Genomic DNA, 107,829 nt, shown 5'->3' on the forward strand with positions numbered 1-107,829 from the left:
GTTCCTCCTCCGCTCCTGATTTTTCTTCTAAACGCCCCATGGGGCGTTTTAAGAAACGATACAGCCGAAAAAAGAAAGTCTACAGGACAGGACAAGGCTTTGACCAGGACACCACGGCTCTCTTTGAAGATGAACACGAGCTGGAGTTTCAAGTGGAACCAAACCCACCTCGCAGGCGACCCACTCCTGCATTCAGGGGACCAAAAAGAGGGTTTACCGGACGGAACCCTCAGCTCACTGTTCCCATAAATCACAGTAGTCACGTGCTCTCTTTTGCGAATCAAGGAGGGAGATTTAGAAATGTAAATTTGAACATCAGAAGTGACACACAACCGTTGAATAGGGACAGATACACTCGCTATTTCCCTCAGAAAAAGGGTGAGGGACAGCAGAATCGCACTACAAAGACACAACAACGTAGAGACTTTGTCCCAGCTCCTCCTAAACTTAAGAGAGCCATTCACTTGATGTATAAACTCCTCAAAGTGACGCACCACTTGAGCAGAGTGACTACAAAAATAGAGGGGAACCGACCTCTGACCTTCCAGCGTCTTACTAACCTCCTCACAAACACCATCAGACCAGCCTTCCCCAATGAAAGTGTCACACAAATGATCGGGGGCAGTGCACAAAATTGGGCCTACACAACCCAACTGATCTTAGAACAACATTATGAGGATCAAGTGGAAATCACATTACAGGAAATCAAAGAAGAAACAGAAAGAAAGGATTGGGCACAGGCCTTTGACATCGCTTCTGGGTGGGCTACTAAAAATTACGGGGCCAAAATGGATGGGGATATTATTGAAAGAGCAGAAGCCCTCATCACTGTTGAACTCTGTGAAACGGACCAAGCCGTTCCGCCACAGAACCCAGCCAGTGAATCTGGGCCGTCAACCTCTAAAGTTCCCTCTTATGCCCAGGTGGTAGCCTCCACACCCTCTGCGCGTCAGATCGCGTCTCGGCCCTCTCCTCAAAATGTTGTCAGACCCAAACCTAACGTGCAACACATAGAAATACAAACGTCCCCTCATCTCTTTACACTTGTAGACACATCACACAGAGGGGACTGGTCTTTTGATGAGGAGGCCGCTGATGATAATCCGTTGGACCCCAGAGAGGTCCTCCAACCCATACAAATTACATCTCTTCTCCCTAGAACACAAAGACCAGCTCGTACAAAAAAAGTACAGATTGTTCTCCCAGAGGAGACCCACGCTCGGCACCCACAAACACCAACACGGGTGCCTGGGGACCAGGAGGTGGACCCCTCTGATTTTAACAATGAGTCGACTCCTAACAATGTTCTACTGGAGGAGGAGGAAATATTTGAAGGGTCTTCACCACGCAATGAACCGCTCACACAAGCGGTGTTTAGACACACGGACCATTCTTCTCCATCCAGTCTGGTTCTTTTTTCCGACGATGATGAAGAAGAATCACCACTCAAACCTCTTACACCATTAACTAAATTCTTACGTCAAGCGTATGAAACCCTTTCAAATGTCTCCCCTCCTCCTCAACCAGATCAATTTTAACAATGAGTCGACTCCTAACAATGTTCTACTGGAGGAGGAGGAAATATTTGAAGGGTCTTCACCACGCAATGAACCGCTCACACAAGCGGTGTTTAGACACACGGACCATTCTTCTCCATCCAGTCTGGTTCTTTTTTCCGACGATGATGAAGAAGAATCACCACTCAAACCTCTTACACCATTAACTAAATTCTTACGTCAAGCGTATGAAACCCTTTCAAATGTCTCCCCTCCTCCTCAACCAGATCACAGAGAGGAGGAACTGGACCGTCAGATGGTCCCCAGATCTGAACAGGGCTCAAAACAGGCCCCTATTATTGGCTGTGCTGAAAAAAACACAGAGCCCGAGCCCATACAGGCTCAGGCTGAGAGCACACATACCGAAATCGCGGTAAACAGCCCCATACAGGCCCCAGGAGAAATAGTCCCTCCTCTGAGTGACCGTACCATGTCTAATATAGCCATGTGCATACAGGAAAAAGATAGTGAAATTCCTCCTGGGACAGAGACCACAGGAGGGAAGCACGCCAGTAAGAAAAAACATTTGAATGTACCTCCAGTGACCGAAACACCTCAAACCGATGCGACCAGTGCGAAACAATCTCGCAACATACAGTCCATAATACACGGCGGAGCAGCGGCACGACCGACTAGACATGCTAATACCAGCAGCAAATTACAGGATTGGAGTCTCACTCTAACCAAAAAGTTTGTTATTATTGGAGACTCGAACATCGATAGACTGCCACCACATAATCATCCCGAACTGCAAATAGACAGTTTCCCGGGTGCAAAGTGGCAGCACGCTGCGAACCTTCTAACGGGAGCAACGATAGTGGTCGAACCGCACAAGATAATCCTATCCTTCGGTCTGAACAATAGACAACAGAGATATAGGATCAATGCTCTCGCCGAATTACAAAAAGCTCGTAAGGCGGCTGCTGCGAGATTGCCCAACACGGAAGTACTCATTCCAGTCATTAACTATTCACCCTCCCTTCCTCTTGAGGAACAAACTATGGTGGAACATATTAACAGCCACATCAAGAGGGAGGGGAAGAGTATCCCGGCCTTGCCGGATGAACAATTCAGAGTGGAAAATGACGGAATTCACTGGAGAGCGCTAACGGCCAGGGCCGTTTTCGACCACTGGATGGTACATTTAAACTGATTTCTTCTTTGAGTCCCACAAGGGAAGACAGAGAAAAAAGCAACTCCAATGAGAATAAATTAATAGTTAATCTATCAAAGACGTTCCAATTGACACCACCACAACGATCAGTGTTGCTTCGAGGTCTTTCTTTCATTCCTGCCCCAAGGGGAATTAAGACACAAAAAATACAATTGTTGAAAGACATGCAGACTTATCATCGTCGGGTCAAATTGGAAACGTTCTTTGAGGGAAAGAAAAGTAAAAAACAAAAAATTCCCTTTACTGAACCCTCAGAGTGGACACCCTCACTGGCCAGTCTTCCGCCACAGATCACACAGCTGATTAGAGCGGACAACTATGCATTCACACACTTGAACTGGGGCTTGGGGGTCACTGAAAATCTTTCAAGGGAAGAGAAGAGAGCTTTAACTGAATTACAGAAAAATAGAAATATTATTATTAAACCGGCAGATAAGGGAAATGCCGCTGTCATCCTCGATAAAGACCAGTATATTTGGGAGGGGGAAAGACAGCTGGCTGTGACTGACCATTATCGTGCTCTCCAAGAACCAATTTATCTACAGACAAGGGCGTTAGTAGAAAAAATTTTAAATGAAATGATTGAGAAGAAAATTTTAAGAGGGGCGCAGAAAGAATATTTATTGGGGGACAGTTCTCCTAGACCGAGACGGTTCTATTTACTTCCAAAAATACATAAAGAACCACAGAAATGGAGTAAACCGGGGGAAATTCCACCCGGCCGACCAATTGTTTCCGACTGTAGCAGTGAAACCTATCATACCGCTGAATATATTGAACATTTTTTAAACCCCATCTCGACGCGCCACCCTAGCTACCTTAAAGACACGTACGATTTTATTAATAAAATAAAAAACATTATTATACCTCCTAACGCCCTACTTTTCACTATCGATATAGACAGTCTGTATACCAACATTGAGACTGAGGCCGGTTTGAGAGCCGTGGAAAAATGTATGCGGCAGTACCCTGACCCGAACAGACCTGATGAATATATTTTAAAATTATTGGAAATAAATCTAACCAAGAATGATTTCGAATTCGATTCCAAATTTTACCTACAGGTCAAGGGCACCGCGATGGGCAAGCGCTTTGCCCCATCGTACGCAAATATTTTTATGGCCGACTGGGAGAGTACTGCTCTTTCCACGGCCCCCAAACGGCCTCATTCTTATTTCAGATTCTTGGATGATGTTTGGGGTGTGTGGACCCACTCGATGGAAGACTTTATTAAATTTACTGATCATTTAAACAGTCATCAACGCTCCATCAAAATTAAATATACAGTAGATCCTAATGAGGTGAACTTCTTGGATGTTGTTTCTTTTAAAGGCCCAGGTTTTTTGGAAACAGGCTTGCTGGACTTCAGAGTCTATTTCAAAGACACGGATACCCACTCGTTACTGCATAAACACAGCTTTCACCCCAAGCATACTTTTCGGGGAATTATTAAATCGCAGCTCCTGAGATTCAAGAGAATTTGTACTCAAGAGACATCTTTCTTCTCAGCTGTAAAAATTCTTTTTTCTGCACTTAAACAGAGAGGGTATTCGCGCTCTTTTTTGAGAAAAGCTCTGAAAACATTTGATCAACCCAGAGCGACTCAGGAGGTCGAGATCACTTCGAGAGAAAAGATCGTGCCCTTGGTTGCACATTTCTCCCTCCAAAGCCAGCAACTGAATCGATGCATTAAAGCTAATTTCCAAAAATTCCTGGAGCCTTCAAAATTCCTCACACGACATAGACCCATTGCAGCCTACCGCAGAAACACCAATTTGATGGACAGATTAGTTCAGAGTAAAATTTATAAAGATCCTCCAAAAGGCAGGGTGGGCCGCTGCAAGTACTACTCATCGGCTCATATGGTGGTCAGTCGTTTTTCAAAAAAGGTCTTCCAGCTCCCCAGAGCACTTTCGCACGAGGTCTGCAATTGTGTCTATTTAGTATTTTGCACCAAGTGTAAGAAACAGTATGTTGGACAGACAAAAAATGAATTGAGAGTTAGGATTTACCAGCACGTACATAACATAACCCACAAAATTGAAAAACGCAGATATGTTGTCCAGCATTTTCTTTTACATGGTGTACATGCGCTGCGCGCAACCGGATTGCAGTCCAACCCCAATTGGTCACTTAAGGATCGTCTCAAGGCGGAAGCTACTTGGATCAGAAAATTGGATACAAAATTTCCTAGGGGACTTAATGAAACCTAGATGCTCTCGTATTACTAGATTTGCATCCTTCTTTCTGTTGCACTCGCACTGCTAGACTTTTTGTCTTCCTGATGCTCTCAGACTGCTATAAATTTATATCTTTCTGATGCCCTCAGATTACTAAAATTTTATTTTCCTGATGCTCTCAGATGACTAAATTCGTGTCTCTGATGCTCTCAGACTGCTAAATTTGTGTCTCTGATGCTCTCAGACTGCTAAATTTGTATCTCTGATGCTCTCAGACTGCTAAATTTGTATCTCTGATGCTCTCAGATTGCTAGTTTTTTTTCTTTGAGGCCCTCAGACTGCTAGATTTGTATCCTTTTCCGATCCCCTATGCCTCCCCTTCTTCTAACCCTAACCTCTAGACCTACAGCAAAGGAAAACCCCTTTTACGGCTAACCCGCTACTTTTTAAACCCCACTCCAATTCTAAAACCTAAACCTAACCGTCACTGTTCTTTCAAAAAATTTTTTTACCCCTCCTCAGTTCTTTTATGTTCAAAATCTACCCACCTTCTAAAACCTAACCCTGAGTCCGCTAGCCCGCTAGCTCGCTAGCCCGCTAGTCCGCTAGCCCGCTGGCCGCGAACCCTGATGACGGTTACCCGCATGGAAAAAAAAGCCCTGATTATTTTTAATTCCTCTCTTTTGGATCCCTTTTCATTTTAACACCAAAATTCTTAAATGACCTTTTGACCTTTCGGATACACAGGGCTTATACAGGGCCACTATCACTCACAAATAAATTAAAAAAATATATTAATAAGGCTAAAAAATAGCTATTTAAATAAAATCTTTTTACAAAAAATTCATGAGGGGTTAAAAAAGTTCATATAGAGAAATTACAATTCAGTGAGTACTAAAGTTTATAAAAATGGAGTGAAGTACAGGTAACTCGACACAGAGTTCCTGTAAAATATCTATCCCTTTCTATCACCTTTTTAGTTTGTTAACATACATTGGGGAATTTTTCTGTGATGGTTTTGGTTTATACAATCTTATTTTCCTTCTTTCTATCATCATGGTGCGTGTATATTTTCATTTTTTGCAATGGACGGGGAAGCGTTCTTGGGCTGTCGATGCGACATCTTCCGATTCTCGTTCTTTTATGCACGTGGAGCGGCCTCTGAGAGAATGGACAGTGCACAACCATATTCGGACTCCTTTGGGGTCCGTTTATTGGACTCATATAAGCTAACCCTAACCCTAACCCTAACCCTAACCCTCCCCACGTAAGCTTGATTTAGGTTGGTGGTCCAGTTTAGATCTAATCGGATACTTGTAGCCTAATTAATTTACTTGGCATAGATCTGAGTAGTCCGGTGGGATTTGTAAAACCTAGTGTTTGTAGCCCTTAGATCAGTAGGGATCTAAACCCGTACAAAGTAACCCTACCCAGAATAGCCCGGTGTAAGATGGACCCGATTTAATAAAACCCTTGGGTGTATTACCCTAGGGTGGTGGTTTTTTCTGATCAACTAAGATCTAATCGGATACTACTTATAGCTTTATAGGCCCAATGCCCATATAGGAGAGGCTCCGAGTCAGGAGGGTGGTATAGTCTAACAGGCGTCGGCCAGTGCACTACCTCGGTCTCCCTATTCCAAACCTTCCTAGACGGGTTCTAGGTTGGGGGGAGCTGTTGTATTTTACAACTCCTAACCTAACCCTAACCCTAACCCTAACCCAAACCCTAGGCCGGAATATGTTCAAGAAGGCCTAAGGCAATTAGGCGATGTTAATTTTTATTCTAAGTTACAAGGCCCCATTTTTCAGGATTCAATTCCACAAATACAGCGGATAGTGCGGGAACTGATTAAGGAGGGCTTTATTGGTTAACGGCAGGCCACATATTTGGTGGGGGAGCTCAATCCGAGGCCGAGGAGGTTTTATTTATTGCCAAAGGTCCATAAGCCCGTGGACAAGTGGCCAACTCGGTTTATGCCCCCGGGTCGCCCCATAGTATCGGATTGTGGGAGCGAGAGTTACCGGGTGGCGGAGTTTATTGATTTTTACTTAAATCCGTTATCTACTAAACATTTTAGTTATGTAAGAGACACTTATGATTTTTTGGACAAGGTAAAACAGCTGCGGGTGCCGCCAGAGGCCTTCTTATTTTCATTGGATGTGGACAGCCTTTACACAAATATTGAGACTCCTCTGGGGATGAAAGCAGTGCGGGATTGTTTCGAAAAGTTTCCCAGATCCCTCTAGGCCCGATAAGGCGATATTACAGCTCCTCGAGATTAGCCTTACGAAGAATGACTTCGAGTTTGAGGGTGCCTTTTACCTACAGATCAAGGGCACGGCAATGGGGAAGAGGTTTGCGCCATCTTACGCAAACATCTATATGGCGCAGTGGGAAGATACCCTTTTTCCCAAATGCCCCAAACTGCCACTTAGTTACCTTAGGTTTCTGGACGACGTGTGGGGCGTGTGGCAGCATGGTCTACAGGAATTCCAGACCTTCCTGGAGGTACTCAATTCGCACCATGCCTCCATTAAGGTGAAAGCGGCCATTGACAAACAGGCTGTGGATTTCCTGGACACTACGGTGTACAAGGGACTGGATTTCCATAAGACGGGACGATTAGACTTTAAGGTTTTCTTTAAAGAGACCGACACTCATGCGCTTCTTCATTGCCATAGCTATCACCCACGCCACACTTTCAGGGGGATCGTCCTGGCGCAGTTAGTCAGGTTTCAGAGGATCTGTTCGCAGGAAGATGGCTTTCAAGAAGCAAAGCGCATCTTGTTTAAAGCTCTCCGACAAAGGGGATATTCCAGGACATTGTTGAGGGCGATTTACAGAGAACATTGTGGGATGGATGTGAATAAAAAGGCCCCATCTTCCCAGTCAGAGAATGAGCGAGTCCCTGTGATTTTTACGTTTTCTCCGGGAACGGTGAATCTGACAAGACGGGTCAGAGACAATTTCTCCCGGACCTTAGCGAACACTGGGGTGGGGGGTGATTTTTCATTGCTTGCCGCATATAAACGTAACACAAACCTGAGGGATCTATTGGTGCACAGCCCGCTCCCTTTAGTTAGGGATATGGGTCAGCGGGTTAGTGGGCCCCGTGTCGTTAAGGCCTTTAGAGGGGTGGAGGCCTTCCGCCTACCCAATATCCCCTTGAATGCTGAGAACTGCATCTATATGATCTCATGTACCAAGTGTGGCAGGCAATACGTTGGGGAGACGAAGAATTCAATCAGGGCGGGACTCCACCAGCATCGGTCCTTGATCCGTTCTGGGCGGAGGGCGTGCAGGCAGCGATCACTGGTGGAACACTTCAGGGAACACGGGGTCCAGTGCCTACGTATCTGTGGTCTGGAACACAACCCCAGGTGGTCAAAGGGGCAGAGGCTTTTCAGGGAGCGATCATGGATCAAAAAACTAAACACCAGCGTTCCAAATGGCCTAAATGAGCGGATGGAACTTTCATGGGGGGTAGAGAGTTTTTTGCACAAGGGGTAAGAACTTAACATAAAAATTCAAGACAAAAATAAAAAATAAATAAAATAAAAAAGGGGTGATGGTGATGATTGGGGTAATGGAGGATTGAATATCCATAACGTATTCCCCATTCTGAGTGATCCCTTAAAAGGAAAAGGCTTTCCGAAAAAAAGGGGGAAAGGCAATATCTAAACCTAACCGTCAAGGGGGATAACTAGGCTATCCCTGTACCTGCACATGGCCTAAACCTAACCCTCATAGGAATAGCCCGGATTCTAGATAAAGAAACACCGGCGATTTATACCTAAACCTAACCGTCACTGGAGATAACTGGGCTATCCCTGTACCTGCACATTGCCTAAACCTAACCCTCATAGGAATAGCCCGGATTCTAGATAAAGAAACACCGGCGATTTATACCTAAACCTAACCGTCACTGGAGATAACTGGGCTATCCCTGTACCTGCACATTGCCTAAACCTAACCCTCATAGGAATAGCCCGGATTCTAGATGATGGCGCATCTGGGGTTAGTCTGGTTAAGGAAATGGTTCAGGAACAGAGAGACCCGAGTTCGAGACCGGCATGGAGCAAGGAATATTTTCTTGTAGAAACGGTGGTCCATAACAATATAGGTGTGTGGAGGAGGATTGAATAAAAGAGTTGGGATGGTGTAGTGGTTAAAGTAATGGTTTGGGAAGCAGAGGGACCCGAGTTCGAGACCGGCATGGAGCTAGGAATATTTTCTTGTAGCAATACAGCTGGGTTGAGGAGGTTCATAGTTCTAGGAGTAGGGGGTGGAGGGAACTGGATGGTTGGTATGGTGGTCAGTGAGGGCGGCTCGGGAGCAAGGAGTCCCGAGGTCGAGCCCGGCACCAGGACCAGTTTTGGTCTGGAGGACGATCAGCATTAGGTTGATGTTGGGAGGGAGGTTAGGTTAAGGTGCTGGTGAACGGTAAGATGGTGAGGGAAAATTGAGATTGTGATTGGTCAAGGCAACAAGCGAATGGGTGATTGAGGAGAATTCGTCGATTGTCAGATACTGGTGGGAAGTAGAAATAAGTCGAAGAAAGGTTGCAAAGGATTAGGGTTAGGGTTAGGGTTAGGGTTAGGGTTAGGGTTAGCTGAACATTCCCAAGTTTATTGATTATCCTGATACGTGTGCATATGCTACATCTGATACAAATTCAGCTGTTAATGTACAATTGAATGACAGTTCAATCTTTTTCCATCATGTGTAGTCTCTATGTGTTTAGTATGTATTCTGGTGGTGATTTGGAAAGTGAGAAATGCATTGGTAAACTTTAAAGACACTGTAAAGACTTCCAACTTTGTGCTTTATGCAAATGAGTTCCACAGGGGAGAGAAGGGTGGGCCACACTCTGTGTGTCCCCTCTGATGCCAGCAGCCAATCACAGCACTCGAATGGAGAAGCGCCAAAATGCAATCCCCTCCTCATCGGAAAGGGATAAAGGTACCCTTTCATCAGACACTCCTTGTTCTGGGTCTCAACTTTGTATGGAGTGAGACATTAACAGATATTGTTCTGAGTTTGCCCTTCAAACAGGGAAAGACATAACAGATATTGTTCTGAGTCTGCCCTGCACGGGGACAGACATTAACAGACACAACACCGTTCTGAGCCTCTGTTGCTGCCTCACAAGATGTAGACTCAGATCATGGGATCTGTTGTTGTCTCTCTGGATGGACCAGAGTCGACCCCGTTCTAAGCTTCCAGCTTGTGAGGAAAGAGACATCAACAAACACTACATCCAGAGTTTCCGTCCAGCGAGACAGTAACATCATCTGTAACAAGGTTAAGCTCAGGAGAGCAAACCTTCACTTCAAGGTACCTTCGTCTGCGTGTTCCAGATTGTTAAGGACCTTCTGCACCTACACCAGGGCCTCATCTGCGTGTTCCAGATTTTAGGACCCTTTGGTGCTCCAGGAGATCAGCATCCCACAGAGCTTCGTGTTCAAGACTGTTGAAACAGATTCTGGCTCCTCTCCCTACTGCATTGTCACCCAGCACAACCAGTGGAAGACGTCACCGTCATCGGACTCGACCAAGTGGAACGTAAATATCACTTAACCAAACCTCTTTCCAGAGACCTTGGCATTGTTGTATTTTATCATTATATAATTTCCTAATTTCCATTAGATGTAATATAGCTGATGTTAGTTAATAACAAATAATCTCTCGTTTATTTGTTTGGTGCATAATAAGGTTCTCCACCTTATTATTTTCAGAGAAACAGTTTATCTTTCCATAAGATAAAGTAACTCTTCCATAGCCACACTCAACTTAATCACTTGTATTCTACGTATCTTATGCACTTTATTCCTTTATCATTCATGGTATTCATTTAGTAGTTGTGTTAGTTATTCTTGTTTACCTTTTTGTTAATAAAATTTATTTTATTACATTTGTGTCTTCCTTGTGCTGATAATACAGAAGAGGTTCTACAAGTTAGCAATATCACCAATCTTTCAGATAAATCAGCTGACCACTTTACATTAATTCTAAATGAATGAAAGCCCCTGTTGGGAGTTCTCATACTGCCAAAGTAAAAGACCTTGACTGGTGCCCTGAACTAGAAAAAAAGGGGGAAGTGGTCATCTAATGTACTCATAATCACACCTGATTACACGTGTGATCCAAAAATCACAACGTCAACGGTGACATGAGTACCAGTCCCTATTTTACTTCACGTCCTTGGATGGAAAAAGTAAAAATCACTACAGGGTGTTGATTGACTCGATTTGCTCAATCTATGTTATCATCATTCTGAATTAGATCTTAAGTCTTTGACAAAAATAGATTTTACTTCAAAATGTTGCTTTTTTATGAAACTACACCACATTCAAGTGTTTAAAAAAAAATCCTATCCATTTGGTCAGATTGTCCTCTCCCCTCAGCCATTACTCATGTTCATTCTGCATCGGCAAAACCCCTAAGGTGAGGAAGGTTGTCAAATATTAATAACACAACCCTTTTGCCTTATTCGTCAGTTTATACATTGTGTTTTCTGCTGGCACAGGACAAAACCACAGACCAAAAGAGGGCGCAGAAACCTGGAGGACTTGGCAAGGCGACGCACTTACGGTAGGAGACGAATGGAACACATGCTGTATCCATAACAAATGTGACCACTGGCCATTTATTTTGATGTATTTTCTCTTGTTATCATCCCCATGTATTGCACAGCTTTCTGAAGATTTCTTAACCAATGTTCTGCTTAGTTTAATTTGTTACTCTGTGGCTTTTTGTCAAAAAGAGTGCCTTTTTGTGTTTTCTCTGTTTTTCTCAAGTTTTGTTGCAGGTTACTAGGGCTTATAGGGCCCCATAGGTTGCTGTGTCATGAAACCTTTAAGATACACCCAAAACCCGAAAGATGCAATGTCTTTGGTCTTTTCTCTCCAGAATTTTTTATATGTGGTACCCCATAGTCAATAAACCTCCACAGAGGGTGCTTTATGTATGCCATGAAGGAAAAGGCCCCCTCAGCTCATGACAGCTGCTTATGAGCTGCAGCATCATGTATGTCAGTAACTTCCCTGAGGATGGCGCTCCGCCTGTAGTCCTGGGTGATTTCAGCGTCCATTTAAACAAACCTCAAGCGACTGACTTCCTGGCTCTTCTGGGTTCGTTTGACCTTACAAGAGGAAACCACTGCAGTGCAAGCAGCCAGACCTTCTCCTCACCTGTAAGTATCACTGACAATCATCTTGTCACACCATATCTAAGTTTAACTGTGTTTGTTCCTTTTGATCAGCGGAATCATCCTGCTCGGTGGGAGTGAGAGAGATGAGAAACAGAGAAGAAAGGAGATGGAGTGAGGAGAATGAAGGACAACAGGGAAAGGGAAAAGAATGGGGACAGAGAGAAGACATGAGGGGAGCTCTCCTTTCACTCTTTTGTCTAATTTCTTTTCATTCTGTCAGTTTCTCATCTTCCTTCAGACATTCTGTTTCCAACCTCTAAGGTGAGGAAGGTTGTAAAATATTAATAACACACCACTTTTGCCTTATTTGTCAGTTTATACACTGTTTGACAAAACCAGAGACCAAACGAGGACGGCCATGTTCAACCTGTGCTTTACAGTTTTTTTTGATTGTTTACACACATTTTCTGAAAGCATGCCTCATACTCTCAGAACTCTACACACAAATCAAAAAACACACACACAATGGGCAAAACCCCTCAATTCTCCTGCAAAATGAAACTTTACATTCAAAACAATGTTATTTCTTCTCAAAATGGTATTTTGTTTTCAAATGACACACACAAACCATCATATGAATAGACATTTATAAGAACCAGTTGAACACTGATGTGCTCTATGTAAAACACTATGATGAATGTAAAACACTTCTCCATTCATCATAATGACTTTGGTCTTTATTTGGTTCAGTGTTACACTTACTACAGACAGTACATACATAAGTGTGTTGTAAAATATTTGTAGTGTGTAATATATATATATATATATATATATATATATATATATATATATATATATATATATATATATATATAATAATAGTTTTTATAGTCAGAACACACAAATACACGGTAACAAATATATTTTATTTTTCCAACAAAAACAATGTACAGTGCACATCACAAACAACGCAAAGTTGCACATACAGTACAAAACAACAGAAGAATTTACTGTATAAAAAAAAAAAACTATGCTGCTCTGCCTCTGTTTCCATTGTTGGCATCCATTGCTCCAAAACAGAAGAGCTCACCTGTTGCCCTTTTATGCTAAAGCTCTGTTTGCTAATTGTAAAAATGTGTGACAGGTGTTTGCCCATGTGATGAGTCAGTGTGCATATTTGAATGGCAGTGTGTTCCTTGTGAAAACAAGAGATTTTTCTGCCCGTAAATTGTGCCAAATGCAGAGAATTGTTTTGAAAAAAGTGTGTTTTAGAACTGCAATGTGAGTGTAAAGCAGGAATTGTGCTTGTAGTTTAGCAGAATTGGTTCAGGGGGTTGGTGCATGAGTTACATGTTGTGGTCATTGTGTCTCAAGTACCAATATTTGTGTGTAAACAATTAAGAAAAACTGTAACACAGCAGTAAATCATTCACTCCTTTTTCACCATTAAGTCAAGTTGTACTATCTGAATTGTTACATATTTCTTTTGATCACGCTTTAATGAAAATTAAAAGTATTAGATACATTTTTTTCAGGTCTTAAGGCCTGTACACGCCGGCACGAATATCGGGCAATTATCACTGACGTTTAACGCCTCATGACTAAACAAAGGGCGCCCAATGTGAGTGTGCACACGACATGAAAAATGCCAGGCATAAAAGCGTCATTTTTTAAAAAACACCTCAGGTTCGTTTTTTTGGTTTGATGCGCCGCATCAAAACCGGCCGACCAATGAGAGTGGCGCTTTTTTTTCACATGCCTGGAGATGCTGAAGTTACAGTAAAACACGACTTGGTGGCGCTCAAGCACAAAACGGTCTTGCCGAACACGCATTGATACCAAGACGACAAAGAGAAAATAAGTAGACGAGGACATATCCCTGCGTCTCAAACAGCTCCCTAGCTTCCTAGGTCGTATCAGTATACCGTGTTTATTTGCACTAAAGTTGAGCACAAGCGCCACATACTGTCAGGGAGTGAATTTGTACGTTCACTCTGTGCATCGCTAGTGAAAATCGCTTGGGAATGAACACAAAAAAGTTCTCGATAAACGCGTGCGATATTCGTCCCGGTGTGTACAGGCCTTTATGTTATCAAGAGCCGACTGATTGTGATTGACAATGTTCAATTCAGATTTTCATGCATTAACAGCCACTATCTGGATCAGACAGCATTGAAGTAATTGTTCTAATGATAGAAGGTGTCCTTACTGTGACATGTTGGTTAATTCAGTTCAAAAACTACACAAAGCAGGCAATTACTCTCTACAGTAGTGTGGTTTATAGAGACTTTTCATTTCTTTCCTGGACTATGACTATGACTCCATTTCTGCTCTCCCAAATGGAACAAGACTCTCATAAAACATGTAAATATAACTGCAAGTGCATGAGCCGATAACCACATTCATTCACTTGTTTGCATCTAATATATCCTCCTGTGACCCAAGCATAGACTTCTGTACACTGTAGTGGATGTTATATATGAACAGTTAAATCTGGATGTCCTGAAAAGAGCAGATTCAGGGCTTTTCAGAGATACCAAATGTTTGGAAGTTTCATCATGACCACTCCCTCTGCTTGGCCTTTAAATATGATTGACATTGATAGAATGAATGACCAAATTTAGCACTCTTATGGAAATATAATATTTTGTCATTATCATTTAAATGGGACTAATTTTCAAATTGTTTGTCATGAATCAACATCTCAGGAAATTATTATGGGGTTTCAAATCAGAATATGACTTTCTGTTATGAAACAGGATTGATTTCATACAGGTCCACACCAGGATTAAAGCATGTAAATCAGGCATTTTGGGAGACATAACAAGTGAATAGGGAAATAAATTATATATCAATATTCCTATGAAATATTAGATATTCCTATGAAAATGTTGCCAATTATTACTCCCATTATTAAATTTTATTATATTACATGTTGCTCCAAGAATACATTAATATGCAAATGAGATATAATGCATTGTATAGAATAGGAAAACCCACTTATGACCATTTTACACACATATTGCAAAGTAAAATAGTAGCCTATATCAAATCACTCTTTTACATGTTTATGATAGAGTGAGAGTAATTTGGTCTTCTGACAGCCAAGATTCTTCATTCTTCAGATTCCCAGTACGTCATCAGTCACATGACCTCTCAACAGGATGTTCCCGTCTCTCACACACACTAAGACAGGCCGTCCTCTGAAGAGAAAGCAGCTGGAGCAAAGGGTCCGTCTGGTGTGCGGATTCTGCTGAAAAACACCCAGAGTTAATGCAGAAAGAAGATGGACACATAAAGCTTGTTGATCACATGCAGGCATTCTGAAGGGGTCGTGTTTGTCAGAGAAGACAGTGACATCAGGCACGGGATAAACTCACACCCCCAAGATGCTGGACACACATAGAGTAGGAGCTTGAGGCTGTTGGTGGGGTCCTTTAAAATGTTGTTGTTTACCTGAGACTAATTTTTATTATTTACTTTCAAAAACTGAAATTGATTCAATTAATTGATTGTGGTCAAAGTAACCAACTGGTTACTCTAAAGAATCATTAGCAACAGCCATACAAACACACACACGTCACTCACTCACACACACACATAGACACTAGATTAGACTCTAGCATCAGTGTGAAATAATAATGAAGATATTTTAAGAAAAAAAAGTTTACTTAAGTGTTAAACAGCAACTCTACAGTCTCAGAGCCTCTCTGGAACAGCAAGCCTTTCAATCAATAGAGGAGTGTGAACGGTATGTGATAATGGGCCATTACAGTTCCAGCTCCATCCTAAAGGGGCGTTGCTGAGTATGATCTTTAACAAACACACCTGATGGTTCCCACTTGGCCAAAAACAAACAAACAAACAAACAAAAAAACAATCACCAGAGCATTTTAAACTTGATTTTAGCAGGATTTAAAGCATGACCAACAGGGGACACTCACATACACAAATGGACGTCTCACATTACACACATGCATGTAAAGCTCTTGCTCACACATATATCCAGGTTTCATCTTGGCAGTCGTACACAGTTTCAGCAGATCTTTTTGAATCAAATCTTCTTGAATCACCAGCATCTCTTGACTGCAGTACTGTATCCTATTTGAAACCTGGAGAACGAGAGAGTCATAGCCACATTATTATTATTATTATTATTATTATTATTATTATTATTATTATTATTAATATTATTACTATGCCCTGCGCACACAAGTCATGTGCCTATTGTTGGGTCAGGATGGTCAACTAGTCAATGAGTGACACTAAATTAAGCATCAGCGTCAGTTCAGGCAGGTCACATAGTCAATCTCCGCTATCAGCTGATTGTTAAAATTCTAACTTAGGCCTTATCAGCTGATCCATTTCCTAGGCACTCAATTGGTGACTTTCAAACAGGGTGCCTTATTTAAATGCATTCACAGTCTGCCTGCTTTGGCTGCTTCCACTGCACACTGCTTGCAACCCACCTCCTCCCCAGCTCCTCCTTTAAACTTGTGTTTAATTTAATCAGTGTCATTCTGTTGTCATTGATGCATGCTCTGTTCTCAATAGGGGGATTTTGTGCTGCTTTCCCAGTTAAATGGGAAGTTGTCCCCAGAAGCAGCTGCTGTTCCCTGAGTTGGCTTTCATGGAGCTCATGAAAAGGGTTTGGAATTTAGAATGGAGCCATACCGCCAAAAGTAACTTTAACAAACATGCAAATAATTTTTTTTTTTTAAATGACAAAGAATTGTCTATGGTATTTTTGACTCAAATGGTCCTGACTGAACTAGTGCTTTTACAGTTTTTCTCAATTGCTAACACACAATTCATGAAACAATTATCATTTTAGCAACTATAAACACAATCTTGCAACTACACACCAACTTGTACAAACACCAAACTTTCACATAAATATCAAATATTTCAGTCAAAAACTTATTCACTTCTGTCAAAATCAAACGTTGGCCTCAGATAACACACAAAACCTGCAAATACACAGACTACTGCACTGCCCAGTGAACACTAGTGAGATCAATTCATAACACTGAAACAAAAATACCTCTTATTGGGATTCAAGAATAATTTGGCAGCTCAGTGTCTATTACAGTATACAACATAAATAAAAGAGTGCAACAATGAGCTAAAGGAAAAATTATTTTCATTCACTACTGATCCTACATTTGATGAAAGTAGATGAAGTAGTTGATCTTACAAGAAGAAAAGTTAAAAAACCAAAGAACTAAATATGAAATGTGTATGCAACACAGTACAGTATAATGACAATTACAGTAATACATCAATAAAGAAATAAATTCGCCATATAAATTCTCTCATGTGAAGTACTGTTTCTGTGTACTGTAATAATTCTGTATGTGTAAGTAGTATAAAACCCTGTCGATGATTCTAGGATGCAATTTCTAAAGCACAATCACCTGTTTATATTATCCCGATATCCTGAGTTTCTGATTGGTGAGTCATCATTTTTGCTACTGAAGTTTACTGATGGATAAATGTGTGCTATTTGAGTTTACATAGTGACACTTGAGTTAATTATACTATGAGTTTGTGTTTTCTGAATGAGAACATGGTGAAACCACTGTAAAAATAAGGGCACTTTGTGTAGAGTTTTGTAGAAATCGTTAAGAAAACTGGAATGTGTGTGAAAACAAGTGAAACATGTTTATAGTTTTGAGAAATGCGTCTTTGTTCTGAAGTTGCTACTTCACTAATTGCTACTTCCATTGTTACTTTTGGCTTAAATACAGTGAGAAAGAAATTTACACCATTTGTACACAGCAAGTAGAAGTGTGTTTAGGCTTCTTTCAGTTCAGAGCTTGTTCTCTGTAGTTCTTCAGAAAAACACATCAGTTCTTCTTTTATTTGTAACTCTCACCTCGTCCGAACACCCAGAATTTCTACAGCAGTCTAATGAACTCATCTAAAAATAGTTCACACCAAAAAAACAGTGACGTTTCTTTTTCATTTTATTTAATTTACAGTTTCAACATTGTTTTTTGTTTCTGCAACAACCCAGCATATACTTAATAGTAAACTGTGTAGAATGAAGAAAATTGAGCTACATCCTATTCAGTGTTTGAAAAGCTGAGTGTGTAAAGTGTTTCTCTTTGGATGCGAATAATGCAGTACAGTTCCTCAGAGACAAAGCAAAACATATGTCTCAAGAATTTCTTAACGGATGTGAATTAAGAAAAACAATCTCATTGGCATCAATATCACAGCTTTAGATGCTGCAGAAGACAAATGGCCACAACACTGTTCTATTTTTATATGTATATTAACCTCAAGTCTGCACAAGCAAACAGCTGTAAAGGGTGATGCTGTGGGTAAGACATTTTCCGGTGCTTATAAGGCCTGCTGGGCACTTGGGTAAAAGATTCAGTGTCCTAAAGGAAAACAGCAGAAATGTTGCTCCCTGTTGCTGCTATAATTAAAGGCATCTTAATTTAACCCCTAGCTGAAGGACAAAGCTTCACCCCATATCACATTATTACTCAGAGATCTGCAACAGTCCATTACCATACAAGAGTGCATGTTAATTTCTAGTGTTAGGAATGCGCATGCTGATTAGTGTAAAGAGAAAGACAATGAAACTGACGAAAATGATGAACATTGGACAAACAGCAACAACAACAAAAAATCAATAATTAAAAGAAGGACCAACAGATTAATTATTACCACAGCAGGATTTTTTCCAATGGCAATGTTAGAAAGACATAAATTACTGTCCCCAATGGCCTCACAACTCTTAAAGGACAAAGAGAAAATCACATCAGACCTGTTCGTTTAGTTAAAGATGCCAGTTCTGTCAACAGACTCCTGCAATTAAAAAAGCAACAGCCATGCAGAGAGCACTTCCTTCTTTGATATGACTTATTAATAAAAATGCTTGAGCTGCAAAAGCGCTGCAACTGAACACCAGAAGCACGCAGACGCTCCCCCACAGCTGCTCCAGCGTTAAACACCCCGTCCATACGCCATATAAGGAAAGCCTGATCTTATACTAACCACTGTGATCTGTAGCGCTTCTTCACCGCGTCCTTTCTGCAGATCAAACAACACACTGCAAGACTCCTTGAGATTTCTTCACCATTACTGAACTGTCACTCAAAGCAGCAAAGTTCCCAGATGAGGACTGATCTGCATGTATTTTGTCACATTTCTGATATTTTGCTGTTGAGAACAAAACTGTAAAAGTATAAATCATCTGAACAGCTTTAGGCTTCTTATAATGTTAAACACAAAGATTGGGAATAAAACATTAAAGAGAACATTCACAGCAAAGGCTATATATTTAGATTGCCCTCACTGGCATGACAAACCATTTTAGTCAGAACAACTTGTTTAATATGGCTTATTTATAATTATGCTCAACTTGCAGATGCCTTGAAACCGTATACCAGAGCCATCTGACAGCTCCTCCACGGCCACGGGTCACATTGGTGAAGTGCCAGCTGGATTAACTGACACCGTGAAGGAGATCCGAAATCATGAACCAAATGCCAAGGGTGTTCACGCTTGCCAAACCAAATCTATTAATCATGACACAAACTTGGATTCTCATCTGTGTGGACAGGGTGGAAGCATTTATTGGGCTGGCTGCACCATGCTTGTCTCAACGATTTCATTTATTGGCCTTTAGACAAGAGGAAGTGACTTAGTTTGATCTAGATTCAATGTTATTTATTACTGAGCTTTTTCATCGCAAAGAAAAAATCAGTCTGTCCTGTTTAAGTGATAAAATATTTGGTTACACTTTACATTAGGGTCCAGTTTTCATTATTAGCTATGGCTTTTGCCGGTAACATTTTATTTTTATTAGTACTTATTAAGCACATATTAATGCCTTATTCTGCATGACCATATTCTACATTCTTAATCCTACCCAATACCTAAACTTAACAACTACCTTACTAACTATTAATAAGCAGTAAATTTGGAGTTTATTGAGGGAAAAGTCATAGTTAATAGTAAACACATGTTCCCTAGGTAACAATTTATAATAACTCACACTATGATTCGTTAGTTAAGTATCAGTAAATAGTTCATTCATCATTTATAATACATTAAAAGACATTGACAAATACAGTTGTAAACGCTTTATTCTTGATTTATAAGCTTATCTATAAGCTTATATAAAAGCCATCTTTATACGCTTATAATGTTTTTATCTATAATGTGTAAATAAGTTTATTTTTTATACTTTTTTAATGATCAATTTATCATTTCTAGATTTCAAGAATTACATTATTTACAAACCAGTTATTTAGGAATTGTCAGTGATTCATAAGAACATTTAGAAAGAATAAGTAAATGATTAATAAACTATTAAATGTATGTTTATGCATCTTATTATTTAGACAGTAAGTTACTTATAGTGTTAATAAATGCTTTTTTAACACATATTCCTACTGTAATTCATGATTAATTCAGGTATTTTTATATCAGATTGCAAAGACTTGATGTCATTTTACTGCACAGTTATGCTTTCTGAAGGTGTACAGGAATTTTTATTTTCTATGACATTGCAGAGGTATTTTTCATCTTATATCAAGTGTACAGTTTCTTTCTTTTTTTTTTTTTTTTTGCATTGTTCATTGTTCTGTGTCACTCTGTTGTTTTTGTTTCATTGGCAACACTTTATATTAGGGTATTTTAACTAGTTGCTTATTAGCATGCATATTACTAGAATATTGGCTGTTTATAAGTACTTATTAAGCACGTATTAATGCCTTATTCTACATTGCTAATCCTGCCCAATACCTAAACTTAACAACTACCTTACTAACTATTAATAAGCAGTAAATTTGGAGTTTATTGAGGGAAAAGTCGTAGTTAATAGTTTATATGTGTTCCCTATACTAAAGTTTTACATTTTCCTTTTTCTGTTTAGAAGATAACTGAGCCTTTAAATCTCCTTTGTAAAGCTTGACCAGGCATAAATCCTCACTTTAGATGAGCTCACAAAAATAGTTAACTGACAACTACTAAATATTTTGTAACTACCTGAATTAATCATGAATTACAGATTATAATTATAGGAGTATGTGTTAATAAAACATTTATTAACACACTATTAGTAAGTATTACTATATATCTAAATAATAAGATGAGAAAATGTACATTTAAATAGTTTATTAATCATTTACTTACAATTTCTAAATGAAAATTGTGAAATGATAAATTGATCATTATTAAAGTATGAAAATACAATTATTAAACACTATAGATATGCTTCAAGAACAAAAGAACAAAAAATCAAGAATAAAACATTTATAGCTGTATTTATAAACTGCTTACTAATGTCTATTAATGTATGGATAATGCCTTCATAAATGATGAATATGGTTGTGCAGAATAAGACATTAAAATGTGTTTAATAAGTACTAATAAGCAGGTAATATCCTATCAATATGCATGCTAATAAGCAACTAGTTAACAGTGAGAACTGGATCCTAAACTAAAGTGTTAGTAAATATTTTTGTAATAAAGTAAAAATGAGTTAATCCTTGTATATATATATATATATATATTATACACACACACACACACACACACACAAAGCAGTTCATATGTAGAATCCTCAATTCTATGACTCTCACAATGGAAAGAATCCACACTGACATAACTTACTGCTTTTAGACTTGGCACTTTTTGGACCACGGATGCTATGCATATCGAGAGCTAGGGGGGAAAAAGCAAATACATTTCAAAGACTCCTCTTATCAATCAGTCTATAGGGTGTGTAACTGTATCTTAGGATAAAAATAACTTAACAGTTTAACACAATCATATATAGGCAGTAAAACCCAACCCATTATAGCCAAATACATTGCAGCAGCTCTTCTGGGACAACATCTTACTTATAAAAGGAGAAGTCTTGGACTCCCCAAAGACTGCCAACCACTGTGAAGGTAAGTGAGCCAAAATTATACAGTGCCAAAACTACTATTAATTAATTTTTATTTTTTTATTTCTGTTACATCACATTGACATTAAAAGAAATGTTTCAAAAGAAAAAACAGAAAACAATATTTTTTAAATACTCTTTTTCCATGTATTTAACAGAATCCAGCAGAAATCTGCACATTGCTGGCCCTGAAAACAACAAAGTGAGCAGCTTGGATGTACACTTAATGATATACTGCATCATTAATGAAATTACTATGTGAATTCAAAAGAAAAATTCATGCTGGAACACATTTTGTGAGAATTCAAGAAAAGATTGACACCTAAAATCTTGTCCCACTTAACATGTTTTAACAGAAAAGTGCAATCATGGGAGATGGTGAGATGGAGTGCTTCGGCCCGGCGGCCATTTACCTCCGGAAGCCGGAGAAAGAGAGAATAGAGGCTCAGAACACCCCCTTTGATGCCAAAACGGCATTCTTCGTGACAGATGCAGACGAGATGTACCTGAAGGGTACTCTTGTTAGTAGAGAAGGTGGCAAAGCTACTGTCAAAACTCACAGTGGGAAAGTAAGTATCATGGATAAAAACTATTTCATATGTGACTGTGCTTGAGTCTGCAGAGGTTAAATGTTCACTGATCAATGTTCATTACAGACTGTCACGGTAAAAGAAGATGAAATCTTCCCCATGAATCCTCCCAAGTTTGACAAAATTGAGGACATGGCCATGATGACCCACCTCAATGAGCCTGCTGTGCTGTATAACCTCAAAGAGCGTTACGCAGCATGGATGATCTACGTAAGTCTAAGCAAATCATATCTTATTCCAGGAATGGGGTGACAGCATTGTTAAACTGGACTATCTATCTCCGTTTCAGACCTACTCTGGCTTGTTCTGCGTCACTGTCAATCCCTACAAGTGGCTCCCAGTGTACGATGCAGTCGTTGTGGCTGGATACAGAGGCAAAAAGAGAATTGAAGCCCCGCCTCACATCTTTTCCATCTCCGACAACGCCTACCAGTTCATGCTCACTGGTAAGTGGATTCCAGAAGTCTCTCAACAAACAAGAGTTATGGAAAACTTTGAAACAATGAAAAAAAACATTAATAATAATGATTAAATGAGTTCTTAAAAAAGAAGACTCATAATGTTAGTTGTCTTTAGTTAACAATTAGATAGATAGTAAACTATACCTTGCTGAGTTTTTTCAGCTGATGCTAATGGATTGTAAAAGTCAAGGATGCATTCATTTAGTAAGTGCTTCATAATGATCATTACTATGCATCCTTACATAATAAATGTTATCAAATGTTATCTCTTCTATAAGAATGAATGCAAATGAAATCTTAAGGTTAGCATTTAGCCTATTAAATGAATGATAAATTCACTGAAAATACTTTATAACACTTTATGCCTTCAAGTTAATATAGTTAATAAAGTAAACCCTGTTAACATTTCATGGTGTAATTTCAGATCGTGAGAACCAGTCTGTCCTGATTACGTGAGTAAATATTCTTCTGAAATAAACTGAAACTTTTTGATTATAATGTAAATCAGTAGAAGATTTCTGACTAAATGATCTATTGTGAACCTCCAGTGGAGAATCTGGTGCTGGAAAGACTGTGAACACAAAACGTGTCATTCAGTACTTTGCAACTGTTGGTGCAATGTCTGGACCGAAGAAGGCAGAACCTGTCGCTGGAAAAATGCAGGTTAGTGAATATCTCTTCAAGACAATGTTATTACACCAGTGTTTCTCAACTCCATTCCTGGGAACCCACCTACATTACCTACTACAATATTTTTGATATCTCGCTAGTTAAAACACCTTCAACTCATCAGTTTCTTAGTGTTCTGAATAGGAAGACATCTAAAACATTCTGGGAGGTGGGTCCTGAGGACTGGAGATATGTTGGATTACACTGCATTACAGTATTTGTGCTTTACCTCGTAACTATCCATTGTCCTACAATTACATACAGGGATCACTGGAGGACCAAATCGTGGCAGCCAACCCTCTGCTGGAGGCTTATGGTAATGCCAAGACTGTGAGGAATGACAACTCCTCTCGTTTTGTAAGTTGAACTAATGAATCATTATAACATTATACAACTTCAGTCACACCAAACAGCTGAGCTTTTGTAAATGATTTCAATCTTCATAGGGTAAATTCATCAGGATTCACTTTGGGACCACTGGAAAACTGGCCTCAGCTGATATTGAAACTTGTGAGTCCACATTGTTTTAAGCTAAACATTTTATTGGAGGTTAAGATGTGGGTAAATCGATTGAAGTCAATGTCTTTTCTCTCTCTCTCGATTTATTTTATTTTTTTTAAAGATCTGCTGGAAAAGTCAAGAGTAACATTCCAGCTGTCTGCTGAGAGGAGCTACCACATCTTCTACCAGCTCATGACCGGACACAAGCCGGAACTTGTTGGTATGAACATTTTAGGTGTTACATTTTAGTTTACTTCCATTTTATTGTTGTTTTATACCAATCAATGAAACTAAATAAAGGTAGACATTATTTTCATACAGAGGCCCTGCTCATCACCACAAATCCATACGATTTCCCAATGGTCAGCCAGGGTGAAATCACTGTCAAGAGTATCAATGATGTAGAGGAGTTCATTGCCACAGATGTATGTGTACAACTGCATTAATATTATTATTATGATTATTATTATTATTATTATTTTCTGATTCTATACAATGTAGGTAAATTAAAGACAAACACCAGCACAAACTGAATACTGCATGACATACCATATAAAATGTCCTTCATTTTGACTATGTGAAAATGTGTGATTAATTTGGTCATTGTATAAACAGACTGCCATTGACATTCTGGGCTTCAGTGCTGATGAGAAAATCAGCATCTACAAGCTGACAGGTGCTGTGATGCATCATGGGAACATGAAGTTCAAACAGAAGCAGAGAGAGGAGCAGGCCGAACCTGACGGCACTGAGGGTAAGACGTACCATTAGCACATATTAACATGTTAACATTCACTTCATTAGCAACAATAATGCATAAAACGTCTCTGTTCTTGCTCAGTGGCCGATAAAATCGCCTACCTCATGGGCCTCAACTCTGCTGACATGCTGAAAGCTCTGTGTTACCCCAGAGTGAAGGTCGGAAATGAGATGGTGACCAAAGGCCAGACAGTACCACAGGTGATCACTTATCTATTCTACTCAACAACGTTTTCTATCTGCCTGTATTGACACTATTGTATGCAAACTGAACTGAGCTGGATGATGACATCACTGTTTTCTCCAGAGCCGATGTATAGATGAATTAACTAAATTAATAACTATTGATTTTTACAAAGGAATGAATCAATACTGGATTTACTTAAGCTGGACAATGACACCATTTTCTTCAAGAGCTGCAGACAAAATTATTTGCCAGTTATCACTGTAAAGCTGCTCTGACACAATCTACATTGTAAAAAGCGCTATATAAATAAAGGTGACTTGACTCGATAGATGACAAAAGCTAGAAATGTCTCGTAGACATTTATAGTTGTCTTGAGAAGTGAACGTGTAATAATTTGATCTACATTGACCTTTGAACTTCTCAGGTGAACAACGCAGTCTCTGCGCTCTGCAAGTCTGTCTATGAGAAAATGTTCTTGTGGATGGTCATCCGTATCAATGAGATGCTGGACACAAAACAGCCTAGACAGTTCTTCATTGGTGTGCTGGACATCGCTGGATTTGAGATCTTTGATGTGAGCATCAGTTATCAAAGTCTCTGTAACAATCAGGATACAAAAGATAACAGACAACAGTAAGAACTTGCCTCTGTTAAATTATCAGTTCAACAGCTTGGAGCAGCTTTGCATCAACTTTACAAATGAGAAACTGCAACAGTTCTTCAACCACCACATGTTTGTTCTGGAGCAAGAGGAGTACAAGAAAGAAGGCATTGAATGGGAGTTCATTGACTTTGGAATGGACTTGGCTGCCTGCATTGAGCTCATTGAGAAGGTAAGAGGACATTCAGCAAATTAAAATGATTATTCATATTGTGCCTGTACTTGAGCATGAATATTTCTTCAACAGCCAATGGGCATCTTCTCCATCCTTGAAGAGGAGTGCATGTTCCCCAAAGCTACAGACACAAGCTTCAAAAACAAGTTGCATGATCAGCATCTGGGCAAAACTGCAGCTTTCCAGAAGCCAAAGCCTGCCAAAGGTAAGGCAGAGGCCCACTTCTCTCTGGTGCACTACGCCGGCACTGTGGACTACAACATTGTTGGCTGGTTGGACAAGAACAAGGATCCACTGAATGACTCTGTTGTGCAACTCTACCAAAAGTCATCACTCAAACTACTGGCCTTCCTGTATGCCGCTCATGCATCTGCTGAAGGTATGATGACCTAAATTTCTTGTGTTTTAAATATGAACTGAAGACTGACACACTTCTTACTCTCCACATTTCATAATTTGATCCCAATTTTATAAAAATCTATTTTTATAAAAAAATATAAAAAAAGAAGTTATTTTAAAAAAAAAGTTATTTTTTCTTTATACAATATCAGTAACAACACTTGTCTTGACATAAAACAGCTGAGGGAGGCGGTGGAAAGAAGGGAGGCAAGAAGAAGGGTGGTTCCTTCCAGACAGTCTCTGCACTTTTTAGGGTAAACAGATTCTCTCTCTTAATGAAGGAGGTGACATTGTTCTCTAATAAAGATTATACTAATGACAAATATTTCCACAGGAGAACTTGGGTAAGCTGATGACTAACCTGAGGAGCACTCACCCTCACTTTGTGCGCTGCTTAATTCCTAATGAGTCCAAGACTCCAGGTAAACTTAATCCCTGAAGACTAAAAAGTTTTGAAAATATCTCTGGAACCTTAAGAATATTTTCATTGCAGGTCTGATGGAGAACTTCCTGGTTATCCACCAGCTCAGGTGTAATGGTGTGCTGGAAGGTATCAGAATCTGCAGGAAGGGTTTCCCCAGCAGAATCCTCTATGGTGACTTCAAGCAGAGGTAAAGACACCTTTTTGCAACCACCTACTTAGACAAGATGCACAGCCTAATCTTCATCATCTTCTGACTATATTTTTGGCTTCACGAGAACATGACTCTCCCCTGAATGTCCTCCAGATACAAAGTATTAAATGCTAGCGTCATCCCTGAGGGACAGTTCATTGACAACAAAAAGGCTTCAGAGAAACTCTTGGGCTCTATTGATGTTGACCACACCCAATACAAGTTTGGGCACACCAAGGTGAGTTACACAGCAAATACCTATGGTCACATCTATCCTGACGTTACAGTTCACGTCCCTCCTGTTCTGGACTCCATCTCCCATGTTCCTCCCTGTTCCTCACCTGCACTCACTTCCTCGTCAGCTCCCCATCATCACGGATTACCTGCACCTGGACTTCATCATTAGCACTCCCTTTATAATGGACTCACTTCCCTGCACTCCTTGTCTGTTCTTATGTTAGTTACCTTTGGTTTAGTTGTTCTGTTCTTGAGAAATAAACCCATTAATGCTGATGTCTAGTGATGGGAAACCAAGGCTTTCTGAAGCATTTGAGGCTTTCATCAAATTGTGCCGAAAAATGGTTCATTACTCGAAGCTTTTAACACAGTGCACATTAGTGACATCTGGTGGTCAGACTTGTTTTCTCCACCATATCTAAATCATCGCGGAGCAGATCTACGGTTTGAAAAAGCACTTGACCAAAGCTTCGGAAGTCCGTGACATGAATCACTCTTGTCTTGAATCAGTTCTATCTAATATAAACTAATCTCATCTACATTAATTTGTGACAGTGAGACCACCACTCGTGTCATGTGTAACCTGATCAACGGATTCACATATTGATCAATAATATAAAATATACAATGATGTGATCATAACTGACATTAGTAGTTAAAAAAATATTTTGGGTGAACTGTTTAACCCTTATGTTATGTTCAGGGTCTCTGAAACCCCAGCAATAAAACATGATTAAATGCATTTTCCTTTATGCAACTGAAGCGCCAATTTTTTTCAAACCAGCTGTCTCAATTTTCTGATACTGCATGACGTTTAAAGCTTCAAACGTCATCAATCACATGGTATTGTCATTTAGATACAAGCATCGGTACAGTGTGTGATACAATAGTGCTTTGAAAACTGTGTCGGAGCCTCGAAGCCTCTGTATCAACCGTCCTATCACTACTGATGTCCGATTCCAACTCTTCTCTGCTGCAACTAAACTGTGAGACCCAAAGGGGACAACTCTGCTTCTATACCACTGATTTCTTCCAAATGTTCTTGTAGGTGTTCTTTAAAGCTGGTCTGTTGGGTACTCTTGAGGAAATGAGAGATGAGAAACTAGCAGAACTGGTTACCATGACTCAGGCTTTGTGCCGTGGATATGTCATGAGGAAGGAGTTTGTCAAAATGATGGAGAGGAGGTATGAATGAATTTACAAAACTGTTTGAAACAACTGTTTTTTTTATGAAGGATTGATAATGACTAATTTACTGTTTGGAAATAACACAGAGAATCAATTTATTCAATCCAATACAACATCCGCTCCTTCATGAATGTGAAACATTGGCCATGGATGAAGCTCTACTTCAAGATCAAGCCTCTTCTGAAGAGTGCAGAGACTGAGAAAGAAATGGCAGCCATGAAGGAGAACTATGAGAAAATGAAGGAGGATCTAGACAAGGCATTAGCTAAAAAGAAAGAGCTTGAGGAGAAAATGGTGTCACTTCTTCAGGAGAAAAATGACCTTCAACTGCAAGTAGCTGCTGTGAGTATTTCCGTTCTTACTGAGTCAAAATGAAACCTACAGCTATGACCATAACAAGTTATTAACTACATCATCTTAATAAACAGGAAACTGAAAACCTTTCTGATGCTGAGGAGAGATGTGAAGGTCTCATCAAAAGCAAGATCCAGCTCGAGGCAAAACTCAAAGAGACAACTGAGAGACTGGAGGATGAGGAGGAAATCAATGCTGAACTCACTGCCAAGAAGAGGAAACTGGAGGACGAATGCTCTGAACTGAAGAAAGACATTGATGACCTGGAGCTCACCTTGGCCAAAGTGGAGAAGGAGAAACATGCAACAGAAAATAAGGTCAATCATCTTTTCACATGTTCTTCACACTAATGATTGTTCATTGTTTTCATTCTCAAGATCCTGAACAATGTTTCAATTTAGGTTAAAAACCTGACGGAGGAGATGGCCTCTCAAGATGAGTGCATTGCCAAGCTGACCAAAGAGAAGAAAGCCCTCCAAGAGGCACACCAGCAGACTCTTGATGACCTTCAGGCAGAGGAAGACAAAGTCAACACTCTGACTAAATCTAAGACAAAGCTTGAGCAGCAAGTGGATGATGTAAGATGTTTAGCATGAAACTAAGAGCATGAATAAATGGGAAATTAATTTTGTGTTTCTAATTCAGAATTAAATGCTCTGGTTTCTGTAACAACAGCTTGAGGGCTCACTGGAGCAAGAAAAGAAGCTCCGTATGGACCTTGAAAGAGCCAAGAGGAAGCTTGAGGGTGATATGAAACTGGCACAGGAGTCCATAATGGACCTGGAGAATGACAAACAGCAATCAGATGAGAAGATCAAAAAGTAAGTGGACATTAGCATTCAGTCAATTACATACAATTTTACACCTTTTACAAAAAAGTATTTAAAAAACAGGAAGGATTTTGAGATCAGTCAGCTTCTCAGCAAGATTGAGGATGAACAATCATTGGGAGTACAGCTTCAGAAGAAGATCAAAGAACTTCAGGTAACACTAAGCGTTTCTATGTGAAAACGTGAAGTAGATGCATAGCTGGAAAAACCCACTGGGTAGTTAATTCTTCATTCTTTATTTAGGCCCGTATCGAGGAGCTGGAAGAGGAAATTGAGGCTGAGCGAGCTGCTCGTGCTAAAGTGGAGAAGCAGAGAGCTGATCTCTCCAGGGAACTTGAAGAGATCAGCGAGAGGCTTGAGGAAGCTGGTGGTGCCACTGCTGCCCAGATTGAGATGAACAAGAAGCGTGAAGCCGAATTCCAGAAGTTGCGTCGTGATCTGGAAGAGTCCACCTTGCAGCATGAAGCTACGGCCGCAGCTCTTCGAAAGAAGCAGGCAGACAGTGTGGCTGAGCTTGGAGAACAGATCGACAACCTCCAGCGGGTCAAGCAGAAGCTGGAGAAGGAGAAGAGTGAATACAAGATGGAGATTGATGACTTGACAAGCAACATGGAGGCTGTGGCTAAATCAAAGGTAAAGCACATACAACATAAAGTACAGAATCAAATGCACATTAGAACACCCACGCTTAACCTTTCATTTCAATAGGGTAATTTAGAAAAAATGTGTCGTACACTTGAGGACCAACTAAGTGAAATCAAAGCCAAGAATGACGAGAATCTCCGTCAACTAAATGATAATAATGCACAAAAATCAAGACTTCAGACTGAAAATGGTGAGTATTGCAAGGTAATAGGTAACTTTAGATTAATAATTATGCATAATTAATGAACTAATAAAACTATTAACTAATGGAACTGAACTAAGGGAACATTTGATCTGTTAGGTGAATTTAGTCGCCAACTAGAAGAGAAAGATGCTCTTATTTCTCAGCTGACCAGAGGAAAACAGGCTTATATTCAGCAAATTGAGGAACTCAAGAGACTTGTTGAAGAGGAAGTGAAGGTAAATAGCCACCTTCAACAGTAAACATGTACAGTAAATCCACCAATGAATTTTCAGAAAACAATGCCCATAAACTGCACAAAACATAATAACATTTCATTTTAGGCCAAGAACGCTCTGGCCCATGCAGTTCAGACTGCCCGCCATGACTGTGATTTGCTCAGAGAGCAGTATGAGGAAGAGCAGGAGGCCAAAGCTGAACTCCAGCGTGGAATGTCTAAGGCCAACAGTGAGGTGGCTCAGTGGAGAACAAAATATGAGACTGATGCCATCCAACGCACTGAGGAGCTTGAGGAATCCAAGTAAATACATAATTGGAAAAAAAGTCTTCAGTATCCTATATTTAATGTGACAAATATTAATAAGATTTCATAATTTCAAATCACTTTCATCAGGAAAAAGCTGGCCCAGCGTCTGCAGGATGCTGAAGAATCCATTGAGGCGGTGAACTCCAAGTGTGCCTCTCTGGAAAAGACCAAACAGAGACTGCAGGGTGAAGTAGAAGATCTCATGATTGATGTGGAGAGGGCAAATGCATTGGCAGCCAACCTTGACAAGAAGCAGAGAAACTTTGACAAGGTAAAAAAGACATGGATAACCTGTAAACCTAAACGTTGAAACGAGGACTTACCAATGACTACAATGACTACATTTCTTTCATTATCAGGTGCTAGCAGATTGGAAACAGAAGTATGAGGAAAGCCAGGCTGAACTAGAAGGTGCTCAGAAAGAAGCTCGTTCTCTCAGCACTGAGCTTTTCAAAATGAAGAACTCCTATGAGGAAGCTCTTGACCACCTGGAGACCCTGAAGAGGGAGAACAAGAATCTGCAACGTAATGCAACTTTTATTCGTACACCAAAGACTAACAAGAATATGCATTAAAACAGAAAATCTTACACTTATGATTTTTAAACCCTTTTAGAGGAGATTTCTGACCTCACTGAGCAGCTTGGAGAGACTGGAAAGAGCATTCATGAGTTAGAGAAAGCCAAGAAGACAGTGGAGTCTGAGAAATCAGAGATCCAGACTGCACTTGAAGAAGCTGAGGTGCCATTCCTTTGCTATAATACTAATATTATGATACCATAGCTTTGAATAATATTAAAACATTGAATATGGAATGATTCTAAACCTTAAATGTAAATTTTAATGTCTGCTAATTATTTCCTTAAAACTTCATAAATTTACTTCCATCACTCTAAAGGCTACAGTATAATGTGACAAATTTAAAAATAAAGTCAATTGTTTTCTTTTGTTCTTGTAGGGCACCCTGGAGCATGAAGAGTCCAAGATTCTTCGTGTGCAGCTGGAGCTGAACCAGGTGAAGAGTGAGATTGACAGGAAGCTTGCTGAGAAGGATGAGGAGATGGAACAGATCAAGAGGAACAGCCAAAGAGTGATCGATTCCATGCAGAGCACTCTGGACTCTGAGGTCAGGAGCAGAAATGATGCCCTGAGAGTCAAAAAGAAGATGGAGGGAGATCTGAATGAGATGGAGATCCAGCTGAGTCATGCCAACCGCCAGGCTGCTGAGGCCCAGAAACAGCTCAGGAACGTCCAAGGCCAACTCAAGGTTTCTTTCTGTAGAATGTGGAATTGCAATAAATATGACATGTTTGACAATATGAATATCATACATGAATTAACCAAACCATGACAACTAACAAAGAAAGAATGTTGCCACAGGATGCCCAGCTGCACCTTGATGACGCTCTCAGAGGACAGGAGGACATGAAGGAGCAGGTGGCCATGGTGGAGCGCAGGAATAACCTGATGCAAGCAGAGATTGAGGAGCTGAGAGCTGCACTGGAGCAAACAGAGAGAGGCCGCAAAGTGGCGGAGCAGGAGCTGGTTGATGCCAGCGAGCGTGTGGGACTGCTGCACTCACAAGTACAAACAATTACTAAATACCAGGAACAAATTCAGGATACATGATAAACTTTTGTACTTGTACACTACACTAACTGTTTACATCCCACAGAATACAAGTCTTATTAACACCAAGAAGAAGCTTGAGGCTGATCTGGTCCAGGTTCAAGGTGAGGTGGATGATTCAGTCCAGGAGGCCAGAAATGCAGAGGAGAAGGCCAAGAAGGCCATCACTGATGTGAGTGTTTACATTCTGCTTCTCTATTCCAGTTTAAACAGTTATTTGCATTGTTTTTAGGTGCATGTGGTAAGAAATGGAAGGTCATGAAAGGTAATTCTATCTATATTAGTTAGTTCATTTTAATTGGCTTATATTTCAGGCTGCCATGATGGCTGAGGAGCTGAAGAAGGAGCAGGACACCAGTGCTCACCTGGAGAGGATGAAGAAGAACCTGGAGGTGACTGTCAAAGACCTGCAGCACCGTCTGGATGAGGCTGAAAGTCTGGCCATGAAGGGTGGAAAGAAACAGCTCCAGAAACTGGAGTCCAGGGTAAATTTGAGTGTTAGGAACAAAACACATTCTTAGATGTACTGGTCATGCCAGAGATTTGACAGGTGAAACAATAACTCTTTACTGAAGGTGCGTGAGTTAGAGTCTGAAGTTGAAGCTGAGCAGAGACGTGGTGCAGATGCTGTGAAAGGAGTGCGCAAGTATGAGAGGAGGGTGAAGGAGCTCACCTACCAGGTAAAACTACCCAGGAATTAGAAATTCACCAATTTTATAATAATATACATACATTAACTAAGACCATGAACCATATTTACACCCAAAGACTGAGGAAGACAAGAAGAATGTGATCCGACTGCAGGATCTGGTAGACAAGCTGCAGCTGAAAGTGAAGGCCTACAAGCGCCAGGCTGAAGAAGCTGTAAGTCTACAATCAAAAATCTTGAGCGTAAAGTTTTAGTATTGACAAAAGCGTCCAGTGCCATGAATGCACTGCTATGAAATGGGTTGGATATCTTGTGTAATTGTAACAGGAGGAGCAGGCCAACACTCACCTGTCCAGGTACAGGAAGGTGCAGCATGAGCTGGAGGAGGCTCAGGAGCGCGCTGACATCGCCGAGTCCCAGGTCAACAAGCTGAGGGCCAAGAGCCGTGAAGCTGGAAAGGTATCAAACACACAGATGGAAAAGGATTGATGATGTACAACTGCATTCTGTGAAGCAATAGTTTATACATAAATATTTTTATTTTTATTATATTGTGCAGAGTAAGGATGAAGAATGAAGAAAAGACGACAAACCTACATGCAAACAAATAAAAAGAAAATAAATAATCTATATTGTCTTCCTTTAATGTTGTCAACCATATCAAATTCATACAAATAGTTTTATTCATTCAACAGACACTTTTAATCAAAAGTCCTACCAGAGACTTATGAATGAAGAACATCACATGCAGTTTGTGTTACAATATTTTCAGTACTATGCCAAGTTTCAAAAATAAGAAAAATTCTAGTAAACAAACTAGAGCAGAAATTAAATGCAGAGGTGAAAAAAGAGAGAGAGCAAGAATTCTATATTGTAAGGGGCTGTACTTATGGTTGTTGGTTAATATTTCCAGAAGAGGTGTCTTTAAACGCATCACTTGACCCCTCCCTCCACCCTTGTTCCTATAACAGCTTGAATTATTTGTGGCAACATTTGGCAACAATTTTTAAAGAGCCATTTATGTTGACATATCACACACTTGTTGCAAAGGTGTCAGCTGCACATTCTGCCACTGAATCACATTTCAAATGTAGCTCTTATTGGATTGAAATCGGTCTGGCTGGTAAAGGCTTTAGTTGGCACAAGGTGTTGCCTGCTTCCCTACATGAGTACACAATGGCTATAAAGGGATTCACACAGAGTAACAAAATGCTAAGGAAGCTCAAGCTATAATCTGTACCATGATTTTCAATTTAAAGTCTTCACTGTGGTCTGAATGAATGGCCTAAACCTCACAATACAAACAGCAGCTCTCACTGTGCTGTTTAAGATTTTCCCACATAAGAACATGCTGTTTATAACTTTGAGTCATAATATTACTATGAATGCAGATTAGTAGGTGCAAAGACTACTTGGCTTTAATTGCTCAATAAAAAATTAGATTTGTCAAGAGGAACATTTCTGAGCATTCTTGAGATTCCTTTCCATTACATAATACATAAGCTCTTCATGATTTGACATTATCAGAATTTGAAGAGGAAATAATTTGCACACTAAATGTCTAAACAAACATTTGTTGGAAATTGTTGAACACAGGAATTTATCTGGCAACACAATCGTCAGTATGGTATAAGACACCATGTGGTTTACTAATATCAGTCTTCATTTAACAGATAATTGCACAAAAATTAAGCTATATATTAAAAGTTTGCAATGTTATATATATAACATCAGGTCTCTCCTGAAAAAGAAATTGTAATCTCAATGAGACTTCCTGGTAAAATAAAGGTAAATAAATAATATTTGTTGTCTGTATAGAAGAGGCCAATTTGTTTACTTTATAAAAAGCCAGCCTTTCTATCACCCCCGAAACTGAATACCAGTGACAGCTGATGGCTTCTCTACATCTGAACCAAGTTGTTCCTCTGTGCCAAGTTCCATTAATTTAAAGGATGCTGCATTGAAATAAGACCTTAGTGTCATCAAATTAAACATCTCAAAGCAAGTTCACACAACAAGAAAGCCTGCATTAAAAAAAGAACAGTACAAACAACATAAAGCATGGAATGTAAGTGTAATTAAAAAATAAATAAATAAAAAAAAAATTATTGTTCGAACATCTATGATTAATATACTGCTGCATCTCAATGTTATGAAATTATTAAAGGGTTTTTATTTAAGGTAAACTGTAAGAATTAAAACCTCACATGCTCCAGCAAAAAAAAAAAAAAAGAAAAAAAAAGAATGCCAACATCTTGCTATTTTCCAATAGGACAGAGATACATTACCATATACCAAGTAGAATTACATGCCCAAATCCAGCAGGACAGTTCTGCTGAGTGTTCAGTAGTGACACTATATAAATGGATGCCTCTGATGTTAGCACAGTGGCCCAGCGAAGGTAGGTGAGTAACACCATATGTTTGAAATGTATTTTTTTTATTATTATTAATTTTGAATTGTGAATGCTGACTATAATTTTTCTTTTCTTTTTTTTTCAGAATCCTGAACTTGACACCTGCTGTTTCTATCTAAGGATAATACAAGGTAAAGTGCTAAAAATGCAAGATTTCAGTCTTCTATAACTTGCCAACTGATGCTGACAATACAGTGAGATCTGTTTGGAAGTTTAATTAATTGGAATGTATTTGGAGAGTTGAAAGTTACATGATGACAATCAACAAGTTTAAAAGTGAAATAAATTAAGTATAAAAGTAATTTGATGTCAGTCTTTCTCAACAGTGCAGTGCAATCATGGGAGATGGTGAGATGGAGTGTTTCGGCCCGGCGGCCATTTACCTCCGGAAGCCAGAAAGAGAGAGGATAGAGGCTCAGAACACCCCCTTTGATGCCAAAACGGCATTCTTCGTGACAGATGCAGACGAGATGTACCTGAAGGGTACTCTTGTTAGTAAAGAGGGAGGAAAAGCTACTGTCAAAACTCACAGTGGGAAAGTAAGTATCATGGATAAAAACTATTTCATATGTGACTGTGCTCGAGTCTGCAGAGGTTAAATGTTCACTGATCAATGTTCATTACAGACTGTCACGGTAAAAGAAGATGAAATCTTCCCCATGAATCCTCCCAAGTTTGACAAAATGGAGGACATGGCCATGATGACCCACCTCAGTGAGCCTGCTGTGCTGTATAACCTCAAAGAGCGTTATGCAGCATGGATGATCTACGTAAGTCTAAGCAAATCATATCTTATTCCAGGAATGGTGTGACAGCATTGTTAAACTGGACTATCTATCTCCGTTTCAGACCTACTCTGGCTTGTTCTGCGTCACTGTCAATCCCTACAAGTGGCTCCCAGTGTACGATGCAGTCGTTGTGGCTGGATACAGAGGCAAAAAGAGAATTGAAGCCCCGCCTCACATCTTCTCCATCTCCGACAACGCCTACCAGTTCATGCTCACTGGTAAGTGGATTCCAGAAGTCTCTCAACAAACAAGAGTTATAACAAACTTAGACAATGAAGAAAAAAAAAAAAAACATTTACAGTAACTACATAATGTAAAATATGAGTTCACATTTCACCTTCTATAAACTGCATTTTACTCATTAGTTATTCACAAAATGTAAATAATGTGCACATACATGATTAATTCAACTGTTTTTGCCTTACCGTGTATAAAATGTATAAATTTATATTTATATAGATTTTGCAGGAAACTGCAACCTATTATTTCATTCATCCGTGTGTTTACGTCAAATCCCTGAAAAAAGCAAAGAGTTCGGGCTACTACTATCTGCAGGGGAAGTTGGTCTTCCAACAAGTAACTTTTTAGTTTTATGCTTCAACAGCTTAGAAAGCCAAAAGTTACATAATGTAGCCTTGATGTTTAATGCTTATCAAAAATGTTTAATACATTTCCCCGGGCGCCACAGCAAAAATGGCTGACTACTGCTACAGTTATAAGTTCATAGTCTGTGTGTGTACTGGGATGGGTGAAATGCAGAGCACAAATTCCAAGTATGGGACACCATCCTTGGCTACACGTCACTTCACTTCATATGAAAAAGGACTGATAATAATTTTTTTTTTTTTTTTTTATCCTTAGTACTAGCTAGTAAACCATAGCTAGCTGGTTTATTGACATTACATTCAATTAATAATTACTTCATAATAACCATTATTTAATTATTACACATTTTATTGCATAAAAAGTTACTGAACCTCATCTATGTACATTTATAAATACTATATTATATACTATATGTATATATACTATAAATACTATCTATATACATGAATGAATGACTAGAAAAAATAATTATGAATGCATTTAAAATACTTTATAACACTTTATGCCTTCAAGTTAATATAAAGTAAACCCTGTTAACATTTCATGGTGTAATTTCAGATCGTGAGAACCAGTCTGTCCTGATTACGTGAGTAAATATTCTTCTGAAATAAACTGAAACTTTTTGATTATAATGTAAATCAGTAGAATATTTCTGACTAAATGATCTATTGTGAACCTCCAGTGGAGAATCTGGTGCTGGAAAGACTGTGAACACAAAACGTGTCATTCAGTACTTTGCAACTGTTGGTGCAATGTCTGGACCGAAGAAGGCAGAACCTGTCGCTGGAAAAATGCAGGTTTGTGAATATCTCTTCAAGACAGTGTTATTGATAACAGTATTTGTGCTTTACCTTGTAACTATCCATTGTCCTACAATTACATACAGGGATCACTGGAGGACCAAATCGTGGCAGCCAACCCTCTGCTGGAGGCTTATGGTAATGCCAAGACTGTGAGGAATGACAACTCCTCTCGTTTTGTAAGTTGAACTAATGAATCATTATAACATTATACAACTTCAGTCACACCTTCAAAGCTTCCAAACACCTGAGCTTTTGTAAATGATTTCAATCTTCATAGGGTAAATTCATCAGGATTCACTTTGGGACCACTGGAAAACTGGCCTCAGCTGACATTGAAACTTGTGAGTAACATTGTTTTATAACAAATAGGGCTGTGAATCACGATTCATACATTTTCAATTTGATTCAAGAATGATCTTTGCAAATTCAAAATAATTCTATTCGTGATGATTCTCATTAAAATCAAACGTGTTTCGATTATCGATTTAATTCTGCATTTTTTAATTTTTTTTTATATATATGCATTTATGGGACTTTGAAATGCTTCCCCGAACATGTCTTAGTCAGGGTGTGAAGTCACAGTGACCTTCAGGGGTTCAGAGAGTGAAGGGAAAAAAAATATTAATGTTAATTTTTAATGATGATACATAACTTTATTTTAATAGCCTATAAAATTATCTAGAAATTTACATGAGCCAAAATTTAAAAAGGCTTTAAAAGTATTGTTAGTTCATGTTAACTATTGTGTAGGATAGTGTTAATGTATAGGCTACACAACCTTATTAAAGTGTTCCAGGTACATTAAACATACAATGATTCCATGGAGAGACTACCCTAGATATCATGCACTTTCCCAACTAATCGTAAACTAAATTAAAAAAAAAAAAAAAAAAAAAAAAGAATTTTTCCCTCTTTGTTCTCTTTATAACATCGAGAGCTCAAACGTGGGCTGCTCAAAAATGTGTCACTGAGAAATACGGACAGAATGCGAGTGCAATCCAGTGAAAGGCGGTAAAGAGTGCAGCACGTAACTGTGAATGCGCGAATGACGGCCCACAACGTCTCCATTAATTCGCACATGTAGTAATTTAATGTTTAAATAGTTTAAAGCACTGAATCGCTAAAGAATATTGATTAATTTGATTCTTAGCATTTAAAATCGATTACTGCCCGGAATAAAAGATTCATGATTCAAAAGTACATGTTTCAAGATCAATGCATATGCATCGTCAGGATTTGTAATTAATGCATCGGGAAAACGAGTGAATTGTTACACCCCTAAAAGCCAAAAATTTTATTTGGAGGTTAAGATGGGTAAATCAAATGAAGTCAATGTCCTTTTTCTCCATTTTTCTTTTTGGAAGATCTGCTGGAAAAGTCAAGAGTAACATTCCAGCTGTCTGCTGAGAGGAGCTACCACATCTTCTACCAGCTCATGACCGGACACAAGCCAGAGCTGCTCGGTGAGGAATCTACAGTATTGTGTGTTTCATTCATTTCCATGTTTGAGAACACTGTTAACATACTGCACATCAATTCCTAACAGAGGCCCTGCTCATCACCACCAACCCTTACGACTATCCAATGATCAGCCAGGGTGAAATCACTGTCAAGAGTATCAATGATGTGGAGGAGTTCATTGCCACAGATGTATGTGCACAACTACATTTATATTATTTTTAGTAGTAGTAGTATTTTCATATTCTAGACAATATATCTCAGCAAACATCAGAAAAACACCAGCATAAACTGATTAATGCATGACATACATATTTGCTAACAAATAATGTGTGATTAATTTGGTCATTGTATGAACAGACTGCCATTGACATTCTGGGCTTCAGTGCTGATGAGAAAATCAGCATCTACAAGCTGACAGGTGCTGTGATGCATCATGGGAACATGAAGTTCAAACAGAAGCAGAGAGAGGAGCAGGCCGAACCTGACGGCACTGAGGGTAAGACGTACCATTAGCACATATTAACATGTGAACATTCACTTCATTAGCAACAATACTACATAAAATTGTTCTTGCTCAGTGGCCGATAAAATCGCTTACCTCATGGGCCTCAACTCTGCTGACATGCTGAAAGCTCTGTGTTACCCCAGAGTGAAGGTCGGAAATGAGATGGTGACCAAAGGCCAGACAGTACCACAGGTGATCACTTATCTATTCTACTCGATAGATGATAAAAGCTAGAAATGTCTTGTAGACATTCATAGTTGTCTTGAGAATTAAAAGTGTAATGATATGTTCTACACTGACCTTTGAATTTCTCAGGTGAACAACGCAGTCTCTGCGCTCTGCAAGTCTGTCTATGAGAAAATGTTCTTGTGGATGGTTGTCCGTATCAATGAGATGTTGGACACAAAGCAGCCTAGACAGTTCTTCATTGGTGTGCTGGACATCGCTGGATTTGAGATCTTTGATGTGAGCATCAGTTATCTTTTGTCTTGATTCTTACACAGACATTAATAACAGTCAGTAGTAAGAACTTTGCCTGTTTAATTATCAGTTCAACAGCTTGGAGCAGCTTTGCATCAACTTCACAAATGAGAAACTGCAACAGTTCTTCAACCACCACATGTTTGTTCTGGAGCAAGAGGAGTACAAGAAAGAAGGCATTGATTGGGAGTTCATTGACTTTGGTATGGACTTGGCTGCCTGCATTGAGCTCATTGAGAAGGTAAGAGGACATTCAGCAAATTAAAATGATTATTCATATTGTTCCTGTATTTGAGCATGAATATTTCTTCAACAGCCAATGGGCATCTTCTCAATCCTTGAAGAGGAGTGCATGTTCCCCAAGGCTACAGACACAAGCTTCAAAAACAAGTTGCATGATCAGCATCTGGGCAAATGTGCAGCTTTCCAGAAGCCCAAGCCTGCCAAAGGCAAAGCAGAGGCCCACTTCTCTCTGGTGCACTACGCCGGCACTGTGGACTACAACATTGTTGGCTGGTTGGACAAGAACAAGGATCCACTGAATGACTCCGTTGTGCAACTCTACCAAAAGTCATCACTCAAAGTGCTGGCCTTCCTCTATGCCTCTCATGGAGCTGCAGAAGGTACCAACATCTGCATTTCCTTTGAGTTTTTTAAGTACAAGACACATGCTTATATAAAAAACAGAGAAAAGAAAAACAAAGAAAAGATTTTTAGAGGGTAACACACTACGTAATCACAGATTCTAAAGTTTCATAAAAACAATGACGTATCTATGCAAGATATCAATTATATTCAACAAGATTCAATTCCAAAAACAATTTATTCATTGACAAAACAGCTGAGGGAGGCGGTGGAAAGAAGGGCAAGAAGAAGGGTGGATCCTTCCAGACGGTGTCTGCACTTTTTAGGGTAAACAGAATCTCTATTTTAATTGTGAACTTTTACACCATTAAAGATTAGACTAATAAAAAAATATTTCCACAGGAGAACTTGGGTAAGCTGATGACTAACCTGAGAAGCACTCACCCTCACTTTGTGCGCTGCTTGATTCCTAATGAGTCCAAGACTCCAGGTAAACTTAATCCCTAAAGACTCAAATGCATCACAGTTTTGAAAATATCTCTGGAACCTTAAGATCATTTTCATTGCAGGTCTGATGGAGAACTATCTGGTTATCCACCAGCTCAGGTGTAATGGTGTGCTGGAAGGTATCAGAATCTGCAGGAAAGGTTTCCCCAGCAGAATCCTCTATGGTGACTTTAAGCAGAGGTAAAGACACCTTTTTGCAACCACCAAAATAGAGATGATGCACCACCTAATCGTCATCATCTTATGAATGTTTTTGTGGCTCCACAAGAACATAACTCTCGCCTGAATGTCCTACAGATACAAAGTATTAAATGCTAGCGTCATCCCTGAGGGACAGTTCATTGACAACAAAAAGGCTTCAGAGAAACTACTGGGCTCTATTGATGTAGACCACACCCAATACAAGTTTGGACACACCAAGGTAAGTCAGTAAATACAGTACATGACCCAAGCAAAAAATATTTCAACTACTCCCTTCAAATTACTGGCTTGATAATTCCAGTAATTCCAAATCTTAATTCTACATCACAGTGACATTCTAGAGAATTCAGTGCTTCCAATTCTACTGCAACAGTCTGAGGAAGAAAGGCCTCCCTGACAGCAACATAGTGTTGGCCCTGATCTGGCCCACATCTGGCCCGGATGTAATCCACATGTACCAGATGTGGGCCAGATCTGGGCCACACTATGTTGCTGTCTGGGCTAGAACTAGATGTTGAACATGGATACAGGGATTTGCTGGCATTCAAAACACAAGAGCATAAGTGAGTTCAGGCACTAGCATGGTGATGCGGTCTTGCTCACAGTCTGTGTCAGGTCTAGACTTTGTGCCAATAAAGCTACTCCACACCAGATTATTTAAAAAAAAATAAAAAAATAAAAAAATAAAACATTTTGGACCCCATTTTGTGCACAGGACATTGTCATGCCTCTCCAAACTGTTGCATCAAAGATGAAAGAACAGAATTCTCTCAAATGTCTATAGTATAGTATAAAACATAATAGATTTTTTTTTCCCCACTAGAATTACTGGAATAGCCTAACTCGTTTAATATAAGGGGCCATATATTGTACCCCAGGTCACATGTACATTGAAAGACTACTTGGCTTCTTCAACATTACACAATTGATATCTTCCAAATGTTCTTGTAGGTGTTCTTCAAAGCTGGTCTGTTGGGTACTCTTGAGGAGATGAGAGATGAGAAACTAGCAACACTGGTTACCATGACTCAGGCTTTGTGCCGTGGATATGTCATGAGGAAGGAGTTTGTCAAAATGATGGAGAGGAGGTACAATGAACTTACAAAACTGTTTGGAACACAACTGTTTGTTATGAAAGATTGATAATGACTAATTTACTGACTGCAAATTACACAGAGAATCCATTTATTCCATCCAATACAACATCCGCTCATTCATGAATGTGAAACATTGGCCATGGATGAAGCTCTACTTCAAGATCAAGCCTCTTCTGAAGAGTGCAGAGACTGAGAAAGAAATGGCAGCCATGAAGGAAAACTATGAGAAAATGAAGGAGGATCTAACAAAGGCATTAGCTAAAAAGAAAGAGCTTGAGGAGAAAATGGTTTCACTTCTTCAGGAGAAAAATGACCTTCAACTTCAAGTAGCAGCTGTGAGTATTTCACCTCTTATTGATACTAATATAGATGCAACAGTTATGAACATAAGCCATTAAACTACATTCATCTCAATGAACAGGAAACTGAAAACCTCTCTGATGCTGAGGAGAGATGTGAAGGTCTCATCAAAAGCAAGATCCAGCTTGAGGGAAAACTCAAAGAGGCAACTGAGAGACTGGAGGATGAGGAGGAAATCAATGCTGAACTCACTGCCAAGAAGAGGAAACTGGAGGATGAATGCTCTGAACTGAAGAAAGACATCGATGACCTGGAGCTCACCTTGGCTAAAGTGGAGAAGGAAAAACATGCAACAGAAAATAAGGTCAATCATTTTTTCACATGTTCTTCATACTGATGAACGTTCTGGGTCTCGAGAATGAAAACAATGAACAATGTTTCTATTTAGGTTAAAAACCTGACAGAGGAGATGGCTTCTCAGGATGAGAGCATTGCCAAGCTGACCAAAGAGAAGAAAGCTCTCCAAGAGGCACACCAACAGACTCTTGATGACCTTCAGGCAGAGGAAGACAAAGTCAACACTCTGACTAAATCTAAGACAAAGCTTGAGCAGCAAGTTGATGATGTAAGATGTTTGGCATAAGAATAAGAGCTTGAATCAATGCAAAATTAATTTTGTGCCTCTATACCAACACTAAATGCTCTGCTTCTGTAACAATAGCTTGAGGGCTCACTGGAGCAAGAGAAGAAGCTCCGAATGGACCTTGAAAGAGCCAAGAGGAAGCTTGAGGGTGATCTAAAACTGGCCCAGGAGTCCATAATGGACCTGGAGAATGACAAACAGCAATCAGATGAGAAGATCAAAAAGTAAGTGGACATCAGATGTTTGAACCTTACAAAATTGCACAAGATATATATATATATATATATATATATATATTTCTCATTTTACAACACAATACTTTAAATACAGGAAAGACTTTGAGATAAGTCAACTTCTCAGCAAGATTGAGGATGAACAGTCTTTGGGAGCGCAGCTTCAGAAGAAGATCAAAGAACTTCAGGTAAAACTAACCCTAATCTTTTCAATGTGTTAAATGAAATTGATGCATAGCTGAGAAAACCCACTTTACCAATATCACTGGGTAGTTAATTCTTCATTCTTTATTTAGGCCCGTATCGAGGAGCTGGAAGAGGAAATTGAGGCTGAGCGAGCTGCTCGTGCTAAAGTGGAGAAGCAGAGAGCTGATCTCTCCAGGGAACTTGAAGAGATCAGCGAGAGGCTTGAGGAAGCTGGTGGTGCCACTGCTGCCCAGATTGAGATGAACAAGAAGCGTGAAGCCGAATTCCAGAAGTTGCGTCGTGATCTGGAAGAGTCCACCTTGCAGCATGAAGCTACGGCCGCAGCTCTTCGAAAGAAGCAGGCAGACAGTGTGGCTGAGCTTGGAGAACAGATCGACAACCTCCAGCGGGTCAAGCAGAAGCTGGAGAAGGAGAAGAGTGAATACAAGATGGAGATTGATGACTTGACAAGCAACATGGAGGCTGTGGCTAAATCAAAGGTAATTTCACTAGAGGATCATTAAATATAAAAGTATCTTTACAAACAACTGTATATAACCTTCATTTAACCTATAAAATCTCTTTAGGCTAATTTAGAGAAGATGTGCCGTACCCTGGAAGACCAGCTGAGTGAAATCAAGGCCAAGAGTGATGAAAATATTCGTCAGTTGAATGACATGAATGCACAACGTGCAAGACTTCAGACTGAAAATGGTAAGAAAGAGTAAGCTGAACATGTAAAAACCTCAAAGAATTGAGTAAAAAAGTTTGTATGTTATTCAATTTTATGGTAATATCTGTAACCTGTTCCCAAGGTGAATTTAGTCGCCAACTTGAAGAGAAAGAAGCACTTGTTTCACAATTAACTAGAGGAAAACAGGCTTATGTACAACAAATTGAGGAACTCAAAAGACATATTGAGGAAGAAGTCAAGGTAAAGTCATACATAATTTGATCATCTAAACTATTGTATGGATGGTAAACTGTTGAAAAACTCAAAAAGTTCTGCCTGATAGGCCAAGAACGCTCTGGCCCATGCGGTTCAGTCTGCACGCCATGACTGTGATTTGCTCAGAGAGCAGTATGAGGAAGAGCAGGAGGCCAAAGCTGAACTCCAGCGTGGAATGTCTAAGGCCAACAGTGAGGTGGCTCAGTGGAGAACAAAATATGAGACTGATGCCATCCAACGTACTGAGGAGCTTGAGGAATCCAAGTAAATATATAATTGGGAAAAGTCTTCAGTATCCTACATTTATACATTTAATGTGACCAAGATTTCATAATTTCAAATCACTTTCCTCAGGAAAAAGCTGGCCCAGCGTCTGCAGGAAGCTGAAGAATCCATTGAGGCGGTGAACTCCAAGTGTGCCTCTCTGGAAAAGACCAAACAGAGACTGCAGGGTGAAGTAGAGGATCTCATGATTGATGTGGAGAGGGCAAATGCATTGGCAGCCAACCTTGACAAGAAGCAGAGAAACTTTGACAAGGTAAAAAGACATGGATAACCTGTAAACATAAACCATGAATTCTGGACTAATTTTAATGATGACCCCATTTCTTTGATTATTAGGTGCTCGCAGAGTGGAAACAGAAGTATGAGGAAAGTCAGGCTGAACTAGAAGGTGCTCAGAAAGAAGCTCGTTCTCTCAGCACTGAGCTTTTCAAAATGAAGAACTCCTATGAGGAAGCTCTTGACCACCTGGAGACCCTGAAGAGGGAGAACAAGAATCTGCAACGTAATGCAACTTTTATTTATATAGCCAAAATCAAAAAAGATATGCATCAAAACAGAAAATCTTATACTTGTGATTTTTAAACTCTTTTAGAGGAGATTTCTGACCTCACTGAACAGCTTGGAGAGACTGGAAAGAGCATTCATGAGTTAGAGAAAGCCAAGAAGACAGTGGAGTCTGAGAAATCAGAGATCCAGACTGCACTTGAAGAAGCTGAGGTGCCATTCCTTTGCTATAATACTAACATTATGATACCATTTCTTTAAATAATATTGAAACATTGAATATGGAATGGTTCTAAACTTTAAATGAAAATCTTAATGTCTGCTAATTATTTAGTTCTTAAACCTTCAGAAATGTATTGCCATCACTCTAGAGGCTACAGTATATTGTGACAAATGTAAAAATAAAGTAAATTGTTTCCTATGTTTCTTTTAGGGCACCCTGGAGCATGAAGAGTCCAAGATTCTTCGTGTGCAGCTGGAGCTGAACCAGGTGAAGAGTGAGATTGACAGGAAGCTTTCTGAGAAGGATGAGGAGATGGAACAGATCAAGAGGAACAGCCAAAGAGTGATCGATTCCATGCAGAGCACTCTGGACTCTGAGGTCAGGAGCAGAAATGATGCCCTGAGAGTCAAAAAGAAGATGGAGGGAGATCTGAATGAGATGGAGATCCAGCTGAGTCATGCCAACCGCCAGGCTGCTGAGGCCCAGAAACAGCTCAGGAACGTTCAAGGCCAACTCAAGGTTTCTTCCTGTAGAATGTGGAATTGCAATAAATATTGATAAATATGAATATGAAACATGAATTAACCAAACCATGACAACTAACAAAGAAAGAATGTTGCCACAGGATGCCCAGCTGCACCTTGATGACGCTCTCAGAGGACAGGAGGACATGAAGGAGCAGGTGGCCATGGTGGAGCGCAGGAATAACCTGATGCAAGCAGAGATTGAGGAGCTGAGAGCTGCACTGGAGCAAACAGAGAGAGGCCGCAAAGTGGCGGAGCAGGAGCTGGTTGATGCCAGTGAGCGTGTGGGACTGCTGCACTCACAAGTACAAACAATTACTAAATACCAGGAACAAATTCAGGATACATGATAAACTGTAGACACTGTAGACTAACTGCTTACATCCCACAGAATACAAGTCTTATTAACACCAAGAAGAAGCTTGAGGCTGATCTGGTCCAGGTTCAAGGTGAGGTGGATGATTCAGTCCAGGAGGCCAGAAATGCAGAGGAGAAGGCCAAGAAGGCCATCACTGATGTGAGTGTTTACATTCTGCTTCTCTATTCCAGTTTAAACAGTTATTTGCATTGTTTAGGTGGTAAGTGGTAACAAATGGAAGGTCATGAAAGGTAATTCTATCTATATTGGTTAGTTCATTTTAATTGGCTTATATTTCAGGCTGCCATGATGGCTGAGGAGCTGAAGAAGGAGCAGGACACCAGTGCTCACCTGGAGAGGATGAAGAAGAACCTGGAGGTGACTGTCAAAGACCTGCAGCACCGTCTGGATGAGGCTGAAAGTCTGGCCATGAAGGGTGGAAAGAAACAGCTCCAGAAACTGGAGTCCAGGGTAAATTTGAGTGTTAGGAACAAAACACATTCTTAGATGTACTGGTCATGCCAGAGATTTGACAGGTGAAACAATAACTCTCTACTGAAGGTGCGTGAGTTAGAGTCTGAAGTTGAAGCTGAGCAGAGACGTGGTGCAGATGCTGTGAAAGGAGTGCGCAAGTATGAGAGGAGGGTGAAGGAGCTCACCTACCAGGTAAAACTACCCAGGAATTAGAAATTCACCACCTTTTTTATAATAATATACATACTTTAACTAAGACCATGTCCAATATTTACTCCCAAAGACTGAGGAAGACAAGAAGAACGTGATCCGACTGCAGGATCTGGTAGACAAGCTGCAGCTGAAAGTGAAGGCCTACAAGCGCCAGGCTGAAGAAGCTGTAAGTCTAATATCAAATGTCTTGAGCGTGAAGTTTTAGTATTGACAAAAGCGCCATGAATGCACTGCTATGAAATGGGTTGGATATCTTGTGTTATTGTAACAGGAGGAGCAGGCCAACACTCACCTGTCCAGGTACAGGAAGGTGCAGCATGAGCTGGAGGAGGCTCAGGAGCGCGCTGACATCGCCGAGTCCCAGGTCAACAAGCTGAGGGCCAAGAGCCGTGAGGTCGGGAAGGTAACAACTGATGATCATCTAGAACTCTGAAAGGTTACTTTTTATACATATTTATGAAACCCTTTCCACAGAATCTAACTATATTATTTTGCATTTTCAAGAGTAAAGATGAAGAATGAAGACAAGAAAGAACACCTTCAAGCAAGCATATGATATGACTTGAGTGTTTAGTTTTGTGTCTCCAATAAAATGGCAAATTTTGACTTTGTTGTCCATTATTTTTTCTACTTTCAAACTATAATACATAATCACTTTTTCAAAGACAAACAGCCTGTATATGACAGTTTAATCTTGACTGATTGATTCATAAATCACCTTATTAAATCATTAGCATAATCATCTAATCATCATTAATAAATCCAAAATAATATTTATAGTATAGTTAAAAACATAATATAATTAATATTTATATTCATCCATTAGCTGATTTTATTTTTATTTATTTTTTTGCTAAAATTTTTGCTATGTTTAAATTAATTCAGAGTATGCAAAAATCACCCAGATGACCTACTACTTCCGGCGAGATTCTGAAGTGTGCATACAATAAACATTTTACTATCCCATGAGGCTGCGGGAGAGGATTTGTGAAAGACAGTGAAGTGACACAACTGACGCCGTAGGTCACATGACAATGATAACATGATGAATGTAGTACATCCGGATTATATTCATACTACACACATTCATACAACAGAGAACATACTTTTTAGTGCATACAAAGTGAGTACTTATTCAAAATAAGCCTGTATTCATTTGATACACAAGCATAGCGAACCGAAAGACTCTGGCCTAAAGCTGTCGGCACAGATATATGTAAACCAATAGACGGACAGATAGATAGAATAGAAGGTGCAGAGGTGCATTCATCAGTACCTTGAATCTGTTGCGAGCATCAGCTGGCAACTAGTGCAAGTTTATGATAAAAGGTGTAACATGCGCTCTCTTCTGCTTGTTATAGACCACTCTTCCTGCTGCATTCTGGATCACTTGCAGAGGTTTGACAATGTATGCTGGAAGGCCTGCCAAGAGAGCATTGCAGTAGTCCAGTCTGGATAGAACAAAAGTGTGGACAAGGAGTTGTGAGAAAACCTTTCAAAAACAATATAAAATATATATATATATATATATATATATATATATATATATATATATATATATATATATTTATATACAAAAAGGATTTATAAGAAAACAAAACACAACAGACCATTCAGAACAGGCTTTATCTCAGCAGCTCCTCTGACCTTGAACTTTATTACTTATATTAAGATAAGATTTCAAAGTTTTATTCTGAAAATATTCATTCCCTTTTATATTTGAGAAACCGCCCAGAAATGACAGGACATTTATGACATTGCTCCCCACTTCCTACAGTTCATGTTGAAAGATTTAGTATCAAATAATTTATTATTTGGGTGTATGTGTTAATATGGGGTTGGAATTGTTACATTATTCCAAATAAATAGATTGAGATTCATAAATAAATGTAAAGAGATTCAAAAAAATAAAAAAATAAATGAGATTTGCAAATAATTTTTTTAAATAATTTTTTTTATTTTTTTTAACAAATGTAACAAATACAACTCTGCCTGGCATTCATTTGTGGATCGTTTTCTGTGCATTTGTGGATCAACACTTTGTTCAAATTGAGCTGAAGTACTGTTTGTGTGGTTGAAACACCTTGTTTCCAAAAGATTATTGGAGTTTAAGGCTTCTTTATATTTCCATTAGGATCAGAGAATCAGGACAAACTAAGGATTGTACACAAATTATGATAATTTATAGATCCTAAGCATCAAAATCAATAACACCCTCTCTACACTGGATGCAAGTGGTGCGACACAGTGCGTCTAAAGCAAATAGTTCCCATTATTTTAACCCTCTGGGGACTGAGGCTGATTTGGGGTCCTAGAGTAGTTTTGACATGCCCTGACATTTGTGCTTTTTTCAGTTGCATATAAACATATTAATGACAAAAGTATCATTACAGTATTCAGCACAAACTAGGCTACATGTGTGTTAATATGTGAGCAACAAGTATGTACATGTTTGTATTTTTGAGAGAATTACATATATGCATGGTTTTTGAAAAAAAAAAAAAAGTCACTGAATTAAGACCTCAAAACATACTAAACATTTTTTCAACAATCCTTTGAGAACTGAATATTTTAGTCAAGAGTTTTTGCTTCAAAATGAAAATGAAAATGAGAGAATCTTTCTGATCACCTCGGAATTTGCATCTGAATAGCGCCCATGGGCATGGCCACATTAGTGGATAGTGAACTGACTCGTGAATGACTGACATCTCTCTATTTTCAAACAAATTACATAAACAGAGAATATTTGTTTTCAGTTATACTTACAAAATGTTAAACCTGACATTTCAATGTTTCTTTAGATATGTCTTATGTTTGTGTGATAAGTATTCTCGGTAAGTTACTTCATTTTCTGAGGACTATCAGAATGGACTTCATTGAGAAAGAGACTGCAGCTCATTGCATCAGGTTAGTTTTCTTTATTTTGCAAAAAGCACAACATTTTGTTTTTACTGTGTGTGTACACAAATAAATGACGACATTCCAGTTTTTAATAATATATAACTCTTAATTCTATGTCCAAAATTGACAGAGTATTTTCAGTCTCTTTCGCACTGGTAAGAAAAAACCGAGGTGGTATCGCCGGCGCGACTACCTGAGTGTTAAATGATCAGTGATAATGTCTACACTGGACACAGCGCAGCTCGACACATTGATTTACCGACAGTAAACAAATGCCCCTTCTACTTCTTAAGTACTACACACACTTGCGCTAATTTACACGGAGGACAAATGATTCACACATTCGCAGTGTAGACAGCCTTGCATGGGGTACACGATGTAAGACATGGCACAATGGCTGGTTTTGCCATTTAAAGCACAATTGCAGACAGATATAAGACATAATATCACGTATAATACCAAATATGAGCCCAAATGACCGTCAGTGATGTAACAGTACAAATCTCAGCATTTCTGCAGCAAACTTGCATGGTTATTACTAGGTTGATTATTCATTAGTCAGCTACTTATTGATGCTTTTCTGTGTAATATTGAATAACGTGACGCTTCCATAATGCATTTTTCTCATAACAGAGATGCAAAGTGCGGTTTCTCTGGTATTTTCAAAGGCTCATAAAATATAATACTTTGGCTTGGCTTGATACACAGTTTAATGGTCTGTAACGAAACCCAAATTTTAAACATCTTTTACTGTACCAATTTTATGGGCCTTACACTTCCTATTTGACCCAGTGTATATGAATGAGCAAAGTTATTTCAGGGAAACACCTGTTATCACTGTAAAACTGCTTTGACACAATCAGCATTGTAAAAAGCGCTATATAAATAAAGGTGACTTGACTAGTTTTGAATTTAAACTTCAGAGACAATTTTAAGCTAGGCAGAGCAAAATAACTGTAATTTCCTTAAAGAATAATGAAAGAACAATATGTTCTATATACTACCTTACACCTAGTGTTATTAGACAAAACATTTACTGTATGTTCATATTTAAATCAAGCTAGAGCCTCAAACTCTTCTGAATGCAGTTAATAGAATAGAACAAACAGAAACAGAAACATTCACATTACTTTTTCTTATTGATTTAAGGTAAATTAGAAACAAAGCAGAAGACTTACTGACAGTTCCCATCAAGCCTTCACTGCTGCTTGTATGGACAAGTGACCTAATCCTCATAATACAAACAGCAGCTCTCGCTGTGCTATAATTATGATTTTTCCATATAAGCACATGCTGTTTATAACTTTGAGAGTCATAATATCACATAATATCACAGTCCAGTTTACTTCATGCCATGACTACTGAGATTTAATAGCCCAATAAAAAAATCTGTCAGAGATATTATTTTTCATTTGGAAGGATGACTTGTTACCATCCATCTGGTAATAAATCTTAGAGATTTTTTAGATTTTAATTTTATCTCCTGCTGGCAAAAGTTGGGAGAATTCTTGGAAAACCAGCCAAGCTGTCCTCTCTGCCCCTGGCTCATGTGATCACTAACAACACTGACATCAAACCTTAATTGCAATGAAAATTAACAACGGGAACAGACAAAGCAGTTTTAACTGATATATAAACTCTAAGTTACAAGTCTTGATGTCACCTGAAACAGAATACCGGTGACATTTGACTGCTTCTTTGCATCTGAGAGTTTCTCTGCTGTGCCAAATTCCAATAGTTTTAAAGTTGGTACACTGAAATAAGACCTCAGCAACATCAAATGAAACTTATCAAACAGGTAATGCATTTGCAGTAAAAAATCTGCAGTAAAAAAAAAAAAGTAAAAATATATATAAGAGTTAAAATCTAAAAGAACATGGACTGTGACAAACTTTTAAGCCATTTCTATTAACCCAACACCCATTATCTGTGTGTACTAATATAACGATATTCCTTGTATTAGATGAATGACAACATCTTCCAATTTCCTCCCCGGAACAGAGAAACATCACACCAAGTAAAATAACATGACCAAATCTGTCTGGACAGTTCTGCTGAGTGCTCAGTAATGACACTATATAAACGGCATCCACTGACCCCCAAAGACTAACAGTGACCAGGCTAAGGTGGGGGAACTGCACATTTTAATTTGACAGCTTCATTTTAATATAAGAATTAATGTAGAATGCCTGAGTGATCTTAATCAAATGATGTATACTAACCCATAACGGAAGATGCTAATACACTTCACTGACTATCTCTTGATCTTTTTCAGAATCCATAAATTGACAGCTGCTTTTTTCCCTCTCGGAGCATCATAAAAGGTAAACTAATACAAGTTACATTTACTGATAAGTAACTGATTACAACATTGTGATGATATTGACAAGATGACCAGTATATAATGTGAAATCCTGAGAAAAGTAGAGTGGTAATACTAAGCAGAGTTAAGGTGAATATTTTACTCCACAGTGCAATCATGGGAGATGGTGAGATGGAGTGCTTCGGCCCGGCGGCCGTTTTCCTCCGGAAGCCAGAAAGAGAGAGGATAGAGGCTCAGAACACCCCCTTTGATGCCAAAACGGCATTCTTCGTGACAGATGCAGACGAGATGTACCTGAAGGGTACTCTTGTTAGTAAAGAGGGAGGAAAAGCTACTGTCAAAACTCACAGTGGGAAAGTAAGTATCATGGATAAAAATTATTCATTTGTTACTGTGCTTGAGTCTGCAGAGGTTAAATGTTCACTGATCAATGTTCATTACAGACTGTCACGGTAAAAGAAGATGAAATCTTCCCCATGAATCCTCCCAAGTTTGACAAAATGGAGGACATGGCCATGATGACCCACCTCAGTGAGCCTGCTGTGCTGTATAACCTCAAAGAGCGTTACGCAGCATGGATGATCTACGTAAGTCTAAGCAAATCATATTTTATTCTTTTATTCATGAGAGAGGGCAAAAGCATTGTTAAACTGGTCTATCTGTCCCCATTTCAGACCTACTCTGGCTTGTTCTGCGTCACTGTCAATCCCTACAAGTGGCTCCCAGTGTACGATTCAGTCGTTGTGGCTGGATACAGAGGCAAAAAGAGGATTGAAGCCCCGCCTCACATCTTCTCCATCTCCGACAACGCCTACCAGTTCATGCTCACTGGTAAGTGGATTCCAGAAGTCTCTCAACAAACAAGAGTTATAACAAACTTAGACAATGAAGAAAAAAAAAAAAACATTTACAGTAACTACATAATGTAAAATATGAGTTCACATTTCACCTTCTATAAACTGCATTCAACTGTTTTTGCCTTACCATGTATAAAATGTATAAATTTATATTTATATAGATTTTGCAGGAAACTGCAACCTATTATTTCATTCATCCGTGTGTTTACGTCAAATCCCTGAAAAAAGCAAAGAGTTCGGGCTACTACTATCTGCAGGGGAAGTTGGTCTTCCAACAAGTAACTTTTTAGTTTTATGCTTCAACAGCTTAGAGAGCCAAAAGTTACATAATGTAGCCTTGATGTTTAATGCTTATCAAAAATGTTTAATACATTTCCCCGGGCGCCACAGCAAAAATGGCTGACTACTGCTACAGTTATAAGTTCATAGTCTGTGTGTGTACTGGGATGGGTGAAATGCAGAGCACAAATTCCAAGTATGTGACACCATCCTTGGCTACACGTCACTTCACTTCATATGAAAAAGGACTGATAATAATTTTTTTTTTTTTTTTATCCTTAGTACTAGCTAGTAAACCATAGCTAGCTGGTTTATTGACATTACATTCAATTAATAATTACTTCATAATAACCATTATTTAATTATTACACATTTTATTGCATAAAAAGTTACTGAACCTCATCTATGTACATTTATAAATACTATATTATATACTATATGTATATATACTATAAATACTATCTATATACATGAATGAATGACTAGAAAAAAATAATTATGAATGCATTTAAAATACTTTATAACACTTTATGCCTTCAAGTTAATATAAAGTAAACCCTGTTAACATTTCATGGTGTAATTTCAGATCGTGAGAACCAGTCTGTCCTGATTACGTGAGTAAATTTTCTCCTGAAGCTTTTTGATTATAATGTAAATCGGTAGAAGATTTCTGACTAAATGATCTATTGTGAACCTCCAGTGGAGAATCTGGTGCTGGAAAGACTGTGAACACAAAACGTGTCATTCAGTACTTTGCAACTGTTGGTGCAATGTCTGGACCGAAGAAGGCAGAACCTGTCCCTGGAAAAATGCAGGTTTGTGAATATCTCTTCAAGACAATGTGATTGATAACAGTATTTGTGCTTTACCTTGTAACTATCCATTGTCCTACAATTTCATATAGGGATCACTGGAGGACCAAATCGTGGCAGCCAACCCTCTGCTGGAGGCTTATGGTAATGCCAAGACTGTGAGGAATGACAACTCCTCTCGTTTTGTAAGTTGAACTAATGAATCATTATAACATTATACAACTTCAGTCACACCAAACAGCTTCCAAACACCTGAGCGTTTGTAAATGATTTCAATCTTCATAGGGTAAATTCATCAGGATTCACTTTGGGACCACTGGAAAACTGGCCTCAGCTGACATTGAAACTTGTGAGTAACATTGTTTTATAACAAATAGGGCTGTGAATCACGATTCATATGTTTTCAGTTTGATTCAAGAATGATCTTTGCAAATTCATAATAATTCTATTCGTGATGGTTCACATTAAAATTAAATGCGTTTTGATTATCGATTTAATTCTGCATTTTTTTATATGCATTTATGGGATTCTTGAAATGCTTCCCCAAACATGTCTTAGTCAGGGAATGAATTACACATTGACCTTCAGGGGTTCAGAGAGTGAAGGAAAAAAAATATATTAATGTTAATTTTACATGACTTAATGATATATATAACTTAATGATATACATAACTTAATGTTAATGATACATAACTTTATTTTAATAGCCTATAAAATTATCTAGAAATTTACATGAGCCAAAATTTAAAAAGGCTTTAAAAGTATTGTTAGTTCACGTTAACTATTGTGTAGGATAGTGTTAATGTATAGGCTACACAACCTTATTAAAGTGTTCCAGGTACATTAAACATACAATGATTCCATGGAGAGACTACCCTAGATATCATGCACTTTCCCAACTAATCCTAAACTAAATAAAAAAAAAAAAACAAAAAAAAAAAAAAGAATTTTTCCCTCTTTGTTCTCTTTATAACATCGAGAGCTCAAACGTGGGCTGCTCAAAAATGTGTCACTGAGAAATACGGACAGAATGCGAGTGCAATCCAGTGAAAGGCGGTAAAGAGTGCAGCACGTAACTGTGAATGCGCGAATGACGGCCCACAACGTCTCCATTAATTCGCACATGTAGTAATTTAATGTTTAAATAGTTTAAAGCACTGAATCGCTAAAGAATATTGATTAATTTGATTCTTAGCATTTAAAATCGATTACTGCCCGGAATAAAAGATTCATGATTCAAAAGTACATGTTTCAAGATCAATGCATATGCATCGTCAGGATTTGTAATTAATGCATCGGGAAAACGAGTGAATTGTTACACCCCTAAAAGCCAAACATTTTATTTGGAAGTTAAGATGGGTAAATCAATTGCAGTCAATGTCCTTTTTCTCCATTTTTCTTTTTGGAAGATCTGCTGGAAAAGTCAAGAGTAACATTCCAGCTGTCTGCTGAGAGGAGCTACCACATCTTCTACCAGCTCATGACCGGACACAAGCCAGAGCTGCTCGGTGAGGAATCTACAGTATTGTGTGTTTCATTCATTTCCATGTTTGAGAACACTGTTAACATACTGCACATCAATTCCTAACAGAGGCCCTGCTCATCACCACCAACCCTTACGACTATCCAATGATCAGCCAGGGTGAAATCACTGTCAAGAGTATCAATGATGTGGAGGAGTTCATTGCCACAGATGTATGTGCACAACTACATTATTATTAGTTGTAGTAGTATTTTCAGATTCTATGAAATATGTCTGATCAAACAAACATCAGACAACAAACAACAAACAAACCGAATACTGCATGACATTCAATATAAAATACCCTTCTCTTTGACCTTAATTAAAAATGTGTGATTAATTTGGTCATTGTATGAACAGACTGCCATTGACATTCTGGGCTTCAACGCTGATGAGAAAATCAGCATCTACAAGCTGACAGGTGCTGTGATGCATCATGGGAACATGAAGTTCAAACAGAAGCAGAGAGAGGAGCAGGCTGAACCTGATGGCACTGAGGGTAAGACGTACTATTAGCACATATTAACATGTGAACATTCACTTCATTAGCGACAATAATGCATAAAACTTCTCTGTTCTCTCTGTCCTTAGTGGCCGATAAAATCGCTTACCTCATGGGCCTCAACTCTGCTGACATGCTGAAAGCTCTGTGTTACCCCAGAGTGAAGGTCGGAAATGAGATGGTGACCAAAGGCCAGACAGTACCACAGGTGATAACTTATCTACTCTACTCGATAGATGATAAAAGCTAGAAATGTCTCATAGACATTCAGTGTAATAATTTGATCTACATTGGCCTTTGAATTTCTCAGGTGAACAACGCAGTCTCTGCGCTCTGCAAGTCTGTCTATGAGAAAATGTTCTTGTGGATGGTCATCCGTATCAATGAGATGCTGGACACAAAACAGCCTAGACAGTTCTTCATTGGTGTGCTGGACATCGCTGGATTTGAGATCTTTGATGTGAGCATCAGTTATCAATGTCTGTGTAAGAAACAGGATATGAAAGAAAACAGTCAGTAGTAAGAATTTGTCTCTGTTTAATTATCAGTTCAACAGCTTGGAGCAGCTTTGCATCAACTTCACAAATGAGAAACTGCAACAGTTCTTCAACCACCACATGTTTGTTCTGGAGCAAGAGGAGTACAAGAAAGAAGGCATTGATTGGGAGTTCATTGACTTTGGAATGGACTTGGCTGCCTGCATTGAGCTCATTGAGAAGGTAAGAGGACATTCAGCAAATTAAAATGACTATTCATATTGTGCCTGTACTTGAGCATGAATATTTCTTCAACAGCCAATGGGCATCTTCTCCATCCTTGAAGAGGAGTGCATGTTCCCCAAAGCTACAGACACAAGCTTCAAAAACAAGTTGCATGATCAGCATCTGGGCAAATGTGCAGCTTTCCAGAAGCCCAAGCCTGCCAAAGGTAAGGCAGAGGCCCACTTCTCTCTGGTGCACTACGCCGGCACTGTGGACTACAACATTGTTGGCTGGTTGGACAAGAACAAGGATCCACTGAATGACTCCGTTGTGCAACTCTACCAAAAGTCATCACTCAAAGTGCTGGCCTTCCTCTATGCCTCTCATGGAGCTGCAGAAGGTACCAACATCTGCATTTCCTTCGAGTTTTTAAGTACAAGACATATGCTTATATAAAAAACAGAAATGAATAAGATTTTCAGATTTTAATGTGATCACAGATTCTAAAGTTTCATGAAAAATGTGACATATCTATACAAGATAACAAATAGATTTCAACAAGATTCAAATAGAGATTAACTGAAGGGTTTAATGGAAAGCAACACAAGATGAATAAAGACATTTTTTATCGACATAAAACAGCTGAGGGAGGCGGTGGAAAGAAGAAGAAGAAGGGTGGTTCCTTCCAGACTGTCTCTGCACTTTTTAGGGTAAACAGATTCTCTCTCTTAATGAAGGAGGTGACCTTTATCTCTAATAAAGATTACAATAATGACAAATATTTCCACAGGAGAACTTGGGTAAGCTGATGACTAACCTGAGGAGCACTCACCCTCACTTTGTGCGCTGCTTAATTCCTAATGAGTCCAAGACTCCAGGTAAACTTAATCCCTGAAGACTAAAAAGTTTTGAAAATATCTCTGGAACCTTAAGAATATTTTCATTGCAGGTCTGATGGAGAACTTCCTGGTTATCCACCAGCTCAGGTGTAATGGTGTGCTGGAAGGTATCAGAATCTGCAGGAAGGGTTTCCCCAGCAGAATCCTCTATGGTGACTTCAAGCAGAGGTAAAGACACCTTTTTGCAACCACCTACTTAGACAAGATGCACCACCTGATCATCATCATCATCTTATGAATATTTTTCACGAGAACATGACTCTCTCCTGAATGTCCTCCAGATACAAAGTATTAAATGCTAGCGTCATCCCTGAGGGACAGTTCATTGACAACAAAAAGGCTTCAGAGAAACTCTTGGGCTCTATTGATGTTGACCACACCCAATACAAGTTTGGACACACCAAGGTGATCAAACCCTACTAACCCTAAACCAAAAGTATATGGACACCCAAAAATGTAAATTCTGTTATTGACTCACCTTCACGTTGTACCATTGTTTTTTATTTGTGGAACACGAGAAGATATTTGAAAAATGTTTTTTCTCTACACAATGAAAGTAATTGTGGTCCAAATTAAATAGCCTGAGTACATTTTTACATACATTTTTGGGTGAAGCATCCCTTTAAGGTCAGGCACTGATGTGGTGATGGGGCCTGGATTACAGTCGGCATTGTAATTCATCTTAAATGTGTTCAATTTGTGTTCAGATTGAGGCTTTGTGCCAGTCCAGTTCACACCAGGCTTAGTAAACATACTTTGTGCAAAGAGACATTGTTATGCCTCCCCAAACAGTTGAGTCAAAGTTGAAAGCACAGAATTCTCTAGAATGTCATTGTATATTATAGAATATAATAGATTTATTTTCACATCTACTTGGCTTCTTTAAAACTACTATATTCCAAATGTTCTTGTAGGTGTTCTTCAAAGCTGGTCTGTTGGGTACTCTTGAGGAGATGAGAGATGAGAAACTGGCAACACTGGTTACCATGACTCAGGCTTTGTGCCGTGGATATGTCATGAGGAAGGAGTTTGTCAAAATGATGGAGAGGAGGTATGAATGAATTTACAAAACTGTTTGAAACAACCGTTTGTTATGAAGGATTGATAATGACTAATTTACTGATTGCAATTTACACAGAGAATCCATTTATTCCATCCAATACAACATCCGCTCATTCATGAATGTGAAACATTGGCCATGGATGAAGCTCTACTTCAAGATCAAGCCTCTTCTGAAGAGTGCAGAGACTGAGAAAGAAATGGCAGCCATGAAGGAGAACTATGAGAAAATGAAGGAGGATCTAACAAAGGCATTAGCTAAAAAGAAAGAGCTCGAGGAGAAAATGGTTTCACTTCTTCAGGAGAAAAATGACCTTCAACTGCAAGTAGCTGCTGTGAGTATTTCAGTTCTTATTGATCCTAATTTATTTTTCATTTTTCATTTATTTATTTTTTTAGTTAACATGGACATTGCACATTAATAAAACATTTCTGTAAATGCACCTGAATACCTGGACAGAATGTTACAAGTCACCCTAGAAATAAATATGTTGTTTAAAATACATACTAGTAATTTAAACAAAAACATAACACACTACATAAAAAACATCTATCAATAAAAACAACTCAATAAAATAGAAACAAATAAAAAACAACAGCAGGACAGCCAGCAGGTGTAAATTCTAATGTTGACAGAGCTGATTATTAAAAAACAATTTCTTTACCTGAACTCTAAATAGTTTAGAACTCCAATGTATTTATATTGAGAAAATACCTGCAGCCTCACCCCAGACACAAAAACATCTGGCTCATTACTGATACTGTATGACTTAGAAAAAAAAACATACATACTGTTTTAGACATGTTTAGTTGTAAACATATTTCCTTTAATCATGCTGTTACATTAACCATTGAGTTTGTAAGTTCATTAAAAACTTGCATCAAACTATTACCATATAAATAATATAGATGCAACAGTTATGAACATAAGCCATTCAACTACATATATCTCAATGAACAGGAAACTGAAAACCTCTCTGATGCCGAGGAGAGATGTGAAGGTCTCATCAAAAGCAAGATCCAACTCGAGGGAAAACTCAAAGAGGCAACCGAGAGACTGGAGGATGAGGAGGAAATCAATGCTGAACTCACTGCCAAGAAGAGGAAACTGGAGGACGAATGCTCTGAACTGAAGAAAGACATTGATGACCTGGAGCTCACCTTGGCCAAAGTGGAGAAGGAGAAACATGCAACAGAAAATAAGGTCAATCATCTTTTCACATGTTCTTCACACTGCTGATTGTTCAGGATCTTGAGAATGAAAACAATGAACAATGTTTCTATTTAGGTTAAAAACCTGACGGAGGAGATGGCTTCTCAGGATGAGAGCATTGCCAAGCTGACCAAAGAGAAGAAAGCTCTCCAAGAGGCACACCAGCAGACTCTTGATGACCTTCAGGCAGAGGAAGACAAAGTCAACACTCTGACAAAATCTAAGACAAAGCTTGAGCAGCAAGTGGATGATGTAAGATGATTGGCATGAGAAAAAGACCTTGAATCAATGGGAAATTAATTTTGTGTCTCTATACCAGAATTAAATGCTCTGGTTTCTGTAACAATAGCTTGAGGGCTCACTGGAGCAAGAGAAGAAGCTTCGTATGGACCTTGAGAGAGCCAAGAGGAAGCTTGAGGGTGATCTGAAACTGGCCCAGGAGTCCATAATGGACCTGGAGAATGACAAACAGCAATCAGATGAGAAGATCAAAAAGTGAGTGGATTTTATTATTCACACAATTACACAAAATGAGTATTTTACACATTTTACAAAACAATATTTTAAATCCAGGAAAGACTTTGAGATTAGTCAGTTTCTCAGCAAGATTGAGGATGAACAGTCTTTGGGAGCACAGCTTCAGAAGAAGATAAAAGAACTTCAGGTAACACTAACCATAATCTTTTCAATATGAAACTATGAAGTAGATGCATAGCTGGGAAAACCCATGTTACCAATATCACTGGGTAGTTAATTCTTCATTCTTTATTTAGGCCCGTATTGAGGAGCTGGAAGAGGAAATTGAGGCTGAGCGAGCTGCTCGTGCTAAAGTGGAGAAGCAGAGAGCTGATCTCTCCAGGGAACTTGAAGAGATCAGCGAGAGGCTTGAGGAAGCTGGTGGTGCCACTGCTGCCCAGATTGAGATGAACAAGAAGCGTGAAGCCGAATTCCAGAAGTTGCGTCGTGATCTGGAAGAGTCCACCTTGCAGCATGAAGCTACGGCCGCAGCTCTCCGAAAGAAGCAGGCAGACAGTGTGGCTGAGCTTGGAGAACAGATCGACAACCTCCAGCGGGTCAAGCAGAAGCTGGAGAAGGAGAAGAGTGAATACAAGATGGAGATTGATGACTTGACAAGCAACATGGAGGCTGTGGCTAAATCAAAAGTAATGTCACTAGTGGTTCATTAAATGTAAAGCATCATTACAAACATCTGCATATAACCTTCATATAACCTATAAAATCTCTTTAGGGTAATTTAGAGAAGATGTGCCGTACCCTGGAAGACCAGCTGAGTGAAATCAAGGCCAAGAGTGATGAAAATATTCGTCAGTTGAATGACATGAATGCACAACGTGCAAGACTTCAGACTGAAAATGGTAAGAGAGTAAGCTACACGTGTAAAAACCTCAAAACATTGAGTAAAAAGTTTGTATATTATTATATTTCATGGTAATATCTGTAAACTGTTTCCAAGGTGAATTTAGTCGCCAACTTGAAGAGAAAGAAGCACTTGTTTCACAATTAACTAGAGGAAAACAGGCTTATGTACAACAAATTGAGGAACTCAAAAGACATATTGAGGAAGAAGTCAAGGTAAAGTTATACATAATTTGATAATCTAAACCATTGAATGGATGGTAAACTGTTGAAAAACTCAAAAGGTTCTGCCTGATAGGCCAAGAACGCTCTGGCCCATGCGGTTCAGTCTGCACGCCATGACTGTGATTTGCTCAGAGAGCAGTATGAGGAAGAGCAGGAGGCCAAAGCTGAACTCCAGCGTGGAATGTCTAAGGCCAACAGTGAGGTGGCTCAGTGGAGAACAAAATATGAGACTGATGCCATCCAACGCACTGAGGAGCTTGAGGAATCCAAGTAAATATATCATTGGGAAAAAGTCTTCAGTATCCTACATTTAATGTGACCAAGATTTCATAATTTCAAATCACTTTCCTCAGGAAAAAGCTGGCCCAGCGTCTGCAGGATGCTGAAGAATCCATTGAGGCTGTGAACTCCAAGTGTGCCTCTCTGGAAAAGACCAAACAGAGACTGCAGGGTGAAGTAGAGGATCTCATGATTGATGTGGAGAGGGCAAATGCATTGGCAGCCAACCTTGACAAGAAGCAGAGAAACTTTGACAAGGTAAAAAAGACATGGATAACCTGTAAACCTAAACGTTGAAACGAGGACTTACCAATGACTACAATGACTACATTTCTTTCATTATCAGGTGCTAGCAGATTGGAAACAGAAGTATGAGGAAAGCCAGGCTGAACTAGAAGGTGCTCAGAAAGAAGCTCGTTCTCTCAGCACTGAGCTCTTCAAAATGAAGAACTCCTATGAGGAAGCTCTTGACCACCTGGAGACCCTGAAGAGGGAGAACAAGAATCTGCAACGTAATGCAACTTTTTGTTTGTGCAACAAGGACTAAAAAAGATATGCATTATAACAGAGAATCTTACACTTATGATTTTTAAACCCATTTAGAGGAGATTTCTGACCTCACTGAACAGCTTGGAGAGACTGGAAAGAGCATTCATGAGTTAGAGAAAGCCAAGAAGACAGTGGAGTCTGAGAAATCAGAGATCCAGACTGCACTTGAAGAAGCTGAGGTGCCATTCCTTTGCTATAATACAAACATTATGATACCATAGCTTTAAATAATATTGAAACATTGAATATGGAATATTTATACGTTTAAATGTAAAAACTTAATTTTTGTTAATTATTTCCTTCTTGAACCCTAGTAAATGTGCATAAATGTGCTTGTGACAAATTTACAAATACATTTTTGTCTTTTTTTCCCTTGTAGGGCACCCTGGAGCATGAAGAGTCCAAGATTCTTCGTGTGCAGCTGGAGCTGAACCAGGTGAAGAGTGAGATTGACAGGAAGCTTTCTGAGAAGGATGAGGAGATGGAACAGATCAAGAGGAACAGCCAAAGAGTGATCGATTCCATGCAGAGCACTCTGGACTCTGAGGTCAGGAGCAGAAATGATGCCCTGAGAGTCAAAAAGAAGATGGAGGGAGATCTGAATGAGATGGAGATCCAGCTGAGTCATGCCAACCGCCAGGCTGCTGAGGCCCAGAAACAGCTCAGGAACGTCCAAGGCCAACTCAAGGTTTCTTTCTGTAGAATGTGGAATTGCAATAAATATTGATAAATATGAATATGAAACATGAATTAACCAAACTATGACAACTAACAAAGAAAGAATGTTGCCACAGGATGCCCAGCTGCACCTTGATGATGCTCTCAGAGGACAGGAGGACATGAAGGAACAGGTGGCCATGGTGGAGCGCAGGAATAACCTGATGCAAGCAGAGATTGAGGAGCTGAGAGCTGCACTGGAGCAAACAGAGAGAGGCCGCAAAGTGGCGGAGCAGGAGCTGGTTGATGCCAGCGAGCGTGTGGGACTGCTGCACTCACAAGTACAAACAATTACTAAATACCAGGAACAAATTCAGGATACATGATAAACTGTAGACACTGTAGACTAACTGCTTACATCCCACAGAATACAAGTCTTATTAACACCAAGAAGAAGCTTGAGGCTGATCTGGTCCAGGTTCAAGGTGAGGTGGATGATTCAGTCCAGGAGGCCAGAAATGCAGAGGAGAAGGCCAAGAAGGCCATCACTGATGTGAGTGTTTAAATTAGAAAAGAGAAGCAGAATGTAAATAGTTATTTGCATTGTATTTGTATCTTGATTAACTCATTTCAATTGGCTTATATTTCAGGCTGCCATGATGGCTGAGGAGCTGAAGAAGGAGCAGGACACTAGTGCTCACCTGGAGAGGATGAAGAAGAACCTGGAGGTGACTGTCAAAGACCTGCAGCACCGTCTGGATGAGGCTGAAAGTCTGGCCATGAAGGGTGGAAAGAAACAGCTCCAGAAACTGGAGTCCAGGGTAAATTTGAGTGTTAGGAACAAAACACATTCTTAGATGTACTGGTCATGCCAGAGATTTGACAGGTGAAACAATAACTCTCTACTTGAAGGTGCGTGAGTTAGAGTCTGAAGTTGAAGCTGAGCAGAGACGTGGTGCAGATGCTGTGAAAGGAGTGCGCAAGTATGAGAGGAGGGTGAAGGAGCTCACCTACCAGGTAAAACTACCCAGGAATTAGATATTCACCACCTTTTTTATAATAATATACATACTTTAACTAAGACCATGTCCAATATTTACTCCCAAAGACTGAGGAAGACAAGAAGAACGTGATCCGACTGCAGGATCTGGTAGACAAGCTGCAGCTGAAAGTGAAGGCCTACAAGCGCCAGGCTGAAGAAGCTGTAAGTCTAATATCAAATGTCTGGAGCGTGACGTTTTAGTATTGACAAAAGCGTCCAGTGCCATGAATGCACTGCTATGAAAAAGGTTGCATATCTTGTGTAATCGTAACAGGAGGAGCAGGCCAACACTCACCTGTCCAGGTACAGGAAGGTGCAGCATGAGCTGGAGGAGGCTCAGGAGCGCGCTGACATCGCAGAGTCCCAGGTCAACAAGCTGAGGACCAAGAGCCGTGAGGTCGGGAAGGTAACAACTGATGATCATCTAGAACTCTGAAAGGTTACTTTTTATATATATTTCTGAAACACTTTCCACAGAATCTAACTATATTATTTTGCATTTTCAAGAGTAAAGATGAAGAATGAAGACAAGAAACCACACCTAAAAGCAAGCATATGATATGACTTACTTGTGTTGAGTTTTTCTGTGTCCATTAAAACGGCAAATTTTGACTTTGTTGTCCCTTATTTTTTCCACTTTAAACTTCATCACATGCATTTTTTTAAAGACAAACAGCTAGTAAAGGACAATTTCATCTCTGCAGATTGATTCATAAATCATTTGCATTATTATCTATAGGAGATAAATAATAATAAATTCAAAATAATATTTATAGTATAGTTATAAATACAATATAATTCATTTTTATAGTCATGTTTATAGTCAGGAGATTTTTTAACAAAAATCTCCTGACAGTTTCATCATTAATAACAGTATTAAATTATGTTTAAATCCATACCTTTCAGTATCAAATAAATGATATTTATAATCCAAAACTTTCTTATTTCACCCAGTTTGGACTTACTTGGATTGACTTCTCCATGAAGAATACAAGCTATGCTACCTAACTTGGCCAAATGTTTTATAGAAGGTTGAATAAAACGTCTACTTGTAAGATGGAGCTCATGACACAAATGCAGTTTACTGAAGTTGGTAAAGTTAGGGTTAGTATTTACACACTGTAAAAAAATGTCATTAGATGAATTAACCTCAAACAATGATAACAGAAGTAATATTAGAATACATGAAAGGAAACATGAACAGACAAAACAAGACAACCTCAAAACTTAAATTAAGAACATTAGGGAAGAAACAGTACACAAAAATAACGGATGTTTTTGATACAGCAAGGGAACAGTGGTTTACTGAACAATGTCTGTCAATACTGCTGCAACCTGCAGCAACACACACTGTGATTTATGGAGCTGTTGTAATTGGGGGAAGAGATTTGAAGTGTTTATACTTTTGGATGTAAAATATGTTCTAAGGTCAGAATTATTGCGCTCCTATTCTAACCCACTCTGTCTATTTGATGCATTTGTATGCGCCGGCACTCGTTTATTGGTGTCTATAAAGTTAAATGTACACTTGTTTGCGGTCAGGATGATCCTTTATGATAAATGGAAAAACAACTGTAAGGTGTAAGTTGTAGGTTAGATAGATAGATAGATAGATAGATAGATAGATAGATAGATGTTTTCTCTATATAAAACAACTTTGCAAATAGCATTTTTGATTACGAGACTTTGACTTACACTGGGACAAAAAATCTGATTTTTTGCTCACATCTGACACAGATTGGAATTTGTTGCACACGTGTAAACACAAAATAGTGTAAACATGATTTTTTCACATCTGATCTGAGCCACTTCCAAATGTGGTTTTAAATCAGATACATATCCAATCTCTGGACATGTGGCCTATGTCTAAACACGCATATCCGATTCCCATTGGAATTCCAAGCCACCACAAGGCGAGGGCGACACATTTGCTTTCTAACAGGTAGCTGTAAACTTGCATTTTGAAGCAGATGTGTCTGTATGCACCCGCACAAAAAATTCACAAATTTATTATAGAAAATGTATATGTATTTTTTCCTTGAAAGAAATTGCACGTGCTCACACACACACACACATTTAGCAGCTGAATTTCAACCTCTGCTCAGTCCATATTCGTTCAGTCAGAATTTGTGCTGCAAAACATCCATGACATTGACAGCTTTTAACTTTTCAATTCTGGCAGGTAATCATGGCCACCTGACATGAAATATATAAATAATTTTCATTGAATTGAATAACTAAATAATTGAAACTGCAGTAAACCAATCACAACAATGTGCTGGCAGGCTTTAGCATATTATTAACTATAACTGTTCTGAAGAAGGAAAGTCTCCAGAGAAGCCAGGTTATCCTACTATATTTTCTGTTGATATGAAAAATTGTGTAGATTTATTAATATAGCAAGTCTATTACAATGTTATGATGAACTATATGCCTTTCACCACTGACGTTCTGAGTTGTTCAAAGTGTTTGTAAGGATACTGATTGTTAGAAGGCAGCTGCCTGACTCGCAAACAGGAACATGGTGTGTGTAACATTAGCAACACATTATTAGCTGTTTGATAACGTAGTCAAGCAAAAGGTTACTCATAAATAATCATAAATTCATATTAATTAATGACAGAACCATCGCAAGCGCTGTGCCAAGTGTGTGAGCTCATAGAGGCTCACGCCAGAGTAAAGTGACAGCTGACTAGAAGTAAAGCCAAAAAGTTCATGTTTTTGTCCTTCGAAATACTTTAATACTATAAAACATAGCTAAAACAATATTGCTCTGAGCATGTGACTGTAATTCATGTGCATATGTCAGTCAGTGTGGAATCGCATGTCAAGTTCTGAGAGAGATATTCAGTCCATTATAAATTCTGATTTTGGCGCCTCTGGAATGGATCAAACCATAGATATTATCCTACCTGATGAGTTCAAGTAAATACGCTGGAAATCCGCACTCATTCAAGGATGTGCATTTATTTCATGTACGGAGAAGGACCAGGCGCCAGCAGGATCTCATCTGAATTTTTTTTTAATCTGAAATCTCCAAAAAGCAACGAAATTGTCAAACATCCATTTGGCGCATGTTCACAGAGGAAAACGGCTGTTTGTTCTCTCGATACTGTCTGTTTTACTGAGAAATTGCTTCAGGTGATTCAGTGAGAGAGCAGTCCAAACAAATGCACGTGGATTCAGACCGTTTTGCAAACACGTTTTACCAATTCATAATTTAAAACACAATTTAAGCATCAGAAAATATGAGCAGTTCAGTTGCAGAGCTGTTAAACTGAATAAACGAAGCGAAGCAAGCTTTTTTCTTAAATATCCACAACACAAACAAATTGCTCGTCAGTACAGCAACAGTACTCTCTGAGTACGACTCTCTGAGCCGGCGCGAGCGAGTGGAGGCGGGGCTAATGTGCATATTCATTGATCTGTGTATATTAAATGCGGCAAGGGTGTAGAGGTACATTCAAGCTATTTTAAAGCTGCAGTCCGTAACTATTTTTGGTTAAAAATGATCCAAAATCAATTTTTGAGCAAGTACATAACCAGCCAGTGTACTCATTATCTTAGCTCGATTCACAATGGTAAGCTTTTAATAATGTTTTATAATAAGAGCGACATGGTGGATTTCCGCGGAAAATTTGAGCATGCAGCAGTTCGTCTGTGCGTCATTACGTCACGCCCGTAAACAGAAATGAAGGAGTCCAGGCTAACCGGTTTTATCACGTGAGGACGCTGCCGGTAGCGGAGCATTTATAGCCTGTTCTCACAGCAGCTGAAATAATTAAACTTATCATTTTGATGGTGGATTGTAATCCAGAAAGGTCCAATCGTCAGTGACAACTGGAGATTCACTCGTAGTCAAAAAACAAAAGACTTTGGACTGTGGAGTGGCTACAGAAATAGAAATCTACAGGTAATGCTAATACACACATAGCCATAGTAATGCTTATGTTGTTAACATTAACGATTTGAGAACAAAGTATAACAGTAATAATAACTTGCACGGTTTAGCATGATCCGAGCCAAGCGATCATTAGATTTAATCATCATTGGCAGCGCGATTTATTGTATGCTTTTTTCCTCAGTTGGTCAGAACAAAAGTGGCAGACATGTTACTTACTTGTTCAGATGACATTTTCCAGTGAAAATTCTTATATTGGTCATACTTTCAAGACGTAGAATCTGTGATTCTGAAGTTCAGTATCCACACCGGTGCGGTGACTGACAGCAAACATTAGATTCATCCGCGCTGACGAGCTGTGCCGAGGCACAACGCATGTACAGATAATTGTTCCGCATATGACTGCAATTGCAGGTTTCAAACAAGAGATGGGGACAAAGAGGAAAAATCGCAGACTGCAGCTTTAAGGCTTGAAGACTTTTTTTTCACTTGAATTTTTTTTTAAATATGTCATTTTTGTGATCAAAGATGAGTTTTAAAGGATAAAATAATTGTCTACAGGGGGACTTTAAAGTTAAAGTTTAAACTTTAGAGTGATTAAGAAGCAAGGATAGATGAATATTAAGAAACGGAATGTGTTTGATGACTTAAAAGCACATTAAGACTCAAATCGGCATTCACTAAATGGCTTCTTGTGCGCACACTCAGCCGCCTGTCTACATGCATGGGAGTAACGTTACCAAAATGTGTTCCGTTTTGTGGCGTTTGAATGGTCAATACACAAAATTATATAAGAAGACAACCATCTTGCAGAGTATTCACAATATTGTTTAAAATGTTACTTTTCAAAGGGGTTGTATTCATTTACACTGAGCACTGTATATATATATATATATATATATATATATATATATATATATATATACACACACACACAAAGACTGTAGTCTTTTCACTTTGCTGGTATATTGCTGTTGGCTTAAATATAACCACAGCTCAGCAGAAAGAAATGGATCTTTACATCACCAAAAAGCTGCACTTCATCATATGTAACTTCTGCTCAAATGCATCCTAGCATGCCACAATAGTTTTGCATTTGAGCACATATTTAAGCTAGGCAGAGCAAAATAACTGTCATTTTCTTAAAGAATGTAATAAAAGAACAATACATTCTATATACTACCTTACACCTAGTGTTATTAGACAAAACATTTACTGTATGTTCATATTTAAATCAAGCTAGAGCCTCAAACTCTTCTGAATGCAGTTAATAATATCTACAACGTAAACCACAGAGTAAAATAGTATACTGGAAGTACCAACTGGACATGTTCAACAAACAGAAAACATTTACATTACTTTTTCTTATTGATTTAAGGTAAATTAGAAACGAAGCAGAAGACTTACCGACAGTTCCCATCAAGCCTTCACTGCTGCTTGTATGGACAAGTGACCTAATCCTCATAATACAAACAGCAGCTCTCGCTGTGCTATAATTATGATTTGTCCATATAAGCACATGCTGTTTATAACTTTGAGAGCCTTAATATCACATAATATCACAGTCCAGTTTACTTCATGCCATGACTACTGAGATTTAATATCCCAATAAAAAAATCTGTCAGAGATATTATTTTTCATTTGGAAGGATGACTTGTTACCATCCATCTCTGGTAATAAATCTTCGAGGTTTTTAAGATTTTAATTTTATCTCTTGCTGGCAAAAGTTGGGAGAATTCTTGGAAAACCAGCCAAGCTGTCCTCTCTGCCCCTGGCTCATGTGATCACTAACAACACTGACATCAAACCTTAATTGCAATGAAAATGAACAACGGGAACAGACAAAGCAGTTTTAACTGATATATAAACTCTAAGTTACAAGTCTTGATGTCACCTGAAACAGAATACCGGTGACATTTGACTGCTTCTTTGCATCTGAGAGTTTCTCTGCTGTGCCAAATTCCAATAGTTTTAAAGTTGGTACACTGAAATAAGACCTCAGCAACATCAAATGAAACTTATCAAACAGGTAATGCATTTGCAGTAAAAAATCTAATATCTACAAGAGTTAAAATCTAAAAGAACATGGACTGTGACAAACTTTTATGCCATGTCTATTAACCCAACACCCATTATCTGTGTGTACTAATATAACGATATTCCTCGTATTAGATGAATGACAACATCTTCCAATTTCCTCCCCGGAACAGAGAAACATCACACCAAGTAAAATAACATGACCAAATCTGTCTGGACAGTTCTGCTGAGTGCTCAGTAATGACACTATATAAACGGCATCCACTGACCCCCAAAGACTAACAGTGACCAGGCTAAGGTGGGGGAACTGCACATTTTAATTTGACAGCTTCATTTTAATATAAGAATTAATGTAGAATGCCTGAGTGATCTTAATCAAATGATGTATACTAACCCATAACGGAAGATGCTAATACACTTCACTGACTATCTCTTGATCTTTTTCAGAATCCATAAATTGACAGCTGCTTTTTTCCCTCTCGGAGCATCATAAAAGGTAAACTAATACAAGTTACATTTACTGATAAGTAACTGATTACAACATTGTGATGATATTGACAAGATGACCAGTATATAATGTGAAATCCTGAGAAACGTAGAGAGGTAATACTAAGCGGAGTTAAGGTGAATATTTTACTCCACAGTGCAATCATGGGAGATGGTGAGATGGAGTGCTTCGGCCCGGCGGCCGTTTTCCTCCGGAAGCCTGAAAGAGAGAGAATAGAGGCTCAGAACACCCCCTTTGATGCCAAAACAGCATTCTTCGTGACGGTGCCGGATGAGATGTACCTGAAGGGTGTTCTTACTGGTAGAGAAGGCGGCAAAGCTACTGTCAAAACACTGTGTGGGAAAGTAAGTATTATGGATAAAAACTATTTCATATGTTACTGTGCTCGAGTCTGCAGAGGTTAAAGATCTTCAGTTAAATATCATATATTTGTATATAAAAAAAACCTAATCTTTCTTGATCACCGATCAATGTTCATTACAGACTGTCACGGTAAAAGAAGATGAAATCTTCCCCATGAATCCTCCCAAGTTTGACAAAATGGAGGACATGGCCATGATGACCCACCTCAATGAGCCTGCTGTGCTGTTTAACCTCAAAGAGCGTTACGCAGCATGGATGATCTACGTAAGTCTAAGCAAATCATATCTTATTTCAGGAATGGTGTGACAGCATTGTTAAACTGGACTATCTATCTCCGTTTCAGACCTACTCTGGCTTGTTCTGCGTCACTGTCAATCCCTACAAGTGGCTCCCAGTGTACGATGCAGTCGTTGTGGCTGGATACAGAGGCAAAAAGAGAATTGAAGCCCCGCCTCACATCTTCTCCATCTCCGACAACGCCTACCAGTTCATGCTCACTGGTAAGTGGATTCCAGAAGTCTCTCAACAAACAAGAGTTATAACAAACTTAGACAATGAAGCAAAAATTTGATTGTGCAGTTTACTCATTAGTTATTCACAAAATGTAAATAATGTGCACACACATGATAAATCCAGCTGTTTTTGCCTTTTACCATGTATAAAATCTATACATGTATATTTATATAGATTTTGTAGGAAACTGCAACCTATTATTTCATTCATCCATGTGTTTACATCAAATCCCTGAAAAAAGCAAAGAGTTCGGGCTACTACTATCTGCAGGGGAAGTTGGTCTTCCAACAAGTAACTTTTTAGTTTTATGCTTCAACAGCTTAGAGAGCCAAAAGTTACATAATGTAGCCTTGATGTTTAATGCTTATCAAAAATGTTTAATACATTTCCCCGGGCGCCACAGCAAAAATGGCTGACTACTGCTACAGTTATAAGTTCATAGTCTGTGTGTGTACTGGGATGGGTGAAATGCAGAGCACAAATTCCAAGTATGGGACACCATCCTTGGCTACACGTCACTTCACTTCATATGAAAAAGGACTGATAACAATTTTTTTTTATCCTTAGCACTAGCTAGTAAACCATAGCTAGCTGGTTTATTGACATTACATTCAATTAATAATTACTTCATAATAACCATTATTTAAGTATTACACATTTTATTCCATAAAAAGTTACTGAACCTCATCTATATACACTTATAAATACTTAATTATATACTATATGTATATATACTATAAATACTATCTATATACATGAATGAATGACTAGAAAAAATAATTATGAATGCATTTAAAATACTTTATAACACTTTATGCCTTCAAGTTAATATAAAGTAAACCCTGTTAACATTTCATGGTGTAATTTCAGATCGTGAGAACCAGTCTGTCCTGATTACGTGAGTAAATATTCTTCTGAAATAAGCTGAAACTTTTTGATTATAATGTAAATCGGTAGAAGATTTCTGACTAAATGATCTATTGTGAACCTCCAGTGGAGAATCTGGTGCTGGAAAGACTGTGAACACAAAACGTGTCATTCAGTACTTTGCAACTGTTGGTGCAATGTCTGGACCGAAGAAGGCAGAACCTGTCCCTGGAAAAATGCAGGTTAGTGAATATCTCTTCAAGACAGTGTTATTACACCAGTGTTTCTAAATTCCATTCCTGGGAACCCACCTACATTACCTACTACAATATTTTTGATATCTCGCTAGTTAAAACACCTTCAACTCATCAGTTTCTTAGTTTTTTGAATAGGAAGACATCTAAAACATTCTGGGAGGTGGGTACTGAGGACTGGAGATATGTTGGATTACACTGCATTACAGTATTTGTGCTTTACATTGTAACTATCCATTGTCCTACAATTACATACAGGGATCACTGGAGGACCAAATCGTGGCAGCCAACCCTCTGCTGGAGGCTTATGGTAATGCCAAGACTGTGAGGAATGACAACTCCTCTCGTTTTGTAAGTTGAACTAATGAATCATTATAACATTATACAACTTCAGTCACACCAAACAGCTGAGCTTTTGTAAATGATTTCAATCTTCATAGGGTAAATTCATCAGGATTCACTTTGGGACCACTGGAAAACTGGCCTCAGCTGATATTGAAACTTGTGAGTCCACATTGTTTTAAGCTAAACATTTTATTGGAGGTTAAGATGTGGGTAAATCGATTGAAGTCAATGTCTTTTCTCTCTTTCTCGATTTATTTATTTTTTTTTAAAGATCTGCTGGAAAAGTCAAGAGTAACATTCCAGCTGTCTGCTGAGAGGAGCTACCACATCTTCTACCAGCTCATGACCGGACACAAGCCAGAGCTGCTCGGTGAGGAATCTACAGTATTGTGTGTTTCATTCATTTCCATGTTTGAGAACACTGTTAACATACTGCACATCAATTCCTAACAGAGGCCCTGCTCATCACCACCAACCCTTACGACTATCCAATGATCAGCCAGGGTGAAATCACTGTCAAGAGTATCAATGATGTGGAGGAGTTCATTGCCACAGATGTATGTGCACAACTACGTTATTAGTAGTTGTAGTAGTATTTTCAGATTCTATGAAAATGTCTGAGCAAACAAACATCAGAAAAACACTAGTATAAACTGAAGACAGCATGACATTCAATATAAAATACCCTTCTCTTGGACCTTAATTAATAATGTGTGATTAATTTGGTCATTGTATAAACAGACTGCCATTGACATTCTTGGCTTCAGTGCTGATGAGAAAATCAGCATCTACAAGCTGACAGGTGCTGTGATGCATCATGGGAACATGAAGTTCAAACAGAAGCAGAGAGAGGAGCAGGCCGAACCTGATGGCACTGAGGGTAAGACATACTATTAGCACATATAAACATGTGAACATTCACTTCATTAGCGACAATAATGCATAAAACTTCTCTGTTCTCTCTGTCCTTAGTGGCCGATAAAATCGCTTACCTCATGGGCCTCAACTCTGCTGACATGCTGAAAGCTCTGTGTTACCCCAGAGTGAAGGTCGGAAATGAGATGGTGACCAAAGGCCAGACAGTACCACAGGTGATAACTTATCTACTCTACTCGATAGATGATAAAAGCTAGAAATGTCTCATAGACATTCAGTGTAATAATTTGATCTACATTGGCCTTTGAATTTCTCAGGTGAACAACGCAGTCTCTGCGCTCTGCAAGTCTGTCTATGAGAAAATGTTCTTGTGGATGGTCATCCGTATCAATGAGATGCTGGACACAAAACAGCCTAGACAGTTCTTCATTGGTGTGCTGGACATCGCTGGATTTGAGATCTTTGATGTGAGCATCAGTTATTAATGTCTGTGTAAGAATCAGGATATGAAAGAAAACAGTCAGTAGTAAGAATTTGCCTCCGTTTAATTACCAGTTCAACAGCTTGGAGCAGCTTTGCATCAACTTCACAAATGAGAAACTGCAACAGTTCTTCAACCACCACATGTTTGTTCTGGAGCAAGAGGAGTACAAGAAAGAAGGCATTGATTGGGAGTTCATTGACTTTGGTATGGACTTGGCTGCCTGCATTGAGCTCATTGAGAAGGTAAGAGGACATTCAGCAAATTAAAATGATTATTCATATTGTTCCTGTACTTGAGCATGAATTTCTTCAACAGCCAATGGGCATCTTCTCCATCCTTGAAGAGGAGTGCATGTTCCCCAAAGCTACAGACACAAGCTTCAAAAACAAGTTGCATGATCAGCATCTGGGCAAAGCTGCAGCTTTCCAGAAGCCCAAGCCTGCCAAAGGTAAGGCAGAGGCCCACTTCTCTCTGGTGCACTACGCCGGCACTGTGGACTACAACATTAATGGCTGGTTGGACAAGAACAAGGATCCACTGAATGACTCCGTTGTGCAACTCTACCAAAAGTCATCGCTCAAAGTGCTGGCCTTCCTGTATGCCACTCATGGAGCTGCTGAAGGTATGAACATCTGCATTTCCTCAATTCCTTTGTTTTAATTATATACAAATTTAATTATATAATTAATTAAAACACACTATGTGATCACAGATTCTAAAGTTTCATTAAAATATGACATAACTATGCAAGGTAACAAATAGCTTCAACAAGATTGAAATAGAGATTAATTGAAGGGTTTAATGGAAAGCAACACAAGATCAATAAAGACCTTTTTTTCATTCACATAAAACAGAGGGAGGCGGTGGAAAGAAGAAGAAGAAGGGTGGTTCCTTCCAGACAGTCTCTGCACTTTTTAGGGTAAACAGATTCTCTCTTTTAATGAAGGAGGTGAACTTTTTCTCTAATAAGGATTATACTAATGACAAATATTTCCACAGGAGAACTTGGGTAAGCTGATGACTAACCTGAGGAGCACTCACCCTCACTTTGTACGCTGCTTGATTCCTAATGAGTCCAAGACTCCAGGTAAACTTAATCCCTGAAGACTAAAAAGTTTTGAAAATATCTCTGGAACCTTAAGAATATTTTCATTGCAGGTCTGATGGAGAACTTCCTGGTTATCCACCAGCTCAGGTGTAATGGTGTGCTGGAAGGTATCAGAATCTGCAGGAAAGGTTTCCCCAGCAGAATCCTCTATGGTGACTTTAAGCAGAGGTAAAGACACCTTTTTGCAACCACCAAAATAGAGATGATGCACCACCTAATCGTCATCATCTTATGAATGTTTTTGTGGCTCCACAAGAACATAACTCTCGCCTGAATGTCCTACAGATACAAAGTATTAAATGCTAGCGTCATCCCTGAGGGACAGTTCATTGACAACAAAAAGGCTTCAGAGAAACTCTTGGGCTCTATTGATGTTGACCACACCCAATACAAGTTTGGACACACCAAGGTGATCAAACCCTACTAACCCTAAACCAAAAGTATATGGACACCAAAAAAAGGAAATTCTATTATCACTGACTCACCTTCACATTGTACATTGTACCACTTACTTTCTACTTTCACTTACTATGAAACAGAAGAGAAGATATTTAAAGAGTGTTTCAGCTGTTTTTTCTCAATACAATAAAAGTTATTGTATTCCAAATTAAACAGCCACATTTTAAATTTTTCAATTAAACAGAGTACATTTTTACATACATTTTTGGGTGAAGCATCCCTTTAAGGTCAGGCACTGATGTGGTGATGGGGTCTGGATTACAGTCGGCATTGTAATTCATCTTAAATGTCTTCAATTTGTGTTCAGATTGAGGCTTTGTGCCAGTCCAGTTCACACCAGGCTTAGTAAACATACTTTGTGCAAAGAGACATTGTTATGCCTCCCCAAACAGTTGAGTCAAAGTTGAAAGCACAGAATTCTCTAGAATGTCATTGTATATTATAGAATATAATAGATTTATTTTCACATCTACTTGGCTTCTTTAAAACTACTTTTTTCCAAATGTTCTTGTAGGTGTTCTTCAAAGCTGGTCTGTTGGGTACTCTTGAGGAGATGAGAGATGAGAAACTAGCAACACTGGTTACCATGACTCAGGCTTTGTGCCGTGGATATGTCATGAGGAAGGAGTTTGTCAAAATGATGGAGAGGAGGTATGAATGAATTTACAAAACTGTTTGAAACAACTGTTTGTTATGAAGGATTGATAATGACTAATTTACTGATTGCAATTTACACAGAGAATCAATTTATTCCATCCAATACAACATCCGCTCATTCATGAATGTGAAACATTGGCCATGGATGAAGCTCTACTTCAAGATCAAGCCTCTTCTGAAGAGTGCAGAGACTGAGAAAGAAATGGCAGCCATGAAGGAGAACTATGAGAAAATGAAGGAGGATCTAACAAAGGCATTAGCTAAAAAGAAAGAGCTTGAGGAGAAAATGGTGTCACTTCTTCAGGAGAAAAATGATCTTCAACTGCAAGTAGCAGCTGTGAGTATTTCAGCTCTTATTGATCCTAATATGGATGCTACGGTTATGAACATAAGCCATTAAACTACATCCATCTCAATGAACAGGAAACTGAAAACCTCTCTGATGCTGAGGAGAGATGTGAAGGTCTCATCAAAAGCAAGATCCAGCTCGAGGGAAAACTCAAAGAGGCAACCGAGAGACTGGAGGATGAGGAAGAAATCAATGCTGAACTTACTGCCAAGAAGAGGAAACTGGAGGACGAATGCTCTGAACTGAAGAAAGACATTGATGACCTGGAGCTCACCTTGGCCAAAGTGGAGAAGGAGAAACATGCAACAGAAAATAAGGTCAATCATCTTTTCACATGTTCTTCATACTGATGAATGTTCTGGATTTTGAGAATGAAAACAATGAACAATGTTTCTATTTAGGTTAAAAACCTGACAGAGGAGATGGCTTCTCAGGATGAGAGCATTGCCAAGCTGACCAAAGAGAAGAAAGCTCTCCAAGAGGCACACCAGCAGACTCTTGATGACCTTCAGGCAGAGGAAGACAAAGTCAACACTCTGACTAAATCTAAGACAAAGCTTGAGCAGCAAGTGGATGATGTAAGATGTTTGGCATGAGAACAAGAGCTTGAATCAATGCAAAATTAATTTTGTGTCTTTATACCAACACTAAATGCTCTGGTTTCTGTAACAATAGCTTGAGGGCTCACTGGAGCAAGAGAAGAAGCTTCGTATGGACCTTGAGAGAGCCAAGAGGAAGCTTGAGGGTGATCTGAAACTGGCCCAGGAGTCCATAATGGACCTGGAGAATGACAAACAGCAATCAGATGAGAAGATCAAAAAGTAAGCGGACGTTAGTAATCACACAATTACACAAAATGGGTATTTTACACATTTAAAAAACAAACAATATTTTAAATACAGGAAAGACTTTGAGATAAGTCAGTTTCTCAGCAAGATTGAGGATGAACAATCTTTGGGAGCGCAGCTTCAGAAGAAGATCAAAGAACTTCAGGTAACACTAACCATAATTTTTTCAATATGAAACTGTTAAGTAAATGCATAGCTGGGAAAACCCATGTTACCAATATCACTGGGTAATTCAGTTTTCTTTTATTTAGGCCCGTATCGAGGAGCTAGAAGAGGAAATTGAGGCTGAGCGAGCTGCTCGTGCTAAAGTGGAGAAGCAGAGAGCTGATCTCTCTAGGGAACTTGAAGAGATCAGCGAGAGGCTTGAGGAAGCTGGTGGTGCCACTGCTGCCCAGATTGAGATGAACAAGAAGCGTGAAGCCGAATTCCAGAAGTTGCGTCGTGATCTGGAAGAGTCCACCTTGCAGCATGAAGCTACGGCCGCAGCTCTCCGAAAGAAGCAGGCAGACAGTGTGGCTGAGCTTGGAGAACAGATCGACAACCTCCAGCGAGTCAAGCAGAAGCTGGAGAAGGAGAAGAGTGAATACAAGATGGAGATTGATGACTTGACAAGCAACATGGAGGCTGTGGCTAAATCAAAGGTAATTTCACTAGAAGATCATTAAATATAAAAGCATATTTACAAACATCTGTATATAACCTTGAATCTATTTAGGGTAATTTAGAGAAGATGTGCCGTACCCTGGAAGACCAGCTGAGTGAAATCAAGGCCAAGAGTGATGAAAATATTCGTCAGTTGAATGACATGAATGCACAACGTGCAAGACTTCAGACTGAAAATGGTAAGAGAGTAAGCTACACGTGTAAAAACCTCAAAACATTGAGTAAAAAGTTTGTATATTATTAAATTTCATGGTAATATCTATAAACTGTTTCCAAGGTGAATTTAGTCGCCAACTTGAAGAGAAAGAAGCACTTGTTTCACAGTTAACTAGAGGAAAACAGGCTTATGTACAACAAATTGAGGAACTCAAAAGACATATCGAGGAAGAAGTCAAGGTAAAGTTATACATAATTTGATCATCTAAACTATTGTATGGATGGTAAACTGTTGAAAAACTCAAAAAGTTCTGCCTGATAGGCCAAGAATGCTCTGGCCCATGCAGTTCAGTCTGCCCGCCATGACTGTGATTTGCTCAGAGAGCAGTATGAGGAAGAGCAGGAGGCCAAAGCTGAACTCCAGCGTGGAATGTCTAAGGCCAACAGTGAGGTGGCTCAGTGGAGAACAAAATATGAGACTGATGCCATCCAACGTACTGAGGAGCTTGAGGAATCCAAGTAAATATATCATTGGGAAAAGTCTTCAGTATCCTACATTTAATATGACAAAGATTTCATAATTTTTTCACTTTCCTCAGGAAAAAGCTGGCTCAGCGTCTGCAGGATGCTGAAGAATCCATTGAGGCAGTGAACTCCAAGTGTGCCTCTCTGGAAAAGACCAAACAGAGACTGCAGGGTGAAGTAGAGGATCTCATGATTGATGTGGAGAGGGCAAATGCATTGGCAGCCAACCTTGACAAGAAGCAGAGAAACTTTGACAAGGTAAAAAAGACATGGATAACCTGTAAACCTAAACGTTGAAACAAGGACTTACCAATGACTACAATGACTACATTTCTTTCATTATCAGGTGCTAGCAGATTGGAAACAGAAGTATGAGGAAAACCAGGCTGAACTAGAAGGTGCTCAGAAAGAAGCTCGTTCTCTCAGCACTGAGCTTTTCAAAATGAAGAACTCCTATGAGGAAGCTCTTGACCACCTGGAGACCCTGAAGAGGGAGAACAAGAATCTGCAACGTAATGCAACTTTTTGTTTGTACAACAAGGACTAAAAAAGATATGCATTATAACAGAGAATCTTACACTTATGATTTTTAAACCCTTTTAGAGGAGATTTCTGACCTCACTGAGCAGCTTGGAGAGACTGGAAAGAGCATTCATGAGTTAGAGAAAGCCAAGAAGACAGTGGAGTCTGAGAAATCAGAGATCCAGACTGCACTTGAAGAAGCTGAGGTGCCATTCCTTTGCTATAATACTAATATTATGATACCATAGCTTTGAATAATATTAAAACATTGAATATGGAATGGTTCTAAACCTTAAATGTAAATCTTAATGTCTGCTAATTATTTCCTTAAAACTTCATAAATTTACTTCCATCACTCTAAAGGCTACAGTATAATGTGACAAATGTAAAAATAAAGTAAATTGTTTCCTATGTTTCTTTTAGGGCACCCTGGAGCATGAAGAGTCCAAGATTCTTCGTGTGCAGCTGGAGCTGAACCAGGTGAAGAGTGAGATTGACAGGAAGCTTTCTGAGAAGGATGAGGAGATGGAACAGATCAAGAGGAACAGCCAAAGAGTGATCGATTCCATGCAGAGCACTCTGGACTCTGAGGTCAGGAGCAGAAATGATGCCCTGAGAGTCAAAAAGAAGATGGAGGGAGATCTGAATGAGATGGAGATTCAGCTGAGTCATGCCAACCGCCAGGCTGCTGAGGCCCAGAAACAGCTCAGGAACGTCCAAGGCCAACTCAAGGTTTCTTTCTGTAGAATGCGGAATTGCAATAAATATTGATAAATATGAATATGAAACATGAATTAACCAAACCATGACAACTAACAAAGAAAGAATGTTGCCACAGGATGCCCAGCTGCACCTTGATGATGCTCTCAGAGGACAGGAGGACATGAAGGAACAGGTGGCCATGGTGGAGCGCAGGAATAACCTGATGCAAGCAGAGATTGAGGAGCTGAGAGCTGCACTGGAGCAAACAGAGAGAGGCCGCAAAGTGGCGGAGCAGGAGCTGGTTGATGCCAGCGAGCGTGTGGGACTGCTGCACTCACAAGTACAAACAATTACTAAATACCAGGAACAAATTCAGGATACATGATAAACTGTAGACACTGTAGACTAACTGCTTACATCCCACAGAATACAAGTCTTATTAACACCAAGAAGAAGCTTGAGGCTGATCTGGTCCAGGTTCAAGGTGAGGTGGATGATTCAGTCCAGGAGGCCAGAAATGCAGAGGAGAAGGCCAAGAAGGCCATCACTGATGTGAGTGTTTAAATTAGAACAGAGAAACAGAATGTAAATAGTTATTTGCATTGTATTTGTATCTTGATTAACTCATTTCAATTGGCTTATATTTCAGGCTGCCATGATGGCTGAGGAGCTGAAGAAGGAGCAGGACACCAGTGCTCACCTGGAGAGGATGAAGAAGAACCTGGAGTTGACTGTCAAAGACCTGCAGCACCGTCTGGATGAGGCTGAAAGTCTGGCCATGAAGGGTGGAAAGAAACAGCTCCAGAAACTGGAGTCCAGGGTAAATTTGAGTGTTAGGAACAAAACACATTTTTAGATGTACTGGTCATGCCAGAGATTTGACAGGTGAAACAATAACTCTCTACTGAAGGTGCGTGAGTTAGAGTCTGAAGTTGAAGCTGAGCAGAGACGTGGTGCAGATGCTGTGAAAGGAGTGCGCAAGTATGAGAGGAGGGTGAAGGAGCTCACCTACCAGGTAAAACAACCCAAGAATAAGAAATTTACCACCTTTATTAATAATATACAGTTTAACTAAGACCATGTCCAATATTTACACCCAAAGACTGAGGAAGACAAGAAGAACGTGATCCGACTGCAGGATCTGGTAGACAAGCTGCAGCTGAAAGTGAAGGCCTACAAGCGCCAGGCTGAAGAATCTGTAAGTCTAAAATCAAATGTCTGGAGCGTGAAGTTTTAGTACTGACAAAAGCGTCCAGTGCCATGAATGCACTGCTATGAAATGGGTTGGATATCTTGTGTTATTGTAACAGGAGGAGCAGGCCAACACTCACCTGTCCAGGTACAGGAAGGTGCAGCATGAGCTGGAGGAGGCTCAGGAGCGCGCTGACATCGCCGAGTCCCAGGTCAACAAGCTGAGGACCAAGAGCCGTGAAGCTGGAAAGGTATTGTAATTTTTTTATTTTTTTTTGCAAAAGGGGTAGAGGTATCTTAATATACACTGCTTAATATACACAAGTTTATGACTGAAAAAAAACATGCAAATTCATTTTTGTAAATGTCTTTTTATTTACTGAAGAGCAAGGATGAAGAATGAAGATGAGACATCACGCCACATCTAGAAGCAAGCATATAATATGACTTACTTGTGCTGTGTCTTACATGTCCATTAAATGCAGTTTTTCAAAGCACTTTCTGTCTGTGTTATTGTAGACTGGTAAGATCACAGGTTCAGTTCTCAGGAAATACATGGACTAATAAAAAATAATTCATACATTGAATGCAATGTAAGTTGCTTAGGAAAGTTTCTACCAAATGTATATACTTTTACGCAAATACCTCATTTTAAAATTCAGCTAAATTATAAAACTAAGTAATTATAATTTTACCCATCAAACATAATACAACAGAGCTATACAATCCAAGCTTCTCACTTTCATTGACGAATGAGAATTACTGTGCAAATGAAATGTCAAATTATATGGCAATATCCAGCAGTATTTAATAGGGATGTTCATTTCGTTTTATTTCCGTATTATTTCATTTTATTTTTTACTGAAAAAAAGTACCCAACAAGACTATATTAAATTAGAATTAAATTAAATTAGAATGGATAAGTGTCTGTGACCCATTAAAAAATGACAAAATCTGTTTTCCAGGGGTTTAGTTTTACATGCACAAAAAGCAGCATAAACAACAGAACATCAGGATTCATATATTTTTACATCACACACCTGCAGTGCTACTGTAAATGGAGAAAAACATTTTTTTTCCAAAAGAAAGAGGGACAAGAGGGACCAAGGGGACCACAGGCGTACCTGCAGTGAGGCAGTGAGGTAGAACACAAGGATGTTGCTCAGGGGGACTCTCTTTTCGAGGCGGCCCGCAGTAGCGACTGAGTGTGCTGTGCAACACTTACTTGGTTCCACAGTAGGCAGTGAGGAGGTCTGGTTGCATCCTCAAACCGCGTACTGCTGTCCGCTGGCGATAAAAGAGGAGGATGAGAGTCGTGAGGTTTCTGGCCTCCCACTGCTCTCCGTGCCTTCTTTGGATCCAGAGATAGAGGAACTGCTCTTTTTTCTTTTTTTCAGAATTTTGATGCCACTGTAACTCAAGTGGAACAAAATTTTGACTAATAAGGATTCTCTGCCTGGCCCTCCTTCTCCGGGTAAGAGCAGCCCCACCCATCTCTGGGTCACCCATCTCAGGGATGATATTTCACTGACCACTTAAACAGCAGCAGAGACGGGTAGCATCGTCTTCCTGTGGCAGACACAGTAGAGCAGGCTGTGCCAGATAGATAGATAGATAGATAGATAGATAGATAGTTTTTTTTTTTTGGCAGGGGAGGACACCTTTGGTGGCAAGCAGACTGAGGGGCAGCCCACGAGGAACTCAGATGGTACATTGGGAGAAGCTCTCCTGCTACTGAGTGCGGAGGACTGCTGGGCTCAGTCCCCAACAGTGTCACCAAAAACCCAACTTGTGTGATGGGATTGCCAAAAAAGTCTAGCTTGATGACCTCTTGCACCTGTGCAAAGTAAGCCAGGGGTCGCTTCTGGACCACCGAGGTGGACATCGTCCGGTTGAGGGCATGCGCCGTGTCTTGATTAGCTCAACCCTGGCTCAGAACTACCCTTGTGCATAAAGAGTGCCTTTGCCTCACATGCACGGTGGGTGTGGTCTGCGCACAGCCACCCTACTGTTGAGGGTAGTGAGAGAGGAAAAAACTTTTGGCACTTTTGCCGTTTCATATTTTTGCACCAATATAGCTCCATACTGCCAAGTTTTCCATGCACACCCGGAAAGGCCCGGGAAAGCATGGCTGTGAACTATGTGAACTACTAGTAATTTCCTACTACTAAATTCAGGAAAAACAGAGATTCTAATTTTTGGACCAAAAACTTCTTCACGTAATAACCTAGAATACTGTCTAACACTTGATGGCTGCTCTGTTAAGTCTTCGTCGTCAGTTAGGAACTTGGGTGTGCTCTTTGATACCAATCTTTCATTTGAAGGCCATGTTTCTAGCATCTGTAAAACCGCATTCTTTCATCTTAAAAATATATCTAAACTATGACATATGCTTTCAATGAAAAATGCAGAACAGTTAGTTCATGCGTTCATGACCTCAAGGCTAGATTACTGTAACGCTCTACTGGGTGGTTGTTCCTCCCGCTTGATAAATAAACTACAGCTCGTACAAAATGCAGCAGCTAGAGTTCTTACTAGAACTAGGAAGTATGACCACATTAGCCCAGTTCTGTCAACACTGCATTGGCTTCCTGTTAAACATCGCATAGATTTTAAAATCTTGCTAATTACTTACAAAGCACTAAATGGTTTAGCTCCCCAGTACCTGAGCGAGCTCTTAAAGCATTATAGTCCTTCACATCTATTGCGATATCAGAATTCAGGCCAGCTGATAATACCTAGAATATTAAAATCAACCGCAGGTGGTAGATCCTTCTCCTATTTGGCACCTAAACTCTGGAACAATCTCCCTAGCATTGTTCGGGAAGCAGACACACTCTGTCAGTTTAAATCTAGACTAAAAACACATCTCTTTAACCTGGCATACACATAAAACATTATCAATTTATATTTTCAAATCCATTAAAGGATTATTAGGCTGCATAAATTAGGTCAGCTAGAACCGGGAACACTTCCTATAACACCAGATGTACTCGTTACATCAGAAGAAGAATGGCATCTACGCTAATATTAGTCTTTCTGTTTATCCCGAGGTTTACCGTAGTCAACCAGATCCGGGCCGTATCCAGGTGAGATCGAGGACCTGCGCCTTGACACAACCACAACTCAGCCCTGAAGTATCAGCAGAGATTGAGTCAACTAGATCATCCATTGTGAAGGCCTCATCGACACGACAACCAGTGCCACAGTTCCTCAACAAACCGTCCATACCGGCGTTGATGAATACGATCCTCAACTGGATTGAAATGGAATAAATACTTTGAATGTTGCGATCTTATCGAACTTATGATAGCAACCTGAATCGTAACAAAGCACTGTTCGCCAGAGGAGAACTGGCCCCCCGACTAAGCCTGGTTTTGTCCCAAGGTTTTTTCTCCATTTTAACACCCATTTGTCACCTGTTTGCCACCTGATGTAACCTGTTGGAGTTTGGGTTCCTTGCCGCTATCACCTTTGGCTTGCTTAGTTGGGGACATTCGATATTCAACAGTGTTTGGCATTTGACAGTCTGCATTGACACCATTTTCTTTAAGAGCTGCTGTGCAGCCAAAATTATATACCAGTTATCACTGTAAAGCTGCTTTGACACAATCTGCATTGTAAAAAGCGCTATATAAAAAAAGGTGACTTGACTTATCAGCATAAGAACACCATAACAGTGGGAAGATCAGCATCACCCTCATTTCCAAAGCATAACAGCCCTCTCTCTGATCCAGCAATTGACCTCTAAACCTCCGTTGGTGCCCCGAATGGAATGCTAGGTTCCCCTAAGAGAAGAACCAGCAATCCCATCCAGAAGCTCTACAGTTTGCAATGCCTTAGAGGGGGAGGGGCCCTAAGGGGTTGGTTTCCTGAAGGAGAAGCCCTCAATCTTCAAGTCACCGAAGCTATTTCACCAAAGTAGACCTCTTCTGGTGGCCACCAGGGAGGGCACTACAATGGAGAATAGGCAAAGAGAATAGGCAAGGAGACAGCGCACCTAGAGCACCAAGCAAGCGCTGGGTTTCACCGCCGTAGTGCCATCACACAAACACCAATGAAGAGAAAGCTTCTTCCTTAAAGAAATGGCTGCCACCACTGCAAACCTCACAGTTAACGGAAACACCTGATGTTATCCAGAGCTCAAAAAGATACAGTTTGTCAAAATGATACAACTGCAGCATCAACTGGGGTGCTCTTGCTTTCATTTGAGAATACCTAGAAAACTTAAGTGACAGCAGTGAATGATCTTCTTAGAGTTCCATGACAAAACTTTGTATAAAGCCCATATTCAGCCTTTGCTTGGGTTGAATGTGTGTTCAGGACGTTGCAGTAATGGAAACAGTGACAATTTAAGTGTTTAGGCTATTAAGGAAATGCAATTTTGCCAAAGAAGAACTTTTACAATAAATAAATGTTAATTTAAAAGCAGCGACTTCCGGTTATAAGGGTTAATGGAGTAGACGTGTTTGTTTCTCGCTCCCACATTTTCTAGTCCAATCTAACATTTTAAGCCCATGTAATCATTTATTTTATTTTTTTTTAGGTACAAACAACAGTCTATCACGCACGCTATAATTCTGTCTAAACATGATGTCTAAATCGGCTAAGCAGAGCAAAAAAGATATGACTCTGCAGATGACGCTGTTAGCGAGCTTAACATGGTGGTGATGGCCAAGCTCCTAGAGCAACATCGACAGGCCCTAACAGCCAAATTTAAAACAGCCATCTCAACACTCAATGAGAAGATTGACAGCATTCAGACCAGGTTGTCAGATAACACACATAAATCTGCTTTACTCGAATCGAGTGCTAATGATTTAGATGAGTGGGTCCGAGTGTTGGAAGCGACCTGCACCACACTGGCTGAGAACAGCGCGAAGCTACAAGACAAAGTTGTGGACCTGGAATCACGCAGTTGCCGTAACAATATTCGGATTGTTGGCTTACCAGAATTGCTCGAAAGGCCACGTCCTTCAGTTTTCTTCGTGCAAGTTCTCGTAGACATTTTGAGAGAGGACATCTTTCCCTCTCCGCCGGAGACAGACCAGGCACACAGAGCTCTCATTAGTAAACCAGCGACTGGGAAGAAACGGTGGCCAGTTATCATCAGGCTCCATCACTACCGTCAAAAAGAGCTGATCATCCGTGAAGCTCGAGCCAAAAGAGGCAAACTTGTTTACCAAGGCAGCCCAGTCACCATCTACAAGGATTACGCACCTGAAGTGGCTACTCAATGCGTTAAATACCAGTCCGTGATGGCAGAACTATACAACCTTTGATTCAATCCAATTTTGTTTTTCCCTGCACGGCTCTCCATCTGGACCAAAGACGGAGGTAAGAAGATGTTCTCTTCGGTGACAGAGGCTGAGGACTTTGCTGCATCTGCCCGCTCATCGGAATATGTGACATAACTCTGTTAAGTCACTCTCTGCTAACTCCAATAGTCAATCTGGCAGGGGCATTTTGTATTGATGGTGGTGAAATTGATACCAGTCGCAGGAACTGTCGCAATTGTTTTGTATTCACTTCTCTCTCTCTCTCTCTCTCTCTCTGTGTGGATTGCATGCTGGGAGCAGAAGTGTGGTGTAGGGTGTGAGAGTGGCACGCTTGAATTGGATTTCAAGGGTAATTTTTCTTTTTGTTTTAATTTTCTATTTATGTTTTTTGGGGGTTTAATCATCACGTTTTGGTTTATTTATTTACTTTAAGAAAAACACCAGAGTGATTCATTCCGTGGTAAGGGGAAGCCATGGCGTCTCTCTCAGGTGAGGGGACGCCAGGGTTCTCTATTAAGAATGGATGCAAAGTGTTTTCAGATCACGCATTTACGGTTGAAGATGTGCTTCTAGAAATAGGTGATATTGTTGGGCACGAAAATATAGCATCGGCCTCTAGAATGAATAAGGCAGTGGTGGTGTTTCTTAAGGATGAAAAACTCGTAAATAGCCTTGTTGAAAACGGAATTGTTGTTTCTGATACCCTGGTGCAAGTATTGCCTTTGCGCGCACCTGCTACTAAGGTCACCATTTCAAACGCGCCTCCATTCATTTCTAATGAGAAAATTATAAAGGAATTGAGTCGCTTTGGAAAGTTTGCTGGATCCATTAAAATGGTTCCACTCGGGTGTACAAATGGCGTTTTAAAACATGTGCTGTCTTTTCGAAGACAAGTGTTCATGTTTTTAAATGCGCAATCTCAGTCTTTAGATATCTCGTTTCACATTCAACATGGTGACAGTTCCTATATGATTTTTGCAAATACAGATAGTTTGTGTTGTTCTGAATACGGTGATCTGGGACATAAGAAGTTCACATGTCCGCATAAGAAACGATCAGAAAATGAAAAGAACGATGGGAATAATGATGAGCAAATTGATCAAAGAAAAAAAGACGAAAATTCAGATAAAGAAAAACGGCCCATTGCTGTAAAGGAGGTAGTGATTCCAGAAAAAACCAAATGGGATTAGCGAGAAGGATTTGGAGGCTTCAGTTTCGGCAGGTGAACCCAGCGTTATTCCTCGGAATGGTTCTCCAGCTGAGCAGAGTGCTACTGATCCAAGTTCAAAGTCAGAGGTGAGTGAGTTTATTTCACCTATGCAAGCTGCTGATAATGTTGTAGGCCCGAATGTTTTCAAGGAGGACGTTGCTGTTAAGGATACTGAATGTGCTTATGGTGATGAGGTTCTGAGTGTTAGTGGGTTACAGTTTAATGCACTTGTGGAGAATGAAAATAGTGATGAAGAACTGATGGAGGATTGTGATAATTGTTCGGAGGTTTCGGAGATTGATTGCAGTCAGTCTTTGGATGACGTGTATTCTGTCAATTAATTAAACGAGTTTCTGGATTTAACTAAAGGGAAAAAGGTGGATGTTGTAAAATATTTCCCTGATGTTAATAAGTTTATTAAATCAGTGGTGAAAGCTCAGAAGATGGTTGGCTATGATGTTATTTCAAAACAAAAAAGATTTCGGCTGAAAAAGTTTCTTGCTACTGTACGTAAAGCTCAAAAGGAAAAAAATAAAGCACATGGGTGTGGGATCTATCTTTATTTTTGTTTTGCTTTTCTGGCATGTTTTGGTTTTCTTTTCGCTCTATCCTGTAATGCAGATTCTTAGATTAGGATCTTTAAATGTGAATGGTATGAGGGATGGAGGGAAAAGAGCTTTACTTAATGATTTTCTTAGGTTTAAAGAAGCTGAAGTTATATTTTTACAAGAAACTCACAGCGATATAAAAAATGAATCTGAGTTAAACCTGTGGTGGAGAGGAAAAATTTGCTTTATCCATGGCACAAATGTCAGGTGTAGCGATTTTATTTCCAGCTCACCTTGATGTTAATATTTTATCAGAAATGGAAATAGAGAAAGGACATATTATGATGGTGAACGCTATAATTAAAAATCAGTTATTTGTTTTTATAAATATTTATGCTCCAAACAAAGGGTCAGATAGAATCATAATATTTAGAAAATTAGGAGATTTTTAAAAAAGTTATACTTTGGATGGTGTATTAATCATCGGAGGGGATTGGAATTGTATTTTTAATTTTCTTTTAGATAGGAATAATGAAGAACCACATCCTGTATCCGCTTCTTTCTTAAAAAGCATTACAATTCAGAATGATTTGGTAGATGTATGGAGAGATAGGAATAAAGAGATTAAACAATATACATGGACAAAAGTTTCACAATGATAAGTGTAGCAAGACTTGACAGGTTTTATGTCAAAGGTACTGAAAATAATAGAATAATGGGGTGTAATATTTTTCCATGTTGTTTATTACAGTAAATATTGTTTTGAAATTTAATATTGCATTGTTGAAAGAAAAAGATTTTTATGAGAAATTTGAATTGTTTTGGAATGAATGGGGTTCTAAGAAAAATGAATTTGATAATTTGATACAGTGGTGGGAAATAGGAAAGACACAAATACACATTTTTTTGTCAGCAGTATACATGTTTTGCAACAAGAAAAATAAAACAAAACATTTCTGAAATAGAACAAGAGATTTTACACATTACATCTGGTATGGTTCGGAATTCTAATTCATCTTCAGCTGGCATTTTATGTGAAAAGAAGCAAGATCTAGAATATTTGTTGCAAGTGCGGGCTAAAGGTGCCCTGATAAGATCTCGTTTTATGTCTGTACATGAGATGGATTCTCCCACTGCTTATTTTTTTAATTTAGAAAAAGTGTCAAAACAACAAAATGAAATGTATTGTTTGACAACACCTGATGGACAAAAGACTTCTGATGTAAGACAAATGAGAAAGACTGCAGTGGACTTTTATTCAGACTTGTATAGAAAAGAAGAAACTGATACTGAATGTGCTTCACAGCTGTTGCAACAGCTGCCTACTCTTACTAAAACACAAAGTAAGAATTTGGACAGTTCTTTTTCATTTGAGGAGTTACCTGATGCTGTTAAACAGATGAAACCAGGTAGAGCACCTGGAATTGATGGACTATCAGTGGACTTTAATAAAGCTGTGTGTAAATACAGTGGAAAAGACTTTTATGAGGTGGTCCAACAGTGTTTTAAAGAAAAACGCCTTCCCACAAGTTGCCAAAGGGCAGTATTAACGCTATTACCAAAAAAGGGTGACCTGAGTGTTCTTAAAAACTGGAAGCCTGTGTCAATTTTAACAACTGATTATAAGTTAATAGCTAAAGTTTTGGCAAATAGGCTGAAAACTGTACTGGGAGTTTTAATACATCATGACCAATCCTACTGCATTCCAGAAAGAACATTATATGATAACATTTTTATGATTAGAGACATTGTGGATTACTCTAAACTACATGAAGTGAATTTTGGCTTTCTGTTCCTGGATCAAGAAAAAGCATTTGATAGAGTTGGCCATGGTTTTCTGTTTGAAACAATGAGTGCTTTTGGGTTTGGAGATTTTTTTTATTTCTTGGATCAAACTTTTATACATAAATGCCTCTTGTATTCTAAAAATAGGTGGTGGATTAAGCAAACCAATAAGACTACTTAAAGGTATACGACAAGGATGCCCAGGATGCCCACTGTCTGGTCAGTTATATGCTTTAGCAGTGGAGCCACTCCTGTGTTTATTAAGAAAAGATCTGTCTGGTATAAAGGTTGATGGTAATTGTAATGTGTTTAAGTTAACAGCATATGCAGATGATATTACTGTAAATGTGAAAGATCAAAGAGATATTGATATTGTTAATTACAGTATTTCTTCATATGAGAGAGCATCATCTGCAAAACTGAACTGGAGTAAAACGGAAGCATTTTGGTGCAATGATAAAAGAAAAATGCCTTTACCTGTAATACGTGGAAATGTAAAGTGGGAAAAAGATGGTTTTAAGTTTTTAGGTATTTTTTTAGGTTCAGAAGTGTATCAAATGAAAAACTGGGACAGTGTTAAAGATAAAATTTGCAATAGATTATCAAAATAGAACTGGATTTTACCTCAACTATCTTATAGAGGAAGAGTGCTGGTTATAAATAATCTTGCCGCTTCTGTCCTATGGCATAAATTAATTGTGTTGAACCCGCCAGATGATTTTATTAGGGAAATTCAAAAAAATGTTTGTTAATTTTTTTGGGGATGGACAACATTGGCTAAGAGAGTCAGTATTGTATCTGCAGTTAAGTGAAGGAGCCCAAGGTCTTATGGACATTAAGTCCAAAGTAGCTGCTTTTAGACTGCAGACTGCACAAAGACTCCTGTATCATCAGTCTCAGAATTGGACAAAAATAGCTTGTGCTTTATTGAATAAAGTGGGGCAGATGAACTTGGATAGACACCTTTTTTTGATGAATTTGAGGGAAGTGGATTTTAATGGACTCTCTTCTTTTTATGCATCAGTATTAAATGCATGGCAAATATTTATTGTTAAACGAGAACAGTCTGAGATAACTCATGAGTGGGTTCTTGAAGAACCTTTACTTTTTAATCCTCTTCTATCTAGTGTGATTTTAAAATCTAGAGGTGTCTGCACAAGCATGGTGAGAGCAAGAGTATGTAAAATCTGTCATCTTAGGTCAATGGACTGATGGATTTCTGCAGAAAATCTGGCCATGAAGATTGGTATCCATTCTGTTCGGACTTTTGAAAAATTATTATCTGAGATTCAGGAGTCTTTTCCTGCAATACCATTGCAAACAGAGATAGTTAAGAATGTATTACCCAGCATCAGTGTGGATGTAAATGTAGGAGATTGGCAGGAGGTTGATGGAAGATTACTTTCGTTTAGAACACCTGAACTTGGTCTCTTTGACACTATATCTAAGAAGTCACTTTATCTAGTTTGTGACAAATATCTAAATTTAAGAGCATTGAAAGACCTTCCAGAGACCAAATGGACTAATTTTGTTGAATCAGGTGCCTCTCCAAAAGGATGTTGGAGCTCACTGTATAAGAAACCAATTGAAAAAAGAAGTGGGGATTTGCAATGGCGGATTTCTCATTGGATTTTACAAACCGTTATAAAGTTAATCTAAATCCTCTGCAAGGAGAAAGTGTTTGTTTTGTGGTCTTCCAGAAACAGTATTTCATATGTTTATTGAATGTTCAAGGCTGTTTGGAATTCTTGCTCTGTTAAAAGACATAATTGTCTCTGTCATAATTTTTTCTTCTTTTTATGGGGTGTTGGAAATATTTTATGTCAACCCAATGAAGAGGGAGGTTATGATATATTGTTGTAAAAGAAGCTTATTTTATTTTTTATATGTATTTGTAAGAATATGTATTTTATGAAGTAATGTGGTGTTTTTAATGGTGTATGTATTGTGTGCTAATGGATTGTAATTAAAGAGATGTTAAAAGTCAAAAAGTCTCTCTCACTCTCTCTCTCTCTCTTCTTGTTCTTCTTCTTGTTCTTCTTCTTTTGGGACTTATTATTTCTCTTAAAGTTTCTTTTTATACTATTGTATTGCAAAATCACTTGGTTGCCTTATAGCTGCCAGATGCACATATATAGCAGTTAAAAAGAGCTATTATTTTTATTTATTTTTTATAGTTATCTTTAGTAATTTTGTTCTTATTTATTTATTTATTTATTTTATTTCTGGTATGTTAAGGTTCTTCCCTTTTGCACTTTTATGCTATAAAAAAAGTTGTTTTGAACTTGTGTTTTTCTTCATGTTTTTTAGAGCTTACTATTGAAATGGGAATGAGATCCTGAAGGATGGATTTGGTATTGGAAGTCAAGCCTAAGTACTTAGGCAAGTTAGTTGTTAAAGGTGGGTTGAAGGGTGGTTTGTTGTGGGATGGGGACTTTGGGGAATCTGGTCTCCCTTTAAATTTTTATTTTTATTTTTATTTGTTTCTGCTCTGTTCCTTACGTTTCCCCAGTTTATCTTCTATATTTGGATCCAGAATGTTTTCTGCCATTTCTCAATGCTATCCTGTTTCGTTAACCTCTCAAAACAGTTAATACTGCCATACCAGGGGATGGGTGCCTGCGTAGGGAATGAACACCAAGGGAATGAACAGTGGTGTCAAAGTTAGTAAGATTTGAATGCACTTATAAGATCTTAAGGCAGATATTATGTTTCTACAAGAAACTTACCTATGAACGGTAGATATTCTTCGTATTAAGAGGGCTTGGATGGGTCACCTGTTTCACTCTAAATTCTCTCAGAGAACTTGCGGGGCTGCTATCATTATTCATAACAGAGTTATGTTTGAACTCATTGAGACTATTATTGATCCGAATGGCCATTTTGTCATCATCTTGTGCAAGCTCCGCAACATTCCAGTAATCTTAGCTTACATATATGCTCCCAACTGGGACAATGATGAGTTTTTTGTTAAGTGTTTTTCAGGTTTACCAAAAGTAAATGAACATCATATAATTATTAGAGGGGGTTTTAACTTGGTTCAAGATGTATCCCTAGACAGTCTTCCTCTAACCAGTCTTCTCTAACCAAATCAGCCAATGTGGTGCTGAACATGCCTCTCAACTGGGACTCTCTGATCCTTGGAGATTTAAAAAAATCCTCAGAGCAAGGCCTTTTCATTCTTTTCTCATGTTCATCATACATTCTCTAGAATTGATTTCTTTTTGTTAGATAATAAATTGTTACATTGTATTACCTCATGCACTTATCACACATTAGTGGTCTCTGATCATGCCCCAGTATCTACTGACATAACGTTGCCTCCTAACAGACCGTCGCCCCCACCCTGGAGATTCAACTGTCAGAAAGATTTCCTTTCCTCGCAAATTAATTTTTACTTCAAACTTAATCAGACACCAGACATTAGTAGCCACACCTTATGGCAGGCTTTCAAAGCATTCATTCATGTCCAAGTAATTTCTTATTCCTCACAAGCAAGGAAAACCGTAAGACTTAACCCTCTGGAGTCTGAGGCTGATTTGGGGCTTGGAGAAGTTTTGACATGCCCTGACATTTGTGCTTTTTTCAGTTGTTCATAAACATATAAATGACAAAAGTGTCATTACACTGTATTCAGCACAAACTAGGCTACAATAATATGTGAGGAACATGTATGTACATGTTTGTGTTTTTGAAGGAATAATGTTTATGCGTGGTTACTGAAAAAACAAAAAACTTAAGTCACTGAAATAAGGCCAAAAAAAGTATATTAAATCTGTGTTCACAAGACTTTAGGGTATTGGAGGTTGTAAACTAGAGTTTTTGCTTCAAAATTATATAAAAATTATGCTGCCTACTCCTTCATATAAAACAATATATTGATTTAGTTTTTGTAAGACACTTTTTGCCAAGAAACACAGTATGCGAGGAGGCGTGAATCACCACTGAAAAATGGGCCATTCTCACCTGAGAAGACAAAAGAATTGGATAGTAATGAGCTGAAATTACTTGCATATTAATGAGGCATTTCAGTCAGGTAGGCTGTGAAAAAAACCTTCTGTGATGTCTCAAGCTCATCATGATATATGAAACATACAGAAAAATATTATTACAATATAAAGTAATGGTTTTATATTATACTTTAAAATATAATGTATTTCTGTGATGCAAAGAGTCTGAATATAGGCTTTTAGTTTAAAAGCATGCACATTTGGAGAAATATTGGATTCTCATATGCTTATGTCAATTTTCTATAATTTTCTTATTTATTTAATATTCATTGTCATTACTATGAGCGCTGGTGTTTTCAATTCATCCTTGAAGTCGGAGGGCGCTCTCTGTGCATTTTTAGTCCACAAATTCATCTAAAAGAAGAAGAGGCTATTCCATGAATGGAGTTTCCAATTCATACTGCAGCCGGAGGGCGCTAAAGAAACAAAAACTCATCTAAAATTCATCTATAGAAGAAAAGAAAACAGGAACTAACTGCATGTCTTCTAGAGCTCCCTAACCATGACTTTTACATCCAGATAAACACTTTTCAAGACAATAAATACACGATTGAGACGATGAATGCATGTATTGCCTCTGAATTTGCGTCTGAATAGCGCTGGCTCTGTGGGCGTGGCCGCATTAGCAGATAATGAGCTGAATCACGGACTTCTGACATGGCTCTCTTTTCATACAGATTACATAAACACAGAAGGTTTGTTTTCGATTTGACTTACATGATTTAAACCTGACATCTTAACGTTTTTTTAGACATAAGTGTAATTTTTTTGTCATTAGTATTCACTAAGTTACAGTTCATTTTCTGAGAACTATCAGATTGGACTTCGTTCAGAGGGAGAGGAGAAATCACGCATCATGTTAGTTTTCTTTATTTTACAAAAAGCACAACATTGTGTTTTTACTCTGAGTGTATACAAATAAAAGAAGATATTCTATAGTTTCAACTGATATATTACTTATGTCTCTATGACAAAAAATGACGGAGTATTTTAAGTCTGTTTTGCTGCAATGTGAAAAAAAACCTGCAAAACGCGCCGGCGTGTTTTCAGACCTCAGAGTGTTAAACTGTCTACAATAGCTGACAAACTGTCTAAGTTAGATGTCTCTTATGCCTCTTCCCCTTCGCCTGCTCTCTATGCTAAAAGAGTTCAGTTACATTCAGAATTCAACCTTCTGTTGACAGATCTAATAGAAAGACAACTTAGGCAATGTAGACAGCATTTTTTTGAGAATGGAGACTAGGCTGGGAAGCTCCTGGCTTACCAGGACAGATCAGCTAGCTCTTCAAGATGGATTTCGAGTATCAGATCCCCAACAGGTGAATTAGTTATGGAACCGGCTGGAATTAATTTGATATTATCCAACTATTTTGCTAGACTGAATACTTCAGAAACCCCTCCAAATAATTCTACAAATTTAGATCTCCTCAACTCGCTTGAATATCCCACAATTGATGAAAACACATCTAAGTGTCTAGGTGATCCAGTTACAGAATCAGAGATACATGTAGCGATTAATTCCATGAGACCAGGAAAATCTCCTAGCCCTGATGGCTTTACTGTTGAGTTTTATAAAGCTTTTGCTCCCCTTTTAGTTCCTAGTTTAGCAAGGCTTTTCAAAGACTCCTTTAAAGAGCACTGCCTTCCTCCTACTTTATCTGAGGCTTCTATTTCTTTGCTTCTTAAAAGGATAAAGATCTTACCTCCTGCAGTAGTTATAGATCAATATCACTTTTTAACATAGATTTTAAAATTCTGGCTAAAGTTTTATGTTTCCGCCTTGAACATGTATTACCACCTTTAATTTCTCATAACCAGACAGGCTTCACCCCCGGAAGACACTCATTTTTTTTAACACAAGAAGGCTTCTCAACATTCTGTTTTACTGCCCATCTAACTGACCTGAAATTATTGTGTTTCTAGATGCAGAGAAGGCCTTCGATAGCGTGGAATGGGGTTATTTGTTTTTTACTTTGAAAAAGTTTGGGTTCGACTGTAATTTTATTGCCTGAATTCGACTTCTTTACTCCTTCCCTATGGCATCTGTACATACTAATGGTGTACGATCTCCCTTTTTCTCTCTCCAGTGTGGGACATGACAGGGATGTCCCCTGTCTCCCTTAATTTTTAATCTAGCCATAGAACCTTTAGCTATCTGGCTCCGTAGCCATGATGGATTCGAATATCCCGAATTGCCCCCAGTTCTGGATATCCTAGACAAATTTGGACAACAAGATAAATTTAACTTTTTAAACTTTAACTTTTTTTTTTAAATTGAACTTTTTTTGTCAACTCTGAAGCTAAGAAACTTCCACGATCACTTTTACCCTTCAAGATTGCTTCTGATGGTTTTAGATATCTGGGGGTCTTTTTCAAGATAATTTAATAATTTATTTGCAAAAATATTTCAAACGCTTGTGGACAAATCCAAACTGGATATGGGTAGGTGGGCCTCTCTCCCTTTATCTCTCACATTAACCTGGTCAAAATGGTTATTCTGCCTAAATTTCTATATTACTTTCAACACATACATATTTGCATTACTAAATCTTTCTTTACTGGCTTCGACAGACTTTTGTGTTCATTTCTATGGGGGAATAAACCTGCTCGCCTCAAGAAATCAATTCTACAACTTCCTTAAGCTAAGGGAGGCTTTGCACTCCCAAACCTTCAGCAGTATTACTGGGCTTGTAACATCAATAAACTTCTCTTTTGGAACAAGGATGCCTACTCTGACAGTTGTCCTCCTTGGGTGCATACAGAAACTTCATCAGTGAAAAGCACTCTCTATTCTGTTGTCTGTTCTCAACTGCCCTTAGCTGTAAACAGAGTCTCAGATAACCCAATAGTCACTAGCTCCCTTAAAATTTGGGTCTAATTTAGGAAACATTATGGTTTAAATAGAGGCTCTACCCAAATGCCCATCCTAAACAATTACTTTTTTCCCTCATCTAGTTAGGATCCGGCATTTCGCCTTTGGTCATCTAGCAGCCTTCTCAAGATTAGTGACCTCTATGACGATGAAGTATTTGTCTCTTTTTCTTTCTTATCTCAAAAGTATAACCTTTTGAGATAAGAATGACGCTTTATACAGAAGCAGTTCCCTCATTTTTCTAACCATCCCCCTGAAACACAAATTGATCACTTTCTTGCTTTAAAGGAACACTCCACTTTTTTTTCAAAATGGGCTCATTTTCCAACTCCCCTAGAATTAAACAGTTGAGTTTTACCTTTTCGAATCCATTCAGCCGATCTCCGGGTCTGGCAGTACCACTTTTAGCATAGCTTAGCATACTTCATTGAATCTGATTAGACCGTTAGCATCTCACTCAAAAATGACCAAAGAGTTTCAATATTTTTCCTATTTAAAACTTGACTCTTCTGTAGTTACATTGTGTACTAAGGCCGACGGAAAATGAAAAGTTTCTATGAGAGATTTTCTAGGCCGATATGTCTAGGAACTATACTCTCATTCCGGTGTAATCATCAAGGAACTTTGCTGCCTTACCATTGGTGCAGCAGGTGCAATGATATTGCACAGCGGCTGTGACCCCCTGCTTGCACAGGGAGCATGCCTTGCAACCATGGAGATATTTGTGAGAGGTGCTGTGTAATATCATTGCGCCTGCTGCACCCATGGTACGGCAGCAAAGTTCTGTGATTATTACACTGGAATGAGAGTATAGTTCCTAGCCATATCGGCCTAGAAAATCACGATGTAACTACAGAAGAGTCAAGTTTTAAATAGGAAAAATATTGAAACTCTTTGGTCATTTTTGAGAGAGATGCTAATGGTCTAATCAGATTCAATGAACTATGCTAAGCTATGTTAAAAGTGGTACCGCCAGACCCGGAGATCAGCTGAATGGATTCGAAAATGGTTAAAATCAGCTGTTTAACCCTAGGGAAGCGTAAAAAATGAGCGTATTTTAAAAAAAAGTGGAGTGTTCCTTTAATTGCCAGCCACAGGCATTTAATCTCAGTCAATTATAATTTAATAAATTCTATTAGTTTGGACCCTAATCACACTCTTAAAGATACCTGGGAGCAAGATCTCTGCATTACTATTACAGAGGATCTGTAACAGAGGATGGCATAACATCTTGAACCAGGTACACTCCTCTTCTTTATGTGCCAGGCATGGCTTAATACAATGTAAATACTATTCAGAGCTCACTTAACCAATGCCAAACTGGCAAAAATCTTCCCAGACAAGAGTGCTGCCTGCAATCATTGCAAGCAGTCACCTGCCAACCATCTGCATATGTTTTGGACATGTCCACAGCTGGTAACCTTTTGGACCAATGTATTTGAGACACTTAAAAAAGCTCTCAACACTAATATTGACCCTGACCCATTCATAGCCCTTTTTGGGGTCTCCCCTAGGCCTGATTTGGTGGCCCGAGATCGTAAAGTTATTGCTTTTACTACAACCTTGGCCAGACGGGCTATCCTTTCTTAAGTGGAAGCATGTTTCCCCTCCAACATATGGTGGATACAGGACATTTTCTACTGCATTGGGCTTGAAAAGTTAAGATGCTCACTCTCTGGTTCACTTAAAACTTTTCACAAGACCTGGGATCCCTTCTTAAATTACATTAAGGGTTTACATTGCACACCTGTAACTCGCAGTGATACATAATTTTCATTCATCAGAAGGATCTTTTTAGGACTTCCGGTTTGGCAATGTAAGAGAGAGCAGAAAGCGAAATGAGCAACTCTAAACAAAAGCAAAGTACTGCACCAGCAACACGGTCAGGCGCTACCGTAGCGGGTAAGTTAGCAGCTATGGTGGCTAACGATACCAAGAGCAACAGAGATACACCTGATAAAGACAACACAGATAACTTATCGATGAGCCAGCTAGTCTCAGAACTGGAAAAACAGCAGGCCAGTTTAAAAGAGGACATGGCAAGTTTAATCCAAGACTCAATAAAGCTGTTACAAGCCTCCCTTGACACGCTACGTGAGACAGTAAGCTCGTTTCAGCACCGACTTGCATCTACTGAAGTACTGGTCGGTGAAAACTTCGAAAGGCTAGTCGCCACGGAAGTGACGATTAAATCCTTGAAAGCACAGAACTCGGCACTTCTCGACCAAATTGACAACATTGAAAATAGATCCAGAAGGGTCAACCTGCGTATTATTAATATTCCGGAAGGCGCCGAAGATGGAAAAGACACTATCGGATTTATATCTGGGCTGCTTAAAGATACCATGGAGAGCGTGTTTGACAAACCTCCTGAACTTGAGCGAGCGCATAGCGCACTTCGCCCCAATCCTGGAGCAGGGCAATCTCCAAGACCATTCATCATCTGCTTCCACCGTTTTCAGGAAAAGAAAAAGGCACTTCACTGGGCCAGGTGACATGATGTTAAATTCAACGGTGTGTCACTGAGGCTATACCCGGATACGAGCGCTGCGTTGGCGAAGAAACGCGCCGGATTCAAAGAAGTCAAACAATCCCTCTATCAGAAAGGAATAAAGTTTCAACTTCTGTACCCTGCCCGTCTGCGCGTGAAATTCGGAGAGGAAACTCACACTTTTGATTCACCAGAGGCTGCCGAGTCTTTTTATAAACAACGCATCCTTGTACAAGAATAAAGACCGGTTCTGACCGTAATACATTGTATGTGAAGTTATACGACACAGACAATATACTTCAGGCAATAAGGTGACTTTTTTTCTCTCTCTCTTTTTTTTCCTCTATCGCAAGTCATCTAAAATTTTAAGAAATGATAGTATGTTATTTCTGTTCATTGCCTTAATACTAATTTAGTACAATGTATAACAATGATGCTATACTGAACTCCGTGTAAATATTGTGGTTTGGGATCTCTCAAGAAGGTAAGAAAAAGACAGGATAATCGGGAGCCATTCAATTGGAGTAGGATTCTGTGACTTGTTTCAGTTGGGGAAGGAAGCAAGGGGATCATGTTGGGAAGTTTGGTTTCATGTTACGATATTGGATTTTTCACACCACGGTTATTGTGGCCAAACAATATCACGGTATCGATATATCGCGATATTTATAGAATCCTTGGGGGGAAAAATTTATCAGTCTAAATAATTTTTACTTTGTTTATTTAGTTTTTCTCTTTCAGGGTTGCTGCACATTTTTAAAGTCAAATTTAAGTTTTTTTAAGACCTAAAGAAATAAAAATTAATAGCCTACTAGCATAGTAGCCTATACATTATGGCTGTTTCCAATCAAATGAAATCATTATCAACAAAATCCATCTTTGTAATACAGAGGTGGCACAGAATGAGAAGTGGCATTAATATATTTACACAGCATTTACAATTTGTCTACATAAATTTAATTTAATATTTAAATATTTAAATACATTTTTCTAATTTTAACTTTTTAATGTCCCTTAAATATGAAACTAAACTAAACTGTCACTGTCACTGTCTTAATGAGTGAGTGAGTCAAACGATTTGTTCAAATGACTGATTCATGACTTCATTCAGGAACGAAGCTCGGATTCATTCGTTCTAAACGCGGATTCAGTCAGCATAACAAAAACATTTCTGTTGCATGGGGCTTTGTTCTGCTGTTCATAATTTTGAAATTTTCGTTGGTGAAATAAAGAAAAAAACAAACAATATTAACAATACTGTGTCTAAAATGTAACTCACATTGTTCATTTAACAGGTTGAAGGAAAATTGCATATGTGCTGATTTGGGGAAAACGGCACTTTTGCTCGTGTGATATTGTAAAACAACTACATCTTATAATATGATATAATGACAAAAAATTGTCGGGGCAAAAAATGCCCGTGTATCTTGAATTTTGAGGGCAAATAACTGCATGCATATCTACATCACGCTGAGTAAGACGAGTAAAGAAAACGCGGTACTTAAAGTAATCACCCTTTATTTAAATACGTAAACACAGAAAATCGCTGTTAACAGGTTAATATAACATTTCCCATTCCATGACTAGAAAAATAATCGCAACTTACTCTCTGTAAAATGGAGTAATCTGCAGGGTGATGGACACGGAGGTGGGTAAGAGGTTGATGGTGTTGCCACCCTTCGCACTGACTGTAGCTAGGCAAATCCTGCGGATTGGGCTGTCTAAGGAGCCGAAAAACTCCCATACTGTCGAGCTTATTTACTTTTTTCGGGTATGTGAACAGAGCCTCTCACTCTCCCGCTCGGAATAGCTGCGCGCTGCGTCTTGTTTGACAGGTGTCAGCGTTAAGGTGCAATACTGCCACCTGAAAGCTCAACCAGGTACTGGCACTGAAGTATTTACATGTCATGATATCATAAGTGTCCTTATTAATTTTAAATATTGTGGTTATCGTCAATACCGGTATAATCATCACACCCTAAATTAACACGATATCGATATTTCATGCTTTGAATATCACGGTTATCGTCAATACTGGTATATTGCGACACCTCTATTTCATGTTACTTGTTTTATCAAAAAAGTGTTGGAAAAGTTTCATTTTATGTTATGTTTGTAAAAGAACTTAACAATGAGGAAACATGTAAGTTGATGATTGTATCTTTAATTTGTGATTGCCTGTTTAAATTCATACTTGCCCATGTCTGATATGGCCGATAATACTAAATCTCTTGGGGGATCAAAAGTTAGATTTGTTAGCTGGAATGTCAAAGGCCTAAATAGCCCAACTAAAAGAGGAAGAATTTTTGCATATTTAAAAAGAATAAAATATGAAATAATATATTTACAGGAAACCCACCTACGTATGGTTGATCATCTCAGAATTAGGAAATCATAGGTGGGGCAAGTTTTTCACTCCAACTTTAACTCTAAGGCAAGGGGCACTGCCATATTGATACACAAACGTATCCAATTTACTGCCTCTGCTTCTATTGCAGACCCTCAGGGAAGATATGTTGTAGTCTCTGGGATGTTATATCATGTCCCTGTTTTATTATTTAATGTATATGTGAATTTTATTAATTATTAATTAAGTTGATTTCTTTATTGCCAGACCTAAATTCCCATCTCATGATTTTTGGTGGCGATATAAATTGTGTTATGGATAGGTTACAGTAAAGCCGGTTCCCTGATTACCGCTAAATCGCCATCACCTGCTTTCAAATGGAGCGGCATTTAATAGACAGAACCGTAGATCACTGAAAAGCCACGCAATATCGCGTTCATATCGCAGATGAATCGCCTTCGATAATGAACGCGATATTGCGTAGCTTATCAGTGAACTACGGCTCTGTTTATTAAATGCCGCTCCATTTGAAAGCAGGTGATGGCGATTTAGCGGTAATCAGGGAACCGGCTTTACTGACGAAATACGCGTGACAATCGCATGCGATACATCACCCAGCCCTAACTCTGATGTTAAAATCTTGGCAAAAATCCTTGCTTTACGTTTAGATACAGTAATAGAAAACTTGATTTCAAAAGACCAAACAGATTTTGTCAGAGGCCGGCATTCTTTTAGTAACATCCGGAGATTGTTAGGGGTAATCAAGTCACCTAAACTTTCTCAGAACTCTGTCCCTCAATCTCGTTAGATGCCGAAAAAGCATTCGACAGAGTTGAATGGAAAATGTATTCTCTGTGCTGGAAAGATTTGGCTTTGGAACGCATCTTCTCTCTTCAATTAAGTTATTATACTCTTCCCCTAATGCGTCTGTAATCACAAATAGAGTACGTTCAGAGTCTTTTCCCCTATCAAGGGGTACAAGACAAGGTTGTCCTCTTAGTCCTTTACTTTTTACTTTAGCCATCGAGCCCCTATCTATAGCGTTAAGACACTCACAGCATTTTACTGGCATCAACAGGAGGGGCATAGAACATATGCCGATGATATGCTGTTGTACATTTCAGATCCGATCTTAGGTATTCCACAAGTAGTTAAGATATTGAAACAATTTGGAACATTCTCAGGCTATAAATTGAATTTTTCAAAAAGCATTTGTTTTCCCATAAACGGTAAGGGTCTCCATATTTCGAACACTGATATACCTTTTCAGCTGTCTGTATCAGGTTTTAGATATTTAGGGATAAACATCACACAGGGATTCCCTAACCTTTACAAAGAGAACTTTGCTCTTTTAATCGACAAGTTAAAACTAGACATAAAAAAAATGGATTTGTTGGTTCTTTCTCTTGCAGGTAGAATCAATTGTGTTGTTTCACTGTATCCCAATCTTTTTAACAAAGTCCTTTTTTCAGAATTTAGACAGATTGATTTCATCATTTATATAGGGTGGAAAAACACCTATAATTTGTAAGGAATTTCTCCAAAAACAGAAAACTCAAGGTGGATTAGTGCTTCCTAACTTTAGGTATTATTATTGGGCTGTAAATATCTCAAAAGTATTTTATTGGCTTATGGACCCCAATGATGTCTGGTGTATTTCAGAGGCAAAATCATGTACTTCATCATCTCTTCCTGCTTTAGCCTTATCTAAATTGCCCCTTGGTATTTCATTGTATACTCAATGTCCAGTTGTAGAAAACACCCTTAAGATTTGGTTTCAGTTCAGACAATGTTTTGGTTTTTTAAAGACTTCTCCATAGCCAGCCCTATATGCAAGAATCACCTATTCTTTCCAGCTCAATTGAACTCAGTCTTCAATCAGTGGCAACATTTAGGTCTTGTCAAATTTTGTGATCTCTTTATTGATGATTTTTTTGCCCCATTCTCCACTCTCTCCTCGAAATATAATCTGCCAAGATCACACATTTAGATATTTTCAAGTTTGTCACCTAATCCAAAATCATTGTCCCACTTATCCCTCCATTCCTCCCAGTACAGGATTGAACGCAATTTTAAATATTCTATTGCATATGAAGGGATTAATTTCTAATGTATATAATATTTTAACGTCAATAAAAAGTATTAATCTAGACAAAATCCGTGCAGACTGGACAAAGGATCTGGCAGCGGATATATCAGATGAAACTTGGAATAATGCAATATCTAGAGTGAATGGAACAACATCCTGTACTCACTTAGGTTTAATTCAGTTCAAGGTCCTCCAAAGACTTTATTACAGTAAGGTTAGACTGTCCAAGATCTACGCTAATGTAGAAGACACGTGTGAACGATGTCGTTCTGCTAAAGCAGACTCAGCTCATATGTTTTGGGCTTGCTCCAGACTGCTTGATTACTGGACAACTATATTTAAAATTTTGTCTGAAGCATATAGTAAGGATATCAGACCTAGCTTTGAAATGGCTGTTTTTGGAGTACCTGAGCAAGGTGTGGTCATGTCTAAAAACTGTCAAGATGCTTGTGCTTTTGCATGTCTTTTGGCTCGGAGGAGAATATTACTTGATTGGAAATCAAAGAAACCACCTTTAGTTTCACTCTGGCTTAGTGATGTAATGCTGTTCTTGAAATTGGAGAAAATTAAATATTCTCTTATTTGGTGGAGGATCCACCAAACATTTTTATTCTGTATGGACTCCAATGATCTCATATTTTGAAAAGGGTGCAACTCTTTCTCCAAACTAAATGATGAACGCCTGTGCATGTTTGAACAAATAAATAAATCAGACACAATGAGCTAACAATCATGTTAATTTCCTCGATGTTTGTAATATCAGGACTTTGAGATTCTGTTTTTCCAGTGCTTTTCCAATTTGTTTATTTATTGTTTATTAGTTGTTGTTGTTGTTTTTTTTGTTTTTTGTTTTTAAACTGTTCTGGGGTGGGTTGAGGGTTAGGGGGAAATTGTAAAATCAAAAGGAACATTGTTCATTTTATCTGTATGTCACTGTTCTTCCTTTAATGAAATATATATTAAAAGAAGGATCTTTTTAGAAGGAACTTTTTTAAAAAATTATTTATTTATTTTTTTTAAATAAATTCGGGGAGGGGGATCATGTAAGGGATTAATAATGGACAAAATTTTATTGTTTACTGTTTTTATGATGTCCTATTCTGTACTGTGCCTAAAAACCAATAAAAAAGATTGGGAATAATTTAAAAGCAGACTACTTCAATGTAATATGATACCATATCATGCTTAGCACTGAGAATTATCTGTTTTGAATTATCTGTGTTGTTATCGGTTTTATTGCTTTTTGTTATTTGTTTTATTTTATTGTGTTTAATGTTTATGTACAGCACTTTGGTCAACAGTTGCTGACATTGACAACTAGAATAATTGTAATGTGATGATTTTAATGTGGGTCAGGTGTGGATATCTAAATCAGAGTAGTAAATCATAGGTTTGGGTGGTTGGCGGGTGGATGATTTATTTTTAACAGTGAACTTGTAACTTTAGTGCTGATTCCCCATGTTGTGGTTGTTGTTTTGGGCATATACCTACCAACCAATGTCATTGCCATAGAAACCAATGCAGATATTCCAAGAAAACAAAAGAGCAGCATGGGACACATAAATCGTATCTGAACAGTTGCGATACACTAGACAGTCAATAATTCAGTATAATAATTCAATAAAGACAGTCAAAAATCACATTCTAACCAGACAAAATAATCAGATTTGGACTGACAGTGTGAATGTAGCCCTATTAAGATACAAAAACACCCAACTCAATGATGGAGCATGTCACAAATGTACCTGCTTTGCAAATTTACTCCAAAATATTCTTATACACTTAAATTTAACTTTGACAGAGCTGGCTGCATTTGGTAAATTGACCATGTTTAACAGTAACTTGCAACTGAAAAAGCAAAAACTAAAATATCAAGATTGTGATGCATCAAATAAACACAATGTTTTTACCCACCTCTAGTGTCAAATACATAGTTAAGTTCAGTTTTATTAATCCCTATAAGTATTAAAACTTATACATTTATTAAAAGTTTAGCTTTATTAATCCCACAAGGGGCAATTCTAGTAGGGTAGCAGCATCGTATAGCAGACACAAAGTATCACATAGACAGTACAGAAAATAAGTAAATAAGTAAGTAAAAACATAACACAACATGCTTCATAAATAAATTAATTAAAAAAAAAACTGTTAACTGTTAATTCATTTTCTCAGGTCTGTTTGAGCAGAAATACTAGAGTCATTGCCAACATTGAGCTTTTTTAGAGGTGCACTCAGTAATTTGTTCTCATTAAAACATTTTGCAGAAAAATAAATGTATGTACTTTTGAGAAACTGTTTAATGTGATGTACACTCATATGAGACAGAAACCCTAGTCATTTTTGTTTTTTGACTTTCTTCTGTAAAGTCCAAGATGACTGACGTATTAGCCAGCTTAACAACATGACTGAGCGCACAAGAAAGTGTGTAGATGTGTGTAAATGTATATTTATTCTGAAGCTGTTAGATTGGAGACACTTACAGTATGGCTGTAGGGAAGGACAGCATACATCAGCATGTTCTGTTAGCAGGATGAGCAAAGAAAAATAAATCAGAAAATGAAAACACTTTACATTAAGGTCCCATAATCAACATTAATACATTAGCTATCATGAATCAGCAATCAGAAAAATATACATATATACAGTCTTTATTATTCTTATAATATGCACAGAACAGTTGATTGCATGTTCATGTTAGTTCACAGTGCATTAACTCATGTTAACAGATAATGTGAAAAATGTGTTAATGAATATTAAGATTAATTCATGCTGTAACGGTATTATTAGCCGATCTGAAAAGAACGTTACTGAAAAAAGTTTCCCAAAAAATAAATGTAAATTTTATTTGCCATTCAAATGAGAGAACGCAATGATTTCACAATAAACATGTTATTACCAAATAAATAATCTGACAAAAGCACTCAAATGTATTATAATGCTCCAGTTTGCAAAAATATCACATGATAAATTCCTAGTCTAAGTGTAAAACTCACATTTAAACTAAATACTATCAGAAATTCAGAATGACTAACAGATGCCCAAATCACAAGACCCCATCTGTCCTCAAAGACAAAAAAT

At 38.8% G+C, this 107,829-nt stretch overlaps 3 protein-coding genes and 1 long non-coding RNA gene across 12 annotated transcripts; 3 read left to right on the forward strand and 1 right to left on the reverse strand.

The window, feature by feature from the left end:
- Positions 1-12,973: 12,973 nt before the first annotated feature.
- LOC125263131 lies at positions 12,974-52,614 on the reverse strand. Of its 5 annotated transcripts, none has more exons than XR_007183693.1 (6): positions 51,675-52,614; positions 48,872-49,046; positions 21,703-21,753; positions 19,078-19,257; positions 16,064-16,178; positions 12,974-15,316 (listed from the first exon to the last, which is right to left on the reverse strand). It is a non-coding gene; the product is annotated as an uncharacterized LOC125263131 (long non-coding RNA). The 5 variants fall into 5 exon arrangements; XR_007183694.1 differs by having other exon boundaries at positions 19,078-19,242; positions 51,675-52,613; XR_007183692.1 differs by lacking the exon at positions 21,703-21,753 and having other exon boundaries at positions 51,675-52,609.
- On the forward strand, positions 22,110-48,201 carry LOC125263130 (myosin heavy chain, fast skeletal muscle-like). 2 transcript variants are annotated; one of them, XM_048182038.1, is made up of 40 exons: positions 22,110-22,181; positions 22,336-22,548; positions 22,636-22,779; positions 22,859-23,015; positions 23,455-23,482; positions 23,579-23,693; positions 23,964-24,056; positions 24,146-24,209; positions 24,322-24,420; positions 24,522-24,625; positions 24,816-24,954; positions 25,042-25,160; positions 25,571-25,720; positions 25,809-25,979; positions 26,055-26,361; positions 26,562-26,635; positions 26,716-26,803; positions 26,875-26,992; positions 27,110-27,233; positions 28,281-28,417; positions 28,507-28,762; positions 28,849-29,091; positions 29,176-29,352; positions 29,450-29,595; positions 29,668-29,758; positions 29,848-30,237; positions 30,313-30,439; positions 30,551-30,669; positions 30,775-30,971; positions 31,065-31,248; positions 31,337-31,502; positions 31,593-31,717; positions 31,935-32,243; positions 32,357-32,560; positions 32,652-32,777; positions 32,920-33,090; positions 33,181-33,285; positions 33,374-33,469; positions 33,582-33,713; positions 33,814-33,884. In XM_048182038.1, exons 1-40 carry the CDS (start codon positions 22,125-22,127, stop codon positions 33,829-33,831), a joined length of 5,883 nt encoding a protein of 1,960 aa, XP_048037995.1. In that variant the 5' UTR covers positions 22,110-22,124; the 3' UTR covers positions 33,832-33,884. The 2 variants fall into 2 exon arrangements, with proteins under 2 accessions (XP_048037995.1, XP_048037994.1); XM_048182037.1 differs by lacking the exons at positions 22,110-22,181; positions 22,336-22,548; positions 22,636-22,779; ... (5 more) ...; positions 24,322-24,420; positions 33,814-33,884 and adding exons at positions 47,990-47,998; positions 48,100-48,201 and having other exon boundaries at positions 24,470-24,625; positions 33,582-33,704.
- LOC125263128 (myosin heavy chain, fast skeletal muscle) lies at positions 35,626-48,201 on the forward strand. The gene is made up of 41 exons (XM_048182035.1): positions 35,626-35,659; positions 35,756-35,801; positions 35,997-36,209; positions 36,297-36,440; positions 36,520-36,676; positions 37,623-37,650; positions 37,747-37,861; positions 37,951-38,043; positions 38,145-38,208; positions 39,232-39,330; positions 39,414-39,517; positions 39,686-39,824; positions 39,907-40,025; positions 40,149-40,298; positions 40,384-40,554; positions 40,630-40,936; positions 41,155-41,225; positions 41,301-41,388; positions 41,468-41,585; positions 41,703-41,826; positions 42,558-42,694; positions 42,783-43,038; positions 43,125-43,367; positions 43,452-43,628; positions 43,725-43,870; positions 43,977-44,067; positions 44,176-44,565; positions 44,653-44,779; positions 44,881-44,999; positions 45,082-45,278; positions 45,369-45,552; positions 45,636-45,801; positions 45,892-46,016; positions 46,237-46,545; positions 46,652-46,855; positions 46,942-47,067; positions 47,209-47,379; positions 47,470-47,574; positions 47,666-47,761; positions 47,867-47,998; positions 48,100-48,201. Exons 3-41 carry the CDS (start codon positions 36,009-36,011, stop codon positions 48,115-48,117), a joined length of 5,811 nt encoding a protein of 1,936 aa, XP_048037992.1. The 5' UTR covers positions 35,626-35,659; positions 35,756-35,801; positions 35,997-36,008; the 3' UTR covers positions 48,118-48,201.
- Positions 52,604-82,617, forward strand: LOC125263123 (myosin heavy chain, fast skeletal muscle-like). Of its 4 annotated transcripts, XM_048182025.1 has the most exons (48): positions 52,766-52,820; positions 52,969-53,176; positions 53,263-53,406; positions 53,494-53,650; positions 54,542-54,569; positions 54,656-54,770; positions 54,860-54,952; positions 55,053-55,116; positions 56,177-56,275; positions 56,359-56,462; positions 56,650-56,788; positions 56,881-56,999; positions 57,102-57,251; positions 57,340-57,510; positions 57,586-57,892; positions 58,135-58,202; positions 58,283-58,370; positions 58,442-58,559; positions 58,673-58,796; positions 59,306-59,442; positions 59,530-59,785; positions 60,412-60,654; positions 60,739-60,915; positions 61,013-61,158; positions 61,237-61,327; positions 61,437-61,826; positions 61,913-62,039; positions 62,138-62,256; positions 62,339-62,535; positions 62,619-62,802; positions 62,891-63,056; positions 63,148-63,272; positions 63,473-63,781; positions 63,888-64,091; positions 64,178-64,303; positions 64,401-64,571; positions 64,663-64,767; positions 64,859-64,954; positions 65,067-65,189; positions 80,344-80,433; positions 80,651-80,959; positions 81,066-81,269; positions 81,356-81,481; positions 81,579-81,749; positions 81,840-81,944; positions 82,032-82,127; positions 82,240-82,371; positions 82,506-82,617. In XM_048182025.1, exons 2-48 carry the CDS (start codon positions 52,976-52,978, stop codon positions 82,521-82,523), a joined length of 7,032 nt encoding a protein of 2,343 aa, XP_048037982.1. In that variant the 5' UTR covers positions 52,766-52,820; positions 52,969-52,975; the 3' UTR covers positions 82,524-82,617. The 4 variants fall into 4 exon arrangements, with proteins under 4 accessions (XP_048037983.1, XP_048037985.1, XP_048037982.1 ...); XM_048182026.1 differs by lacking the exons at positions 80,344-80,433; positions 80,651-80,959; positions 81,066-81,269; ... (4 more) ...; positions 82,240-82,371; positions 82,506-82,617 and adding exons at positions 52,604-52,622; positions 65,300-65,404 and having other exon boundaries at positions 52,772-52,820; positions 65,067-65,198; XM_048182028.1 differs by lacking the exons at positions 80,344-80,433; positions 80,651-80,959; positions 81,066-81,269; ... (4 more) ...; positions 82,240-82,371; positions 82,506-82,617 and adding exons at positions 52,604-52,622; positions 65,300-65,404 and having other exon boundaries at positions 52,772-52,820.
- The last annotated feature ends 25,212 nt before the right edge of the window (positions 82,618-107,829 follow it).

Source organism: Megalobrama amblycephala, linkage group LG2 (assembly GCF_018812025.1).
Source record: "Megalobrama amblycephala isolate DHTTF-2021 linkage group LG2, ASM1881202v1, whole genome shotgun sequence".
NCBI lineage: Eukaryota > Metazoa > Chordata > Actinopteri > Cypriniformes > Xenocyprididae > Megalobrama > Megalobrama amblycephala.

What these genes read in the sequence shown, in the direction of transcription:
- LOC125263128 (XM_048182035.1), top strand. Translation starts at nt 36,009, where the DNA reads ATGGGAGATGGTGAGATGGAGTGTTTCGGCCCGGCGGCCATTTACCTC. An exon ending in GCATTGAGCTCATTGAGAAG is followed by an intron (nt 40,555 to 40,629) that starts GTAAGAGGACAT and finishes TTTCTTCAACAG; the next exon opens with CCAATGGGCATCTTCTCAAT. An exon ending in AAGACTTCAGACTGAAAATG is followed by an intron (nt 44,780 to 44,880) that starts GTAAGAAAGAGT and finishes CCTGTTCCCAAG; the next exon opens with GTGAATTTAGTCGCCAACTT.
- LOC125263123 (XM_048182025.1), top strand. Translation starts at nt 52,976, where the DNA reads ATGGGAGATGGTGAGATGGAGTGCTTCGGCCCGGCGGCCGTTTTCCTC. An exon ending in AGGCTGTGGCTAAATCAAAA is followed by an intron (nt 61,827 to 61,912) that starts GTAATGTCACTA and finishes AAATCTCTTTAG; the next exon opens with GGTAATTTAGAGAAGATGTG. An exon ending in CCAAGAAGGCCATCACTGAT is followed by an intron (nt 81,482 to 81,578) that starts GTGAGTGTTTAA and finishes CTTATATTTCAG; the next exon opens with GCTGCCATGATGGCTGAGGA.
- LOC125263130 (XM_048182038.1), top strand. Translation starts at nt 22,125, where the DNA reads ATGTATTTAACAGAATCCAGCAGAAATCTGCACATTGCTGGCCCTGAA. An exon ending in AACCAGTCTGTCCTGATTAC is followed by an intron (nt 23,483 to 23,578) that starts GTGAGTAAATAT and finishes GTGAACCTCCAG; the next exon opens with TGGAGAATCTGGTGCTGGAA. An exon ending in TTGAGCAGCAAGTGGATGAT is followed by an intron (nt 29,353 to 29,449) that starts GTAAGATGTTTA and finishes CTGTAACAACAG; the next exon opens with CTTGAGGGCTCACTGGAGCA.